Source organism: Podarcis pityusensis, assembly GCF_964106645.2.
Source record: "Podarcis pityusensis genome assembly, chromosome: 6".
Lineage (NCBI taxonomy): Eukaryota > Metazoa > Chordata > Lepidosauria > Squamata > Lacertidae > Podarcis > Podarcis pityusensis.
Genome location: NC_138030.1, coordinates 83,907,047 through 84,012,169, shown reverse-complemented (window position 1 = coordinate 84,012,169; position 105,123 = coordinate 83,907,047). Strand labels below are relative to the sequence as shown.

The following is a 105,123-nucleotide window of genomic DNA, read 5'->3' as shown; positions in this document are numbered from 1 at the left end:
TGCTCATCCGTCTGTCCGTTATCCTAAAAGAAAAAGGAGAGCGGGCTTTTAGGAACTGGGGTGGCTTTAAATGAAAGAACTGGTGCCGTGCTCTTTTCATTGCAATAATCTTCTTCTTGTTGTTATATTTTTTATTTTCTTCTTCTTCTTTATTATTATTATTATTGGGTTTTTTATTTTATTTACAGTATTGGGTTTCTATACTGCCCTATACCTAGAGGTCTCAGGGCGGTTTGTAGAACAAGATCAACATAAAACCACTATGTGTGTGTGTATCTGTGTGTGCGTGTATAAAGACAACAACCCAATAACATCCCCCATTTCAACGGGTTTAATATGTGGATGGTTTTGATTCTACTCATGTTTGAATTTTCATGGGTGTTTTCTGTGATTCTTGTTTTCTTTTAATTTTTATTTGCATTTTCAAAAGCAGGAACACAGAGCATCTTGAACAGCATATATACAAATACCATATGACTTCCCTTCCACCCTTTTTCTGGTTCCTTTTGTTTTTCTACTGCTCTGCGTAATCCACATCTTTTTAATCATTCAATTAATTATCTATTAAATACTCTTAATCTATTTCAACTCTGCTGGATTTACAGAAGACCTGCTATGTATTTGTCTATACTGGTTCTTGAAATATTCAATAAACATTGTCCATTCCTCCTTATATTCCTTATTTTTGTTTTCTCTTATCCTGTTCGGCAGACCAGCCAGTTCAGCATATTCAAACATTTTACACTGCCATTCTTCCTTAGTGTGTACTAGACTTGTTTTCCACCTTTGTGCCAATAAGCTTCTAGCTGCAGCGGTGGTGTATAGTAGTAAACATTTTTGTTTTGGGTGGACCTCTGTTGTTATCCCCAAGAGGAAAATCTCATGTTTTGGGGAGATTTTTTAAAGTATTTTTTTCAATTCATTATATATAGTTTTCCAACATTCCTTAATTATTTTACAGGACTGCCACGTGAATAAAAATCCCTCAATTTCATTACACTTCCAACATACACCTTCTTGTTTTCAGTCTGTAATCCTGCCCTGAGCACAAGTCCCATCAGTTGGGGGGGGGGGGGGAGAATATAAGAATTAATATTCTTATAAATGAATATATAAGAAGCCTGTCCTCAATCTACTGACAGTCCCCAAATGACTCTCAGTGAATGTTCTGCAGTCCTCAGAGGGCATCTTTGCCCCCACGGCCATGTATATCTTTATTACAATTATTTAGATTGTTACAGATCTACAGTAAGTTTTTTTGAGGGGGGGGTTTGCAAGGACGCACCTATAACTGCTAGAGCAGGCTTCCTCAACCTCGGCCCTCCAGATGTTTTGAGACTACAGTTCCCATCATCCCTGACTACTGGTCCTGCTAGCTAGGGATCATGGGAGTTGTAGGCCAAAAACATCTGGAGGGCCGAGGTTGAGGAAGCCTGTGCTAGAATGAGAGGATGTAGCAAATGAATAAATGGTACAAATTGGAGTATTGAAGGGAAGGTGCCAGGTGTTAGATTTAAAACACAGGTGGGACCAGTTCTCCTGTTCAGAAGGTAGCAATGCAGTTAAGGACACAAGGAAATAAAACTCCAGTGCAGGGCCATCTGAAGGCAGCCCTGTTTAGGGAAGCTTTTAATGTCTGATGGATTACTGTATTTTAATATTTTGTTGGCTGGGGAAGCCTAGTCAGATGGGCGGGGTATAAATTAATAATAATAATAATAATAATAATAATAATAATAATAATAATAAACAATTGGCTATGCAGGTGTTGTCCTTTCCTTCCCCAGATACGTGTTAGCAGAAGAATTGCGTTGGGAAGGGGAGGTCACATGAGGCATGACGTCCCACAAGAAAAAATGTGCCCTTTTGGGGGGGAAACAGTTCTGGATAAAGGGGGACAAGATGGCAAGTTGCTGCTTGGAGCAACAGTTCTTAGGAAGAAGGGTGGAAACCTTTGCCAAAGTTTTCCAGTTTTTTTGCAGTAGAAAACCCCGTGTTTTGCAGCACCCCGCAAACGGAATAATTGATATATCAAACATGGGGTTCGTACTTAACAACTATGAACCCCAACATTTGGGATCCCCTGGAAACCAGTGCCAAAGTTTTGCAGTTATTTTGCAGTGAGTTTTTGTGGGGGGGGGGGTTGACAATTTTATTGAAGATTTTAAAGATATTGAGCACTGAAATCCAAACTCATTTATAAAAAGAGAATAGAAAGCTATATATCAAAAAGAAGAATAAAGAGAAAGAAAATATAAAATGTAATACTCATTATCCTTGCTAAATGCAATTATATAAAAAAGAGAAAGAGAAAAAATAACAGAGGAAAATAACTAAATTAATAGATAAATGGATAAAAAGAAGAACTCCTGCCTCTCTGACAATTATCTGTAACAACAATTATTCAAATAACTTGATGGCATCCGTTTAGGCGTTATTCAAATTTTAAAGGACCAAGATTTAAATATTGTCTCTGTAGAGGTAAGAGGAATTCAATATATTTCCCGAATGCCTTCAGGGATCAAGAAAGCTCTTCAATGGAAGGTCACCCGTAGGATTTGAATTATGTCAAGAAAAATGGAGACTGAGTATATTACGAAGAATGTAAACTTACCAGACATATTTGGAAGTACCGATTTGCAAGTTCTCTTTCCCAAAGGGACAATCATAGAATCATAGAATCTTAGAGCTGGAAGGCACGCGGGGTTATCTAGTCCAACCCTGTACAATGCAGGGATCTCAACTAAAGCATCCATGACAGATGCTTCCAAGGAAACAGGGGCAATTTGCCAGCCCCAGCTAGCTCCAGCCCACCGGCCGGTAGCCGGGCGATCTCCGGTCCTTGGCTCAGCATCAAACAGTGACCCGCAGTTTCAGAAGCCTTCAGAAGCTGGAGCACGCTCCAATCAGCAGAGAAAATAACACTGAGCAAACAGAAGTGGCAGGAGACAGCTGTGAAAGTATATTTACAGGCAGTTTATTCAGCATATGTCAGGACAAAGGAAAAACATGTCTTCTCCCTTTCGTGTCCAAGAGCAAAAGCAAAAGCTATCCACACAAACAAAAATTCCCAGCAAGCTGTGCTGGAGTGTAAACAGACATGTGACATACAACAATCCACACATCTGTTTTAAGGTGGAACGGAACATCAATATCCTAACACACCCAACCTCTACTTAAAAACCTCCAAGGAGGAAGAGTCAACCACCTCTCGTGGGAGTCTGTTCCACTGCCAACAGCTCTTGCTGTCAGAAGGTTCTTCCTGATGTTTAGTCGGAATCTTCTTTCTTGCAATTTGAAGCCACTGAAGGCTAGATATTCACCACTGAATAAATCAGGCAACTTTAGATTTAGCTTTAAAGATCTCAGCCAAGTACCCGGAAACAATCTTGGTTTCGGGAGTAGCATCTCTCAGCAAATACTGGATTACAGACTCTTTGCAAAACAACATTTTGAGCTGTAAGGGAGTCACTAGGAGATCTCTGCAATGGGTGTAGAGAAGAGGGCAATCCAAAATTATGTGATGTATCTGGTGTTTTCTTAATACAGGGACAGAATCTGTTCTGGAAGGGCATTTTTTGAAACCTTCCAAACAATACAGATGATAGGGGAATGCATTTAGACGAGCTAGCATAAAAGCTCTGCAATGAAGTTTCTAAATTATTAGGCATGACACCATGGTGGGGCTGCAATCCTAAATAAGCAGATGTGCATAAAAAGGCTGGGAGGGATAGAATTTTTGGGTTTCATGATCTAGCAGCCTCTGCTTGATGAGAGAGATTTGTGAGTCATCCACTAGAAGAAGGGAACCTATTGCAATCCCTATTTGCTTGAGTTTGAGGGTAGTATCAGAAAACGATGTAGAATTATGTGTATCTCTCAATAAAGAAGTTAGTAAGGTTTCCGTGTCTGTATTAAAATGAATTTTTAGCCAGTATTTGAAAGTCATAATCCAGCCCCTAGATTCTAGGAGATGCTGGCCTAACTCTGTACACATAAACTCTGTGTGCTTGTCGCATTGCATATTAGTAATTTATGGACAATCAATCTTTCATTTTAGTATCAGACACAAGCCCAGGTGAAGGATGTATTCTGTGTAGTGGGGCAACGTGTAAGGGTCAGTAACATTAATAACGCCACCAGCGTCTGGAGAAAGCTAGCATGAGCCGGGGCATTTTAATATAGTGCCAAAATACTACAGAAATTAATAAACCCTCCTGCTTCATATATTATGGGACTGCATCCAGGATCAGATTAAACCAGTCTAGCTGCTATTAAAATTTATTTCCATAGTTCCTTTCTGTGGGATTTGTGTGTTCAGCCCCAAAGCACACTGGGAAGCCTGCTAGTAACCGCTCAAGGGGTCTGAAGTGTGAGTCGTTGAGGTGAGAACCAAACACTCAAGGCAGGTGGTCTGCGTATGTCTAAGGCCCCCCAACTCAATTGCTTCAGCATTTTAACAAAAAAGCAACACAAACAGACAGCTTCTACAGTCATTAAAACAAATAGTTCTCCATTAAATGTAGTAAAAGGACTCTGGGGAGATATTTCCTGGGAGTATTTTGGATAGCAAAATGAACATGGAAAGAAATTACCAGAGTGGGAGGTCTGGGGGGTTTTTTCCCCAGCACACATTTTTCATTTCACCAAGTATGATCCTTGCTCCACACGATATGGAAACATTAGGATGTGGTTTGCCAAGTCATTTTGAAGCTCAAATATGGGAGAAGTCAAAACGTCCATTGCCGTTTATAAAATGTAGTTCAGGATTAGTATTGTTTTGCCATATTAGTGATATACAAAGTGCAGCATAGTTAAGAGAGACCTGGCACAAATGAAGGTGGAGGGTCTGTGTTTCAAAGATGAATCTTTCTGTTAATGTCTACTATATACAGTAGTCAGTCCTGATTCGCACACCATTATTCCATGCTGGGCTTCTTGGCAAAGCAGCTCCTTGCAACATAGTGTTCTCCTGGGGTGGCAGTGCTATATAATTAAGCAGAAAGATACACCTGTGCTTTGAAAGGCACATTCTGTCTAGAGCAGAACTTTCCAAACCGTGTGTTGCGACATGTTAGTGTGTTGCCTGCAGTGTGTAGGTGTGTTGCACAAACTCTCTCCTGGGGCTGGAAGGGGTTAGTTTAACCTCAAGTTTGCTAGTAAAACTGCATTACTATGTCACGAAATGATGCAAAACTGAATTACTGTATCGCGAAATGATGCGTGTCCAAAACGTGTGTCACCAACGTGAAAAGTTTGGAAAGCTCTGGTCTACAGCAACGCTTTTCCTCTAGAACAGCGATGGCCAAACTTGGCCCTCCAGCTGTTTTGGAACTACAACTCCCATCATCCCTAGCTAATGGACCAGTGGCCAGGGATGATGGGAATTGTAGTCCCAAAACAGCTGGAGGGCCAAATTTGGCCATCACTGCTCTAGAATATGAATATGGAAAATGTGGAATTGTACTTTTACGTCTCAGTTAATTAAGAATGTCACTATGGTCTGGATGCCTCACCTATGCTTGTACACACGTAAATACAAGTTCCTCAGGAAACACACCTTGTACGTAGAGGTAAATTAAGCGCAGTTGCCCCAAAGAAGAGTAAAGTCAACATTTGGCTTTCAGATATATGCACCTTTTCCAAGTTTGCCCTATTGGTTTTCACCATTTTGACACCACTCCCTGTATTCAAACAACACAGAGCACCATGTGCATAGGATGTCTCTTGCAGTTTGCAAGCAGCATGGTCACAAAAGTATATGCACACCTGTGTTAGAACTATTCAATGACACTAATGCAACATATCACTTGTAGCAGGTGCACGAAGTGTGTCTCTGTTCGTAAAGTCTCATAGAAGGTGGCCAACCCTGGATTTAAGGGTGGTATTCAGCCTTCTTCAAGGACATTAAAAAGGATAAATCAATTACTTTTTCAGAAGCCAGTTAAAATGATTGCTCCTCAACAGTAGTAAGCTTAATTAAAAACTCACAGAGCCTTAGTATTCAGTACCACGGTCTACAGGACCTGCATTTAATAGCAATTAAATTAGTTGCTTAATATACATAACAAGTGTTGACATTCCAGTTAATAGATTTCAACATACAGCACAAACTGTACAAAAAGGGAGTCACAGAACGACTAACATTTCTTTGCAACACATATAGAAGAAAATGCACCACAAAGACCCGTAAACTGTATAACCATGCACTAAGAAGACGGAGATAAGTCTTAATTTAACTACAGTTCAAGAATACGGGAAGGCAATAGTTTAATACATCAGGATGTTTTATCGGGCTCCAAAGGTGTAGTAGTACGGTTCATCCGGCCGATATCCGTAAGCAGTGGTGGGGCGGCTTGGGATACCCATGGGCTGGCCAAATCCATCCACAGCAACGCTATGCAGAAAAGAAAAACACCTGAGTTGACATTTGAAAACTGATCCTTGCAAACGGACATCACGCAGTACAAGGTCCCCTCTGACTTTTTCCAGAATGCAAAAATATATTGAAATGTACCTATTTGGTATCAAGCATATGCTGGGGGTTGAAGTCTCTGCCCTGTCTTAGAGAACTGGTTCTTATCAAATCAGCTGTCTCTCCAGCAAATTAAGGCTACTTGGGTGACCAGCGTAACATGGAAGCAGCAATTAACACAGGGGTAGCCAGAGTGCTTTGCATGGAAAATGTTGCCTTATACTCAATCAAATCGTTGGTCCATCATAGCCAAGTATTCATCATCATCTTATTTTATTGTTTATAGCCAATAGCCATCACATGGCAGTATGAGCACAAATCGCACAGCTGCAAAGCAAAAGACATTTCACGCACCAGACCAGGACAAATCTACAATGTCCAAAATGTAAAAGCATTCCTTCTGGTCAGCATCCCTGGGGTTTGGCACTTCCACTATCCGGACATGTTGACCTTCTCTTTCTTGCCGCTAGTGCAAATGGTGCCACCTTAGAGCTGATGCAATTATCAACATCTGCCAGCAGCCATTTAATTTTCATCTGGGTGACCTTCTAAGGCAGTGATGGCCAAACTTGGCTGTTTTGGGACTACAATTCCCATCACCACTGGTCCTGCTAGCTAGGGATGATGGGAGTTGTAGTCCCAAAAGAGCTGGAGGGCCAAGTTTGGCCATCACTGTTCTAAGGCAATCTGAAAAGGGGAGATAAATTTAGCTCTGAGTGAATCATACAGTGGACAATATAAAATATAATGTATCAGATACTCTATAAGCCCTGATCCACATATACAGAGGTACTCTTTTACAGATCTGTTAGTAAATCTCCCATCCAGATATTCAGTAGGCATTGTTTGAAATCTGAGCTGAGTGAAAGATCGTGTAACGGGGGGAAAGTTAATTATCGCAGGTACATATAACCCTTTTGCGGTCTGATTTAATTTTAGTGTAACAAATAGCAGGGTGGCAATTCTTTATATATTCAATATCTTTTTTTGCATCTTTGCTAAACACGATATTTAACCTCTTGTGACCAGGAGCAACTACCAATATCACTGTCGGGGAGATCAAATAACTCTGCATCAGACCTCTACAAGATTTTACCCAGCCTTCTCTTGTCTGCAAATACAAAAAGCATCTTTTGGCTAAGTGTTGTTTTGGCTGCAATGATATTTTCCTCCAATACAGAAACATGGATTTGTGTATATGAACTTTTATAGAGTTAAGGCCTTATAGAGTGTAGTGCTCCAGGTGTATTATGTGGCACTGCCAATATCGTACGCAGGAATCTATTTTGAAGGTAGTACATCAAGTTCCTCCCTGCAATGGTAACGCCATATAAGAGGTGAGACACAATCTTGGCTTCAAAAATCTTTAATGTTGGTTCTCTCTAAATGATGGCCCTCTGTGTAACTGGTGCTTCTCACGCCTGCAAGTTTTTGCAGCATCCACATGTCGTTATGATCAAAAGGCCAGCCCATACTTCCACACATTCCTTTTAATCTGGATTTACCCTTCTAGAGGAAAACCTGATAGCCAATGGCCTATTGGTGATATTGTGACAGCCCTTCTGCAAATTGAGCACCCATCTGGAAGCATCCTCCATAGACCGAACAGAAGCTGCCCTGCTGGCAAAACCTTTTGTGCCCAATTCCATGCATTTCTTTGATGGGTACAAGGGGGCAGAGGAGTAGGCTGCCTTTTTGAACCGGTAGGTGGCACTCTCTCCTCATCTCTGGATGTTGTTAGCTGCTTCCAGTCACTTTCAATTTACTTCAACCTACTCAAAACTACTCCTGAACATATTTTTAATTAGGTAGGGGAGGGGAGTCATGGTTTCAATTACGTTCCGATCAAATCAACTCCTTTAGTTCAATAAACATGAAAGTAATTAGGTGCAGAGCCTTACAGTTCAGAGCTCGAGACATTTTGGTTATTTCCAAATGGTTTGCGTATGTGATGGCTCCGCTATGACAATTTGAGACATTAAACCAACATAATATTAAAACATTCAGATCACTGGAAAGATCACTGGGAAGGCTGTGAATCTGGCCTAATTTACATGTTACTTTTGCGACATAATTGCTGCTCCCTTATGGTCAATTCCCACATTGAAATGCTGGTGTCTAAAGTTTTAAATGTAAGGATAGTTTTAATGCCAGTGTCAGAAGTCCTATGGAGACATGGTGCTGGTACAGAACTTTTTAGGCATTTCTTAGTCAGTGTGGCAAACAACAACGAGGGAGGAGCAATCATACCCAAACACTAACATATAAATAAGGGGACCCTCACACATGGGTAACTCATAGATAACTTTGTGGCTGGTAAGGACAAGCATAGTAAAGACTGTCACCAATTTGCGGGACACCTTGATAATCAGCCCAGATCTATAATACTCCTAGGAGTTGCTTGTCTAAAAATGTGTTGGCTTTGCTCTTCATTGCCTTTCTTCCCCACACAAGAGAACCTTTAAGCTTCAGATGGAAGCAGAAAACCATGAATAATACACATTCCAGGCAACAGACTAAGAGAAACCCTTAAACTATTCCATGCAGAGAACAAGACTTTGTGCAGTTAATAAATAAGTACCAGTGAGGCCTTAAAAGTTATTATACAAACTAATGAAGGTTTCATCTCTTCATGCCTATTAGCACAAATTCTGACTTCTAAAATGGATGATAGAATTTGTACAATGAAAGTTCAATGTTTCTACTCTCCCTACCAACTAATGTGCTCAGAGTAGTTGCAAATTTGGTTATATCATAGCATGACCCAGGTTCATAAAAGCAGATTCTGAGGCCTCCACGATGTGGTAAGAATTTAAGCTTTGGTTTGATTGTTTTTTTTTAAAAAAAGTTTATATGAACATAAAAATGTGTTCTGCAGCTGGAACTCCAGAATGAATATTCAAGTAACGCTTTAGCAACTACAAAGAAGTGGCACAAAGAAATCAGCAAGAAATCACTCCTTGTCTCTGCACCAGTGCCCTACCATTTCATAGATCTCCTTAATTTTCTTTAAAAAATAAATAAATCCCAGAATTACTTGAAGGTTTGATTGATTGATTGATTGATTGATTGATTGATTTATAAATAATGTTTCTTGCCTGTCCTTCAGCTGAGGTCCCATGGTGTGTTACAGGAATAGAAAATATAATTATAAAAGCTGTTCAGCTAACGGTTCCTTTTCTAAAGCTGCATATAGAAGTGACACCATAATCCCCATTTTGTATATGGGGACAAGACAATGCACCAACATGCAATGGATCCACACTAGTACACAAGAATTTTGCTAACAAAACGTGCACATGATAATGAATATCATGCTCATAGTTCAAAACTATAGGCTACTCAAGCCCCACCCTCTTCCGCACTGTGTTAACAAGCTAGCAATCTAATTCAAAGTTAATATTCAACAATAACACCTTTCAGATATGCAAATTTTTATATAGTTGCCAAAGTGTGCTTGGATAAATTACAGGTCTCGGATGTAAGCATTCCTGCTGTTCAGAACAGCAGTTGCACTTCTGTGAAATCCAACAAAAAGCTATAAATAGAGGGGAAAACAGTCATTTATCATCCTCCTTTAGACTATGTATCAATGGGTTTAGGTTTCACAAGCTTCTTGCCACTGGTGGAATATACTGACACGCAAAACAGGTTCGGGTCTAGTTGCACCCTGGAACCTTTACAGTGACTGGGAGACATGGAGTTAAAGTAGTGAACAGCTTAGCTTAGCTAATTACTGTGTAATACTAACTTCAGTTGCTCGATCATTTTGAGATCCGTTAAAATAGGACTGTATATTTTACCCCCCTCTGCACTCTTAATGATTTGTTTTTTTAGTCTGAAATCATTTCCAGCCATCAGTTAAGCTTGTGGTCTCTACATATGCACTTCTCTTGAGCACAAATATTTCTTTTTCCTATTGGCCTGCCAGCCTTGTCAAGAGAAAATTGCACTGTAAACTAAATGCCAATACTTAACCTCTCGGATAACTCAGGCTGCTAGCATGATCTAGGACCTCTTCAGAATGGCAGCTGAGCTTTCTAATTTGCTCGTGAGAACTTGTCAAAAGAGGAAATGTTCCAAAAATACATGATGCATTTTATAAAGTCCTTGGGACTTGCACTGCTTCAGAGCAAATAAAAATACCACATATATTCAGGATCCCTGAAATCAGCAGAGACACGTCAAAGTAGCAAAGAGGAGTCTGAGAGGAGACACTCTAGGCATCTTCAAATATCTAAAGGGCTGTCACATGGAGGCGGAAACATGCTTGTTTTCTCCTGCTCTGGAGAGGACTTGAACCAATGGCTTCGAGTCACAAAAAAGGAGATTCAAGTTACAAAAAAGGAGTAACTTTCTGACAGCAAGAGCTGTTTGACAGTGGAACAGACTCCCACAAGGACTGGTGGACTCTCCTTCATTGGAGATTTTAAAGCGGAGGGTGGATGGCTACCCACCAGGGATGTTTAGTTGAGATTCCTGCTAAACTACCCTTGGGGTCCCTTCCAACTCTTATGATTCTGTTAAAATGAAAAGTATTACACCAATAAATTGCAATAATTTGTTGTGGCCCACAAAACCTAATTTCTTTCATAAGCACAGTCCTCAAGAGAGTAGGAGAAAGGTAGCTTCTTTACCTGAGACTGCAGCTATGTGAGTGCTCACCTGTACAGTCACACATATTGGTTCCGTACCTGGCACAGAACAACATTCATGGTGCAAAGGCCTGGCTTAGCACCACGGGGCACATACGCAAGTGAGCTGGGACAGGCATCATCCTGCTCAGTTTGAAAGCAGACGGATGCTGAGGCTTAAAAGAACCAGAGTCAAAAACAGGAATGAAAGCAAAGCCCAACAAGCTGCGAAGTGGATCGTGGATGGGCTGTGTTTCTGCACAGCCGCAGCCACTCAAGCCTGAATTTTTCTAAAGCAACCAAGCCCATTTTGGGGTACTGATGCTGTTATTTCAAGCACTAAACAGCTTTGGATCCAAATCCTGATGGAGAACCTGCTCCCATACCAACCTGCCCATGCATTAAGACAGGAGGTCAGCAAACTTTTTCAGCAGGGGGCCGGTCCACTGTCCCTCAGACCTTCTGGGGGGCCGGACTATTATTATTTTTTAACGAATTCCTATGAACGAATTCCTATGCCCCACAAATAACCCAGAGATGCATTTTAAATAAAAGGACACATTCTACTCATGTAAAAACACGCTGATTCTTGGACTGTCCGTGGGCCGGATTTAGGAGACGACTGGGCCGGATCCGGCCTTAGTTTGCCTACCCATGCATTAAGATCTCCAGACAAGGCTCTTCCTTTGAGTTCCTTCTGCAGGAGAGCTATATTTTATACATCCAGGAAGGAGAGGGGGCCTTCTTTGGTATATCCTCCCAGAGGAAGTAAAGGGAGGCGCTGACACTGCCAGGTTAATACATTTTTATTTGTCTAGGCTTTTTAGAATTCACCACTTTAATTTAGCTAACTGAATGGTTTTTGGTTTAGTGCTTCTCAAATCTTATTTCACTGCTACGATTGTCAGTTTTGGTTTTAAAAATTCAATCATCAAAACACTATTACAGTTCATACACTACACTGGAATTCATGTTTGGATGAAGATGTGTTCTAGAAAATTTCTAAATAAATAAATAAAAAGAAGTAAAGTAGCCAGCAACAGTAAAAGTAAATAAATAAATAACCGGCACACCAACAAAACAATCCACAAGAGGAAGGAAGGATCAATCATCATTAGTTTTGTAGCTTCTGCTACAGATAAATACAACTAGCGTTTGAATCCTTCCTAAAGTACTGAATTTGGTCTCTACACTGTTTGATACATTATGCAATACTAAATACACACCAAACTTGAGCCTATTTCTCAGCTGCTTTCAATGTTATTTTTCATCAACATACATCTTAAGACTCCTGCTAAATTTTGTAATGGGCTGAATTCTTGTAACTACTGATAGGTGTTACAATAACATCATCCTCCCTGCATCCCTTAGTTATCAAAACATGCTAAGTTTCAACACTGTTAAGGATTATTGTTAATTAAATTTCTATACCACCCTATATCTGTAGATCTCAGGGTTGATCACAACACAAAACTACAATATAAAAAAACACAAAATACGTAATAAAAACAAAAGCAGAAACCCAATAATTTCACAACATTGAAAAGGGCCCCAGATGTCTATAAGGTCTATAAGGTCTTTAAGGTAACAGAGCTATGACAAGCCTTTCTAGTAAGCTCTAGGAATAATGGTTTTTCTTTCCTCCAATTTTTTTTTAAAAAAAGAACCTCAATTCACCTAATTTATTTAGCTCAGGAATGGGGAACCTTTGACCCTCCAGGTCTACAACTCTCCCCAACCAGCAGGGTCAGTAGACAGGCACGAACAACCTCTGGGGGGACACACATTTCCCATCCCTGATTTAATAGTGCAATCCTCACCTATCCATTCTTAAGGAAATCAGCCCTGAGTGCTCACTGGAAGGACAGATCCTGAAGCTGAGGCTCCAATACTCTTCTCATGAGAAGAGAAGACTCCCTGGAAAAGACCCTGATGTTGGGAAAGATGGAGGGCACAAGGAGAAGGTGACGAGATGGTTGGATAGTGTTCTCGAAGCTACCAGCATGAGTTTGACCAAACTGCGGGAGGCAGTGGAAGACAGGAGTGCCTGGCGTGCTCTGGTCCATGGGGTCACGAAGAGTTGGGCAGGACTAAATGACTAAACAACAAACCATGTCTACTCAGAAGGCAGTGCTTGCACTGCCTTCCCAAAGCCCGGAAAAGCTGGGAAAGCGCTAACTAGGCATGAACACATGGAGTTGCATTAGTAAAAAAAATATTAGAAGAGCCTACTGGATCAGGCCAATGGCCCATCTAGTAAAGCATCCCGTTCTCACAGTGACCAACCAGATATGTATGGGAAGCGCATAAGCAGAACCCAAGCATGAGAACAGTTTCCTGTCCTGTGGTTTCCAGGAACTGATATTCAGAAGACACAGTCTCCAACAGTGGAGGCACAGCAGAGTCACCATGACTTGTAGCCATCACTAGACTTTGCCTCCATGAACTTGTCCAATCCTCTTTTTAAGCCTTTATGTTGAGTTGGGCCCCTGGTGAGACATTTTGCCGTCCTTGTGGTTTGGATCACTGTCAAACCTGCTCTTATGCATGAGTAAAGCATGCACATAGCTGCCCTTTCATCAGACAGACAGCAAATCCGAGTTCCACTGTGTGCATCTCTATTGTGAAGTGAATTTGTGAACTTGTAGTGAAGGAAGAGTAGAAAGACAATGTGATTAAACCTTTTGTACTGCTTTTGTACCATGCAGTGAAGCTCTGCAAACATTCTGCTGGCTGTGGCTTGGCATTTAACAGCATGTGATCAGTGAGGAGGAGGAAATTTTATTCCATTTAACTGTTGCAGATTTACTGCAGTGAAAAAGGGCTATGTAACCTGAGAAGCGACAGAACAGAGAGATCAAAGCTGCAGTCTGGAAACTAAAATAAACCTTCAGGCTACTTCCTGCAAGAAAATTCACTCTGGCAACTAAAACAGAGTCCACCTAAAAACTGTTCTGTTTTATGAGCTGTCACAGCAGCTCAAGTGGTTTGGACCAGTCAAGTTCAGAACATTATATTTCCTTGTTTCTGTCTCACATACTTCTGTAAGCAGTTTTATAGGGGAGTTTTATTTTAAAAAGAGAAAAATAGATTCCCCCCCTCCTCTGGGCTGAAATTGAGAAGGTCACAGCTAAACACATTAAAATAAGCAGGTCTTCATTTGCACATTCCATGCCCATTTACTACATTTTAATATTTTATTTTTGGGATTTACAGGCAATGTACATTTTCTTTATTAAGTCTTCCGCATTCTGTTCAATTATTGTTTAATATAGGCACAAATCAGTTTACACAGCCCAGATGGCTTGTAAGCCAGGAGCTGGTCTATTCCAAGCACCACATCTGGAGGAAGTTCAGGGAGCAGCAAGAACATGGGAATTAATTAATACTAAGTTTCAGAAATTGACAATTTTTTTGTTCTCTCGTAGGACATGGAGGAACCTGAAATTACTGCACCAACATTCAAGACCCAGTTTCAGTATGTATTAATGCTGACCAGACTGCAGGTGTAAGTGAATTAAAGAGCCACATGTGAGAAAACAAGGCAGCTAAATACTTGAGCTAGATTAACAGCTGAATACACAGTCTCCAAGAGAAAAGCATCAGATAAATGTTCTGCTCAGAATTATCACCACTCACTACAATTCACAGATATTTTATGAAATAATTAAAAACTAATTGCTAAAGCAAATTGCTAAAACTTCTACAAACTGCAAGTTACTTAGCAAAATTCATTGTCAGAGCTATCTGTCACTCACTCACTCACTCACTCACTCACTCACTCAAAGACACACCTCTCTACAAGGCCTAAATGCAGGTCCTGCTATCCAAACACAATGTGTTCTCAGGAAATTGTTTGTTAGACAAGCATTCACGTAATGAGTTGACCATTTCCATTGTTTCCTATGAGAACATTTCTAATGTGTTCCCAACCACAGAATTTTGACTCCCATATGATGAAAAAATAACTGGGAAAACCTTCTTTAAACCTTGTAAAAGGCAAACAAGGGGGGGGGGAAATACTCTCTTATTGGTCTGAACTCTCCCATTTCCTCCCTACCTCCCACCATGGTTTCTGGTAAAATGGCTGATGTGGATCAGCAAAACACCCTAAGTCAGTCTTGTTTAAGGCTGCTTATTTGCTTACGGTACTATACACAAGTCTGGCTGACTATCTAAATCTGTATTGTATACAGCGCAGTTTGGGTACTAACTCCTTGTTTGGATAAGTGGATCTTTGTATAATGAGTGTCTGGATAGCAGGACCTGCAGCAGCACCACCACCACGATAATAATAATAATAATAATAATAATAATAATAATAATAATAATTTATTATTTATACCCCACCCATCTGGCTGGGCTTCCCCGGCCACTCTGGGCGGCTTCCAGCAAAATATTAAAATACCGTAATGCATCAAACATCAAAAGCTTCCCTAAACATGCATGCACCGTATTTTTCGCTCTATAAGACGCACCAGACCACAAGACGCACGTAGTTTTTGGAGGAGGAAAACACGGGAAAAAAATATTCTGAATCCCAGAAGCCAGAACAGCAAGAGGGATCACTGCAGAGCTGTTCTGGTTTCTGGGATAGCTGTGTAGCCTGCATTCGCTCCATAAGACGCACACACATTTTCCCTTACTTTTTAGGAGGGAAAAAGTGAGTCTTATACAGCAAAAACTGGAAGTAACTGGAAACGTGTTAACCAAAACCTGGCAGGTTTCATTCAGTGTTGCACAGCCACCTCCCCGTTTTTTCACTACAGTTCAATACTAAAAGCACAATTTAATGGGAACAGACCTACGATGTGACCACTCCAGGACTATGTTTGCCTCCCACCGACAAACACAAACACACACCCCACAACACGACTGAAGTGTGGAAAATATACTTGAGCAATAAAAAAAAGTTATTAGAAGCGCAGAGGCACCACCAAATACTGTATTTTTCTGTGTATAAGACTAGGTTCCCCCCTAAAATATAATGTCAAAAATTAGGGGGTGTCTTATACTCTAGGCCACCCCCCCCCCATTTTCATAAATATGAGTACCCAAAAATAGGGGACGTCTTATACATGGGGGCATCTTATAGATGGAAAAAGTACGGTAAGGGAGGGTCTGTGGAGAAACAACATCTAAATGAGAACTCTGCAGACAGATCTCTGGTTTCACAGTCTTTGGACAACTGTAGACACAATGGAAAAACTGAGACTAAGGCTAGAGAAGTATTTCAGAAATGGGAGGATTTATAAATGAACTGTCCTAGGCTGAACTCTCCCAAGAGCTTAGCTGCTCCCAGCCCTCTTGGTTGCCAGCATCGTTGACCAATGATAATAGCAGTAACTTCTCAGAGTTAAGCAGCATTCTGCTTCTGCCTAATTCTGTAGTGAAGATCCCTGAGCACACCTGTACTTTGCATTGCTGAATCTGGAAAAGTGTAGTTTTTCAAAGGAAGGAGAAAAGCTGAGATACGAAAGGCCATATCTCCCTAGAAGCAGTGTTTCCTCAAGTTTTGAGGTCAGAATGCAAGTAAACCATGATCCAATTCCATGTCCAGGAAAGTGCCTCTTTCCTGCAAAAGGAATAAGCGGTTGGAGTGGAGTTACAACGGCTTAGATAGGTGTATGGTCAAAACCCTGCTGACTGCTAACCAAACAGTGTTGTGCTGGACACTTTTATGTGTCCACTGGTATTGATGGACCCAAGTTAGTGGATCATTTAATTTCAACGGGTCTGCACAAAGTATAACTAACAAAGGACACAATCCAAGGTGTTTTGTAATATGGATTAAGTAGGTACAAAGGATTAAGTTAAGATCCTTGATAAAATGTGACGTGTTAAAAAACAGCACGGGAATAAAACTGTCTTAAATATAGAGTGGTACCTTGGTTTACAACCATAATCCATTCTGGAGGTCCGTTTGTAAACCAAAACAGGTTGTAACCCAAGGCGCGCTTTTGCCAATGGCACCCCCCAAATCTTTTTGTTCGTAATCCAAAAAAAGGTTGCACTGCCGGGTTTGACGTGTTTATAATCCATAACATATGCAAACCAAGATGTATGCAAACCAAGGTACCACTGTATTAAGTAACACCATAGACAGCAATACCTGGGCATAAAGCAGGCAAGCTGATGTTGTTGCCACTGGCACGGGCAGTACTTGAAAGTTGAGTTGCAAATGTGTTTGGATGCTTTCCTGAGAAGCTACAGCTGTTCCTCAGCAGTGAAAGGGAGATGGGAAGCCGGTGTTGCTTGGGAGCCACTGATAAAGACACTGATGGAGGCGGAGAAAGAGCCCCCAGTGGCTCTGCCTGAATTGAAGGGGGAAACATGAAAGGAATATCTAATATATTCAAAGCTTGTTTTCTCCTGCTCTGAAGGGCAAGGCCCAAACCAATGGATACAAGTTACAAGGAAGGAGATTCTGACTCAACATCAGGAAGAACTTTCTGATGGTAAAAGCTGTTCAACAGTAAACTGGACCATCTCAGGGGGTGGTGGACTTTCCTTCGTTGGAGGTTTTTAAGCAGAGGCTGGATGGCCATTGGTCACTGATGCTTTAGTTGAGATTCTGCATTGAAGGGGGTTGGACTAAATGACCCTTGGGTCCCTTCCAACTCTACAATTCTATGATTCAACCCTCGTTGAGCTGTTTTGGGGGTTCATATCCTTATGGTAAAGGTAAAGGGTAAAGGGACCCCTGACCATTAGGTCCAGTCGTGACCGACTCTGGGGTTGTGGCGCTCATCTCACTTTATTGGCCGAGGGAGCCGGCGTACAGCTTCCGGGTCATGTGGCCAGCATGACTAAGCCGCTTCTGGCGAACCAGAGAAGCGCACAGAAACGCCGTTTACCTTCCCGCCAGAGCGGTACCTATTTATCTACTTGCACATTGATGTGCTTTCAAACTACTAGGTTGGCAGGAACAGGGACCAAGCAACGGGAGCTCACCTTGTTGCGGGGATTCGAACCACCAACCTTCTGATTGGCAAGTCCTAGGCTCTGTGGTTTAACCCACAGTGCCACCCGCATCCCTATCCTTATAGTACTTTTGTCTAAATATTTTTTGGGGGATTTTTGCTGACTTTGGGTTCCCTCAAAACCTCCAATACCACCTCCTTGCATGTGGGGGTTGCATTTTGAATGCAACAGGACTCCCAAGCTGGGCATTGGAAATGCAGGGAAGGAAGATATTTGCCTGTTAAGGTCATACCTTTTTTCGGATTAGAACATTCTTTCCTCTGGAAACACCAGTTTTTCAAAGCCTCTAGAGACCTTTTCTTGTTCACTGAAGTAGATTTACAGTTTGCTAATGCTGATGTGTGATAAACTAATAAAACGTTACTACTGGTTTATAGGCCCAATCTGCTAATAAAATCTAATTCAGTTCTTCCTGGAGAGGGTAGGCAAATGAATGATGTCCAAGTGCTAAAAGTCGAATATCACTTCATTTCACTGGACTTAAAGGGAACTCAGAAGTGTCTTAAGGACATTCAACAAAAGTGCACGTTATATGTAATGATTAAGAGTCGCTGCCAACGTAGCCACTATCGCCAGGATCCAACTCTGGCTATGTGAAGTTATGATGGCTAGCAACTCCAGATAAGCATCAAAATCTGCAACCAGCTAAAAGCGCTGCAGTGTGGATTGTATCATCCATCTTCAAATGCACATGAAAACATGCATCTGATATACCTCTATGTTTGCTGACCTGCAAACATGAGCCTGCTTCCCCATAAAGTTCTCCTTATCCGAATAAAGGCACATACATGGTTCTATATAATGATACAGTACTAGTATATGCATACTAGGGGCTGTGCCTGCCCTCACCAAGCTCTCTTCCCTTAGACCTTGCCAACCCTGCCCTTATAGCTCATCCAAAGCCCCCCAGTTTGCCCACACCACTGCCCAATCCTGATAGTGGCTGGTGAGCTGGCATGGGTGGGGTTCAGTTACTCTCCCAGCTTGCCAACACTGTGGGTCACTACCACTTAGCAAAAGGGGCAGAGACCTCAGTGCATGGTGGTGGAGCCAATTCAAAGCTCCTGCCTCCGTGCACCATGCTAAGCTCCCATGTTACATCACTGGGCAATAATAGCACCCCAAAACAGTTCATCCTCCCCTCCTTACTGCTTGCCTCAAACAATCATCATTTCAGCCTCAGCTGTGGAGGACGAAGAAGGGGAAAGTGGCCGATGACAGTAGCAGAAGAGGAGAGGTGCTGAGGAGTTATTCTGTTCTGCCTGTTCCTCTGTGGCTTGCATGGGCCTCCTTGGCCACTGCCACTGTAGAGGCTGAAATAGCAGCATCAGTCTGAGATAGGTAGCGGCAGAGCAAGCCAGTTGATGGCAAGGTAGTCTGTCTGTCCTGACAGTTCCTATGTGGCTCACCTGGGTCACCTGCCCATCTGCTTGCCCACCTGGGCTGCACACCTGCATGACAACACTCCACTGCAAATACAGGACAGTGGTACCTTGGTTCTCAAACTTAATCCGTTCCAGGAGTCCGTTCAACTCCCAAAACTGTTAGAAAAACAAGGGGCGTCTTCCGATTGGCTACAGGAGCTTCCTGCATTCAACTGGAAGCCGTGTCGGACATTCAGCTTCCGAAAAATGTTACCTAACTGGAAAACTCACTTCCAGGTTTGGGGCATTTGGGAGCCGATTTGTTTGGGAGCCAAGCCATTTGACTACCAAGGTACCACTGTATACTGGGATTAGGTTCCCACCATCTACAAATATTTAAAAAATTGTTGGTTTTGAAACAAAAGCAACTGTAGTAATTTTATAGACTGTGACATATCTTGCTCTACTACGGCCAGAAAAGGTAAGGAAATACTACCACGGTAATAGCAGCTTTTACAAACCACAAATGACTTGCCATTTAGCTGGGGATAGATAGAAGTGTGACAAATATATAATAAAGGATGTGTGGCAAAGCCTTCACTTTTTTACTCTATGTCCTGTGTTGTTTTTAAGACATACCAGCTTTCCTTATTAGAATGTCTTAACCTACTAGTTTATAAATTGTACATACAGAACCAGCTTGGGAAAGTCTTACATTTTTATGACACATCTGCCATCTTGAAAGTGTAATACTCTACCTCCCCACTCCAAAAATCACTAACTTTACTGTAAAACCTCCATTCACAAATGGAACACAACGCCTTTGCAATGAGCATTTCAAATTTAAACTAAATACCACCCAGGTCCCAGTCCAACACTAAATACTACACTATAAAGGTAAAGGGACCCCTGACTGTTAAGTCCAGCCGCGAACGACTCTGGGGTTGCAGCGCTCATCTCGCTTTACTGACCGAGGGAGCTGACGTTTGTCCGCAGACAGTTTTTCCGGGTCATGTGGCCAGCATGACTAAGCCGCTTCTGGTGAAACCAGAACAGCGCATAGAAACACCATTTACCTTCCTGCCAGAGCGGTACCTATTTATCTACTTGCACTTGATGTGCCTTCGAACTGCTAGGTTGGCAGCAGCAGGGACCGAGCAACAGGAGCTCACCCCTTTGCAGGGATTCGAACCACCGACCTTCTGATCGGCAAGTGCTAGGCTCTGTGGTTTAGACCACAGTGCCACCCGCGTCCCTCTACACTACACTGGTTCTCAAATGGACCTTCTAGCCCATTTGTGCTGAAAGGCCTGGGTTGAGCATATATATTTTATTTGCTTTTTCACCTACCACTGGGGTGGCTGTGGCTCCTACATTTTTCCTTCTACAGTGGTACCTCCGGTTCCGAACTTAATTCATTCTGGAGGACCGTTCTTAACCCAAAACCATTCTTAACATGAGGTGCGCTTTCACTAATTGGGCCTCCCACTGCCGCCATGTGACTTTCGCTGACATCCTGGGGCAAAGTTTACAACCAGAAGCATCATCTTCTGGGTTAATGGAGCTCATTACCCGAAGCATTCGTAAGGAGGACGGTACATAACCCAAGGTTCCACTGTACATGGTTAGCCTGTTTTAGCTGTGTGAAACATCAACCAATCACTTAGTTAGAACAAGGGACGGCTCTGGCTATGATTTTTCCTGAGCTATCTAAAAATTCTTTTCTCTGATTTCTCGTTCCCTTCCCCCTCCATTCTCCTGAGAAGTGTTTGAAACTGGATTCATTTGAAAGCAAAATTGCTATTACTTTGGCAAGGACCCTGTTATTCTGAAATTGCAGGGCTTTTCATTTATGCGTATTTATATCACTACCCTGTATTTTTCACTTGGGGGCTGCATTAGTCAAACTTTTGAAAACTGCATTACTCTGCTCTGCAAAACAGAGCAAAACACACTTTTGCTCAGAGTGTGTCTGTGAGACTTGCGCTTTTGAGCTGTGCTTTATTTTGTGCAAAAAACCCACATTTTTTCCTGCTTATCATTGTCGTCTTCTTGCTGAACCTCAGAAAGCAATACTACCCATATCCAGCATTGGAGTTCAACAGAACTCCAAACAAAGTAAGAGACTGAAAGCTCATTTTTATTGTAGTCTTAGAAGGGGCATGGCTGGCAGGGGGTGAGGCGTGACTATTATGAACCCTGCACTTCTGAATTTGCCACTATACTACTGTGTTAAGAGGTGGTGGCTAAAATATTTGGCTTGGATACAAGGGCAGCCCAAAGTTACAAACCCCTGGGTAAAGTTATTTTATAGAAGTTATCTAATAAAGAACCAAAAGACAGCGAGAAACACGTGTGTGGTAGTACTGTGTTAAATGCAGTAACAGCTGATGAAATGCTGAAAGTGTTTCTCAAATTGAGAAGGGGAAGCCTCAAGCACATACAATTCCTATTAGGTTGTAAACAGTTAAGCATTAAAATGCCCTAGAATGATATTATGGAATGAATGAAATGCACACTATATAAGAGAATCCCGCCTTTCTGCAATTATTTTTAATTAGCCTTCCTATTAAGTATGATTTTAACTTCCAACACCAAGTCAGATTTGAAGAGATGGGCAGTTGAACTCCGAACGCTGGGGAATAGCAATTCTGTTGTTCATGCCCCAGAGCACTAATGCATTTTACATCAAGCTCAAACATCAGGAAATCCTGGCTTCTGGCGCCAAGAAGTTCAAAACTGTAATGACACATGTCTGAAAACTGGGATTCACTATCCAAATGCTGCTGTCTATACTTTCAAGCAAATCACTGTCTCCCCCTCCTTTGCTATGTGAAACGGAGTATTTGCAGCAGAACATGTTTTCAATTAGGTAGTTTTTGCCTTATGAATAGCTCTGCGGATAACCATATAAAAAGTATTCCCAGAAAGAAGGAATGCACTGGAAAATCATAACACAGGTTTTGTGCATATATCCTACTATGCTGCCCCAATTCTAATATTTGGCTGAAAAGTAACAATAGTATCATTAAGTCATATATTATTGCACATTAGCAATATTGCAGCATAATTATCATAACATCACAGCTGTGCCTATGCATGAACTTGCCAATCCCATTCGAAGCATTTGTGTGATACATTGTGAGAAGGGGAAACTAGCAGCAGCGAGGGCTCACTGATGAGGTTATGTATTCAGTTTCTGAGCTTGAAATGGTGCTTTGGAGAATGCTCAAGAGGGCAATTTATTGTCATTCCTATAGTACAAACTGTATTGCAAATTCAGTGATCCAGGTGATCCTCGAACGAAGGGTGGTAAATAAATTTAATGATAATAATTTCCAAGCAGGAAATGATGCCTGAATATACACAGAACAATGCTGTATTGTCTGGAGCTGAGGAAGGGAGAAAGATTTGGCAGGGTAAGGAAGAGACCCACAAGAATGACTGGTACCTTTGTGAGCATTGCTGCTGAACACTTGCAAAAACCCTTGATGTTTTGCAAGTATTTGACTGGTTTTGACTTGAGTTGGGTGTGGTTCTTGCACTACTATTTTCTGCATCTGAGAGGCCTCCATATAGCACAGTATATGAATCAGATATGTATCAGATACCTAAAACCCCTTTTTAAATATTTGAAGCAATCTGTGTGAAGGCCTCTAAGGTAGGCGTCCATATGACACTTGCAAAATTAGCACCTAAAGCAGTTTAAAGCAATACCCACCACCATAAAATGAATAAACATTTGCTTGGCAGGCAGCACCCAAAGTTCTGGTCCTGCAATCACACCTCACATTGTGTTCAATCCTATGATAAATTAACAGTGCAGGAAGTGCCCCCAAGCTATATTTGAAAAGGGAGTGTCAACTCTTGATTTTTATGTTTGATTTTACTCTAAATCAATCCGGATCTCCGCAGAAAGTACATTAATTACACAAAATGTTAGCTATGTGAATTTAGAACTGCACTGAATTTTCACAGGGTTCATTTTACAGTGCAAACGCTGCCATGGGATTTATTTATTTTTTTAAGAGCGGAGGGAGGGGGGGAGATTCTGCCAAAAGATGCCAGCTTTTCATGCTGAACGATGCACATCACGATCTCTCTTCCACCTGGCAGGCAAGAGAAGGGGAGGGGCCTAAGGGTGTATCACAGCTCTAAGCGGCCACTGGAAAGGAGAGGAACGTTTTGCCTTTTCTCACGCATCTCCTTAAATCAGTGAAGCACTTTTTTAGAATGTAAAAGGTTTGGTGAAAAGGGTCCTCAGCACTAATGCTACTTGGTCTCTACAGTGCAAGGGACCAAAATGCATGAGTTTTCAGAATGTCTTTTTATATATACGTTTGTATTCGAGGTCCTGAAAGCAACTGTAACTTTTGTGTGAGGACAACTTGCTTTTTCACAGCTGAAGAAAAGGGCCTCATTTGGCAAACAGACAAGATGTTTCACACACACACACACACACACACACACACAGCCAGATTGCAGCCATCATCATCTTTCATAAGAATATACAGCCAAGAGGGACCGTACTGATCAAGATGGATTATTGCCTGCTGAAATCTGTCATCTCAATGGGCCATAAATAAAAATACAGATCTGTGAACCTCACTTTCAGACTCCATAAGCTAGTTTGCATACTTCCATGCTCAAATTCCTCTAGTAAATAGTAACATTTATTTGGTTGGCAATTTAGGTGTCTAAAACAAAGCACGTAAAGGCAGTTCAGCTCTCAGGGCTTTCACATTTCTATACCAAAATTTTAAAGCAGCTCTAGGTTGTAGTATTCCCGGAAAAAGTTCCAGTGCCATTTCTTACCATCTACATTCTTCCTTTTTGTGATTCTCTTGTTAGGAAATATTCACATACAATGCACTTCTCCCAGACGTGTCTTACTGAAGAAAATACTACAGTTTGTTTATGCACTGTTCAAAGGGATACCTTCCAAACCCATCTCTTTATTTCACAAACATGTCTCCTAAATAAAAGGTGTTCCATAATTCCAGCAAAGAAGCAATGCCAAATCTGTTGCAAAATCAAAGTTCACCTACTTGGTCTTCCCAGAAAAGTTGGCACATGATCAGAATGGAAGAGACGGGAGAGGTGCAGACACACATTTCTGAAAAAACTAGTGCGGCAATGGATTTTTATGATATTAAATTTTCAAGATGAAAAGTGTGCTTTTGAGTAATTTTAGAAGCCCTAGGGAAAATAGCCCCACCTTAGTGATCTTTTGCATCCCTTTTCAGTGATGTATATGGTTGCTTTTCTATCATTTAAATGTTGCTTCTTGTGATCAAGGTTCACTTTTCCTGGCAGTACACAGCCAGCCAGATCTAATATTGCAATAACTCAACTAAGGGCAAAAAAGCCCTCACACTGATTGCAAAGGCATGTGGGAAACATTTTGTTTTGCTACGCTGCAGTTGCCGTTTTATTGTGCTCAACAGCATCTGCCTTGATCTAGAAGCATATAACACACATGGCTACACGAGCTAAGATATACACAGGGAGATGCACTTCTGAATGTGTCTTCTCATTCACATCTCACCTAACTTAATCAGGTGTGTGGCTGGACGGGAGAGCACACCATCAATGACAAAGCCCATCCTCTCTTCCTTGACACACTCTTGCAAAGAACCTCTCTTAAAAGGATGTGGGAAATCACTAAAGGGAGGGTCGTTTTGTAGAAGAAAGTGTTGCAAAACGTGCCACTACCACCCATTTCAGCTCAATGCTTAAAATTACTCCGAGTGGCTTTTTGAAGCCCAGGGCATCAGCAATAATGCTGTCCGTTAGGTAGAAAGATTTTAGTTAAAAAATAATAACAGCAGTAGAGAAATTTATATTTAACAACTCATTTAAAATTACTGAAACCATCTCTGTTAAGTAAATCAAAACTCCAAATACAGACCCGTTTCCAAATAACAATGCCTGTCACAGCACGGAAATAATTGTGTGGTCTGGTTTTGTGTTCTATTTTATTGATTTTGGGAAGCTATCAGAAATACTTTGTTATACCAATCTGTTAGAAGAAACCCAGGATTCAAATGACAGCTGGGGCTTCCAACATAACAAAATGGTAAAGTTTGGTGAATGGTTTCTACTTTGCAGCTTTGTTCCCATACTATGCTTTTTAAAAGTGGCTTGACTTGACAGTTATACTCCGTCATGCACTGGGTGGCTGGAGAGATACAGAAAGAGAATGTCTGCCATATTCTCCTCACATAGGGCTTCCATCAAATCCTACAGCCCCTCAAGCAGCAGATGGAGTACAGAATCGCACCTACCCTGAAACACGTGTTTGAAAATGTACAAATCCAAAGCTTAAGATGTGACATTGATAACGTTTGAATTAATATAAGCTTAGCCTTTTGCAGAATCAATTTACCTGCTGGAGAAATGATGCTGACCCACAAGGTCTCCATTCTGAAGGTGGTAATCACCGAAGAAATCAGGACTCACTGCTCCATCGTGTGCTATCAGTCCTTCTATATAAAGAGAAGAGGTAGAGGCTGAATGTGCTGTTTATCCATTTTTATTTACTATTACATTTACACCCCACCATTCCTCCAAAGAGCTCAAGGTGGTGTATATGCTTCTTCATTTCATCCTCCTAACAACCCTGTGAGGTAGATTAAGTTGGGATATAGGGACTGTCCTGAGGTCACCTTCAAGCCTGAGAGGGGATTTAGTCTCCCAGAACCTAGTCTGACCCTTTGACCACTACCCTACCCTAACCTAGGAAGTCTTGGCAAACTTGTGAAAATTCAGTCCCAGCAGTTATCAATATAAACAATTTAAACCAATTCCCATTAGACCAGGGCTCAGCAACCTTTTTCAGCCGTGGGCCGGTCCACCGTCCCTCAGACCATGTGGTGGGTTGGACTATATTTTGAATAAATAAATAAATGAACAAATTCCTACACCCCGCAAATAACCCAGAAATGCATTTTAAATAAAAGGACACATTCTACTCATGTAAAAACATGCTGATTCCCGGACCGTCTGCAGGCCGGATTGAGAAGGCGATTGGGCCGCATCCAGCCCACGGGTATTAGACTGTTATTTACCACAATTGCAATTTGCATCTAAAGAACAGGCCAACAGGGGATGGTTACAATTTCATTACTAAGCAGTAGATAAACAGATCCACATGCTTTCTACCCTAAATTAAGCACAAATGGATGCCTTAGTAAAGAAACACAAATTCCCTTGCAACGCAGAGATCCCTAAGAAAGCTTTCAGCATAAACAAGGTGTGACAAAGAAGGTGGTGAGTAAGAGTGAGAAACTGAGAGGCAAGATTTTGTTCGCAGCAATACCATCTCATTTCAACTGAACTGACCAATGCTATAGTTGGGGCTTTTAGTATGTAGCAGGTGGGAGTCTTCACAGCTCAGTTTTGCTCTCTGTGAGTCTCAGTTCCTTTTGCGTATCAATTACCTGCAAGTCCAATATCCTACCACTGCATTCTTTCACAACTAAGACTCAGAATCAAAGCAAGCATGGGGGGGGGGGTGCATACCCAACGTGCTTACCAACATGATGGGGAGGGTAGGGCAGAGGTGCAGTTGAGGTGGCAAGGGCACACTGGCACAGCCAATTCATTGATCCCACTGTTGCAGTCATACCACCCCAAAGTCACTGCCATCATGTTCTGCCCCATCCTAGTTAAGTGACACAACTCCGTGGTCAATAGGGCAGCTTTGTGGACCCATTCCTGGCGAGAGTGTTTTGCAGGAGGCAGCTGACAAAACTATTATTATACCATTCCTTTGTGGGGGGGGGTCAAGATCTCCTTCCACAGGCTTTTGAGAATGTATTGAAAATCCAATGCCTCTTTTATATACAGTGATACCTTTGTTTACGAACTTAATCCATTCCGGAAGTCCGTTCTTAAACCAAAACCGTTCTTAAACCGAGGCATGGTTTCCCTAATGAGGCCTCCCACCACTGGTGCCCTTCCACCGTTCGGATTCCGTTCTTAGACCGAGATAAAGTTCGCAAGCTGGGACACTACTTCCAGTTTTGCGGAGTTCGTAAACCGAATACAATCATACCTCGGGTTACAGACGCTTCAGGTTGTGCGTTTCCGGGTTGTGCACCGCGCCGAACCCGGAAATACCGGAACGGGTTACTTCCGGGTTTTGGCGCTCGCGCATGCGCAAAAATCCTAAAACACGCTTTGCACAGATGCGCGGGTCGGGTTGCAAACATTGCGGGTTGCAAACGTGCATCCCGCATGGATCACGTTCGCAACCCGAGCGTCCACGGTAGTTCTTAAACAGGGCTGTTCTTAAACCGAGGTGCAGTTGTACCTTGTTTTGTGGCTGGGATCCATTCTGGAGCCCCGGCCGCTAGCTGAAAAGGACACAGGGCAAAGTGCCGTGTCTGCGCAAGCGTGGCAAACCACTGCGCGAGTGGCAAACCCGGAAGTAACCTGTTCCGGTACTTCCGGGTTTGCCGCGGACATTCACCGGAATGGACGCTAGATGAGGCGTACGTTCACGGAGGTATTACTGTACCACTGTACTAAAATACATTTTGAAAGAAAAACATTGCCTATCAAACTGATCGCTCTTAAAAATTAATCAGTTTAACGTGTAGTATTAGAGATACAGGGTGGTATTCAACTAAGTTTTATGCAGAGTAGACCCAATGTAATTAATGAACGTGACCATGGTCAATTAATTTCAGTGGGTCTACTCAAAGTAAAGCATGGTCGAGTGCCACCCATATTGCATTAATATACATATCAAAAGCAACGTGATTGCATCATAAAATAATGGTGCATGTATTAATTTAACTTTATCACTGTAAAAACCATGTGAATTATGAACTTATGCCAGTTGCTAAGCATGCATTCAGCTACCTATAATAACAAACTTAATGTAAGCCAACGTTTTTTTCTTTCCCAGCAAAATATCTTAACTTTAGCTGAACCTCTCTGTAAGATTGGGTATACTGGGAATCAACTCCATGAAATGCTTGCAGGGAGCTTGTGCAGTGGGGAAGTTAATGTTATCTGTATCAGCCTTACCTGCATTGTAGTAAAGATCAGGTCTTTCAAGAATGTCCCCTTCATGAATATATGGCTCAATCCGGTCATCCCCATACAAGTACTGTTCATTTTCATCCATCTGCCGACTTTCCACCATTTCCAGCCACTGAGAGTTGTGCCATCGAAACTTCTCACTCTGGATCTTCTTGGCCCATTCCTCATCATATTCCTGTTTGGGAGATTTAAAGGCTTTAATACTAGCTTGTCTTAAAGTAAAAACAGTTATTAGTTCTTCACTTTTGCTATTAAACTTTTTGGATAGGTAATTAAAAAAGGCACCTTAAAAGCTAAAATCAATACGCTTCCCACAAGAGTGAACCCAGGCTCAGGTTTTACTTTTCTGCCAACAAATCATGAGCAAAAGTCAATGTTTTGTTCTCAGCTTGCTGCTTGCAGTTTGTTTAAAGTGTGGGGAGAATCTCCAGCCCCTAGGCCAAATTTGTGCCATGAGTCCATTTCCTCCTAACTTGTTGTCCAGTTTGGTGCAGGTACAGAAGTGGCTGGATTGGCTGCGCAGCTGAGTACCCCATGGGAAACTTGATCACAAAGATCAGTGTTTCCCAAAGTTGGCAATAACGCCTCCTGGGGGGTTCTGGAACAATCCAGGGGAGCAGTAGAAGCCTCAAGTGCAACTGGGGGGCATTAAATAAAATTAAGGGGCTGGCGGAAGCATAAAGAATAGAATTCTGAAAAACTGTTCATACATGTTTCGCCTGTTGCGTAATGACACTTACCGCCAGGTCTGGCGCTGTTGCGAGATGGCAACAATGCCTCCCCCTGGATCTGATGGTTGTGCTGGAGGGAGGGATTTTCCTGGGTGTGGGTGAACACTTTTTGGCTTCACCCAGGCCCAAGAAGTAGGTCACAGCTTGCCTGCCTATTTGGCCAATGGCAGGTGAGCTGCAGCGCTGGCCCCACCCCTGGGGAAGATTGGACTGAACAGGCAGGCTTGACTCTGGTCCTGGGGCCTAGTCCACCTCCTCGCCAAGTTGTGAAAATCTGTTCGTACATGTTTCATCTGCACGTCCGATGTTGTAGGACAGTGGTTCCTAATTAACCAATTACTGAGGACCCCCTATTTTTCAAAACCCAAGCCATGGACCCCCTACTCTGGTAAATTTTGGTAACTCCTTGGTAGTTACCTCTGCAAAGCAATTTTATGGACAAAATGTGGGGTAGCCCCTTATAAGCAAAGGATTTTAGGCATACTAAAAAAAAACACAGACTAGGGCTAAGTGATATCCGGTTTTCAACATCGTGATATATCAGCAGTTAAACATTGTGATATTCCGATATATCACGATGTCTGAAACTGGAGATCAGTCATGGGGATAAGGAAAGGAGCAGTCACAGAGGTCCGGTGGATGGTGTGTGTGCAAATCAGGCATGGAGGACATAGGACGTAGTGCGGTACGACGTAGGTAGAAATAAAGATACACAAAAGAATGCAAATTTGTCACTGCATATTTCTGTTTGTTCGCCTAAAGAAGGTGGCGGCATGCTGAGTAATTCTTTTCTGAAAAGGGGACAGTAGGCCAAATAAGTTTGGGAACCTCTGACATAGATAATTCCCACAGAAAGCAGGGTTGAAGTGGGGGGTGACTTCAAGCCTTCTGAATCAGATGTGTGGGGATTTCTGACAAATAGCCAAAACAGAAGATAAGAACATGGGAGGCAAGACCATTGTTTGAGCATGTATAGCAGTGAAAATACTGTTCTTCCCCCTGCTGCAAATTTAGCCAGTTCTTGTTATTGTCCTCTACCTTTATTAGCACCTTCATCATGGAAAATATACAAATTATTTCTGCAGGGTATGTGCCATCCTTTTTGAACGACTAAACCTTTCCCTAGAGTACTAAACCACTGACACTTTATGAAGCATTAAGTAGCCTCTCAAAATCTGGGTGCTATCCATTGGGGTCCTCTTTGTCACTGGTTTCCGTCACACCTTTTATCTAATTAAAATACTCGGTGCTAAGAGAGAACTATATAAATCTGTTCTGTGTTTCGCTGTGTCTGATGGAAAACAGATTCCCCTTTTTTCTTTAACGTGGCAGGTCCTTAATCTGGTCAGTAATAAGGTTCATTAAAGACAACTGCTCAACTAAATTAAAGCTGCAATGCAGTAAGTTGGAAGCACAGGGGGGGAAAAAACCCACTTGAAATGTTATACAGCCATACATATCTTTGCACATTACATAAGCTCACAGCTACTGTGGTAAAACACAATATGCCTGAAACCACCAGGATTGTATCACAAAACTGCCACCTTGAATTTTACTTCTTGGGGTTATTTATCTTAAACGGTGCCAACACATAGCTTCTAACCACAATTTGTCCAACAATTTAGGCTGATGTAGTATTATTATCTGCCCTGTGGCAATAAAGTACAGTTGAAATAGAGAGACAAGTTGGACTTGTAAATATATTGTGAAGACACACTGTGGAGATGGTACGTTACATTCTGAAACTACCGTATTTCATCGCATAATCGTTGCCACCGCATAATAGTCACACCCCATTTTTCTCCAGCCCTAAAATCGGTTCCAAAGCTTTCACCCCATTAATCACCGCAGAGTGGATTTGAGCAGAAGATCCAGGTTCTGAAGAGAGAAAATGCCAGCAAGATGGCAATCGCCACAGGCTCAGTAAGCTGCTACTGGAGCCAGAAGATGGGGGACCCGGAGACCTGGAAAAGCCACAGAGGGGACGCAACCGTGCTATGTGCAAATATTTATACAGGAATGACCTACAGAAACAACCCAAAGTCTAGGAGAAACAGCTCTGCCTTACTAAATATGAAACATTTATTTTCATGAAATACCGTATTTTTCGCGCTATAACACGCACCTGACCATAACATGCACTTAGTTTTTAGAGGAGGAAAACAAGAAAAAAAATATTCTAAACGAAACAGTGGATGTATGATTTTTGCGGTTCATGCTGTGGCCACAGACATGTGATCTGACGGTGAGTTTGGGGTAGCCCAATGCAAAAATCCTGAGGATCCATGTGGATCCGTGCTTTGTAACCACGTTTTTGCACCACTGCGGCCCCAGGCAACAGTGGGTGCGTGATTTTTTTGGTGCAAGCTGTAGCCATGGACATGCTATGTGATCTGATGGTGAATTTGGGGTGACCCAGTGCAAAAATCCTGAGGATCCATGTGGATCCGTGCTTTGTAACCAGGCTCTCTGTCCCTCTCTCCTCCCCACTCAGCGGCTCTTCTCCCACTTTGCTGTTTCAAAGCGAGCAAAGCGAGCCACAGAGGAGGGAAGGAAGGGGAACCATGGATCCTCTACTCACGACTGCAGCAGATCCCCCCCTGCCACCCATAGGCATTCGCTCCATAACACGCACAGACATTTCCCCTTACTTTCTTGGAGGGAAAAAGTGAGTGTTATGGAGCAAAAAATACGGTATATCATAGTACTAAATAGGTGAAATAATCCAGGGGTGGGGAACTGCATACATGCAAAAATGTTACAAAACACCACTGATCGCGACTTCCTCGCAAGGATAAATTAAGTATTTTTGAGGACTATAAATATGATTTTGCATGAATTAAAATCCCCAAGTCTTAAAATATTGTAAACAATCATTTGAAGTACACACTTGCATCTAAAAAAAATAATCTGAAAAAATAGAGTTTACTCGTTTTTATGCACACAGATATTCAGGGCAGTGTTTCAGTGCACAGGAGTTGCTGTTTCTGCCTAATATTTCAATCTGATCTGATCCACATGGTATAACAATTATTTTTTTATAAGAAAATATTCACCATATAAGACGGGAGAAAGCGCCTTAAAATAAACACACTGATTGTTTTTTTAAATCATATAACCTAGCATAGAAGCTTCAAAAGGCAACACATAATAAAGGACCCCACCGATCCTATGTTTTCTGAATGCACCTATAATTTTGGAAGCAAAAATAACTGAGTAAAATAGGAGGAACAAATTTTACTGAAACGTATTTGCAACACAATTGACATAATTTTCAGTCACATGTCAGAAAATACTACTGCTTTTCAGAAAAAAAGGTGCTTGTTATTTTCATTAATACTCAGAAGGAAGAAAGTAAAAAGTCACTTACTGCTATTATATCCAGTGTATTGTCACAGACTTTACGGATCTCAGCATTTTTATCATGCATCAGGTCTATAAGATATGCTGGAGCCTCTACAAAGACATAGTTAAGGACGTAAAGCAATTATGGATGCCTCCAAATAGTGTTCTATACAATTTTGGTGTGAACAGTGTATGCCAGGGGTGAAGAAACTGTTTCAAACTTATTTTAACATAGCATTTTAAATTCATTCTAGACCCTTGTGGTGAAGGGTAGGTAAGAAATAATTTAAATAAATCGCAGAACTGCAGAGTTGGAAGGGACCTCAAGCATCATCTAGTCTAACCTCCTGTAATGCAGGAATCTCAACTAAAGCATCCATGACAGATGGCCATCAAACATCTGCTTAAAATCTTCAAGGAAGGAGTGTCCATCACCTCCTGAGAGAGACTGTTCCACCGTCTAACAGCTCTCACTGTCAGAAAGTTCTTCCTAATATTGAGTCAGAATCTCCTTTCTTGTAACTTGAAGACATTGGTCCTACCTGTCAGAGCAGGGGTAAACAAGCTTACTCCATGTGATAGCCCGTAAGGTATTTGAACATGGCTAACCTATCTCCCCCTAGTGTCCTCTTTTCCAGGCTAAACATCTCCAGCTCCTTCAACCATCTTCATAAGGCTTGGAAGAAACACACATCTGTTAACATTAAATTACTGAGACGCGGGTGGTGCTGTGGGTTAAACCACAGAGCCTAGGACTTGCTGATTAGAAGGTTGGCGGTTTGAATCCCCGCGACGGGGTGAGCTCCCGTTGCTCGGTCCCTGCTCCTGCTTCGAAAGCATGTCAAAGTGCAAGTAGATAAATAGGTACTGCTCCAGCGGGAAGGTAAACAGCGTTTCCGTGCGCTGCTCTGTTTCTCCAGAAGCGGCTTAGTCATGCTGGCCACATGACCTGGAAGCTGTACGCCAGCTCCCTCGGCCAATAAAGCGAGATGAGCGCCGCAACCCCAGAGTCGGCCACGACTGGACCTAATGGTCAGGGGTCCCTTTACCTTTACCTTTACTGAGAACTCTAAATAAAAGGGAGTGTGCTTTTTAAGAGGGAGATAGACTTGCTATTAACAATGCTAGAAGGCAAAACAACCAATAGGTGTTTCTTTTCATTACATTTGGAAAGCAGGAATACAGATCATTCCCTAATCCCCTATTACATCACCGCCCACAGTAACTGATTTTGAAAGCATAAAGATATGCTAGCATCACATGCAAAACGGAAATAACAGCCATTTGTTTTGCATATGTATATGTTCCCAGCGCCACTCATTAAGCTAAGATCATATGAACATTTTATTAAAGCTTGCAGCCTTACTAAAAAGTCATGTAAATGTTTATGGATACAAAAAAAAATACAGTTGTTATGGAGATGGTTTAGCACACATGCTAATAAGCTCATTCTATGGTGTTCTTGAAGCTACCAGCATGAGTTTGATCAAACTGCGGGAGGCAGTGGAGGACAGAAGTGCCTGGCGTGCTCTGGTCCATGGGGTCACGAAGAGTCGGACACGACTAAATGACTAAACAACAACAATGACCTGACTACACTAAACAACTTCTATTCCAGAGCAAAAATGAGTGTTATAACATAGTGTGATATTCAACTAAGATTTACTCAGAACAGACTCAACAAAATGTACATTACTAAGGTCCAGTAATTTTGATTGGTCTACTCTGAGTAAAACTGAACGGAATACCACCCATAGCTATGATCCCACGCAGCGTCAGCAGCAGAGTTCACAGAAGAGCAGCAGCAGCAGCTTTGGAAACAAAAACTACAGATCAAAAACCACAGCTATTCCTGCCATCATCCTTTGAAACTGACCACCTACTGCCTCTCCTCCTGTTGTGAATGAAGACATCCAAGATTAGTGACAGGGATGGGGGTGGACAGAAGAGGAGAAGGCATGTTATTTCGTTTGCTATCCCTTATAAGAACAGAAACACAGCTGTGAAGTGGGGCCATTTCTGAAGGCAACACAGAATAATTGGATTGCCAGCCCTTTCACTTTTGCAGAGCTCCCATTTTTAAGAAAGCTGCGTGACACACAGAAGAGTAACAAATACACTTTCACCGTCACTGCATCTCCGTGGTAGGCATGGCTGCAGTCATTACATTTGCCCCGGGAAGGCACAGGAATCCTGGGAGGACCAAACTAGTAACCCCACAAAGGAGTTACTCCTCCTCAATAAATAGCAGCTTAAGATACAACACCAATATTAGCTTCAATTGCTTCACTGCATCTCTAGAAAATAGTTGGTTATATATATTTTTTAAATGATCCTAAAATACAAAGCGGACGCGGGTGGCGCTGTGGTCTAAACCACTGAGTCTCTTGGGCTTGCCGGTCAGAAGGTCAGCGGCTCGAATCCCCGCGACGGGGTGAACTCCCGTTGTTCGGTCCCAGCTCCTGCCCACCTAGCAGTTCGAAAGCACGTCAAAGTGCAAGTAGATAAATAGGTACCGCTCCGGCGGGAAGGTAAACGGCGTTTCCGTGCGCTGCTCTGGTTCGCCAGAAGCAGCTTAGTCATGCTGGCCACATGACCCGGAAGCTGTCTGAGGACAAACACCGGCTCCCTCAGCCTAGAGAGCAAGATGAGCGTGCAACCCCAGTGTCATCCGCAACTGGACCTTAACGGTCAGGGGTACCTTTACCTTTAAAATACAAAGCAATTCAATTTCAAATAGAAATGCATGGTCTGTGGTGAACCTATAGTGATGAAACCTTGAAATAAGAGCTTCTGCATATTCTGTAGAACCAATAAAAGCACTGCAGCAGGACTATTTGATCTATAGAAGAAGGATACGAGTCTCCTTGATTATGACATCTCTAGTGGCTTGATGGAAGACCATCTGGTAAAACACATAAATGATTTGGCACACAAACTCGTCATCTTCTTGCTGAGCTATACAAAAGGAAAAAGAATTGCCCCATCAAACTTTAAATCCCCAATTACTAGCATTTAATCATGAAGACGATGCATTAAATTTTCTGGATCATAATCCACACGAACATATACACTAAAAACATACCAGTTTTAACCAAAGTTCAGGAGTGGCATTTGTCTGAAGGTTCTCCAGAGTTACTTACAGAAGGGGAGAAGCATGCGCTTATAATTCCAAGGGACATCCTGAATTGGAAGGAAATCAATGCCACTACTTTCTACAGCTTTCTACATATTCTTCTCGCTTTGGGGGGTGGGGGGAGGGCAGAATATGCCACCAATTTTCCACCCCATTTTACTTTTGGAGATTTGGAAGATATGCACTCTGAGTTAGCACACTGCTTTGCTCCACCCACTTAACCCCAAGAATTGTCTTTGCTCAGGCCACTTCCATAAAAAAAGCAAAAGTGAAAATCCCACCCTCTAAATCCAAACAGCTCTGCTACCTGGCCTAGCTCAAAGCAAATACAGTGGAACCTCAGTTTTTGAATGTAATCCATTCTAAAAGACCATTCAGCTTCCGAAAAGTTTGAAAACCGAAGATCAAAGGGTGGCCAGCAAAATCCATTGAAAAAATGGAGAAAGCTGTTCGAATTCTGAGGCGCATTCAGAAACGGAAGCAATTAATTCTGGGTTGTCGGCGTTCGGGTTCCAAATTGCTCATCAACAGAGATGTCCGAGAACTGAGGTTTCACTGTAAACTAGGAGTCCCTGGTCTGCTTGAAGTAAAAAGTGACTCCTTGTTTGTTTTTTAAACTAGTTCTGAAGGAGGTGGACAATGGAGGTGGTTGCCTGCATTAAGGACAGAAGGCAGGGCTTTGGAGCACAACTCTCCTTGCCTTTAGGACAGAACTACCCACTGCACTCCGACTCCACGTCCAGGAAATCTGGGCACCACTTTTCCTGAGCAAAGCAGCACCAAGAAGAAGCAATGTGTAGGCAGAAGTGGCAGTTTGGAGAAAGGAATTTAATCATGCTCCTGCCAACTTTCCACACCCCTGCCACTTATTTTCCAGCTGGCATCCCAGATCTGTGTTTGTGACGGAGGCATAGGTTGGAATAAAAACCACTAGGAAGAGAATTGTGGAAAATGGCAGGCAAGGGAAAGGTTAGACACCCCCCCACACACTTCCTAAATTTCTCCTCTCCTGTTAATCACTCATGCGCTGATACCACTTTGCAGAGGGAAAGTAGCAGTCGCAAGTTTCAAGACATGAAGTAGACAGAATGTGCAGTTTTCAGGCTTAATCTACATGTCCATCTCACATCTGGAAAGTCAGGAATGTGTCAACCGGTGCCAGATTGGCCTGAAGATAAATTGGGCTTTTAAAGTGTTCCAATTCAAAACTCAAAAAACCTCAAGGGATTTTTGAGTGTTCATCTGGAAGACTTGAAAAGTCCAATTTATTCACCACACCCTCTTCACTACTAGACACCCCCCTTGCTCAAGTAAAATAATAATAATAATCCATAACTTGTGGAAGGGTGGGGTCCTCAAATTCTGGTCAGCCTTGGTAGTAGTCACTCCCCTGAAATATGTGGTTCCCAGGACCCTACTGCCTCAGAGGGGCTGGTCCTTTGTCGAAAGTCACACTGAATTCCCAAGTCAAAACCATCTGAAGCTCAGTTCTGGGTTAGTGATGTGTTTCCGCTCTCCTTTGAGCTGAACTGAGAACAGCTCTCCAGAGAGCATGTGTCCCTTTTCTCAGCTCTAAGCCATGCCCCACATGTGAGCTGCTGCTTTTCACCAATGCATCCTTTCGTTACAGCTGAAAGGAGTCTTCTGTAGATCATTACCCCTTCTCCTTTGCCAACGGAAAACTTCTTTAGCTTGGGGAAAGGCAAGGGTTGGGAAGAATAAAGAGATGGGGGACGGTAGAGGGAAGGTACAAGCCCCATTTATAGCTCGTCCAAGGTCAAAAGAAGATGGAGCCAAACATTAATAATAGCCGGCCTTCTTGAAGAAGGGGCAGAGAAGAGTTAGCATTTCAAGTCCCAGCCTCTTGAATATTCTTATTTTTAATGAGAGGTCTACTCAGAGGAGTTGCTAAGATGAAGTAAATTGCTCCAGTCGAAAAAAATTCCACAGTAATTTTTGTACAATTTTTTTTTTGAAGTGGTATATCCACTGAAAGTATTTGTCTTGGATGAGCATCAGAGGGCAATAAACAATCTAACATTAAATAAGCTTTCACAACATAGGTTTAATACTCAAGTGCTTACAGACTTGTGGAACTGGGAACTGTGCGCAAACACACACACACCCACACTCAACATCCATAGGAGATTCTTAATAACATACCATTTAGTAGTTCAATGAGTGCTGGAATAATCCCAGATTTAGCTAGCAGCGCTGCGCAAGAATCATCCATGGACACTGTGCCAATCATTATCACCACTTCCAAAACAAGGTCATCTTCTGCAGAACCTGATAAATTTAACAAAGAGAGAGGGTATTGTTGAATCCCACAGACACACACTAAGCTTCATGCTGGAAGAAAGCCACACCCAGAGAGAATCTTTCAATATGGCCAGCAAAACTTCTTTTTTTTAGCAGCATGCAAGCATCTGAGGTGTCTGCCATACTGATGCAACATCCTTGTTTAGCCTTCAGCCCCAACAAAGTACAACAGGGTTGCTGATCATTACTCCTCTGCCCCATTCTAAACTCTCTCTCTCTTTTTTTTTTTTTTAAACCGATGCAGTGGGCTAATAGCCAGGAAGACTTTAGGACAGCACCTATGTCACAGGTTCTTTGAGACAACCATTGCTTTGGGAGTTTCAATATCTGGTAAGGGATTGTTAGATCCAGTGCTTTTTTTTTCTAAACAAATGTTCAGGGGTACTCTCATTCTGACTAAAGAAAATCACCATTTTATAGTTCAAATCGGGGAAAATAAATACAGTAAATGGACAAAAGTACAAAGATTCACAAAATGTTTAGGGGTATGCGTAACCCTGTGCCCCCCCCCCCCGAAAAAAGCACTGGGTCCTTCAGAGCATTTTCACCAGCCCTGCACTCATCTTACCAGAAGTCAAACTCAGTTTATTGGTCCTCATTCAGCCCAGCACTGCATCCAGGCTCCAGTCCAGTTCCTGCACCACTACACATGATCCAGATATTATGGAGAAATAGAGCTGAGTGCTGACAACAGTTTGTTCCAAATGCCCCAATGACCTCTCTCAATGACCTCATATATATGTTAAATAGCACTGGGGACAAAACTGTGCTCTGCAGAACGCCATAGCCTAACTGCCACAGAGCAGAAGAGCACTTCCTCAATACTATGCTGACCCTGGAAGTAGGAGTGGAACCTCTGTAAAACATGCCCCCAGTACCCAGTTGGGTCCAGGAGAATGCCATCATCAAAGATATCAAAAGCTGCAGAGAGACTGAGGAGAAGGTCATGCTTTACTTGTCTTGCTCTCTCTATAAAGGTCATTAATCAGGGCGACGTTGACTGATTCCATCCCAAAGTCAGCGCTGAACCAGACTGGAATAGGTCTAGATAACTGGTATATTCCAAGAATGTCTGCAGTTGTACCACCAATGCCGCCTAGATCGCCTTCCCCCCAAACAGGGTATTTGTGGTTGGTCGAAAGCCGTCACAAAGCATTGGGTTCAGGGTGGGCTTCTTTAGGAGTGGCTGTAATACTTCCTCTTTAATGGCAGTGGGGACAATCCCCTTAGGCCAGTGATTATCAAACTTGGCCCTCCAGCTGTTTTGGGACTACAACTCCCATCATCCCTAGCTAGCAGGACCAGTGATGAGGGATGATGGGAACTGTAGTCCCAAAACAGCTGGAGGGCCAAGTTTGGCCATCACTGCCTTAGGTAAAGACATAATTACCACCTCCTGGACCCAGCTGGTTAAACCTTGCCAGCTAGATTTGATTAGCCAAGAGGGACAGAGCTTGAGAGGGCACATGCATGATCAAGTGCATTACTGTCATGTGTCACAATCATTATTACTGGAGAAAGGGAAGGAAGCCTAGATAATCCACAGGTGTTATAACACTGTCTCTTCCTGTATTTGTTAATCATTTGGCAAAGTAAAGTCAGCTTTCTTGGTTTATTTTGCCAAACAGAGAAATCAGGATTTAAAGAGCTGTACCCTTTCTATTTTTTCTATTTTGGGACGCGGGTGGTGCTGTGGGTTAAACCACAAAGCCTAGGACTTACTGATCAGAAGGTCGGCGGTTCGAATCCTGGCGACAGGGTGAGCTCCCATTGCTCGGTCCCTGCTCCTGCCAACCTAGCAGTTCAAAAGCACGTCAAAGTGCAAGTAGATAAATAGGGACTGCTCCGGTGGGAAGGTAAACAGCATTTCCGTGCGCTGCTCTGGTTCGCCAGAAGCGGCTTAGTTATGCTGGCCACATGACCCAGAAGCTGTACGCCGGCTCCCTCGGCCAATAAAGCGAGATGAGCTCCGCAACCCCAGAGTCGGTCACAACTGGACCTCATGGTCAGGGGTCCCTTTACCTTTTCTATTTTAGCCCCTGTAACCTCTAAAAGGTTACCCCTAAATGTCAGGAGACCGTCTGGAATGGCGGTCCATAATGTGCAAACAGCTGCCACCAGCAAAGAAAATCAGCACACACGTGTCATAAAACACACCCCATCAGACTCTTCTTTGGATTTCTGGTCAGAAAGACTTTGAGCATGGAAGCCGCTGGCTATTTATAGGAAAACTACATTTTAAAGCTTGTACAGATGTGAAAGCATATCTGGGTAGTAAATGAAAACATATGATTATTGGTTTATACCTCTAGAAAACTTGTTTTCTGGATACGGGGAAAAGCCCCCTATATAGTTTCAAAAACCTGACTAGGATATCTGATGTTTTAGTCTGACTGAGAATCAGACCATGACTGGATTGTCATTTGGGATTTTAGCCCAACTATGAAAGTTTGCTGAAGTGTTACTTTATGCTCTTCAACTTCCCAAAATTCAAAGTAAAACCTGTGCAAATTAATGAACCTACAACCATGCCGCACAGCAAAAGAAAGTATCTTGAATTACTAGGCTTTCATAATACATACCTGGCTTTAGTTTATCTTTGAGGTATGGTACCATTTTGTACTCTTTCAAGACAAGTTCCCAATCCAAATCAGGCAATGTCAAATTGGCCAGTGTTCCCAAGCATTCGATCACAAATTCCTCATCTTCATCATTTGATACCTGGGCAGCTAGGTCACCAACATAATCCTAAACAAACAAATAAAGCAAGCATTTAACAAATACACTGCATGCATAAAGGAAAAGGCATTGTCTGTTACAATGCTGGTGAACTGGAATGAGCAGGTGTGCCTAGGTGGTTACTAAACTGCTGATTATATTAGAAAGACAACACACACGCAATATTGTGGATCCGACATCAAGAGTGTACTTTGGCAACAGAAACCCTTAACTGTTCTTCCTATGTCAAGCTAATGAATACTTTTTCAGTTCCAGACTCATTATCCAGTCCAACAAATACTTTTTTATATATTAAAATCTAAATTTAGAAAGAAGTGCTATATGAATGCCAACTACACTTTCAAAAATACTTGCAAATACATTCTCAGTATTCAAAGCACTCCATACACATGGTAACAGCTTTATAAAGGCAAGTCGGATATTCTTATAAGACAGATGATGGCAGGGATGCTGAGGTCTGAACGCTCAGTAATCAGCTACTGCACAGCAACAGGAAGGACAGAAGAAATTATCTTTTTAAAAAAAACCTGGCATGCAGTAATATGAACTAGAGAAGTCAGAGTTTACACTGTTTACTATAGTATTCCAACATAATTAAGTCATGTGAAGTGAAAGCATTGGCAAAGCTGCAAATGATCAAGTGCAGTGTTCAACGTGAAGTTATTTTATCCATTATTCAATTTCATTAAAATAAAACAAGTCCCCCACCTTATGAAGGGTAGAAATTACTTATAAGGCATGCTTACAATAAACAAAGTTTTGGTTGGCCCATCATGCTGAGATATGTTCCTAATCATCTTCATCAATAATGGGTCCTTGAATTTCAGTGCTCTCTTCATCAGCATCTTCAGTCCATTTCCTGAAAAGAAACAACCCAAATGAAAGGGGAGGGAGAAATGTATGAACCAATTGATTATAACATTTTGTATACAACATTAACAAAGAGACCATCCAATCTATTTACATTGTACATGATGCCTACTCTGGTTATGTAGCACAAACAACAAACAACATCACATCATGGTAGGGGCTTGCTATAAGTAGTCAACAAAGGGTGGTATGCAATGCTAGTCCTACACAGAGTAGACCTACTGAGCTGTCTATTTATATCAAAGGTAGTAGTCTTGATTAGATTGCTCTCCTGTAAGCTGCTATCAGTGATAGCATGTTTTATTGTTTATTTTCCTAATTGGGGGTGGGGGTGGGGGACTCTTTTAAAAAAGAACGAAAAAAGACTGGCTTAGTAATTTGGTAGAAAACTTCCCTTCATTCATTCGTTATTGAGATTTATATCTCATCCTTCTTCCTAGGGTTGCAGGACAGATGACAACAACAATCATCTTATACACAACATATATTATAATTTTTTTATAATCTTATAAACTACATATTTATATATACTGAATACTACATCTTTCTAAGGAAGACTTATCATGGATTTTGCATAGCAAAGTCTTATTTGGCCAGTCTTTTGAGATTTTCAAGTGTCAAAAAGTATGCAGACAGGGCTAATCTGGTAGACATTGTATACCCGGACTTCTAAAATGCTTTTGACAGAATCTACTAACTAAAGCTGTTGAATAAACTTAGGAGTCATGGGGTATGAGAGCAGGTTCTGTTGCATATCTGAAACATGGAACAAGAAGGTAGACATAAGCTGGCTGCTCCTTCAACTAAGGGAAGTAAGGTCCTTTAAAGATCTGTATTGGAACTGGTTCATTTTCTAAATCAAGTCAGGGTTGAGCCAATCCTGATTCATGACATTATTCATAGTTAAGCAGTTCCTCAGCCATAGTGGAATACTCACCTTCACAAATGAGTTGTACATTTCTCTTGTTAGCTGCCAGGTTAATGCAAAAGGAAATGAGCTCGAGGTCGACACGTTCATCAGGGCACTCAAACAACATCTTCATTAACTATCAACACATAAATGTCAAGCAACTGCATTAGTAGCAATAAAAATGAACCCATCTCTTACATGAAACCCACATGACAGGCGAACTAATGCCAGCGTACTGGAAGAAGCAAAGATCACCAGTGTCAAAGCAATGATTCTTCAACATCAACTTTGTTAGATGGTCATGTGGTTCGGACTTAAAAATGGAAAGCGTAATGTTGGTGGTCAACAAAAACAGTTTAAAGACTCTCAAGGCAAATCTAAAAAAAAAAGTAGTATAAACACTGACAACTGGGAAACACTGGCCTGTGAGTGCTCCAACTGGAGAACAGCCTTTACCAAAGGTGCCATGGACTTGGAAGATGCTCGAACTCAGGACGAAAGGGAGAAACGTGCTAAGAGGAAGGCACACTTGACAAACTCTCACCGTGATCAACTCCCGCCTGGAAACCTATGTCCCCACTGTGGAAGGACATGTGGATCAGGAATTGGCCTCCACAGTCACTGTTAAGACCATGTTCATGGAAGACAACCTTACTCGGCTACGAGTGATCGCCAAAGAAGAAGACAGCCACATCATCTCAACTTATCTGCCCCATGCATTGCTCAAATATGGTGGCAGACCTTGGTGAAACAACTTAGGTCACCAATAAAAATGTGAGTGGAAGTTGTGCAGCAGCTCTTTGTGGATGGTGTTCTTGGACAACTTTTAGGCAGGGAAAGAAAGGCAGTAAGTTAGTCCTAGAGCAAAAAAGTATATGGAAGATAGACAGTGTAACAGGCCAATATAAATGATCAAACACAACCAGTACAGGATGCAGAGATGTGTGGTGTATGTATGGTGTTTTTAGGGTGGTCTTTGGCTACGGGGTTGGGCAATGTCAAACGTCCTTAAAGGTTCCTGCACAGTTCATTCTTCGTTTCTCTTACCTCCTTGAGAAGGGGTGTGTGTGTGTGTTGAGTTTTCTTAATACAGTATTGATGTGGTCAACGGTGCTACTCAGTGGTATGTGTTTGTTTGTAATAATGATTTGCGTGGCAGCACACCTGCGAACAATCGACGTTTCAGCACACCTGTATCTTAACAATGTAACTAATTAGAGGTGGAGTTATGTGATGCAGCGATGTGATAGGGTAATTGAATATTTTGAAAACTGTATTTAAGTTGACCAAATGCTTTGTACGGTACTGGCTGGTGTAGAGAGTTGCAGCTGTTTGAATATTATTTAAAAATAAAGTAAGCAAAGATATTGCGGGCAAGTTTTTATTCCATCGCCCCAGTCGCTGCGTAAACTCGGTTGGCGAAGAAAGTCCAACAGTGGGGAGACTCTGTTGCAACAAAAAAATAAAGATCTGCCTTGCTTTCACTGGATCCTGCCTCTATCCATTCTTCTCTGACCAATCATGGACTTAGGGGACTTACTTCCATGGAGGATTGGACAGCAAAAGCCAGCCCTGCTATTTTTCTATAACAGGCTCCTTATGTATTCATTGCGAGACATGGTCGTGTGAACTTATATATGTGTGAATTACTCATAAATGCCTTATACAGCATAAACCTATGCATGTTTACTCAGAAGTCCCACTATATTCAATGAGGCTTACTCCCTAGTAAATGTGTAGTATTTCATCATTAGAAAGATATTTTACGGATATGTTCATCAGAATGGAATTGTTTTATTGTGTTTCAATATGCAGAATTTTATGTTTGCATTTAGCTTTTCTAAATCGACTACAGAGGAACAAGTCATGCTCTCCCAGCCACAGTTCCCTCGACCTGCGATCTGGGAATCACAATGATAGACCTTCTTTGCAAGGCAGTTTTTAAAGCATTTCACCCTTAACAAAATTAACACCACATGTTTCATTTGCAAAAAGGCTGGGGTCAGAAAGAACATGAGTATCTGTTCGTTGCCATACTTGGTTTGCAAGAAGAAAAACCGCTGCCCAATCACAGTTATGCTAAAATGTTGCATTTCTCTATTTGAGGCAGCTGTCACTTGCAAGAGAGAAATGGTCTCAAACAGAACCATGAATTATTGTTTCTAGACAATGAATTAAAGAACCTTTTAATGAGGGTGAAAGAGGAGAGCGCAAAATATGGTCTGAAGCTCAACATCAAAAAAACGAAGATCATGGCCACTGGGCCCATCACCTCCTGGCAAATAGAAGGGGAAGAAATGGAGGCAGTGAGAGATTTTACTTTCTTGGGCTCCATGATCACTGCAGATGGTGACAGCAGCACGAAATTAAAAGACGCCTGCTCCTTGTGAGAAAGGCGATGGCAAACCTAGACAGCATCTTAAAAAGCAGAGACATCACCTTGCCAACAATGGTCCGTATAGTTAAAGCCATGGTTTTCCCAGTAGTGATGTATGGAAGTGACAGCTGGACCATAAAGAAGGCTGATCGCCGAAGAATTGATGCTTTTGAATTATAGTGCTGGAGGAGACTCTTGAGAGTCCCATGGACTGCAAGAAGATCAAACGCATCCATTCTGAAGGAAATCAGCCCTGAGTGCTCACTGGAAGGACAGATCCTGAAGCTGAGGCTCCAATACTTTGGCTACCTCATGAGAAGAGAAGACTCCCTGGAAAAGACCCTGATGTTGGGAAAGATTGAGGGCACAAGGAGAAGGGGCGACAGAGGACGAGATGGTTGGGCAGTGTTCTCGAAGCTACAAACATGAGTCTGACCAAACTGCGGGAGGCAGTGGAAGACAGGAGTGCCTGGTGTGCTCTGGTCCATGGGGTCATGAAGAGTCGGACACAACTAAACAACAACAACAACAACAACAAAGACAATGAATATGTGATTTTAAGACTTTTTATCTGCTTCTGATTTGACCCAGGAAATCTTGCAAGATTTGGACACCCCATATAAATACTGCAAAGTAGGTTCACATAAACATCCTCAACTAAGACATACAATTTGGCCTCATTCCTTATCTCTTAGGATTTAGGTGTACAGTGGCGATTACACACTGTTAAAAGGGTACCCATCTCCACCACCCCTATCTGGGACCTGCATTTCCCCACCTTCTCGTCCTCCAACAATTCAGCACTGCACTAGAATGCAGTGAAATAATTCCCAACCGATTTCCCCCCTGCCCCATGCTGCTATCAGACCTTTGTAACATGGACACACTCTGTGCCCAATCAGCACAAGCGGCATTTTAGCAGCGTTACAATTCCAGTTTACGTAAATATTTCCTTTAGGAGTTCCAGTGCTCAGATCCTTTCTGCTTCCCAATCCTAAGGGATCAAAAATGTATTTGCCCTTTCGTCTTCCAGTATGAGGGCTAGAGTATTTTTCCCTCCAGGAAGAAATGGAAACGGCACAGTTCTGTAAAATGTCATCAGTTAGATTGCTAAAGTGGGTTCTGGCTCCGTAATTATATTATGGCCTCTCGGCGATGAGGTTAAACCTGGTTTAACTAACACATATATTTTACAAGATAAATTGTCATCCATAATGCGCTCCTAATGAGATCATTGAGGCTGCGACTCATTGATTAATATGGATAATTAAGGGCTTTTGCAAAGATACATAAAAGGAGGGTTTTTAATCTTCCCAGCCAAAGGACTGATTTTATCTTTATCAAAATGCCTTAAAGATAAAACACTCTGACCTTAACTGACCTTCCGTCTGCTGCCATATACTGTTGTTTCTTTCTGTACAAAGTGACAACAATTATTTATTTATTCCTACATTTATCTCCCACCTGCCCTCCAAGGAGCTCAGGCAATGTACAAACTTGTACATTACTCCATTGTATGCTTATAACAACTCTGTGAGATAGTTAAGCTGACTGGCCCAAGGTCAACCAATGAGCTTCATGGCTGAGGAGGGTTTGAACCCTGATCTTCCAGGTCCTGGTCCAATACTATACCAACCTACCTCTCCATTTCCTTGGTGAAACCTTTGGTTCATGTTCACATTCTACTGCAACTTTCTCTACCCTAGCCTTTCATTGTCACATCTCCGCCCTCTTACCTTGATTGAGCCAGAATTTTACCACAAGAAACATTCACATCTCTCAATAGTTCACATTGTGTGACACTCCTTAAGATTTCTACACTAGCTTCAATCCAGTCTCCTATCTGTTATAGGAATTCTAAGGTCTCAAATATAGAATAAACATATATAGAATAAACATTGATAATTACACAAGGTAAAACACACAAACATATACTTTATAACCCACATGTCTAAAATAGTACAGAAGAGCAACCCAAAAGCCATCTTGGTTCTTCTAAAGACTCTCAATATTTCCTCTGCCTCTTTAATCCCCCTTGCCTGAGAAAATGCAGGCAGATAGCAGTCAGGGGGAGTTCCTGAAGGGATTCCTCTCCTATATCAATGAACCTTCCTGTTATTGATCACTATTTGCCCAGATGCTCTGCACTGAGGGATGTCTGACTGGCATCCCAATTGTCTTATCAAATGCTAATGTTTTGTATAAACTGTGTCTGGAACTATGTTGTTTTGTTTTTGTTTAGTCGAGTCCGACTCTTTGTGACCCCATGGACCAGAGCACGCCAGGCAGGCAGCTTGGTCAAACTCATGCTGGTAGCTTCGAGAACACTGTCCCACCACCTCGTCCTCTGCCATCCCCTTCTCCTTGTGCCCTCCATCTTTCCCAACATCATGGTCTTTTCCAGGGAGTCTTCTCTTCTCATGAGGTGGCCAAAGTATTGGAGCCTCAGCTTCAGGATCTGTCCTTCCAGTGAGCACTCAAGGCTGATTTCCTTAAGAATCTGGAACTATGTAAAACTTGCTAAATCCTCAGGAATATCACACCTTGGCCTGCCTGAGACACAGTAACCCCACCTTATGTGTGATGTAATTTCTGACGGTTCGTAGAGGGGATGAAAAACCCTTAAAAGAGATGTTTTTTATTGGTTCTGGGTCTCTCTTGCCTCCTTGCAAGGAGGGGAGGGAACTCTGTTGCAACAGAAAAACAAAGATCAGCCTTGCTTTCACTGCATCCTGCCTCCATCCATTCATCTCTGACGGAACATGGACTTAGGGGACTCAGCTGGGCAGCAAAGGCCAACCACCCCTATTTTTTTATATCAGATTCAACACATATCTTTTGTTTTTACCTCTGGCATCCTCAGTAGCCCTGTCCCCCCCCCTTTTGCCCCTGCAGGTCTGCCATCCTCAACTGCTGGTAGGACTTTGGAACACCCATGGGAACAGATCCAAACCATATATTAAGGCACATTCAATGCACACTGAAATGCACACATAGCTCCCCCCACCCAACAATGTAGTTTTTATGGGATGGGAATTGCAGTTCTGGGCGGGGAAACTATAGTGTTATGTACTGAAGTTCTCACCCTGGGCCAGCAGGGGGATACTGTAGATAGTTATGCAAATGAAGGATCGAAAGTGACGTTCAGTGATTGGCTAGTTTTAGAAAGTTGCTACAGTAACGTTGTACTGGAGCTCTATATAAGCAGGCTGACTGAGCCCTGCAGTTCTGTTCTGTTCTGGCCTCTGAAGAATCGCAGTGTTGTCTGATATGTTCACCCACAATTTAACATATAGTTCCCAAGATTTGGCTGGGGGTGGGTGTCACATGCTTTGAATGTATGGTGCAGACCTGCCCTCAAGTCTTTTCTTCCTTACTATTCCACATGCCTGGAATACTCCTTCAGTATGCCTAGAAGTCTCTTAGAGTACAACACCTTATGATTTTTATTTTATTTTATTTTAAGCATTTATAGACTGCTTTTCAGCTACACAATTGCCAGAGCAGTTTAACAAATGTGACCTCGTACTGCAGCAATGAAGAGAAAGATAATGTTATAAAGAACTGCAACAGAAGAGAGTTTAAGAAGTCAGAAAAACCTTTCTGTAGCAGCAAATTTCACAGTTTAACAACGTACTGTGTGAAGGAGGACTTCCTTTTACCTGTCCTGATGCTTGGTTTTCATATCAAGAATGGGGAATGCTACAGAGCAGGAATTAAACATCTGCAAAGGATGTATCTGAAGAAGTGTGCATGCACACGAAAGCTTATACCTAAAACTACTCAGTTGGTCTCTAAGGTACTACTTTATAATTTTTAAATTCTCCTGGAAGGATTCTTTTAAAGACTTTCTTAGATCATATAACTTTTTTGAAGACTTGATTCTTTTAAGGGAGGTTTTAGGTTTCTAAAAAAAGTCTTTTTAACTATCTTTTTAAAGAATTGTTTTAACTTATTTTGACCTACTTGAATCTGCAAAGGACTTAATCTAAAAATGCAAAAGGGGATCCTCCAACTAAGTAATACGCAGTGCAGACCCACTGAATTAAATGATTTCACCTGTAGTCTGTCTGTAAATTATGTATTGTATTTAGAAGATAAAATTGTCCTCTCTTAATTAAATGAAAAATGAATTGAAGTTAAAGTGTGCTGCCAGCGCTGAACTGCATTCCTGTAGAAAGAGAGGGAAGTCCTGTAATTTTATCTAAACTAGTTCAAGTTTTTAGAATAATCCTTTGGTACGAGCTCCATGTTTCCCATTATGTCTTCATTTAATTTGATTGCTACTCATGCCACTTCAAAGGAGAGTGTAATTGCTGCCAAATAGGAAATATTAAAATTAAATTTGTTCTGCTTTTACTATGTCCATTGTCATCTTTTCTTCATTTAGCAGGAAAGCAGTAAAAGGGCTGCAGCGTGTGCAATGAAGAGGCAGTAGTTTTCAATCAGACAAGTCCCATATTGAGTATCAGATACCACAGCCCAGGACTAAAATCACTGTGTCTAGACTCTCTGGCACCTGACTTCACTTATTTACCAGTGACCAGAGGCCAACCCCCACAGCTTTCCGTTCATACACCTCAGTCCAGCCCTCTCCCTCTCCCCGGCTCAAACATCTTTGAATGATTATGCCAGAACTGCATGCCTCAAGAATCTCTCTTGACTGGCTACTCCCTCACTCTTAATGTTTGAAGTAATGCTCTGGTTTCTGAACTTCAGCAGATAATGGTGGACAAAAGCAAAGGGGGCTGTCAAGAGAGAACGTTTACCAGCATTAAGCTAAAAAGAAGCTTGCAGATCAAAGAGAGGCCCAACTGACAACTGTGATGGAAAAACATGTGGATAAGTAAGCTGCAGAGGAGTTTGCATACTGCTCTGTGGAAGAATATTGAATATCACGATGACATCACAGTACAACCATGCCCTTTGATTGGCCAGGCTATTACCTATAAATGCTTTCATAAACATCTGGATGGCATTTGCACCTATTTAAATAAAGCATGCACTGCTGGGGTCTAAACAAGAATGGACTGTTAATGCTCACTTTTAACTCTTACTACAATAGCACCCATTAACTCGGGCAAGGCATGAGAGCCTTCCAGTGATATTGCATTCCTTTCAGCCACTAAAAATGGTTTTTAAAAAGATAGCAACCCAATGAACCTACAGGTTGCAAACCGAAAACCCACAGAAGCGTCTAACTCACAAAAGTGAGTTGATTTGCAGTCCATGTAGCACTTTCGTATAACCTCCAGTTACAAGCCTGAGAATTCAAATTTATTCTTTTAAGACGTAAGTTCTCACAGCTGCATATGTATTTGGATGCCAAAAGACTAGCAGGATTACAAACAAATAGAACAGTAATCACAACTCTTTATTGCCCTAGAAAAATGCTGATTATGCAGACTTAACTTTTAAAAATTGAACGTAACCAGTTCGGAATATAAATACTAAAGGTAAGCAGTATCTCTGTAGTGACAAACAGTACAAAATCAGACTACTGAAGCTCTTCAGGAACTCATCAAGGCTGTTCGCTACCAGCTTTATCATTTGTCATGTCAAACCACTGGCGAGTGCAGCAAGAACCGACCTAGATATAACTATAGTCTAAGTAGGTTATGGGGTGTTTAATATCAATTTCAACATAGACAAAAGGCGCTCCAGAAAGCAGGACCCAAAGCATTAGGTCCAATTTACATGGGAAAGGATGTGGACTTTGGGAGAGCCAACATATCAAAATAAACTTATGAAGGAGATAAAAGAAGTCTAACTTAGGTGAACCCAGTTTGAAATACCATAAATATTCATTTTTCAGTAAAGTTACTAATGAATGGACTGAACCAAGGAGAGTAACCTGTTACCATTGATAAGTGAAAGCTCAAAAGTATAGAGATCCAAAACTACATAAATTGCCTGAAAACAACAGAAAATCCCAAGACCATACAAGAAAGATAGATTTCAAAACCTTCCTGCTCACTGAGATTTTTCTGAAGCAGCAGCAGCTTTTTGGAGTTACAATTTCTAAAAATGATCAGGAGCAGCACTGCAACAAAACAGAGGCGAAGCATTTGCCTGCCAAATCAATGGGCAAATCCTATCGCCTAGAAGAAAAATGGGTGGTTACCCCCCAAAAAAGCCATTGAAGAGCATTAGAAAGGGGGAAAATATTGTCACTTTTACTGTAATGTCCTTATGAATTCTGCTACAAAGAAACTGAGGAATAATCCAGTATGGGTGAAATGGCCATTTGAAAAGAAGACACACCTACCTGAGGAATGCAGTCTGTGTATGCAAACATCGATTTAAAGCGATCATCCATGCTTATATGGTAGAGAATACACATGGCCACTTGCTTATAATTTTCATTGGCTACGGAAAAAGAAATGGACAAAAAGGATAACCTAGATTAATTCATGATGTTTGAATTGGCATTAATGCACATTTAACCAGGTTTTTAAAGACTTTTCAAAGTTTGCCATTTCAGAGACAAGCATTTGTACTATTCTACTGTTACTGCCCTTTAAAAATAAAAAAGGAACAAAGAAAACATTTTGAAGTAAATGCAACACCAGGCACAATCAAAGCAAGAACCATTTTGGATACACCTTGATAGACACTGAGCCAATTGTTGTGTCTCCTGATTTATTCTTCATGCCCCCAAGTATTCCTCTCTTAGTATTAGGTTCTAATACTTCAGGATGTCAGGCGACCAGGTCTCTTCACTCCCACTGTTCCCCTGTCTTTGCCATTTCCTGCCCATCCCAACCCTTTCAACTCAGTAAGCTAAGGATAAGCTTAGTGTTACAGAGCTGCCATTTACCATGGGAATTCTCATAGTTGATTCTGTAGATTCAACAAAGAACTGGGGGATGAAGGCTTTTAGAGTAGAGGTAGGCAGCTCGCTCCATATCAAAGATCTAATCAAAAATAGATTTAGCACAGTCTAGCTGCAATATGTTCTGGATTTTTCCTATGGAAATCAATGGAATTGAAAAGTACTTAATTTTAGATTAATCATGCCCACTGTGTTCTGAAGATAAGAGAGCATTGCTCTATTATAGGGGCAATTAACAATATGCACACTCCTTTTACCAATATGCATATCCCTTTTATGCATACCATTTAAAGAAAATTTCCTTAGTTCTGTAATGGTTCCGTGGTGAAGAGCAAGAGGGAACTGGCAAGGGAATCTGTAAAGATCCTATTGCAAGTCCAATCTAAGTTCAAAGTGCTTAGAAATGCACACTCACTCCTTCCACAAAATCATGTGGCAAATCCTTATCTTGCCCCACCACCAGTAAAAAAATAAAAAAATAAAGCAGGGGGATGATATACTAAGCTATATTGCTATGTGCAATAAGTACTACAGCATCAACACCTCCTGCAAACCTAGTGTGAAAAGGAGGCTATTTCAGTTGTACAGCCTACATCTTTTCCCACTCTAACCTTGTCCCAGAACTTGAGGAATACATACACCCTGCCATTCCTGTTGCAGGTCTGTGTCCTCTAATATAAATCATGGGCATGTTCCATATAACAGACAATGTTGATTTCCCCCCCCTTTGCCAATCTCAATTTGAAAGTGAGTTTCTCAACCACTGCAATATGCTAGAAGCAGTTGGTTGCTAAAAGCATGGGAAAATCAAGAAAAAGGTTATGGGATTGGCAGCTCTCTGGCTTGTTATGCAGTTGGTCAAGTAGACCAAGACATTATGGGTGGTCAGCACTCATTTTGTACTAACAATGTTCAGAGGGTACGAATAACTGTCACAGCAATTCTATCACAAGGAGTTTTGATGGCATTGTACATCTGCCAATTATTTGCGCTATGAGTGGATAAAGTTGGAAGGCAGATAGGCAAAGGGAAGGGAGAAGCACAGCACACCAGATTGACCCAATTTAAGCACAAGATTACATGATGTTTCATAGGGAAAGTCGTAGCAAGGCAACAATTCAGATATAAACACAAATGCCAATTCTATGCAAGGTTTTTAAAAGACAAGGATAAAAATAGTCATATGATGCCTTGCAGAAAGACAAGCTGTTTAAAAACAACAGCATTTAATGACTAATAGTGGGTTGGCCAAAACACTTAAGGACAGCTCTAGCAACTAACAGCCTGGACATTATGTATTATGGTAATAAGGTTAAATAATGATGAGCTCACTGGCCAATAAACTGGGTGGTCAGAAATACTTTGAATTTATTCCCACAGGAATTTATCATTGATTAATCAAATCATTATTCCAAAGTGTTATTCAATTGTCCTTTGCATTTATACTACCATTCCAGAACACTTGGTCATTCCCAGCTGAAGGCTGTTAATGCTCAACAACCCAGTCATTAGCAGCAATAACTGGTTTTTCTGTGGAAATTATTGCCATTATAAAATATACTCAGTGGTTTATAGAAATAATACCGTTAAATTTGCAGCTGCAGTTCATCTGGAACAGCTGGGGTGGAAAAATATTGTGTCCCTTGGGCTGTTTTCACAACAAGTTTTCAACAAATTAAAAGCTCCAACTACACATATGATGAATCCAAAGTTCAAAATTATTTTAAGCTTTTGAACATTAAGCAAGCCATGTCACAGCAATTATGGACCAAAACTACTCTACTCTGCTCATTAGTACACAATCCCTAACCATGCTAGGGCAGCAATGCAACACTGAGGTTTAATCCTCTCTCTACATTTTGTGACTCATTAGAACCAATCTGACACATCTGCGCTAAAGAATATGTGCACATCACTACAGTGGTACCTCTAGTTATGTACTTAATTCATTCCAGAGGTCCGTTCTTAACCTGAAGCACCACCTTGGCTAATGGGGCCTCCCGCTGCCGGAGCACGAATTCTGTTCTCATCCTGAAGCAAAGTTCTTAACCCGAGGTACTATTTCTGCGTTAGCGGAGTCTGTAACCTGAAGCGTATGTAACCTGAAGCGTATGTAACCCGAGGTACCACTGTACATGAAATCCCAACATATATGCCTTCCTTTGCAATATCATCATATCACCTTTGCCTGCTCCCGCACAGAACAAGACAATGCCTGTACCCTATTGAGTTTATTTTTCCACTTTTTGTTTTGTTTCCCACATGTAATAATTTTTAGATTAACAGAGGAATTCCGCAAAAAAAGTCATACTGGCCAAGAGGCAATATGGTGGAAGTCCTACTATGCCGATGGAACACAAAATATGCTGCCACCATGGCAGATAGGTCAATGGAAAACTTCATCAGTGTAGCAGTTCTGCTGGCAAAAGTATGCCATTGAAAACACCTAAAAGTGGGACAGGCTGGGAAACAACACAGGGAGGCACACACATATGCTATACCCCTCCAGACCATGAGCACATCCCTGTCAATGGGGCAACTTTACACCAGCCCTGAAACTGAGACAAGGAACTTCCCTCTCGCTGACTGCATGACAAAGCATAAGATATGGTGGAATTAACCAGCAGAATTCTGCACCAGCTGGAGTTTCTGAACCGTCTTCAGAGGTAGCGCTATGTATAATGTGTTGCAGTAATCCAGCCTAGCTGTTACCAGAGCCAAGAAAACAGAAATTAAGATACCCCTGTCCAAAAAGGGGTGCAGCTGGACCACCAGAAGATGATGGAAGGCAATCCACAACACTGACGCCACCTGAGCCTCAAGCGACACCAAGAGATCAAGAGTACCCACAAGCTGCATACCTGCTCCTTCGGGGGCAATTGTAATCCCATCGAGAGCAGGCAACCTCTCATCCATCACTCCACTAACAGTGCCTAGGTCAGGCATAGGCAAACTCGGCCCTCCAGATGTTTTGGGACTACAACTCCCATGATCCCTAGCTAGCAGGACCAGCGGTCAGGAATGATGGGAACTGTAGTCTCACAAACATCTGGAGGGCCGAGTTTGCCTATGCCTGGCCTAGGTCTTATCTGGATTGAGTTTCAGTTTGTTGGCTCTCGTCCTCATTACTGAGGTAATACCATGGTCGAGTTCATCCCTGCCTCACCTGCAGCTGTAAAGAAGTAGAGTTGTGTGTCATCACTCCAGATAACCTCACACAGTGGTTTCATGTAGATGTTAAACAGCACAGGGAATAAAATTAAACCCTGAGGAACCCCACAATGAAGGCTCCATGGGGCCCCAAGCATCACTCTCTGGAAATGGCCATCCAAGTAGCACTAGAACCAAATCCTGCAATATGGGTGACCTTCCCTTCAAAAACAGGCAAATCTGCACTTTGTAATCCCACCCACCCTTGAATGACGTGATCTAGCACTGTTGAGACTTCAGTGCAAGCATAGCCTAGGGCCCTAGGATCTCTTCTTCCATAGTGCCTTCTATCTAGACAACTCTAGACCTACATGGATTATGGAGGCAACATGTTTTTCCAAGACAAGCATGCTGCAAATAGCACAAAACCCACCTTCTGAATAAATCTCTGAATAATTACTGTTTTCCCAAGACCAATCCCTTTCATTCTTAATATGATTCAGCTAGTTACTGCTAGAAAGAAAAGGACACCTTAGGCAATGTTCACACACAAGATATTGAAACCAGCTGTGGTAGGACTGCCATAGGAATAAAGGTTTCCTCATTTAATTGGGAAAACAGGAGGAAGCATAACATTTTACTACCATGAATAACTTCAAGCAATCCTGATAAGAGACTTTGCTGTGCTCTCAGGGCAGGACATGTGCTTTCTGTTACGATCTGCCACATCTAACCCCAATTGTTTGCTCACTTAATCGGGTTGGAAAATGTATGTTTCTTTATAGGATAAATTAGGCTTATTAAAATTAGAACAACATTGCTGTAGCCAATAAGAAGGTCCTTTCTCAAACAAATGTGTGAAACTGCATATTAAATTCATTATGAAAAGGCCAAGCCAGGGCATAAAGGAAAAGTTGGTTTAAAATTTCTTGGAAATAAATGTTCATAAAAATAATGGAACCTTTATTAAAAAAAAGAAAAAAGACCATAGCTCTGGTAGACAAAGAAGGCATACAACTTTTTAAAAGCTGAAAATAAAACTGAACACAATAGCAGCATATAATACGACAAGACATGTGTAAAGACATAAAAACAAAGTTTATTTGCAGTTGTTTTTGACTATCAATTAAACTTTGTGAACAAGTTAAGCTTGAAGGGCAGATGGGCAACCTGGGAAAGTAGCCCAACTAAGAGAAGGAAAACTCTGGTCCTAAACCACCGCAGCCTTGCGGCTACACTCATACATGAGAAAGGCTTCGGTTGTAAACCCCACGGAAAAATGCCTTGCAATACATCTTTGGGAGAACAAAAGGTTCAGGAGTAAACCCTACACAAATCTGGAGTGGAGTCCCTAAGGCTGTTGGATAGTGTCTTGTATGCCTCCTTCAGACAACTCCTGCCGCCAAGCTGGTGTCAAATGTATTGCTTTCCTTTTCTTTGGACCACAACAGCAAGGCAGGGGCATGTTTTGGGCAGCCCAGGACCTCTATACACACTACCCAGGTCTGCATCTAAGACGTCACTTCAGTGTTGCAAATACAGCAAAAGCACAGGAGGCAGCAGTTACAAGTTATAAGCACAACCTGATATGCCCAAACAGATATTTAGCACTTCAGCACTCCATGGACCTGTTTATCTCCAGATTTCAATATGATCATCTGTTTTGAGGTTCTAAATCACTATTTATTAAGGAAACAAATTGCAATACTTTCCTTCAGAGAAATCAGAAGTAGCAAACAGGTTTTGAAGACCAGGCCTTTTTCGGAAGAGGGTTTAGAAAAAACAAGACAGTCAAAGTTAAGGCCATTCAATTATGCCACAAATGTGAAACTAAGAAGGTGAGGTGGAGAATCATTTTGAAGTGGGATTGTACAAACATTTTCTCCTTCATTTTTTTTTACCAACAGCAGCACCCCTCATAGAACTGACTCAGGAGAAAGAACAAGGTATTGCAATCAAAAGAAGGTTAAAAAGCATTTACTAACTTAAAAAAGCATCTTGGTTAACATAGTTTTACAATGCCCCAATTCTGAGGAACAATTCACTTAATAGGCAGATGGCTCGAGTGACTTCAGAGACAGGCCTTATTACACTATATATGCCAGAAAGTTATTTCCTAGGGAAGCAAAAGCTGGATCTAGACACATCAAAGTAGTGTTTCAGTTAAATGCATCTCAAACTTTGTATGAGAAATCGGGTTAGCAAAAACAGAACTCCACAGCACCATCTGGTGTCATAGTTTTAGAATGCATAAAAGACACATATAAAGCGCTTTTTCTTTGCCAGTGCAGCTGAGTCCAAAGGTAAAGAATGAATGCCTGCCAATTAAGGGACCATAGCAGCAATGGGGAACCTCAGGCCTGTAGGGCTAATTAGGCCTCGTAGGGGTCCTAATTTGGCTGGGAAGGCCATTTCTTCCAAGTCACACCCACCTGCCCTAAACCCAACAGGCAGGCAATGATGCAGGAAGCAGGGACTGATAGGTGGACAACCCTCACTCACCTGTTAAAATGACCCACAGGGGTTGGGGGAGATCAGGATCCAGTCCACTGGCCAGCTCCCTAACCCTGGATTATAACACCACTCAAGCATAATTTATCAGGGCCCGGCACTAACTTGCAATAATCAATTCATTCTGCCACAATCTTCTTTATGTTCTGAAAGGTTGTCAAGAAAGGCCTTCCTGTCCTTTCAAAAGATGGATTGGTGCACTTAGATTGTTACAGTTCCTTTTGTTTACGCTTCCGATGACTGTCAGGCCACCTGATTCGTATAACAGTTAGTGGTTAATGGGACCTGTAGTCCATAACTTCTAGAGAGCAACCCACTAGCTCCCACTGCTATCTTGACAGTCCAGTGCTTTCCCCCCCTGGGGATACTCAAAGGTACGCAGTACCGGCACCTTCTTTCCCAAATGTTAAAAGTGTGGCACCTACTAGAACAACTTCCTGGTGAGTACGGACACAATTTTTCTATATAAAAAAGGCACCATGCAAAAAATCAAGAAACAAGAATGCAAAAATCCACCCCAAGTGTCTGTCTCTGTAGTATCCACAAGCGTGTTTCAAGCACACTGAGATCTCAACCTACTTTTTTTAGGCAGACCGACAGCTATTCCTCTTATTTTCAAACCAACACAAAGCAAGGTCATGCCAGGATTACAAAAGAATTATGAGGAAATATTTTGCTGCTCACATCTCTCTGGACAACGCTAAATGGAAACAGGCTCCCAAGGCTTGGGTTTTCAGCTGTTAAGGAAATAAAAAGCCATCTCTGTAGGATTTGCCTTGCCCAGCTTCAGAACAGACTGGGCAGAATTTGCAGCCAACAAAAGAAAAGTACAGCTAACTGATATGCATGCTAGAAGTTTTTGACGGAACTGGCTGACGGAAAGCAAGCTGGGTTCTGGAGACAAACAGGTTCATGGAGTGCTGAAGTGCTAAATATCTGTGTGGGCATATCAGCAGAAGTCTTTTGAGAACCTGTGATATGTGCTGCCTTGTCAATATACCAAAGAACTTTCAGCCACTTAAAGCAACTGTTATGATGATCATATCAAAAGCAGAATGCAAGCGAGGGTTCAGAATTATAAATATTATCCCCTTGCCAATAGGTAATTCAATATTACTACAAACAGTGACCTGTTTGAACTTCATCAGATTGGATGGCCCTCCAAAATACATCTTTTAGCTGGATGACTATGTAAAGTGATGATCTGGACAGAGAAATAAATATGCAGTCTTGTTATACTCCTGTACTAAAGAACTACACACAAATACATATTGAGAACAGTGTTAGAAACAGATATGAAAGCTAGGAGCCAAATGGCACCCTAAACCGAGGTTATGGGCACAACAATGGAATGTCTAGGCATGATTTTTTAATAATAAGAATACAAAGCTGAAAAAGAATGAACTGCAGCTAAAATATTATGTTCATTTTCCACATGGTCTAGTCCTTCCCCTGTCCACCCCCCTAATATTCTTCAGAGGGTCTCTTCTCCAGGCTTCAGAGAGTAGCTGGAAGTGGGGAGGCAAAAAAAGGACCTGCCTTTCCTTCTACTCTGCAGTTTTAATCTGAAATCTTAGGCGCAGTACTGTGCCCAGAGCTCAGAAACTGCTTGTGCTAGTGAAATTCCATGTCACAAAATGCGCCTAGAACAATGGGAGTTTTGAACACTGATTGAGAATATCCAGAACCTAATTTTGCAGATATGTCATGTTTAATACTACATCTAGAAGTGGCGCTCAACTTCATTTATTAATCATTACATAGAAGAAATAATTTCCAAGTGTGGACCTAATTCAAACTGGCTTATTACAGAGATATATGAATGAACTACAGTTTAGAGAGATACTTGTCTAAATTGAAGTGTGAATTTCTCTTTAAAAATACATTTTTGAATGCATGTTTGACCAATATACACATTTTTGAAAGCAATTTCCTCCAACCTAATGCATTTTTGTTTGTCCTTTTCATGAATGTATGCATTTTTATACACACTATTTTGTGTTCTCATTTTTTTATGCTGTGAACTTCTCTGTGATCTTTGGATAAAGGGCAGTATACAATTTTTAATAACAACAACAATAATAAATGTGTTTTTGTACAGATTGTTTGGTTGAAAAACATTATATAAAAATCAGAAAAGTACAAATTTTAGAGGCTATCTGTGTTCAAAAAGTGCATCTTAGATTGCTTCTCATTAAAAGGCAAACAAAACCAAATTTCTTCCCATTCCCCACATCTTATTTTCATTTCCCCCCTACCTTGAGAGCTTTAACTCAAATTATACCCTGAACTATGCTTGCTATATTCTGAATCAGCTTCATTTCAGGGGGGATGTTAGAGAATTGGTAATAATTAGGAGATCAGTAGCAAAAATATGTATTTCTCCAGAAAATATTTCACTAAGAAAATGCTTTCAGTAGCTCTAAGGTTAAAGTGAGTAGTGGAAAAAGACTAAAACCTACCCAACAATGCAGTGAGTTTTGGAAGAAGCCCAACTTGTACCATTTTATTTCTCAAGCCTGTGTCAAATGAAAGGTTCAGTAAGAGTCGAAGAGTAATGTTCAGCAAGTCTTCATGTTCACATGGTACCATTTTAACCAGTTTGTCAACAATATCCATTTCAACCTGTGTTAGAAGCATAGGAAAGTAAGAATTCTGAAAGCCTTCTTGCAAAGATTTCATAAAATGGAACAACAGTTAAAAGTTTAAGGCTTCCAAAGCATTTTCTCCTCAAATACAGTAATTTTTATTTTTCTAAAAAGAGGTCTGCTGAAGTTTCCTCATGAACAGCTTCTGGCTGAAGGTTACCAAAACATAAACAATACTTAAGTCAAAGTTCAGCAGTGCTTAGCATCTGGAAAGAGAACCTGTTCAAGTGATACTACAGGCTCAGAACTTTAGGAATGCAATTAAAGAATTAGTAAAAACTGGGGTGGAGGAGTGAGATGAAACAATTAACTATATGAAACTATAACTACCAAGACACTGTGTGTATTCTAGGCAGCAAAATGTTACCCTTTAACAGATGTATGAAGGTCATGTTCAACTGCATATCATTTTAAATGCCACAACGATTTAATTAATTCATTTTAAAAGCTATATTCCAAAGACTTATGAGCAGTATCATATCCCGATATCATGTTTTCTGCACAGAGGACAGAGCAAAGTGAGACATTTGATCATGACCGGCAGTAAACAAGAGTTCTCTTCTCAGCAGCATTTCTCTGATACATGTCAAGACTCTGTCTAGTTTTATGCAAAAGCATGCCTATTTCTTTAATCTAAGAAGCAAAACAGAAAGAAAACAATCAGAATGTCTTTGTCATCCCTTTTTAAATCAATGGGAGTCATAGAAGGGTACAGGCAAGAACTCAGTAACTGAATTCAAGGCATCTGTTGCAGAATTTTAAACATAATAATATCATAAAGTTCAGAATGTTGCAAAAAAAACCCCCAAAAACCAGAGTGTTTAAGCACAATGTCTCCTTCAATTCCAGTTGTGGATATTTTTGGTGCAGTATTTTTTATCTAGGTGGAACGAATGTGGCAGGGAGGGCGTCAAAAGGGTGTCTAGACGGTGCTCCCCATTAGGTGTGTAGGGCTCCGGAACTTAACCCCCATAAAAGAGGGGAGTTGCCTTTATTTAACTGCTGAAATAAATGATCGGAGTTGCAGTCAAACAACATCTGAAGGGGTATAGGCTCCCTATTGCTGGTCTTGAATAACCTAATAAAAAGGTAAAGGGACCCCTGACCATTAGGTCCAGTCGTGGCCGACTCTGGGGTTGAGCGCTCATCTCGCTCTATAGGCTGAGGGAGCCGGCGTTTGTCCGCAGCTTCCGGGTCATGTGGCCAGCATGACTAAGCCGCTTCTGGCGAACCAGAGCAGCACATGGAAACGCCGTTTACCTTCCACCGGAGAGTTCCCTATTTATCTACTTGCACTCTGACGTGCTTTCAAACTGCTAGGTGGGCAGGAGCAGGGACCGAGCAACGGGAGCTCACCCCGTCACGGGGATTTGAACCGCCGACCTTCTGATTGGCAAGTCCTAGGCTCTGTGGTTTAACCCACAGCGCCACTCGCGACCCTCTGAATAACCTAATATATTCAGATAAAAGGCATGCCTGCATACACCAAGTCAGCCATTTGTCCGTTGATCCCATAGAAATCTACTGTGATTGGCCATAGCATTTCAACATATCAGACAGAGACCTTTCCAAGCCCTGGAGTTGTGAGGGACTCCTATACATGAAAGACATGCACACTTCCAGTGAGCTTTTATCTTTCCCTGTGTGAGGTACATGAAGGTGCAAGTTCCCAGATACTTAGGCATTGTAAACTAATTGATCTAACGCCATACCAATTCAAGCAAACTGCAAATGCAGACCTAGGTACAAATGGAGAACAGGAAAGCAATGATGTTGCCTTTTGTTGATTAGCTTTCCATAGACAACTAACATGGTTTCAGCAAAATGGTAGAAGATTTACCATATCATTTTTGTTTTCCATGAAGATGCTGAGTTTCTTCAGAAATGACACAACCAGTATCAGCAGCTCAAAGTTATCCCGGTCCAGAGCTTTCACCAACATGTGGACAATGTTTTTGTTCCTCATCTTCAGCTCAGTACGAGTATCCTCCGCAAGGTTCAACAGCAGGTAAAGGGCAACTGGCACATTTGGGGGGTGGGGGGGGGGGAGAGAAATCACAATACTGAGAAACAAAAAATGTAGCGCTCATTCATTTCTAAGAATGTGAAATATTTCCAAGGATTTTGGATACTGCAAACATCTCCTGTGTATGGTTCAGTGAAATGAGAGCCACTTGAGCATAGTGTGTCCTCTTTGATGCTTAAGTGATTTCAACAACAAAAAGATGGAAGTAAGCTACTGTATATATTTCAAGTGTTTTAGTTTACTGGAAAAATGTAGCTTGGTCTTTTAAAAATAAACTCAAATATTTATACCAATTATCGTAACAATATTAGACATGGCTTGGCTCCTACCTAGGGTTGCCATATTCCCAAAAGTGAAAATCTGGACAAAGTTGTTGACCTTTCCCCCCCCCCCCCACCGGGGCACCACCTATCTCTTTACAGAATCATCAGTGAACCATATTTAAGCAGCACATTTACTGAGTGGTTGCTCAGAACTGTTTCCCTGGAGGTTCCAGAGGCAGAGAAACGCCTTTCAGTTGAGCTGGAATTTGATGGTTGGTCTTAAAGTTAAATGGGCTCTCTTTCTAAACCTGCTACCTACAGTAAGACATCTGAATAAAGGAAAACATTTCAAATAAATTAAAGGAGAAGGTTTAAGTTCATTCCACCATAAGCATAAATAATAATAAGCTATACCCAGGCAGTATTATTTGTTACACATCCCACTGAAATCAATGGACTCTACAACTCATAATGAAAGGCAAATTCTATTCTCCAGTTAAATTATATGAATGAACAAAGCGTTAAGAGATTTCATACACTATTGATGTGTAGTCTTATCTATACTTCAACCAAGTGCCACAAAAGATTATACATGCTTCCAAATTGTGTAATAACATCCAACCATATTTAGGCATTGTGCCCAGGGAAGGTCACTTCGGTATTGCTAACACAGTGGTTTGACTGTGCCAACAATATTTAGAAGAATATCGGGGTTCACATTTTCCTGTACTATTAATATCCATGATCTAGTATCAAATTTCCATAGAAAGTTTTATCTGTTCAATATATTCTATCCATTCAGCGCCTTTTCACTTCCAATACTGTACGCAAATTCTTAAACAAACGCTGGAAATTTCTCATTTTCTGATGGTCACTAGCTGATACCTAGTTGATCTTGGCAGTGTGCTAGGACCTTAGCTCTATGCAGGCCTCATGTAACCTGAAAGAAGGGGGCTGTTCTCAACAGATGAATTTGTACATAGAAATGATAGGCTGTTTAACGAAAAAGTATATTAAGCAGTTTACATAAGAGAGTCTAAAATGTTTATTTTAAAAATCAATAAAATAATCAAACTTTAAAAATAAATAAATGTAATTTATTTATAACAAATTTACATACTGCTATTTCCTTTTTAAAAAAATCAAAGCGGTTTATAATAATACATTTATTTATTTCAAAAAATCAACTAGCTATAGCAGAAAAATGTGTCCTTAATTGCCTGCATAGGCCTGTGGAATAGAAAGGTTTTCAGCAGGCATTTACATTTCCAATAAAAAGTGCCTGTGCAACCTCTACTGCAGGCATCCCCAACCTTTGCCCCTTCAGATGTTTTGGACTACAATTCCCATCATCCCTGACCACTGGTCCTGCTAGCTAGGGATCATGGGAGTTGTAGGCCAAACATCTGGAGGGCCGCATGTTGGGGGTGCCTGCTCTACTGGGTCAATGACACAGCTCTGTTTTTTGTTGTTACACATGGGCCTCACCAACTCTAGGAACAACCAATGACACTTCAGTAACAAAGTAACAAGTCTGGGTAAGCTTGCTGAAATGAAAATGTTTTTAACAGGTGTAAAAAAAAACACCACAGTTCAGCAAAGGTGCCCACCTGCTATTAATAGCTGCAAAACCAAAATAAGCTTCGCTGAAATAGCAGTTCTGAGTAGCCCAAATAGCTTCAGTGTTAAAAGGACATCAACAACCTTGGAGTCCTTGTCAACCATTTCCCTTAAGAACGGAGAAAGTAACTACTACATTAGGAATTTGTACCTCGAAGTAGCTGCTCTTGCTTGACAACAAGTCCCTGGTACTTTTTAAAGGTTTTTTCATATTCTTTTTTCAGGGTCTGATTATCAGGATCTTCATCAAGTGAACACTGGGAGTTAAGAATATGCTCAACACATCAGGAAAAAAAGAAAGAACAGAAACTCTTCAGTCATGAGTACAAGCAGTCTGATGCAATTCAAAGCTAGGATCTGACAACTTCTAGAAGTAAAGCAATCAGATTAAAGGTAAAGGTAAAGGGACCCCTGACCATTAGGTCCAGTCATGACCGACTCTGGGGTTGCGGCGCTCATCTCGCTTTATTGGCCGAGGGAGCCGGCGTACAGCTTCTGGGTCATGTGGCCAGCATGACTAAGCCGCTTCTGGCAAACCAGAGCAGCGCACGGAAACGCCATTTATGTTCCCGCCAGAGTGGTACCTATTTATCTACTTGCACTTTGACGTGCTTTTGAACTGCTAGGTTGGCAGGAGCAGGGACCGAGCAACGGGAGCTCACCCTGTTGCGGGGATTCGAACCGCTGACCTTCTGATCGGCAAGTCCTAGGCTCTGTGGTTTAACCCACAGCGCCACCCGTGTCCCAAAGCAATCAGATTAGTCTAAGGCAATTCGCTGTCTCATCCCTATAATGAACAGTGAGCTCATCCCATCGGTGTGCATCCTTATGTAGTCAAAATGACACTATCCAGTCTTAAAGAGAAGTAATAACTGGCCTGCAGAACTTTAGGGGAGGAACCATAAGAGAGGACCCCAAAATACTCCAATGGAGACTGAGCGTGCTTAGTGAACACACAGTAATGACTGGATTTTTTAAGGGAAGGAGGTTAACTGGCTGGAACTCTGAACAGAAGCACTAAATGCTACAACACTGTGTTGCAGTCCACTTGTCTACTACAGATAACAAAGCTAAGGTGAAGGCTAAGATAAAATTACAGAAAGGATATCGGCTTTCTTCTTCTTCGTGAGTTCTTCCTGCCACAGCTCATGCCTCTTCAATTCATGATCAATGATGTTCATGCAGAGAGCCCCAATCTTGTAGTGTGTGATAAGTCCATGAAACTGAGAAAAACTACATTATGAAAAATACCAATAAAAAAAAATCAGAGCAGGGTGACTGGCTTTGAAACAAAACTTCTATTGCCAGTCTAACACACACAAAAACAGATCAGTGATGTTGCAACAATAGAGAGGTTCTACTCTGTGCTTCAGCGTCCTCATTTTATATATATATATATATATATATATATATGTATGTGTGATGGGACGATGAGCTGCTTGTGTGTAAAATCCTAGTCCCTCAGAGTTTGGTCAAGTTTGCAAACCTCTGTCTGTAACGGAGCCCCTTAAACATGGCTCCGTCAGTCGCTGGCAGATTCCGACAGTGGTTGCTTTCGGAATCGCTTCCAACATAAAAGCTCCTTAACGGAAACACGTCTTCTGGACTCTCTGCGTGACAGTTTCCGGCGAGGAGTGGGTGTCCCTACAGGAGGTCCTGAAACCTCCCCACTGTTTTCGCTGGAAGTGTCTCTGAGCCATCCCTCCAGCTCCCTTTCCCTCAGCCCAGCTCCTCTCCCCCTACTGGTTCCCTCTTCAGCTGCTGAGTCTCTCCCAACCTGTGTGAGCCCTTTCACTTCCCTTCCTTCCGATGGCAGTTCCCTGACATCCACCTCCCCTCCAGGGCCCCCTTCATCCCCTCTCGCCCCCTCCTCTACGGGCGGTGAGGAGGCAAAACCCCGGAATGAACTTCCTTCATCTTCCGATGTCCCGAACACTTCTCTCCACCTGTTGCGGTTCCTGGTCTCGAAGTACTCCTCCTCCTCAGAGTCCATCTCCCCTTCCCCTTCCGATTCCGAGAATCCTTCCAACTCCTCCTCCTCATCGGTGGTCCCAAAGTATTCCCTCCGGAACCTCTCCACAGGCTGAGGTTTCCTTGGGAACCTTTGATGGAACGTTTCTATCAATACCTCGTCATTGATATCTTCTGCCATTACCCAAGTGTTTTCTGACTCCGGTTCTCCTTCCCACGCTACCAAATACTCCACCTGATCCCCCTTCCATCTGGCGTCGAGGATTTCTGCCACATGGCTGCTGCATTCCCTTTCTTCTATGACCGGTCCCCGAGTGGCCATCCCTTCTCGTCCCCCCTCATACGGTGACAGTAACGACCTGTGAAATACTGGGTGCAGTTTCATGTGGTTGGGTAACCGGAGCCTGAAAGCCACTGGGTTGACCTGTTGAATGACCTCAAAGGGACCCAATCTCCTGGGTCTTAATTTCTTACAACCTCCTTTGAACGGCAACCCTTGGGTTGACAGCCACACCCTATCTCCCACCCTTATGGTTTCACCTTCCCTTCGGTTCTTGTCTGCCTGCCTCTTGTATTCTTCCTTCGCCCTTTCTAAGTTGAGTTGGAGCTGACGATGGATTGCTTCCATTTCTTCTACAAAATGCTCGGCTGCCGGGACACCCCATCTCTCCCCTTCTCCCCCTGGGAAAGCCCTGGGATGACACCCATAATTAGCCAAGAAGGGGCTCATCCCTGTGGACACATTCTCGGCATTGTTGTAGGCAAATTCCGCCAGCGCCAACTTTTCTACCCAGTCATTCTCTCTGTCATTGACATAACACCTCAGGTATTGCTGGAGGACCCCGTTTGCTCTTTCCGCCTGCCCGTTGGTTTCAGGGTGCCGGGCAGTCGAAAAGTTGACCTCCACCTGCAGTAAGCTCATGAGCTTCCTCCAGAACCTGGAAGTAAATTGTTTTCCTCGGTCTGAGACCACCCTCAATGGCACCCCGTGCAACCTAAAAATGTGTTCTACAAATAACTTCGCTGTCTCTTCCGCCGTGACTGCATGCGAGCAGGCTACAAAGTGGCACATCTTTGTTAGTAGGTCTACCACCACCATGATGGCTGTTTTCCCCTTGGACTTCGGCAGATCAGTCATAAAATCTATCGACACTGCCTCCCAAGGTCGTTCTGGGGTTGGTAAGGGTTCTAATAGCCCCGCCGGTGCCCGCCTCTCCCCTTTGGCTCGCTGGCATTGCTCACACCCTCTTACATACTCCCGTACATCTTCCCTCACCTTAGGCCACCAAAATTCCCTGGTGACCAACCACATGGTTTTGTGTTGTCCAAAATGCCCCGCCGTGGGGCTGTCGTGCAACTGCTTGAGTACCCTCCCCCTTAAGTCTCCTTCAGGGATATACAGTGCCCCTTTGTAATACAAAGCTCCATTTCTTTCCTCGAAACCCCCTGGTTCCTCTCCCTCACCCCTAAGACCTCTGAGCTTATTCTGGGCGTATTCATCATTCTCTGTTTCCTCTACCAGTTCTCTTTGTCCCACCAATGCCGCCCCACACACCCAGCGGTCCTCTGGAATGACATGTCTCTCTTCGGGTGCTCCCTCCTCCTCCAAATATTCAGGTTTGCGTGAGAGAGCGTCCGCCCTAATGTTCTCTGGGCCTGGCACGTAACAAATCTCAAAGTTAAATTTGGAGAACTCCTGGGCCCATCTCACTTGCCGTTGGTTGAGCACTCGTGCCGTCCTCCAATACTCTAGGTTCTTGTGGTCAGTGCACACTTGCACCTTATGTTGTGCGCCAATTAGCAGGTGCCTCCATCTCCGGAACGCCTCATGAATGGCTAGTAGTTCTCGGTCATACACCGTGTAGTTCCTCTCGGATTTGTTCAGCTTTCGCGAAAAAAAGGCACACGGTCTCCACTCTGACTCCTCCTTCCCTGGCTGCAGAAGCACCGCCCCAATCGCTCTGTCTGATGCGTCAGTTTCCACTCTCATCGGTTTTTGTAAATCCACATGCAGGAGTTGTTGTTCCGAGGCGAAGGCCCTTTTTAGTTCCTCAAATGCTCGCTCCGCCTCCTCAGTCCAAACGAACTTCTTCTTACTGCTGAGACAGTCCGTAATGGGCGCCGTCAGGTGGGCAAAGTTTCGGATGAACTTACGATAGAAGTTCCCAAATCCTAGGAACCTCTGCACATCCTTCCTTGTTTTGGGTGTTTTCCATTCCAGCACCGCCTGGACCTTGCCGGGATCCATGGCCAATCCCTTGTCTGACAGGCGATACCCCAGGAATTCCACCTCCTTGGTATGAAACTGACACTTCTCCAGTTTCACCCACAGCTGGTTGGCTTGCAGCCTGCTCAACACTTCTCTGACGTCTCTCACATGCTGCTCCTCATTCTCAGAATACACCAACACGTCGTCTAAGAAGGCCACACAATTCTTGTAAAGCAAAGGCCCCAGGACGTGGTTCATAAACGATTGAAAGCACGCGGAGCCTCCTTGTAGGCCGAAGGGCATAACTAAATATTCAAATGCCCCCAAAGGGGTGAACATGGTGGTTTTCCATTCATCCCCCTTCCTTATTCGTATCAGGTTGTACGCCCCCCTTAGGTCCAGTTTAGTAAAAATCTTTCCCTTCCTGACCCTTGTCAAAATGTCGTCAATCCTGGGCATAGGGAAAGCCACTGGTTCTGACACTGCATTTAAGGCCCTGAAGTCACACACAAGCCTCGGCTTGTTCGTGTTTTTTTTATCCACAAAAAACACTGGGCTGCCCCCCACCGCCCTGGACTCTCTGATGAACCCTCTCTTCAGGTTCTTGTCAATGAACTCTCTTAGCTCCTGCATCTCTCTGTCTGACATGGCGTACAGCTTGCCTACAGGGAGCTGTGCCCCAGGGAGTAAATTGATTTGACAGTCAAAGGGTCTATGCGGGGGTAATTGGTCAGCTTCCCTTTCGCTGAAGACGTCGCGGAGATCTGCGTATTGTCGTGGTACCTTCACGTTCTCCGTTACTTCAGTCCCTGCTAGGGTGGCTTGGGCCCCTGCCAAACCCTTTCCCTCTTTGCAGTGTTCTAAGCAATGTGCTGAACCAAAAGAAACCACTCTCTGATGCCAGCCCACCAGCGGATCATGTAACGCTAGCCAGCTCATCCCCAATATAATGGGAGCTCCTCCCAAGGTGGCCACATTAAACGCTATCAGTTCGGTGTGCCTTGCCACCTTCATTATCATTGGGACGGTCTGCAAGCTGACTTCTCCTCCCAACAGCTCCCTGCCATCGATCGTGGTCACCTGCAGGGGGTTGCTTAAAGGGATCGTCTGTATCTGGTGTTCAGCTGCAAACTCTTTGCTCATGAAATTGCAGGAGCTGCCTGAGTCCAACAGCGCCTTTATCTTTAGAGGGTGTCCGTTTGGCAGCTCTAGCGCCACTTCTATCACTAGGGCGGGTTTAGGAGGTTCTGGCGTGGGCACTTTCACTGCTCTTTGGCCTGACTGCTGTGCCCCGACGGTGGCAGCCAGGCGTTGGCTTTTACTTGCTTCGGTATTTCTTCCTCTCTTCCCTCCACAGCTCCTACCATCCCTTGCCATTCCTTCCTCTGGGGGCAGACTCTGGCAAAGTGACCTGGCTGTTGGCAGAGATAGCATTTCCGGGCGCCTTTTCCCTCCTTCTTTCCCCCCTCACTGGGCTTTGAAACTGCGCGCGCGCGCGCTGTTCCGATTTCCATCGGCTCTGCCGGCGGGAAAGTTGGCTCTGGAATGTCTGGAATGCGGAACTCCTTCCAACGTTCCCCCTTCCCTTCCCGCCTCTCCAATGCTCTCGCCTCCTGGCGCGCTCCTATGGTCAGCGCTGATTTGGTCAGCTGGTCCATAGACTCCGCCCTGGGCGCCCGGGAAAGTTCGTCTTTCACAGCCGAAGAAAGCCCTTCTTCAAAAAGCATTTGAATGGGTTCCGCCGATAGATCCCACCCCAATTTATGGATCAACATGGTGAATTCAGTCCAGTACTCACGGACAGATCGGCTCCCCTGTTTGCAAGCCATTAACTGTCTGCGGACCACTCCCTGTTCAATATCGCTGGAAAACATCAGATCCATGGCGCGAAAGAACTTCATCGTGTCCTTTAGGACGTCACTATTCGCTGCCATCAGGGGTCTAACCCAGTCTCTCGCCCCCTTTTCAAGATGCCCAATCACGAAAGCCACTCTTGATTCCTCGTCAGGGAATTCATCAAACTGCAGATTGAGGGCATATTGCATCTCTGTCCGAAAGCCATGATAGTCTTTGGGCTCCCCCCCAAACTTCTGCACCAATCCTGGTACCTTTCTGACGAGCTGGGTGTCTTTCCCCTTTTTGTCTGCATCCTGAGCCCTCCTCTCCTCAAGCCTCGCCGTCTGCAGCGCTAGCTGGACCTCCAACACCCGGTACCTTTCTTCCAGGCTTGGACCCGCTCCAGCTCCTGCTTCTCCGGTTCCGGCTGGGTTGCTCATGATGCCTTCTCCTGCACAAGCTGCTCACGAAGACTGTCGGAATGCTGTGATGGGACGATGAGCTGCTTGTGTGTAAAATCCTAGTCCCTCAGAGTTTGGTCAAGTTTGCAAACCTCTGTCTGTAACGGAGCCCCTTAAACATGGCTCCGTCAGTCGCTGGCAGATTCCGACAGTGGTTGCTTTCGGAATCGCTTCCAACATAAAAGCTCCTTAACGGAAACACGTCTTCTGGACTCTCTGCGTGACAGTTTCCGGCGAGGAGTGGGTGTCCCTACAGGAGGTCCTGAAACCTCCCCACTGTTTTCGCTGGAAGTGTCTCTGAGCCATCCCTCCAGCTCCCTTTCCCTCAGCCCAGCTCCTCTCCCCCTACTGGTTCCCTCTTCAGCTGCTGAGTCTCTCCCAACCTGTGTGAGCCCTTTCACTTCCCTTCCTTCCGATGGCAGTTCCCTGACAGTATGTATATATATATAAATATGTATGTATGTATATATATATATATATATACGTATGTATATATATATATATATACGTATGTATATATATATATAAAAAATTTTCAGAATACATTCATATACATTAAAAATTATGTGACATACCTAGAGAAGCAGAAGAAAATATAAATGATATTAGTAGCAAGTTCTACACTTTGTTTCCAGTCCTCTCGTAGAACTCTGGCCAAAGCACCCAGTGCAGTTTCTAAAGAAGGGGGAGAGTATGATCAGTCTCAGCTGCGGATTACATTGCATCAGGAAGCAAACATTCTTGCCCCCTAAGACCATCTGAAACATGCACTTAGCCACAAAATATATCCTGCCATGTTACTTTAGATTAGTATCCCTCTAGAACAGGGGTCTGCAACCTTTAAGACAAAAAAAGCCACTTGGACCCGTTTCCGAAGAAAAAAAAACTGGGAGCCGCAAAACTCGTCATTATAAAAATAACATTTTTGTCACTTTTTTATTATTTCTTTGTTTGATCCCTCAGAATTACTCCTCCTCATAGAAATAAACGTTAAATTAACAAGTTACCTTTTTGTGTGTGTGCGTTCTTCACTCCCCTTCAAAACAGTGACCAGCGTACATGCCCCCTTTCAATGCAGTGACCAGCGTACATGCCCCTTACAATGTATCGGGCGGGCGGGAAGGTGACGTCGGGACGGTGCGTGACTAACGCATGCACCGCCCCCATGCGACATCACAGCCAGCACAGCGCCCGCCACAGTGGGGAGTGTCGGGGCGCACAATGCGCCTCCTCCCCTGGCTAGTATCCGCCCCGGAGCCGCGGCAAAGGTGTAAAAGAGCCACATGCGGCTCCGGAGCCGCGGGTTGCAGACCCCTGCTCTAGAACTTGCTTTACAATATGCTATCTAGGCACACAAAAATGGCAAGCAAGTTTGCGTTAGTGCAGAAAGCAGGAATGGGAACCAACCTCTTAGCTTAGATTACTGCAAAGCATTATACATTAAGGCTGCCTCTGAAGACAGCTCAGAAACTTCAGTGAGTACAGAATTCAGCAGCCAGATTGCTCAGCTGGGCAAGGTGGTTTGAGAATATTGCACCGATCCTGGCCTGACTGCATTGGCTACCAATTAGTTTCTGGGCCCATTTCAAAGTGCTAGTTTTGACCTATAAAGCCTGAAATGGCTCAGGACCTCAAGGACCGCCTCTCTCCATATGAACCTAGCTGCAACCTGAGATCATCCTCTGAGGCCCTTCTTCGTGTGCCTCCTCCAGAAGAGGTCTGGAGGGTGGCAACACAAGAACAGGCCTTTTCCACGATGGCTCCCCATTTGTGGAATGCTCTCCCCAGGGAGGTTCGCATGGCGCTTTCATTATACACCTTTAGGTACCAGGTGAAGACGTTCCTCTTTAACCAGGCCTTTGGCTGACTGACATCCAATGCCCTTTTAAATGTGTTGTGTAAGGGGGTATTACTGGTTTGTCTTTGTTCTTATGTATTTTGTGTAGTATTAAGTTGTGAACTGTCCTGAGATCTACGGGTATTAGGACGCTATACAAATTTAATAAATAATTTTTTAAAAATTAAAAAAGATAAAGACGAAAAATAGCAAGGAGCAAAGATGGAGAGGTATAAAGACTGGGAGCCAGAAATCAAAGCAAAAGAAGCCAACACCAGAACAAGACAGTCAGTGTCTAAAGAGCTTCCACTTCAGCTTCTCACCGCTAGAAGTTAGAATTCTGTGTCTCAAGGGAACATACAGTGGTACCTTGCAAGACGAAAAGAATCCGTTCCGCGAGTCTCTTCGTCTTGCGGGATTTTTCGTCTTGCGAAGCAAGCCCATTAGCGGATTAGTGCTACAGTATTAGTGGCTTAGCGGGCTTAGTGGATCAGCTGATAAGCGGCTTAACGATCAGCTGATAAGCGGCTTAACGATCAGCTGATAAGCGGCTTAACGATCAGCTGATAAGCGGCTTAGCATCAGCTGTTAAGCGGCTTAGCCATCAGCTGATAAGCGGTTTAGCGGCTTGGGAAAAAGGGGGGGGGGGAAAGGAAAAAAACCCCGCAGGAACTCGCAAGACATTTTCATCTTGCGAAGCAAGCACATAGGAAATTCGTTTTGCGAAGCACCTCCAAAACGGAAAACCCTTTCGTCTAGCGGGTTTTCCGTCTTGCGAGGCATTCGTCTTGCGGGGCACCACTGTAGTTTTGCAAACCAGTGGCTAAAATATTCCTGGTTCAAGTAACTGTGAGGCAGAGTGATGCATATGCATATTGAAAAATAAGTAATTAAGCTAAACCTAACAAACATGCATCAAGACTACTAAGTCTAACCAGGGCGGAGAGGGTGAAATGGCTGCTGAGTGATACGGATGACTCTGTGACTTATAAGGTGTCTCTCTATGCCTTAGCACAGGGGTAGGCAACCTAAGGCCTGTGGGCCGGATGCGGCCCAATCGCCTTCTCAATCCAGTCCGCGGACGGTCTGGGAATCAGCGTGTTTTTACATAAGTAGAATTTGTCCTTTTATTTAAAATGCATCTCTGGGTTATTGGTGGGGCATAGGAATTTGTATATTCCCCCCCCCCCCAAAAAAATATAGTCTGGCCCACCACATGGTCTGGGGGACGGTGGACCAGCCCACGGCTGAAAAAGGTTGCTGACCCCTGCCCTAGCAGCTAGGAACAGTGCTTTTTTTCTTTAAAAATGTTTAGGGGTAGTCTCATTTTCCTACTCATATTGAAATACTGCCCCTCAATGAGGCCAAACTTAGATTTACAAAATGTTTAGGGGCATGCGTACCCCTGCGTCCCCCCTAGAAAAAAAGCACTGGCTAGGAAGATTAGGAAGAAAGAACTGGATGGGCTAGCGGTCAATTGCAAAGGGGACTCTGAGAACTAATTTGCACATTTTTTTGAGAATTACTTTTTAGTCTGTGCCTTAAGAAGTTTTGGTGGATTTGATCATGGTTTTACCGCATATGTAGCGACTGCTGTTCTTGTTTTTGTCTTCCTTCTTTGGATGATGCCAGGGCCTTCGGTTAGCACTTATCTAAAAATCTGAAAAGCTTATCTGAAAATCTGACTACTAAGCCTGCTCCATTTACCGAGGCAAAATTCCCATCACAAGCTGAAAGTTAGAAATAAGCCTAAAATTACCATTAAGCAGAAGTTCTTCCAGATTATCAGGATTTCTGGCCAGCTGCAGAATGAGTGCAGAGCCACGTACTTTATCAGGAATATCTTCATAAAGTAGTTCAATGTATTCGTCCATGTCATTGATATTGGCTACTTCATCAATCTGAAAATATCAAGCAGAGCAAAAGAAAACTACTGCAGACATGCCAGGAAACAAATTGCATTCATAAAACAAATTGCAAGTACTTAAATTCATTCCTTATTTTTCATATAAGTAGCCCCACTGCATTTAAAGGATAATTCGTATAAGTAGCTAGTGAGGAATGAAATCTTGTATAAACAGGTTTGAAATGAGACACTGAGAGATAAGTATGAATGAAAACTTCAGGGGTGGGGAAGATAGCCATTATGAACATGAATGTGCTACCCAAATTAATCATTTTATTTTGTAAAGTGTCAGTTTCCATATCATTAAACACAGTAGATAAGCAGTATAAAATTATATCAAACATTGTTTGAATTTTTAAAAACAACAACAACAAAAGAGCACTATAGAATCATAGAATCGTAGAATTGGAAGGTACCCTGAGGGTCATCGAGTCCAACCCCCTGCAATGCAGGAATTTCAACTAAAGCATCCATGACAAATGGCCATCCAACCTCAGCTTAAAACCCCTTCAAGGAAGGAATTCACTATTTTGCAATTTTACAAAATGGTTATGAAGTACATTAATATCATGTACTACTGCATCTTTCAGTAATTTTTAAAATTCATCTAGAATAGATGAATTCATTCCAAACAAGTCAATGAGATGACAGAAAAGTTTAACTATACAATATTTAAAACCCTCTAACTTTAACAATGCCTACCTCCATCCCTTCAAAAGGTGGTGGGTCTTTTGGCTTATTGGATTTTTCCTTCTTTTCTATGGAAAGAAAACAGGGTTATAGCAATAAAGGCTCCTTTAACGTTCTCGCTTTATTTTAAACCGTCTATTTATGTTCAGCTCAAAAAAGGATTTGGAGGAGAACTGAAAAGTGCTGAGTCAGTGGCATTCATACATGCCAAAGGCCTATGCATGCTTGGGGAAGTTCCATTGAAATCCATATTTTACTGATTTCTAGGTAGACGTATTTTGAGGTCAGCGTATCAGTCTAGTCCATTATTACAGATTACCACTTAGGTTACGCACAAAAGAAAAGAGCACACAAACTGCTTCTCTGGACACACCTAAGGGGACACTATCCCTCCTAGCAGCAGCTCATCGCAACCTAAAGAATGTCATTCCAGAGGAGCAGCTGCCATTAGAAAGGCAAAACCATTAGAATGCCTATATTACGCAAAATCAATTGAAATGAATGAATGATGAAGCCCCTTGGGGCGAAACAGAGGAATAGCCAGGAATTCTTGTCTCGTCTGCCTGTGCCAGCATCTACCAGAGCGTTTCTCATGTCTACCAACCTTATCATCATCATTAGACACTTAGAAGACTATTCCATAGTACTCTCCGTCAGATAGAAATATACAAGAGAAGATGAAGAAATGAATATACTACGGGACTGACAAAATAGGAATTGCATTTTGTACATGCCGGACTTGGTGGTTAACTGAATAAGCTACATTTTTAATATGTTATGTCACGATGTTGATTTTGACATTATGAGAAACTGTATTTAATTTTGAGAAGTAGTTACTAGCAAATAACTTTACACTTGTTATTATTTGCCATTAGAAAGGCAGCATGGGTGTAGTCAGGATTTTTGTTAGTGGGGGCCATTGCTGAGCTTGGGAATCATGGGTAAAATACTCTGTAAATAGGACATTGCAGGGGGCTACAATTTAATGCAATCTTTTAAGATCCCAACCTTAAGGACTTTCCTTCTACCTTCCCTCTCCACTCCTCCCCCCAAAATAAACACTGATCAGAGTTGAAAGCATTATGCGGCATCTTTCTCTATCTCACTAAATGCACATTTGGGAAAGAATTTTCAACAACAAAAATGCCAGCGATATTGCTTGATTAATGAAAAACGTATTCATATTTTAGTGTTCTTCTACTTGGCTGGTTATGTTTTCCACAGAAAGTTGTTTATCTGGTGGAAAGAGAGGCTGCCTTCACCATTGCTCTTCTCCCTTCAATAAACAGGTAAAAGTGAGAGGTGCTTACACCACAGACCGTTTCAAAGTCGGCATTTAATTTTGTTTTGCCCACCTTTTGCCGATGAGGTGTCCCTGCGGTTCTGCAGGTAATACAGTAACTGTTCTACCTCTGCTAGTTTGGAGGGGTGAATAAGCTTGCATTCCTCCACCACCTTCCGAGCCAGGGAAGAAATGTCTGTGTTTGCATTGAGACTCTTCAGTCGGATGCTGTAAAATATAATCCAAGATTTTTCACTCTTAGCTGATGCAGATCTCAAATACAGATGACTCCCCACTAACATGGGGGTTGCATTCTGTGGGGAGCCCACTGCAGTACATACAGTCCCCCCCCCCCCAGCTGTTGAGCAGGGTAGCACAGGAGAGCAAGAGCTCCCACATGCCATTTTGGAGCCCTTGGAGTCTTTTTTTCTGGATTTTTGGATCATTGGTATCTTCTTTGGGCTCAGGGGAGGGTCTCCTAGCGAGCCACAAGGACTTTCCAGCTCTCCCCCGCCATTTTGGGTTAGAATATTATGCTTTTTGTTTTTTCCTGAAATATTTGGCTTTTGAAAATCTTTTTGACACATATTATTATTATTACTATTATATTTGTCTACCGCCCTTCATGCGAAGATCACAGGGTGGTCCACAACATTAAAATACAAAATGAGAACACAAAATACATAATAAAAATAAACAAAAGCCAAACCAAACCAATAACGCTCCTCCCAATTCTTTATATATTATGTAGAGTTGATATGGTTTACTATATGCTCAATCAAGTCTCAACTGATTTAGGTTATCGCAAATTTCCTGATTTAAACTTTTTGAAACTTTAAAAATGAAAAAAGCTAGATATCAAAGGTATTTTAACAAGAACTTCTGAATACTATACACTTACATTTTTTGACACTCCTTTCGCTCTCCCAGCATAGGATCTCCCATCTCCCCAAGGATGGTAGCTTCCACTTCATAGTGAACAATAAGTGCCTTTTCTGATGGATGTACATCAATATTTCCCCCTTTTACCTTCCTGTTAAGTAAGACAAATTACGTGTAGCAATTATGCTGGGTGATAAGAAAAACATATATTTGATACAGTATGTTCAACTTATATTTAACCCTCTTGACATCCAAAGGTCCTACCGCCCTCCTTAGGCGGTCTCCTGCTACTATTGTATTTCTTTAAAGACTGGTTTGTTATTGGTCTTTTATGTTTTAAGCAATATGCTCCTAAAGTCCTTTTTTCTTTTTAGCATCCCTTATTGACTTGCTTGTATTTCTTTGGCCAAAGTGTATGTTCCTTTTTGTTCTCTTCATTTGGATAAGACTTCTCGGCTTTGTCTCTCAGTACAAAGCCTTACTGTCATTTTTTGCTCCTGAAATGTGGGGTGCAACTACTATTAAAACCATTTCTAATGAAAAAGCCATAAGGAAAAACGTCTGATCCTAGAACAATAAGAATAACAGAGCCAATTACCGCTTCCCATCACCAAAACAAGCAGATACAATTCTCCTCACCTTTTTCAGGTGAATAGAATTTTTTGTTACCTACACAGAACTTTTAGTGCAAAATGTACTTTAGACTGTTTTGTTTATTCTTGGAATAGTCAGCTGAGGCAGTTACTACTATTCCTATTTTGACAAATGGAGAGCTAGCAAATGGAGATGTTTCTAGGAAAGCAGCATCTACCAGTTCCAGGCCATATTTGCATCATTCATCATCCATGAGCTCCACTGACGTGCTCCGGTGTGTCATCTAGCCCAACACATTTCAGTTGCTACAACAGGCAGAAAAAACACTGTGGTCCACCAAAACCCTCAGCAATTTTCACGGATGGGTTGTTTGGGAACCACTGATACAGGAGATGCTATTTCAAGCAACTGTCTCAGAGTATACATGGATGACACTTCAGATAGCAATCAGCACCTATTTTTTGTCACAGTAATGGATGAAGAAATAAAGCTGAGCACACTGCTTGGCCTTCCATCTACCAGGTGTACTATCAAGGCACAAGATCATAAAAATATATCAAATACTGCTAGACTGCTGCAAAACCCAACAGTGATCAGAAAGAAGTCTCACAAACAGGGAATGAAGGTCACAGCCCTCCCGTTGCTTGTTCCCCAGGAACTAACATTCAGAGACATGAATGTTAGCAGCCACTGAAAAGTGCCCTCACATTTAAAGTTTATTCTGCTAAGTATCATGTCTTAGAAAGATGCCCTTGAACTGTCTGCTTTCTTCTTGCCATGAAGCAGTACAAAAGCTTCCAAAAGCACTTTCCTGTGACATTGTCAAGCTCTCTCACCTATCGCTCAGTGGAAGAGAATATGTGCCTTGTGAGCAGATGGTCCCCCCAGGTCCAATCCCCCGCTGGCCAATGTTCGAAATTAGCAAGGTGCCAGGCGCATTTTACACTTAGCTTTCGACCACTTGCGACCAAGTGAAGATGTCTGGGTACCAGGATGGCACTTGATCTCTCACCATCTGGAGATGTATGCCTGGGGATCATTGGATCCGGACTCCTTCCACACACTAATACCCCATCCTGTAGAAATCTTATCAGTTACTACCCAACTTTTAGAAGACATCTGTTTTTATATATGTGCTGGAAGCTGCCCAGAGTGGCTGGGGAAACCCAGCCAAACGGGCAGAGTATAAATAATAAAATTATTATTATCTTTTATCTGCACAATCAGAATGAATTTCTGGAACCAAATTGCTTTTTCTGTGCAGCTTGAGCCCTGAGCAGGAGCAGTCAGTGTTAAAAAAAGAGAGCTCAGAATAGGCCAATATATACATGGACTGTCATTGGATCAAGGGACTTTTCTTCTTCAAGTTCTCAGCGTTCTTAACCCAGTTCAAGGTCATCCTCAGAACCAGCCAGATGTTGAACTGATAATCGATTGCGGTCAGCCCATTGTTTGGAAAATAAGACTTTAGAGTTGTCTTGCCCCCAAAATAGCAGCCACACACTCTGTTTCAGCCACAGCAACCTTAGTTTTAAAGAGCCATTTTTTGCACCTAGTTTTTACGCTGGGGCTGGCCTCTCCAGACAGGATTGGGAGAGATCCCTGCTTGAAACCCTGGATGTCCCTGAAGTACAAGTCCCATCATCTCCTGACCACTTGCCATGCTGGCTAAACATGGACCACTTATAAACTCCAATTCCTCGTAAGATTCCATCAACGGTGTCTCCGAAAATTTTTACACATCTCTTGGGAAGACAGGCGAACTAATGCCAGTGTACTGGAAGAAGCAAAGATCACCAGTGTCGAAGCAATGATTCTTCAACATATACTTTGTTGGATTGTTCACTTTGTTCGGATGCCTGATGATCATCTTCCAAAGCAACTACTCTATTCTGAACTTAAATATGGAAAGCGTAATGCTGGTGGTCAACAGAAGAGGTTTAAAGACTCTCTCAAGGCAAATCTTTAGAAATGTAGTATAAACACTGACAACTGGGAAACACTAGCCTGCGAGCGCCCCAATTGGAGAACAGCCTTTACCAAAGGTGTCATGGGCTTTGAAGATGCTCGAACTCAGGATGAAAGGGAGAAACATGCTAAGAGGAAGGTACGCTTGGTGGGATCAACTCCCACCCGGAAACCTATCTCCTCACTGTGGAAGGACGTGTGGATCCAGAACTGGCCTCCACAGTCACTTACGGACTCACTGTTAAGACCATGTTCCTGGAAGGCAATCTTATTAATCGGCTACGAGTGATCACCAAAGAAGAAGTTGGCTAAGAATGATGGGAGTTCCATCCAACACCTGAAGGGGACCCAATACGGCGTAAGATGAGCCAATGGTCTGACTCAACCTGAGGCAGCTTCCTCCATCCCACTAAGTTCTCTCCCCCACCTCAAGGACCCTCCCTTTCTCCCGCAACCCACCCTCACGTTCTTCCCCCCACGTCAAGGACCCACATCTTCTCCCCAAACCCACCACCAACTTCTGCTCCCACCCCAAGGACCCTCCTCACCTTCTCCCCAAACCCACCACAACTTCTCCCCCCACCCCACCCCACGGACCCTCACTTTCTCCCCCACCCCACCCTCACCTTCTCCCCAAACCCACCACAACTTCTCCCCCCATCCCACCCCACGGACCCTCAATTTCTCCCCCACCCCACCCTCACCTTCTCCCCCACCCTCACCTTCTCCCCAAACCCACCACCAACTTCTCCCCCCAACCCACCCTCACCTTCTCCTCCCACCCCACCCCAAGGACCCTCACCTTCTCCCTAAACCCACCGCCATCTTCTCTCCCCTCCCCCAGCCTGGCTTTTTCTCCACCTCCCACCACCTCACGCCCCACAGCCCCCCACCCCAAACCTCTCCGCGACCCCCTCACCGGCGCCCCTCCCGCCCCCCCAACTCGTTGACATCTGAGGGGGGGTGAGGGGAGAGAAGGAGAGGATGCTCGGCCGGCGGGGGGGGGAGGGGGGCCGTTTCGCGGCCGCTCCCTTAACACCAGGCCCTGAGGCGCTCTACCTCTTGAGGTACCGGGCGTCCTCCCCCTGCATGGCGGCGGCAGCGGTGCTGAAGCGCGAGGGGGGCTGCGAGGGGCGCCCGTCGCCGGCGGACATCGGGGGGGGCAGAGGGGGCGGGGAAGGCGCCGTTGCCAGGGAGACGGAGAGAGCGAGGGATGGAGAGGCGGCAGGCGGAGGCTGAGGGCAGAGAGGCGCAGGCGCAGGCGGCGGCCTCCGAACTGCGCAGGCGCGCGCGGCGTCACGAGGGGGCGGGGCGAAGGGCTCCGAGGCGGCTGAGTTCTGTCAGTTTTGGAATATGTTCCTGTATGTCTCTGTGAGAGACTAAATTTTAATTCAGTTAATTCTTCCTTGTTGCCTTTTTTAATGTTGGGGTTTCTATTTTTCTGTGTTTTTAACTTTTCTTGTTGAGTCTCTCAACGGGGGTGGGGTGGGGAGGCAGGGTATCAATCAATCAAACAATCAATAATAATAATAATAATATCTATTATTTGATTATTGATGTAAACCGCCAAAGTATATTTTCTATAGTTAAATTTTTACCTCTACCTTCAACACATTTTATTTTATTGCTATGGCTGGTAGCTGATGCAAATAAAGATATTTTTGATTCTAATAATAATATATATTTTTTTTAATGTTTGGCTTTCTGTTCCTCTGTGTTTTTAACTTTTCTTCTTTTAGTCTGTAAGCCGCCCTGAGTCCCTGTCGTGGGGGCAGGGGGGAAGGCGGGGTATCAATCAATATTAATATTATCTATTATTTGATTATTGATGTAAACCCCCAAAATGAATTTTCTATAGTTAAATTTTTACCTCTATCTTCAGTCCATTTTATTTTATTGCTATGGCTGGTGGCTGATGCAAATAAAGATTTTTCTGATTCTAATAATAATATATTTTTTAAAATGTTGGGGTTTCTATTCCTCTGTTTTTAACTTTTCTTGTTTTTAGTCTGTAAGCCGCCCTGAGTCCCTGTCGTGGGGGCGGGGGGAAAGACGGGGTATCAATCAATATTAATAATATCTATTATTTGATTATTGATGTAAACCCCCAAAATATATTTTCTATAGTTTAATTTTTACCTCCATCTTCAGTACATTTTATTTTATCGCTATGGCTGGTGGCTGGTGCAAATAAAGATATTTTTGATTCTAATAATAATAATATTTAAAAAAAATGTTGGGGTTTCTTTCTATTCCTCTTTGTGTTTAACTTTTCTTGTTTTAGTCTGTAAGCCGCCCTGAGTCCCTGTTGTGGGGGCGGGGGGGGAGGCAGGGTATAAATAAATCTATAATAATAATAATAATAATCTTTAATCCCCTTCATGGATCACTGCCTTGCCGTGGCGAAGGGGCTTGAATAACTCAGAGAAGCTATGAGCTATGCCGTGCAGGGCCACCCAAGATGGACAGGTCATAGTGGAGAGTTTTGACCAAACGTGATCCACCTGGAGCAGGAACCGGCAAGCCACTCCAGTATCCCTGCCAAGAAAACTCCATGGACAAAGGCAACAGGCTTATAAAAGTTATGACACTGGAAGATGAGCCCCTCAGGTCGGAAGGTGTCCAACATGCTACTGGGGAAGAGCGGAGGACAAGTACAAGTAGATTCAGAGCTGATGAAGCGGCTGGGCCAAAGCCGAAAGGACACTCAGTTGCGGATATGCCTGGAAGCGAAAGGAAAGTCCAATGCTGTAAAGAAAAATACTGCATAGGAACCTGGAATGTAAGAACCATGAACCTTGGTAAGTTGGATGTGGTCAAAAATGAGATGGCAAGAATAAATATTGACATCCTGGGCATCAGTGAACTAAAATGGACGGGAATGGGGGAATTCAGTTCGGATGACCATCATATCTACTACTGTGGGCAAGAATCCCGTAAAAGAAATGGAGTGGCCCTCATAGTCAACAAAAGAGTGGCGAAAGCTGTACTGGGATGCAGCCTCAAAAATGATAGAATGATCCCGCTGAGAATCCAAGGCAGACCTTTTAACATCACAGTAATCCAAGTTTATGCACCAACCACTGGTGCTGAAGAAACTGAAATTGACCAATTCTATGAAGACTTACAACACCTTATAGAAATGACGCCAAAGAAGGATGTTCTTCTCATTATAGGGGATTGGAATGCCAAAGTAGGGAGTCAAGAGATAAAAGGAACAACTGGCAAGTTTGGCCTTGGAGTTCAAAACGAAGCAGGGCAAAGGCTAATAGAGTTCTGCCAAGAGAACAAGCTGGTCATCACAAACACGCTTTTCCAACAACACAAGAGACGACTCTACACATGGACATCACCAGATGGGCAGCATCAAAATCAGATTGATTATATTCTCTGCAGCCAAAGATTGAGAAGCTCTATACAGTCAGCAAAAACAAGACCTGGAGCTGACTGTGGCTCAGATCATCAGCTTCTTATAGCAAAATTCAGGCTTAAACTGAAGAAAGTAGGAAAAACCACTGGGCTGGTAAGATACAATCTAAGTCAAATCCCTTATGAATACACAGTGGAAGTGAGGAACAGGTTTAAGGATTTAGATTTGGTGGACAGAGTGCCTGAAGAACTATGGATGGAGGCTCGTAACATTATACAGGAGGCAGCAACTAAAACCATCCCAATGAAAAGGAAATGCAAGAAAGCAAAGTGGCTGTCCAACGAGGCCTTACAAATAGCGGGGGAGAGAAGGCAAGCAAAATGCGAGCGAGATAGTGAAAGATACAGGAAATTGAATGCAGATTTCCAAAGAATAGCAAGGAGAGACAAGAAGGCCTTCTTAAACGAGCAATGCAAAGAAATAGAGGAAAACAATAGAATGGGAAAAACCAGAGATCTGTTCAAGAAAATTGGAGATATGAAAGGAACATTTCGTACAAAGTTTACCATAATAAAAGACAAAAGTGGAAAGGACCTAACAGAAGCAGAAGACGTCAAGAAGAGGTGGCAAGAATACACAGAGAAATTATACCAGAAAGATATGGATGTCTCGTACACCCCAGGTAGTGTGGTTGCTGACCTTGAGCCAGACATCCTGGAGAGTGAAGTCAAATGGGCCTTAGAAAGCACTGCTAAGAACAAGGCCAGTGGAAGTGATGATATTCCAGCTGAACTATTTAAAATTTTAAACGATGATGCTGTTAAGGTGCTACACTCAATATGCCAGCAAATTTGGAAAACTCAGCAGTGGCCAGAGGATTGGAGAAGATCAGTCTACATCCCAATCCCAAAGAAGGGCAGTGCCAAAGAATGCTCCAACTACCGCACAATTGCACTCATTTCACATGCTAGCAAGGTTCTGCTTAAAATTCTACAAGGCAGGCTTAAGCAGTATGTGGACCAAGAACTCCCAGAAGTGCAAGCTGGATTTCGAAGGGGCAGAGGAACCAGAGACCAAATTGCAAACATGCACTGGATTATGGAAAAAGCTAGAGAGTTCCAGAAAGACATCTACTTCTGCTTCATTGACTATGCAAAAGCCTTTGACTGTGTCGACCACAGCAAACTATGGCAAGTTCTTAAAGAAATGGGAGTGCCTGATCACCTCATCTGTCTCCTGAGAAATCTCTATGTGGGACAATAAGCTACAGTTAGAACTGGATATGGAACAATTGATTGGTTCAAAATTGGGAAAGGAGTACGGCAAGGCTGTATATTGTCTCCCTGCTTATTTAACTTATATGCAGAATTCATCGTGCGAAAGGCTGGGCTGGATGATTCACAAGCAGGAATTAAGATTGCCGGAAGAAATATCAACAACCTCAGATATGCAGATGACACAACCTTGATGGCAGAAAGTGAGGAGGAATTAAAGAACCTTTTATTGAGGGTGAAAGAGGAGAGCGCAAAATATGGGCGGAAGCTCAACATCAAAAAAACAAAGATCATGGCCACTGGGCCTATCACCTCCTGGCAAATAGAAGGGGAAGAAATGGAGGCAGTGAGAGATTTTACTTTCTTGGGCTCCATGATCACTGCAGATGGTGACAGCAGCACGAAATTAAAAGACGACTGCTTCTTGGAAGAAAGGCGATGGCAAACCTAGACAGTATCTTAAAAAGCAGAGATATCACCTTGCCAACAAAGGTCCGTATAGTGAAAGCCATGGTTTTCCCATTAGTGATGTATGGAAGTGAAAGCTGGACCGTAAAGAAGGCTGATCACCGAAGAATTGATGCTTTTGAATTATGGTGCTGGAGGAGACTCTTGAGAGTCCCATGGACTGCAAGAAGATCAAACGCATCCATTCTTAAGGAAGTTAGCCCTGAGTGCTCACTGGAAGGACAGATCGTGAAGCTGAGGCTCCAATACTTTGGCCACCTCATGAGAAGAAAAGACTCCCTGGAAAAGACCCTGATGTTGGGAAAGACGGAGGGCACAAGAAGGGGACGACAGAGGATGACATGGTTGGACAGTATTCTCGAAGCTACAAACATGAGTCTGACCCAACTGCGGGAGGCAGTGGAAGCCAGGAGTGCCTGGCGTGCTCTGGTCCATGGGGTCAAGAAGAGTCGGACACGACTAAACGACTAAACAACAACAACAAAATTATCTTAAATGATGGGGTTTCTCCGTCAGGGGGTGGAGCGAAGGGCTCTGAGGCAGTTGAGCTCTATCAGTTTTGGAATATGTTCCTATATGTCTCTGTGAGACATCTGTTGCTTTTTTTAAAAAAAAATGTTGAGGTTTCTATTCCTCTGTGTTTTTAACTTTTCTTGCTTTTAATCTGTAAGCTGCCCTGAGTCCATGTCGCGGGGGTGGGGGGAAGATGTGGTATAAATAAATCTATAATAATAATAATAACACAGGAAATTTTCTAGGGGGGACGTGTAGGCTGGCATTCATGGAGGCAGGGGAGGGGGCATCTGCCCCACCTCCCAAATCTTAAAAAAATATTGAAAAGCTTAGAAAACATTAAATTAACAACTTTGGGCAGGGCGGTCTCCCAAAGCTCAACAATGTTTTGGATGAGCTTTGAAAACACTCAATTTTAACAATTTTGGGGGGCAGTCTTCCAAAAATGCTCAACAACTTTTTGGACGAAGTTCAACTATTTGGGGGAGCATCTCCCCCAAAAAACATTTTGGGGGGAGCCACAAAAATCCTGGCTATGCCCATGCTGGGATGTTGTTTCCAGGTGTTAGAAGTAACTACAAAATATCCTCTGTGCAAAAATGAGGCTGCTTTTCTCACATTTGATAGCGTGGGGTTAAGTCTCGCTGTGTTAATAGAATAGTAGAATTGTGGAGTTGGAAGAGACCCTGAGGGTCATCTAGTCCAACCCCCCGGCAATGCAGGAATCTCAACTAAAGCATCCCTGACAGATGGCCACCCAATTTCTGCTTAAATATCTCCAAGGAAGGAGAGTCCACCACCTCCCATGGGAATCCGTTCCACTGCCGAACAACTCTTACTGTCAAAAAGTTCTTACTGATGTTTAGTCGGAATCTCCCTTCTTGCAATTTGAAGCTAGGTCCTCCCCTCTGGAGAAGGAGAATATAAGCTTGCTCCATGTGACAGCCCTTGAGATATTTGCAAATGGCTATCATAGCTTTCAGTCTAATCTTTAATTTGGGATTGGGATGTACTGTACAGCTCTGGTGCTTGGCAGACAGAGGAGTAAAGGATTACTGGAGGGACTTTGGTAAGTAATCCTGATAAGTTATGGTGGTGTCCTTCTAGTGAGCAATGCCACTACCAATTCTAATGAAATATTCCTGGGAAACTGAAACAGCAGTCCTATACATGCCAGTAATGGACCATATGAGTTCATATATGCAAAAAGACAAAAGCAAGCAACGTGGAAACAAATTTTCATTATCTGGAATATTCTGGGAATGGCTCCCTAGATAGTAAAGTGATCTCCATGAAGATGGATGGGCCATTATCTCACTGCTAGTCAATGGATTATTACAGATACTTGTATGACAGGAATGATTTTTTAAATGGGACCTCTTTCTGTATGAAGTTATAAAATGCATGGCATTAGAATTCAACTCAGAATTTATCTGCATTGCAGGTGATGGGAGAGTGTCCAAGTTTGTTTAATACAAGATAAGACCTTAAACTAACTTTGTGTCTGTAGTGTTTGTTTAATTTGCTTGAACTGATAGTCTTTAATTTAATACAGAAGTCAACCTACAAATGGTTGTTGGTAAAAATGAATATAAAAGGGATCTCTGCCCATAAAATGGAATTATTGCAGTCCTACCTAGTTATGATGCTGAAAAATGGGTCCAAGGCTTCCTGCTGTCCAGGTACCTCGCCCATCATGATGGTCTGTGATGTTCTTTTAGCATGTGCTAAATTGATACTTTAAAGGCAGCTTTGGTGAAAAGGGCATTGGTGTTGCTGAGACCCAGCATCTTAGTGACCTGTGAACTGTGACATCACTATGATCCAGACTTACTTGCTAGTAAGAAAAGGAAAGTCACAGTGGTCATTAACTTGTGCTCTTTGTCTTCCTGGGGTTTTGTTTTTCATGCATCTCTAAACATTTTTTGTCCTAAAAATAAGGTTGATTTATTTTTACAAATTTTGGTCCTTTTTTGAGCCAAATTTGTAAGATTTGGATACATTTTAATCCAAGTGATTATTATGTTCTGATTCATCTAAATGGAGTCCCTTTGCTTAAAAATGATGACCAGATGAAATTCTCCTCCTTCCCTATACGTGGGATGTATTTTTAAGGGAACATTTTAATTACAGTGGGCTGGATTTAACTACCGTATTTTTCGCTCTATAAGACGCACCAGACCACAAGACGCACCTAGTTTTTGGAGGAGGAAAACAAGAAAAAAAATATTCTGAATCTCAGAAGCCAGAACAGTAAGAGTGATCGCTACGCAGCGAAAGCAGCGATCCTACTTGCTGTTCTGGCTTCTGGGATAGCTGCGCAGCCTGCATTCGCTCCATAAGACGCACACACGTTTCCCCTTTTTAGGAGGGAAAAAGTGAGTCTTATAGAGCAAAAAACACGGTAAGTTGTGCTTACGGAAGCCAGCACAAAAGTCTTGCTAGTGCAGTGGGACTTTCCCTCTTATCCTCCCCCCCCCCCCCGTGCCTTTTCCAAATTTGTTCAGGAGGGTCAGGAGAACCCTGCAGGAAGAGAGGCATGAAATGTTTGCAATGACAGAAAAAATCTCATTAGTGTGATGCGGAATGCCGCCCTAAATACTTACATCATCATACATCATATATCATTTAATTTGTATGCCATCTTTTGATCATTCTAATCATGCTCATGGTGGATTACAACATGAAAAAATACATAATTACAAACACAAGATGTCATAAACAATAACATGTCAAAAAGTACACAACAGAATTCAACAATTTCAGCATAAATCAAAATAAGTTCTCAAATAAAGATGCAAAAAAATATCAACAGTAGCAACAAGCTCCCCACTCCCACAAAAAAACCCTAAACATTCATTCATTCACCAACAACTTTTATCTTCCAATAACTTCCTCTTTGTTTCATTTTTGCAACAAATGTTTTAGGTAGGTTAGGCTAAGGGATGGTGACTGGCCCGATGTTATCCAAGTTGGAATGCAAATCCTGGCCATAGTCCAATACTCTAACCATCATACCCTAGCCCAAGATTCTGTTTAGCCTCAGTTTTTGTAGTTGTAGTCATTCAGGGCCTCACCCTCCTAAGTTGGGTGGGAAAAGGCCTGCAAAGAAATGATTCAAAATACAACATAATTATGGAAACTTTCTCAAGGAAAAGCAGTATAACCTAAGAAGCAGGGATTGTCAATGAGCTTTCCAGTGTAACTAGAACACTTTTAATGTTTACCTTAAAAGCTCTGGCACTTGAGATTGTCTTCATCCAAATTTACTAATATGTATTTTACTAATCCAGGGGAAATACTGTCCTATGAGTCCCCAAGGCTTAGTATCTAGGTGTTGGATATTTGATAAACTTAACATGGTGCTTTCTTAGTGAGATATAGCTCTCCTGGGACAGCTTTGTACAACCCAACCCATTAAAAATACAATGTATGCTTCCCTTGTCAGGTCACTTCAAGCGTTTTTCTTAAATTTACATTTGTTACTTGATCAGACTCCTTATCCCCAATCTCTGGAGGAAATCTTTAGTCTTTTCATGTCACAATGGTTTCACAGTTACTGGGGACGACGATACAAATGTTATTTTAACTACCAGTCCTGAGTTAAACAGAGCTGAAGAGAGTCATGTCAATGCAAGGAAAGAACAGATAGAAGTATTTTTAATTATGTTCTGTATTATTGTGGTTTTATACTCTAAACTGCTCTGTGATCCTCAAATGAAGGGCAGTTTATAGTTATTATTATTATTATTATTATTGATGATTATACAGTACAGTAATAGTAAACTACTAAAAATAAAAGCAGATGAAATGGTTTGTAATATGTTTTTTAAGGTCAGTGAATAAGTCCAAATGGCCACTTACCAACCAATAACGTCCCAAGCTCTGAAGGTAGCTATATCAAAAGCTGTTCATCTGTAGTGTTCTACTACATTCCATCAAGTTTTGAGGATTTATTTTAACCACCACATGGCTCTGTTGAATGGTTTCTTTAAATGTAAAGGTTCATCATTGTTCCACCCAATGTGTATGTCTTTAAGGGGCCAGAGCAAAATAACGAGACCCAGCTTTACAGCTGTGAAACATAGGAGGTGCTGCTGAGTTGTATTGATTAAGCTGTGTCAGCAATTGGGTAGAGTATATAAGGAGCAGCACCTAGCTCTCCCATTACCCTGGGGGATGGGTTGGTGGTTGGGTCTGGTTTGTTGTTGATGTATTTAGTGTAAATGGAGTTTTTGTTTCTGTTATTAAAACCTTGTTTAAGTTATTTTTGAGTCCCTTTTTAATGCACGGTCTCCCCAGCAAGCTCTTTGCAGCGCTACCATACTGCAAATAGCCAACAGGCTCTCCAAATAAATATCTGATAGAATACATATGAGTAGTAAAATTATCCTCCCACTTGATAGAACATTTTTAAAAGCCACTGTCTTCCAACACAAATTATCTATTGGTGTATACAGTTTGTTGACTTTTCTTTAAAAACACACACAGGCACCCCAAACAACTCAAGGCAAGTTCTCAAATTATAAAACTGTATGCACAACTTGTGACCCCCTTCGGTTAGCCTGCCAGGAACACAGTGATTGTCTTGCTCTTGATCTCTGTCTAGGCGTACACAAACTTGGAAGGGATGTCAAACCCTTTGCAGGCCATGGCACATGCCTGGTGGACTGCATTTGGCTTTGTTGGCCACAGGCTGTGCAGTCATGGATTGAACATGGCAGCTGAACTGGAATGGTTCTCAAGAGAGCTCTTATATTTACGGGACCGCCTCTCCTGGTATGCCCCGCAGAGAACCTTAAGGTCCATGAATAATCATAGTTTAGAGGTCCCGGGCCCTAAGTCAGATTATCCTCCACCAGAACCCAGGGCCTTCTTAGTGATGGCTCTGACCTGGTGGAATGCTCTGTCCCATGAGACCAGGGCCCTGCAGGATTTAACTTCCTTCCGCAGGGCCTGTAAGACAGAGCTATTCCACCTGGCTTTCAATTTGAACTTAGCCTGATCTTTTATTCCCCTTCCTTCCTTTCCCCTCCCCTTTTTATGAAGATTACCCGCTCTGGGATCCCACAGCTCATTCTTCCCTGGTCTCCTCGCTGGCCTGAATAGGACTAATTTAGCCAGCTAGCCCTGATGATCATCTAATGTTGGATGGATTTCCCCCCAAACTGATTTTTGAATTCTGAATTTATTGTTATTCGCGTTTTATACTGTATTTTATGCTGTTTTTTGTTGCACCAATTAAGTGTTTTAAATTTGTTGTTAGCCGCCCTGAGCCCGGTTTTCTGAACCGGTAAGGGCGGGGTATAAATGAAAATGTATTATTATTTATTATAATATAGGGCATTGCTTTGTGTGAAAGGATCACCTACACAGCTCCGATAGAACCTAAGGCTCTGTGCTCCAGGTTTCATATCTGCAATCTTCCCTTGAAAACCTGGGACTGAAGAAACAAGGCCTTCTGGTATTTCTGTATATAATTGATTCAGCAGTAAACATGAAATGGCCTCAGTGGAACACATCTGGCGAGCCTCTCTGAGGAGGGAGTTCTGTGATGCCAACTCCTCCAAGGTCATAGAATGTGAGCCTAATAAAGAGGAAGGATTGAATGCTGGGAATGAGCAAGGAGAAAAGTCTGTTGATAAAAGAGGGGAGGGGGAAAGGATTCAAGGGAAGAAAGCAGATAGCAAGGCATCAGAAAGTAAAGGAAGAATGAACACAAGTATCAAGATTGACAGTCTGAAAGAACTATATACAAAAAGCAGCCAAGTAATAATAATTTATTATTACAGCCTTTGACTGTGTCGACCACAGCAAACTATGGCAAGTTCTTAAAGAAATGGGAGTGCCTGATCACCTCATCTGTCTCCTGAGAAATCTCTATGTGGGACAAGAAGCTACAGTTAGAACTGGATATGGAACAACTGATTGGTTCAAAATTGGGAAAGGAGTACGGCAAGGCTGTATATTGTCTCCCTCTTTATTTAACTTATATGCAGAATTCATCATGCAAAAGGCTGGGCTGGATGATTCCCAAGCCGGAATTAAGATCGCCGGAAGAAATATCAACAACCTCAGATATGCAGATAACACAACTTTGATGGCAGAAAGTGAGGAGGAATTAAAGAACCTTTTAATGAGGGTGAAAGAGGAGAGCGCAAAATATGGTTTGAAGCTCAACATCAAAAAAATGAAGATCATGGCCACTGGTCCCATCACCTCCTGGCAAATAGAAGGGGAAGAAATGGAGGCAGTGAGAGATTTTACTTTCTTGGGCTCCATGATCACTGCAGATGGTGACAGCAGCCACAAAATTAAAAGATGCCTGCTTCTTGGGAGAAAAGCAGTGACAAACCTAGACAGTATCTTAAAAAGCAGAGACATCACCTTGCCAGCAAAGGTCCGTATAGTGAAAGCCATGGTTTTCCCATTAGTGATGTATGGAAGTGAAAGCTGGACCATAAAGAAGGCTGATCGCTGAAGAATTGATGCTTTTGAATTATGGTGTTGGAGGAGACTCTTGAGAGTCCCATGGACTGCAAGAAGATCAAATGCATCCATTCTTAAGGAAATCAGCCCTGAGTGCTCATTGGAAGGACAGATCCAGAAGCTGAGGCTCCAATACTTTGGCCACCGCATGAGAAGAGAAGTCTCCCTGGAAAAGACCCTGATGTTGGGAAAGATGGAGGGCACAAGGAGAAGGGGACGACAGAGGACGAGATGGTTGGACAGTGTTCTCGAAGCTACCAGCATGAGTTTGACCAAACTGCGGGAGGCAGTGGAAGACAGGAGTGCCTGGCGTGCTCTGGTCCATGGGGTCACGAAGAGTCGGACACGACTAAACGACTAAATAACAACAACATTAATAATAATAACAACAACAATAATAAGTGGCATATCATATAATTTGGCATGATGGTTTGCAGCTGGGTTTTGTTGTGGGTCCATTATTGAATTTGAGACTTAATTGGTTGTTTTTAATTATTAAAACAACCATTTAAAAAAATTATTCTGCCATGCTGAATGCTGTTTGCCCAGAGTAAAAATGGACAAAAGAGAGGAATGCCTCCTGCAGCCTTGGAACCTTGGATCCAGACTTGGAGCAGGCATATTGAAATCAATGAGGCGTGTGGACTATTGCTTTCAGTTGGTCTGAAAGTATGACTAAATCATTGGACTGAACCCAATAATGGCTCTAACACACCACCTAAAAGCTATTATTACCTGTTTTCAACCTTAGAGGAGCAAGCAGGCCCCCATATGAAATAGTTCTTGCTCCTTGAAATTTATGGCCAAAAATATTATAGTGACCTCAAGCAATCACCCATCCCCCCTTCCAGCAAGAGATCAATGTTAACTTTGAATCATTCCCATTTTTGGGGGGAGGGAGGGAGATTTTCAATATAAAACGTATGTTCTAAATATACACCACCCAGTAAACAAATTTTTGCCCTTAGATACAGCACATACCTTTTTCAGAACCTCAAACTCCGTATCCTTCCAAAGCAGAACAGTAATGAGCAGCTAGTTTTCTATTGCCCGGAGAAGTACAGTTGGATAGGGAGTAATCCAGCATTAGTTATAAACTGGAGAACAAACAATTAGTACACAGTATCAGAAGACGGGTAATGTACATTCCACCAAATGGTTCCTGTTGGAGATTTTTGACAGAATCCCCTCTTTCAAAGTGGTTTCTCTCTCACTGATGGAGTCTGCCTTTCTTGACTACAACAGAGAAGGACTTTGAATGTAAGAACTAACTGCATCTGTGAGTGTGAGTGTGTTCATCCAAAGTCCACCACCAGTTATAATAATAATAATAATAATAATAATAATAATAATAATAATAATAATAATAATAATTTATTTATTTATACCCCGCCCATCTGGCTGGGTTTCCCCAGCCACTCTGGGCGGCTTCCAACAAAACACTAAAATACAATAACCTATTAAACATTAAAAGCTTCCCTAAACAGGGCTGCCTTTAGATGTCTTCTAAAAGTTTGGTAGTTGTTCTCTTTGACATCTGGTGGGAGGGCGTTCCACAGGGCAGGTGCCACTACCAAGAAGGCCCTCTGCCTGGTTTCCTGTAACTTGGCTTCTCACAGTGAGGGAACCGCCAGAAGGCCCTCGGCGCTGGACCTCAGTGTCCGGGCAGAACGATGGAGGTGGAGACGCTCCTTCAGGTATACTGGACCGAGGCTGTTTAGGGCTTTCAAGGTCAGCACCAACACTTTTAATTGTGCTCTGAAACATACTGGAAACCAGTAGCCATACCTCTGCTATGTGGCCCCTGAGTACTCACCACCCCATGTGGCCGAAATGTGGCCCACTCCTAGTTTAAGTGTAACTCCCCCCCCCAAAGAAAACCAGTTTGCAGTGTTTTGAAAAATACAGACACATCCCAAATACCCTAAAACAATAAATAGAACTTATTGCTAAATGCCCCATCCTGTGTCTTGCTGCAGCATCACACAGGCACCGGCGGAGGGGCATGTTTTGGTGCCATCAATTTACTTTGTGCTTCATAGGGGAACATAAATGCAAAAGGGAGGGGGGTGGAAGAGATGGCATGTCAACACCTGTGTCCGCACAACATGACAAAATGATGTGATGTTGCCAGCATTTTCACAATGTAGCAGTGCAACAGGCAGTTATGCCCATACAGATATTTAGGATGTGGCTAGCATATGCTTGGGACGCGGGTGGCGCTGTGGGTTAAACCACAGAGCCTAGGCTTGCCGATCAGAAGGTCGGCGGTTCGAATCCCCGCGACGGGGTGAGCTCCCGTTGCTCGGTCCCTGCTCCTGCCAACCTAGCAGTTCGAAAGCACGTCAAAGTGCAAGTAGATAAATAGGTACCGCTCCGGCAGGAAGGTAAACAGCATTTCCGTGCGCTGCTCTGGTTCGCCAGAAGCGGCTTAGTCATGCTGGCCACATGACCCGGAAGCTGTACGCCGGCTCCCTCGGCCAGTAAAGCGAGATGAGCGCCGCAACCCCAGAGTCGGCCACGACTGAACCTAATGGTCAGGGGTCCCTTTACCTTTACCTTTAGCTTATGCTTGTTCATGGCCACTAAATGCCCACTTGCATTAAAAAAATTTAAAAAAGGGTCTTGCATCAGCTCAGAATGAATGAAAGTGCAAATTCAGGTTTGGTGAACCTCCAGGGGAAAATTTCAGGGATTGCAAGCAGCTACAATCTGAAGAAGTCCTTGTAGGTCTTTTATGCTACAGATACATTATTGTTAATGTAGCTGACCTCTCACATGTTGTCTTTGTATGGCTCTGAGCCGTTAGTGGCTGCGGGTGGGTTATAAACCTAAGGTCATGGCCTTTGTATTGGGAAACAGTGCTACGGGGTACAGGAGTAGCCATGGGACAATGTTTCTGTCCCTTTCAAGAAGAAGCTAACGAGTTTTAAGATGGGAGGTAAAGTGACCTATCTAAGAGCAGATATACTTTCCCCCTGTCTAAGCAATCTGGCTTTTTATCACTTCCCAGCACCTGCTAGTGCAAGAGCATGACACTTCAGGGATTATTCTGAGCAAGTGTCAGGAGACTCAGGCAGGCAGACAGACAGACAGCCACATATAGAATGACAGAGATGGACGTGGTTTAAATGACACCACCGGAGCCCTCTGAGAGAGCAGTCAGGTCCTACTTGGCACGCAGGCAACTTCCTCCAGAAAGTCCTGAATAGTATGGAGTATATGGGGGCCCATTTAGCCTTTAAATCACGCTGGCACAAGACAGATGAGGAACTCTGTCGACACAGCATGTCCTTCATCCTCCACAAGGCAATTCGGAACGATTTTTTCCAGAGTTATCTCTACCTTCTGGAGCGGCTGCCTCTGGGTGAGTAAGCTGAAAAGCAGCGGCAGTGTTGAGTGGCTTGCCAGGGTATGCTTGGCTTTTGAAAAGAAGAGCAGGCAGGGGTTTTGGACCTCTGCCCTGTAAGCCCCACCCTCTTTTCATATTGGTCGAAAAGTTTTCAGAGATGTGAAATTAATCAATTTATTTGCTCTTGAAATACTGATTTGCAGTCATCTTTAAATGTGATATAGATGGTAGTCAACTAGCAAAATAAATCTTGGCAGTACATCTCCAAATGTTTAATTATTGCTGAAGGAAGTATCTGTGAGCTCCATTAATCAGTGCCACTGACCAGTTGTTAATGGCCTGGTTGCAGATTAAAAATTGATATTGGACTACCCCCAGAATCCATCACCAAAGTTTGACCTGGTTCCTTTTCCCTTTCCCTTTCCCTTGCCTGCCTGCTTCTGTCTCTTACATGCCCCTAAAGTTGCAGGTTGTGTTAGAAAGGTATCGGTACAGTCTGCTTTAGCTAGTACTATGAGTCAGTGGGTTGGTTCACACATAACACTAAGGGCCCGTCCATGTTTTTCTTTGCCTTGTTATTTCCCCCCAGGAAAGCCAGCAGTTTAGCACTGAATCAGAACAAACAGCAACTGGGTCTTCTGCAGATGGCTGTATGTTCTGATTTAGCACTAAAAAACATTTTATTCCATGGGAAAGCAGCAAAGGAAAAACTAATCGGAAACAAGTCTAGAAAGCACGGGGCAAGCAGAAAATCGCTCAGACCCATGTTTTCTATGCATGGGACGTGTATACGAGCCCTAAGTCAAACTCTTGGCTTAAAGCGAATATACCACAAGCCTGCAGGTCCCCAGAGAGGAGATTGCAGTTGCTGAGCTTCTCCAGCCCTTATGGTGCTATGAGCAAAGCCATGGTTTGGCGTCAAATGTCATCTGAATCTGGGCTTGTAGTTTGCCTCCTTCAGACAAACAGAACAAACTTTGGTTACAGCTCATGGCTTGTCTCATGCAAGACAGACCACAAGCCCAGGTCTGGATAACACACTGTGCCAAACCATGATTTAGCTGGCAACAGCGCAGCATCAGGAGAAGCAAAGCCTCTGTTTCCTCCCTGGGGACCTCCTTGCCCACATATTCATGCTAAACCTTAGTGTGTCATATGGACCAGGTCAGTGAGTAACGCCAGGAAGAAATTAGAATTTGCAGAGAGCAGTCGTCAGGGCCTCTTCCCACTCGACAATTCTATGATTCTGCTGTGTCTTGCGTTTGAAATTCACTTGTATGCTGCTCGCTTTTAAGATCTGCTAATGTACACAGGATAAACTGTTACTAGAGCAAAGGGAATGTGCAAGACCAGCAGCAGTGGGAGAAGACTAAGACTAAGACAAAACTTTATTCGTCTCATCCGATGGCCATAGCAACAGTAAAACATTACAATATACAGTGGTACCTCTGGTTGCGAATGGGATCCGTTCCGGAGGCCCGTTCGCAACATGAAAAGAGCGCAACCCGCAGTGGCGCATCTGCGCATGCGCAGGTCACGATTCACCGCTTCTGTGCATGCATGTGACGTCATTTTGCGCATCTGCACATGCACGAGCGGTGAAACCTGGAAGTAACCCTTTCCGGTACTTCCGGGTCGCCGCGGGACCTGAAAGAACGTAACATGAAGCGGACGTAACCAGAGGTATGACTGTACACAGAAAAAAGGAAATTTAGTATAAGAGCAGAGTTTAGGGTCCTGAATCAAGAGTCAGATGGTGGGCCTTATCCTGATTGCCCCTGCTAAGAACCTAGCAACCTTTGAGCAGTGGGAGAAGCTAAGAGGTGATACTGGACTCAGCTACACGGGCAAAGAAAAAAGCACTTTCTATGCGTTGTTTATGCATTCTAACACTGTGACCCCAGATGGCGCTGTGGAGTTCCATTTTTGCCAACCTGATTTCTCATACAAAGTTTAAAACGCATTTAATTGAAATGCTTCTTGGATGTGTCCAGATCCAGCCATTGTCCGTTCCCATGTGTCCTCAGCATTTTTGAAAGTCCATGGCTAGTGCTGATACATATAGAATCATAGAACTGTAGAGCTGGAAGGGACCCCAAAGGTCATCTATGTGATACAGGAGTCTCAACTAAAGCAAACAAAACAGATGACAGACTCTCCAAGTGTCCCTATTTTCCAGGGACATCCCTGATTTAGAGAAGCCGTCCCGGTTTCTGATTGATCCCATAATGTCCCACTTTTCCTTAGGATGTCCTTATTTTCATGGACAGAATGTTGGAGGCTATGGAGTTATCTAACCCCTGAGCTGTCTGAAGGCAATCCTGTATAGGGAAGGATTTTTTTTTTAAAAAAATGCTTAATGTTTTATTACGTTTTATACATGTTGGAAGCTGCCCAGAGTGGCTGGGCCAACCCAGTAAGATGTGTGGGGTATAAATAGTAAAATTATCGTGGAATGGGATGTCCCTATTTTCATTGGAGAAATGTTGGAGGGTATGAGATGACCTTCCAACTTCTGCTTAAAAACCTCCAAGGAAGGAGAGTCTACAGCCTTCCGAAGGAGTCTGTCCCACTGTCAAACAGTTCCTACAGTCAGAAAGTTATTTTCCTGATGTTTAGTCCTTTCTTGCAATGTGAAGCTATTGGCTCGTGTCCTACCCTCCAGAGCAGGAGAAAACAAACTTGCTCCATCTTCCATGTGACAACCCTTGAGATACATGGCTATCAGATCTCCTCTCAGTCTCCTCTTTTCCAGGATAAACATGCCCAGCTCCCTCAACCATTCCTGATCAGGCTTGGTTTCCAGACCCTTGATCATCTTGGTCCTCCTCCTCTGTACACGTTCCAGCTTGTCCACACCCTTCTTAAAATGTGGGGCCAAAATCGGACACAGGACTCCTAAGTGTGGTCTGACCAAGGCAGAATAGAGAGGTACTATGACTTCCCTTGATCTGGATGCATTTGTTGCTGCTGCATATAGCAACATTGACTGGGTTCCCATAGGATCTGCAGTCAAGACACAAGACACCAGGTTTAAGGTGCTGGCTTTGACCTTTAAAGCCCTTTGTGGCTTAGGGCCCTCATATTTATGGGACTGCCTCTCCTGGTATGCCCCACAGAGGACTTTAAGGTCCATGAATAATCATAGTTTAGAGGTCCAGGGCCCTAAGGAAGTCAGATTATCCTCCACCAGGGCCAGGGCCTTCTCAGTGATCGCTCCGACCTGGTGGAATGCTCTGTCCCATGAGACCAGGGCCCTGCAGGATTTAACTTCCTTCTGCAGGGCCTGTAATAAAGAGCTATCCTACCTGGCTTTCAATTTGAACTTAGCCTGATCTTTTATTCCCCTTCCTTCCCTCTCCCTCCCGTTTTTTATGAAGATTACCCTCTCTGGGATCCCACAGCTAATTCTTCCCTGGTCTCCTCGCTGGCCCAAATAGGACTAATTTAGCCAGCTAGCCCTGGTGATAATCTAACGTTTATTGGATGGATTTCCCCCCTAAATTGATTTTTGAATTCTGAATTTATTGTTATTCGCGTTTGTCAGGGGTTCAGGAGCAGAGGCAAGGGCAAGGGAGGAAACAGAGAGCGAGGGGGAGGAGGCAGAAGAAAAGATGAGTGATGACGACGACCCGAGATCTCCGAGTCTTTCCAGTGAATCAGAAGATTCACAGAAAGGAGCACCAGTGGCCAGGGCAAGGGGGGAGCCTAGGGGGACACCCCAGGAAGATAGAGCCAGAGGGGACTCAGAGGGGAGCAGTTGGAAATTGGGACCAGCGTCACCGCCAGAGAGCAGGGAAGAGGAAGGGCGCCAGGGATCAAGCGCTGGCAGCTCACAACAGGGGGGAGGGCACGAGTCAGGAGTGGCCACACCTCCATCGGGGAGCGAAGAAACGGTCAAACGGAAGGTGGAAGGTTTGGCGCGCGCGCCAAGTTCAAATGCACAGGAAGGTGGCGCAGTAGGCAGCCCGGAAAGGGAGCCAGGTCCTAAAGCCCGGCGCAAGGAGACAGGAGGGTCCGGGGGGTCGGCGTCAGAAGAATCCCGGAAGGAAGAGACCCCGGGGGGCAGAGGGACCCAGAGAAGAACAGTCAGGCGGAAAAGGTGGAGCAGGGCTAGGATATTAAGTTGGTGTACAAGGGGCGGAGACTCAGACGGAGCTTCGCCGATCTAACCATGAGACGTAGGGTTGCACGCAGCAGCTTGAGAATGGAAACTGTAACTCAATAAAGACTTTTATTTAATGATCGCTGGCTAGCGTGATCCTCTGTGAGCTAGGATCTGGAAGCAGCTCTGACAGCGTTTTATACTGTATTTTATGCAGTTTTTTGTTGCCTCAATTAAGTGTTTTAAATTTGTTGTTAGCCGCCCTGAGCCCGGTTTCCTGAACTGGGAAGGGCGGGGTATAAATAAAAATTTATTATTATTATTTATTATTATTATATCCCATTCGGGACGCCTAGTTTGCATGGACGCACACCACTGTTCTAGTGGTACCTACTACATCCTGTACCTGGCTCTGCAAACAGCATTAAAGTTCCTTTTCCTTACATCAGGGAGAAGGACTAGATGCATTGTCTAGTAAAAATGCTTAACACATTTGCAGAGCGAACCCCTGTGGTGCAAGATCTTGTGAAGCTAAACACCCAGAAGCTTGGTTGCAATAGCTGTCACATACCTCTTAAATATCTGAAGCACAGTCAGCACAGAACTGTCATTCATGCAGCGATCATGAGGCAAGCAAAGGAGAAACTTTGTATACCAAACCATTTTTAACAATGACCGCTCCCCGCATAAAACGGGTGGGGCGCCCTTTGCGTGGACGCGCGCAGCCCCTGGATCTGGAACGGCTTCATCAACACAGGCTTGGCTTCATCTTCCCCCAGGTGGGATACCTGGAGGTCTCTGCCTACCTCAGTCAGTTGTCCAATCCCGCCTGGGGGAAGCGTTGCCAAGGAGACCAGGCCAGGTAGGGGAGGGACTACCTGCCCACACAATAGAGGGAGGATCTTACCTGGGAATCCTCACTTGGCTCCAGACAATTTTTAATAATAACTAGAACATTTTGAATTATGGAGCTGGAGGAGACTCTTGAGAGTCCCATGGACTGCAAGAAGATCAAACATATCCATTCTGAAGGAAATCAGCCCTGAGTGCTCACTGGAAGGACAGATTGTGAAGCTGAGGCTCCAATACTTTGGCCACCTCATGAGAAGAGAAGACTCCCTGGAAAAGACCCGGATGCTGGGAAAGATGGAGGGCACAAGGAGAAGGGGATGACAGAGGACGAGATGGCTGGACAGTGTTCTCGAAGCTACCAGCATGAGTTTGACCAAACTGCGGGAGGCAGTGGAAGACAGGAGTGCCTGGCGTGCTCTGGTCCATGTGTCACGAAGAGTCAGACATGACTAAACAACAACAGAACACCAGATTTGTATTCAGCTGCGATGTCAGTAGAAATCTGCATGTCGTGGGCATCCTAGTATTGGCTGAGGCTTACGATATTGCCAACTTCCAGGGTAGTTTTGCAGCCTTAAAAAAAAAAAGTTCATTTTTTGTTTGAAAGGTAAACATATGTATACAAAATAAATGAGCATGTGTTGCTTTTAAAATGCTTTTATAAGATGGTAAAAGGTAAAGGACGGTTAAGTCCAGTCAAAGGCGACTATGGGGTTGCGGCGCTCATCTCACTTTCAGGCCAAGGGAGCCAGCGTTTTTCCACAGACAGCTTTCCGGGTCATGTGGACAACATGACTGAACCACTTTTGGTACAATGGAACACCGTGACGGAAACCAGAATGCATGGAAACGCTGTTTACCTTCCCACCGGAGTGGTACCTATTTATCTACTTGCACTGGTGTGCTTTCGAACAGCTAGGTTGGCAGGAGCTGGGGCAGAGTAACGGGAGCTCACCCCGTCACAACGATTCGAACCGCCAACCTCCTGATCAGCAAGCCCAAGAGGCTCAGTGGTTTAGACCACAGCGCCACCCACATCCCTTATGAGATGAGCAGCCTATGTGGGAATGTGGGGCATGTCTAGACTTGCCTATCAGAAGCAGGTCAGGGCCAATAATTGATTATCATGGTATGTTCATGTGTAACATAAGTTGAGATGCTATGTCTATGCCAGGGGTCAGCAAACTTTTTCAGTAGGGGGCCGGTCCACTGTCCCTCAGACCTTGTGGGCAGCCAGACTATATTTTGAAGGGGGAAAATGAACGAATTCCTATGCCCCACAAATAACCCAGAGATGCATTTTAAAGAAAAGGACACATTCTACTTATGTAAAAACACATTGATTTCCGGACCATCCGCAGGCCGGATTGAGAAGGCGATTGGGCCGCATCCAGCCCACGGGCCTTAGGTTGCCTACCCCTGGTCTATGCCATGGGCAAAAATCTGACACAACTGCTTTTACAATGCTCTATCTACACCCGCAAAGTGGCATGGCAGTGTGATTGCTATCTATTGCGCACCTATCCCACTGTCAATTTCTGTAAACAAGTTTTGCAGCGTTTTTGGGTAGTGCTTGCAAACCCATGAAGCCTGTTCGAGTGGAGGCAAAGGTGGCAGAACATAAATGAGCTGCAATTGTGTCTCTATCATACCACTTCCACAACTTTCTCTCTCGTGCCTTTGAGGGTTTTACAGCTGTGCTGCAGTCTACTACACCCACTCCACTGGAATGGTACTCAAGATACAGATAAAATATATCAGATGCTATTTCCTTTCTGCTATATATGGCTATATATGTGTCAAGAGACAGAAAGAGAAGCTCCCAGAATTGCACAGCAACCGTTACAGCCCAGTCACCACAACCAGGGGAATCATCTGCCATTGTTTGTTTCCATTTGCAAAATTGTTTGAGGCAGAGGATGCAAAAATAAATCACCAGGGGGTGTAAAAACAACCCCAGGTCTGACCTGTGCTGAGTTCAGCACTCACTTGCAGCATACATCTCTCAGGCATAACATAAATGTGTAATGGATTAAAGGTTTAATAGTATCCGCTCAGCAGTTGTCTTAAGCAGGTGATGACAAGGAGGGCTGGGAACATTGCTTTTGTTGGAAGGAGCAACAGCCCAGGCATGTTGTTTAGATGAAACTTAAGAGCCCTATTCTCACAGTCTGCCTTGCTGTGAATTATTCCCATTACGTTTTCTTGATGCTTGCAAGGGACGTCGTCATTGTTAAACTGTGCAGTCCCACACTTCTGGATTTGCTGTCAGTAGCAAACTTTAAAGAAAATAAAACTATAAATGACCAATTAAGAGTGCAGTTGGCTTTCTCACAATGTATGTGTTAGCAAAATCACTTGAATAATGCAGAGGGAGGCCAGAGAGAAAAGGAATCCTGATAACACTTTACTGAGGAAACTGAACACAAAAGAATGCAATTTGAGGGGAAAGGAACAGAGAGGCTTTCTCTTTCTTACTTTAAACCTTGTACAAAGCAGGGAGACATCCAACCAAAACACAGAGGGGAAATTCCCTCAAAACAACATAGCCAATCAGGGTACATGCTGCCTCAGTGAAGATCAGACCACTCTGCCACTGTACCAAACAACACATCTACCCTTTCCTCTTGGTTAGCTGACTCACCAACAACGAAATTAACCCACATAACATAACATAACATAACATAACATAACATAACATAACATAACATAACAACATAACATAACAGCAATAAAAAACAACTGCTGTTGCACTTCCAACAATATGTATCATGGCAACTTTTGTTAATGCAGGAGAAAATCCAGAAGATAATGCAATTGTACGTGCAGGCAATGTAGAATGAATTACAAAACAGAAAAGGGCAGCTGCAGTTTCTGCATATGTTATTTGTACAGGGGAAGCATGATGAAAAGGGAGCGGAATGAAAAGGGAGCTTCTGCATCAAGGAGCCTTCTCTATGCACTGAGACTCCTTGTTTGCCCACATTTGAACATTATTTAGCTGTTAATCTCTATTTTCATCGGAGAAATGTTGGAGGGTATGACACCAATACCTCAAGGAGTGCCTCTCCTCACCTCAACTAACCCAGACCTGGAGCCCTGCCCAGGTGGGTGGCAGCAAGATCCTTTTGGTTCTGCAGCCACAACCGCCAGAGAAGTGGCAAAGGCATGCAAGGACGCCCCTGTCTATCCTTTCCAGATCTGCCTCCCCCCGGCCCCAGCTCTCTGCAACCTGCCTCTTGAGGCAATTTACTCATTGAGGTTAATGGTTGGGCCGGATCTGCTGCCTTCTAACAAGAAGTAATTTTATATATACGTATTTAAAAATCAGTTTATACAACTGGGACAGTCCACATGCAGTTATTGCTTTTGTCTCTTTGCAGTCAAACTTTATGCTCTGACAAGCGAAGTCATCAACGGTGAGATGCAGTTCTACGCCAGAGCCAAACATTTCTACAAAGAGGTGCCAGCATCAGAAGAAGGCATGATGGGGGATTTCATCGAGTTGTCCAACACAGATATTGAGTCCTCCAGAGAATTTCTTAAGAATTTTGTAGGGGTGAGTTGTGTCTGTCTTTGAAGTTCACATCTCTTGTTATAAACCCCTTTGGTTTTATGATGATGCCTCCATTTTGTGCAAGAGAAATATGGAGACCACATTCCTCTTGTCTTTTTGAGGGGTGTGTGTGTGTAAACGTCTTTGAGGGAAAGTAGCCCACAAATTTGAAACTTGCATTTGGAAGTGCGTTGCTCAAATCCAGTCAGCCCTGGTGAGGAGAATTTGGTCTTAACTGGCTGTATACATGTTTGCTGAGGGTAAGGACAGGAAATCACATTTTTCCAATGACAAGATATTTCAATGACTCCTTGCAAGAAAGCAGTGATGGCTTTTGTACATTTGTTCCGGTCAGCCATGACAATCTGCAACTCTTTATCTCAGAGACTTGAACTGGTTGCACACTTTCCTGGGTAGCAGTTTTATGTTCCTTCAGTGCGTTTCTCATGCCTTCCACCAGGTGTGGCAATGCAATAATATAATTCGGCTGTCCTGAGATGCCTGACTGTCAGTATTTGGTTAATTTTTAAAGAAGGAATAGACCTATAGGAAGGAAAAATAACTTTTGGGGGAAAAAACACACCACTAAGCCTGGGACTCATTTAAGGAAAAGTTAAACAGACTGGAAAGATGTATCTCAGACAACCAGTTGATTTATTTATGTATTTTATTACAGTTCTCAATTGCCTTTCTGCAAAAAATTAGCCCCCAAAGCAATGTACGAAACCAATAAAAGACATTTAAGCAAACCAAATTTAAAACCAATTAGAAATACACTGCAGAATAGAAATCAATCCATGTTAAATATAAAGGCGATTTTTAAAATGACAACTGAAAACATTCACACAGATGACAGTATCGAAATCCTCCAGTTGTCTGGCAGAGCAGCATGGAAATGTGACCCCCTCAATGTTGATGGGCTCTCGACTTGCATTAGCCTCAGCCAGGAATGCATAATATGCTCGGCAATATTTGGAGAGCCACACACCGCAGTCTCTGCTGTGATTTACTCCCAAAGCAAAAAACAAACCCTATGTAAGTGCCTGGAACCCCTGAAATCTCACACCACTCAGAGACAGGGGTGGCATGTATCAATAAAGTGGTACCTCGGGTTACAGATGCTTCAGGTTACAGACTCCACTAACCCAGAAATAGTACCTCGGGTTAAGAACTTTGCTTCAGGATGAGAACAGAAATCGTGCTCCGGCGGCGCAGCGGCAGCAGGAGGCCCCATTAGCTAAAGTGGTGCTTCAGGTTAAGAACAGTTTCAGGTTAAGAACAGACCTCTGGAACGAATTAAGTACTTAACCCGAGGTACCACTGTATAAAAAAGCCGCTTGAAAGTAACAAAACTTTTCTGAGAAGATGTCAAAAGGTCCTAATCTACAATATCAATCAGAAATATCTGGGGAAAATAATAATTTAGTTGTAGAGGTTTGTAACTCCTCAGTGGCGTTGGAGCCAGAACAAGGATTAAGTGTAATAAATTGGGTTATTTGTTTGGTTATCTTAAA

The 105,123-nt window shown here is 42.9% G+C and overlaps 2 protein-coding genes and 1 long non-coding RNA gene across 5 annotated transcripts in view; 2 read left to right on the top strand and 1 right to left on the bottom strand.

The window, feature by feature from the left end:
* Nucleotides 1-6,003: 6,003 nt before the first annotated feature.
* Nucleotides 6,004-87,030, bottom strand: KIFAP3 (kinesin associated protein 3). Of its 2 annotated transcripts, none has more exons than XM_081012128.1 (20): nucleotides 86,892-87,030; nucleotides 77,088-77,219; nucleotides 76,260-76,414; nucleotides 74,917-74,972; nucleotides 74,068-74,209; nucleotides 71,047-71,146; nucleotides 65,103-65,227; nucleotides 64,146-64,244; nucleotides 61,926-62,104; nucleotides 59,900-60,062; nucleotides 51,210-51,310; nucleotides 42,592-42,700; nucleotides 41,531-41,643; nucleotides 40,628-40,793; nucleotides 37,887-38,012; nucleotides 35,447-35,545; nucleotides 32,613-32,698; nucleotides 28,497-28,686; nucleotides 25,846-25,945; nucleotides 6,004-6,397 (listed from the first exon to the last, which is right to left on the bottom strand). In XM_081012128.1, the coding sequence occupies exons 1-20, from the start codon at nucleotides 86,951-86,953 to the stop codon at nucleotides 6,289-6,291; spliced, it is 2,412 nt and encodes an 803-aa protein (XP_080868254.1). In that variant the 5' UTR covers nucleotides 86,954-87,030; the 3' UTR covers nucleotides 6,004-6,288. The 2 variants fall into 2 exon arrangements, with proteins under 2 accessions (XP_080868254.1, XP_080868253.1); XM_081012127.1 differs by lacking the exon at nucleotides 86,892-87,030 and adding an exon at nucleotides 80,690-80,883.
* LOC308480679 lies at nucleotides 13,132-15,120 on the top strand. The gene is made up of 2 exons (XR_013988222.1): nucleotides 13,132-13,441; nucleotides 13,488-15,120. It is a non-coding gene; the product is annotated as an uncharacterized lncRNA (long non-coding RNA).
* A 7,826-nt stretch (nucleotides 87,031-94,856) lies between the features above and the next one.
* The window catches only part of NTMT2 (N-terminal Xaa-Pro-Lys N-methyltransferase 2), a 19,424-nt gene continuing 9,157 nt past the window's right edge, over nucleotides 94,857-105,123 (top strand). For both annotated transcript variants that reach the window (XR_013988125.1, XM_081012320.1), the window contains exons 1-2: nucleotides 94,857-95,111; nucleotides 103,437-103,612. Coding sequence is in view for 1 of the 2 variants with exons in the window: in XM_081012320.1 (XP_080868446.1) it covers nucleotides 94,958-95,111; nucleotides 103,437-103,612 (330 nt within the window). In the remaining variant the exon portion in view is untranslated. The remainder of the gene's footprint in view (nucleotides 95,112-103,436; nucleotides 103,613-105,123) is intronic.

Excerpts from the sequence above, each read along its gene's own strand:
- KIFAP3 (XM_081012127.1), bottom strand. The coding sequence starts at position 80,784 with ATGTCCGCCGGCGACGGGCGCCCCTCGCAGCCCCCCTCGCGCTTCAGC. Across the intron at positions 51,311-59,899 it reads AAAACTCACTGCATTGTTGG|CCAATGAAAATTATAAGCAA; the intron begins GTAGGTTTTAGT and ends CTTTTTCCGTAG. Across the intron at positions 25,946-28,496 it reads TGATCTTTACTACAATGCAG|AAGGACTGATAGCACACGAT; the intron begins GTAAGGCTGATA and ends CTCTTTATATAG.